The sequence below is a fragment of the Oncorhynchus gorbuscha genome, linkage group LG03, assembly GCF_021184085.1.
Source record: "Oncorhynchus gorbuscha isolate QuinsamMale2020 ecotype Even-year linkage group LG03, OgorEven_v1.0, whole genome shotgun sequence".
In the NCBI taxonomy this organism is placed as follows: domain Eukaryota; kingdom Metazoa; phylum Chordata; class Actinopteri; order Salmoniformes; family Salmonidae; genus Oncorhynchus; species Oncorhynchus gorbuscha.
In genome coordinates, this window is record NC_060175.1 from 21,834,614 (window position 1) to 21,964,026 (window position 129,413).

Here is a 129,413-nt window from a genome sequence, read left to right on the forward strand (position 1 = left end):
CCAACACCTCATTTTTGCCGCCTTTCGTTCCAGTACTCTGCTGCTTGTGACTGGAACGAATTGCAAAAATCACTGAAGTTGGAGACTTTTATCTCCCTCACCAACTTCAAACATCAGCTATCTGAGCAGCTAACCGATCGCTGCAGCTGTACATAGTCTATTGGTAAATAGCCCATCCATTTTCACCTACCTCATCCCCACACTGTTTTTATTTATTTACTTTCCTGCTCTTTTGCACACCAATATCTCTACCTGTACATGACCATCTGATCATTTATCACTCCAGTGTAAATCTGCAAAATTGTAATTATTCACCTACCTCCTCAGGCCTTTTGCACACATTGTATATAGACTCTCCTTTTTTCTACTGTGTTATTGACTTGTTAATTGTTTACTCCATGTGTAACTCTGTGTTGTCTGTTCACACTGCTATGCTTTATCTTGGCCAGGTCGCAGTTGCAAATGAGAACTTGTTCTCAACTAGCCTACCTGGTTAAATAAAGGTGAAATAAAAAAATAAACAAATGGTTTCAAGGTGGAATATTCTAATCATTCAATTAACAGATACATCCCATTAACAATCCACCCTTAATGACTAAATAATACACACTGATACATCAATTGTATACAATAATAATCCAGACCAATTCATTGATTATCATATCCTGCCATATGTTACACAATATTGCAAGCCCAACGGTTTCTCCCCTCTCTGGGTGGGAGACCTCCTTCAGTGGTCCTAAGTGGTCTGCCACAGTTCCTTGTCTGCTATGATTCAATGCCATTTCCATATGTTATACAGTGACAGGGTGGAATACTGTTAATTATTGCCTAAACATTAACTACAAAAAATTACACATATATTTTTATTAACCAACAATGCAGTTCAAGAAATAGAATTCAGAAAATATTTACAAAATAAACTCAAGTAAATCAAAAAGTAACACAAAAAAACATAACAGTGAGGCTATATACAGGGAGGTACCAGTACCAAGTCAATGTGCAGGGGTACAGGTTAGTCGAGGTAATTTGTAAAGTGACTATGCTGTAGATAATAAACTGTAGATAATAAACAGCGAGTAGCCACAGTGTAAAAACAAAGGAAGGTCAATGTAAATAGTCTGGGCGGTCATTTGATTAATTGTTCAGCAGTCTTATGTCTTGGAGGTAGAAGCTGTTGTGACTAGGGGGCAGTATTTTCATTTTTGGAAAAAAAACGTTCCCGTAGTAAACGGGATATTTTATCAGGACAAGATGCTAGAATATGCATATAATTGACAGCTTATGATAGGAAACACTAACGTTTCCAAAACTGTAAAAATATTGTCTGTGAGTATAACAGAACTGATGTTGCAGGCGAAAGCCTGAGAAAAATCCAATCCGGAAGTGCCCCATGTTTTGAAAGCGCTGCGTTCCAATGAGTCCCTATTGAACAGTGAATGGGCTATCAACCAGATTACTCTTTCTCCGTATTCCCGAAGGTGTCTACAGCATTGTGACGTAGTTTTACGCATTTATGTTGAAGAATACCCGTAAGCGGCTACATTGCGCAAGTGGTCACCTGATGCTGCCAGAGAGATTCTCGCGTAAAATACAGAGGTAGCCATTACTCCAATCAGGCCTACTGAAAAACGAATTGTCCCGAGGGATATATTATCGAATAGATATTTGAAAAACACCTTGTGGATTGATTATAAACAACGTTTGCCATGTTTCTGTCGATATTATGGAGCTAATTTTGAATATATTTCGCCGTTTTTGTGATTTCCGGGCGATTTCTCAGCCAGACGTGAAGAACAAATGGAGCTATTTCGCCTACAAAAATAATATTTTGGGAAAAAGGAACATTTGCTATCTAACTGGGAGTCTCGTGAGTGAAAACATCCGAAGCTCATCAAAGGTAAACGATTTAATTGACTTGCTTTTCTGATTTCCGTGACCAAGTTACCTGCTGCTAGCTGGACAAAATGCTATGCTAGGCTATCGATAAACTTACACAAATGCTTGTCAGGGTGATTAACAAGAGGCTAAGCTGCGTCTCAATACATTTTATTTGTGATTTTCATGAATAGGAATATTTTCTAGGGATATTTATTTCCGTTGCGTTATGCTAATTAGCGTCAGGCGATGATTACGCTCCCGCATGCGGGATGGGGAGTCACTAGAGGTTTAAGGAGCCTTTTGGCCCTAGACTTGGCGCTCTGGTACCACTTGCCCTGCGGTAGCAAGGGCAGTCTATGAATTGGGTGACTGGAGTCTTTGACAATTTTACCTAAACACTTAGGCTCCAGTTAGTATGTAGCCAGTAGCACACTTCCTGCAGCGAGCTGGCCCAGCGCCCATACAGCCCACTCAGGCATCAACACAGTCTGGGAGAAGACCACAAAAACATCATCATCAATACATAACACTCACATCCATCACGCTCACTAATAGTGGAGAGGAGGTTCTGCTTCAGAAATCAAAATTAATGACACCCTTAGTCATAAAACTGGAGAAAGAGCAAATAATCTACTGAAGACACTAATCTATGCAATGTACAGTTATACCTGAGGCTCTTACAAATCATAACGTGTATCAACTGTTGAAGAGTGAGGAAGTGACCTCCTGACCTCTGAACCCTGGTAGCAGAACTGACCTCTGCACTGATAGTTGCCATCTATTGAAGCAGTAGGTGTTAGGAGGACACTGTGCCACACTCGTCTATGTCTGGAACACAACAGAACAAGAAATATAGGAACAGAACAGGTATTATAGGAACAGAACAGGTGTTATAGGAATGGAACAGAACAGGTATTATAAAAAACGGAACAGAAAAGGTATTATAGGAACGGAACAGAACAGGTATTATAGGAACACAACAGAACAGGAATTATAGGAACAGAACAGGTATTATAGGAACACAACAGGTATTATAGGAACGGAACAGAACAGGTATTATAGGAACACAACAGAACAGGAATTATAGGAACAGAACAGATATTATAGGAACAGAGCAGGTATTATAGGAACAAAACAGGCATTATAGGAACAAAACAGGACAGAAAAGGTATTATAGGAACAGAACAGAGCAGGTATTATAGGAACAAAACATAGCAGGTATTATGGGAACAGAACAGCGATAACAGTAACAAAACAGAGCAGGTATTATTGGAACAGAACAGGTATCATAGGAACAGAACAGGAATTATAGGAACAGAACCGAGCAGGTATTATAGGAACAGAATAGAGCAGGTATTATAGGAACAGAACAGAGCAGGTATACACGAACACAACAGAGCAGGTATACAGGAACATAACAGAGCAGGTATTACAGGAACATAACAGAGCAGGTATTACAGGAACAGAACAGAGCAGGAATTACAGGAACAGAACAGAACAGGTATTACAGGAACAGAACAGAGCAGGTATTACAGGAACAGAACAGAACAGGTATTACAGGAACAGAACAGAACAGTTATTACAGGAACAGAACAGAGCAGGTATTACAGGAACAGAACAGAGCAGGTATTACAGGAACAGAACAGAACAGGTATTACAGGAACAGAACAGAACAGTTATTACAGGAACAGAACAGAACAGTTATTACAGGAACAGAACAGAACAGGTATTACAGGAACAAAACAGAACAGGTATTATAGGAAAGGAACAGGTATTATAGGAACTAGATTAATCGGAATGATTAATCGGAATGACCGACACTCCACGAGGAGCCTGCCTGTTACGCGAATGCAGTAAGCCAAGGTAAGTTCCTAGCTAGCATTAAACTTATCTTATAAAAAACAATCAATAAATCATCATCACTAGTTAACTACACATGTTTGATGATATTACTAGTTTATCTAGCGTGTCCTGCGCTGCAAATAATTGACGTGGTGCGTATTTGAGAAAAAGGACTGTCCTTGCTCCAATGTGTGCCTCACCATAAACATCTATTCCTTTCTTAAAATCAATACACAGAAGTATATATTTTGAAACCTGCATATTTAGCTAAAAGAAATCCAGGTTAGCAGGAAATATTAACCAGGTGAAAGTGTGTCACTTCTCTTGCGTTCATTGCACGCAGAGTCAGGGTATATGCAACAGTTTGGGCCGCCTACTTTGCCAGATTTTTACGTAATTATGACATAACATTGAAGGTTGTGCAATGTAACAGGAATATTTAGACTTATGGATGCCACCGTTAGATAAAATACGGAACGGCTCAGTATTTCACTGAAAGAATAAACGTCTTGTTTTCGAGATGATCGTTTCTGGATTCGACCATATTAATGACTTAAGGCTCGTATTTCTGTGTGTTATTATGTTATAATTAAGTCTATGATTTGATAGAGCAGTCTGACTGAGCGATAGTAGGCACCAGCAGGCTCGTAAGCATTCATTCTAAGAGCACTTTTGTGCGTTTTGCCAGCAGCTCTTTGCTGTGCTTCAAGCATTGCTCTGTTTATGACTTCAAGCCCATCAACTCCCGAGATTAGGCTGGTGTAACCGATGTGAAATGGCTAGCTAGTTAGCGGGGTGGGTGCTAATAGCGTTTCAAATGTCACTCGCTCTGAGACTTGGAGTAGTTATTCCCCTTGCTCTGCATGGGTAACGCTGCTTCGAGGGTGGCTGTTGTGTCATGCATAGGTGTAATAGGTGGCAGGGAAGTCAGGCACAGGAGAGTCAAATGGAGTGTAAAATGGACTCTTTTAATAAAGTCCACAGAGTGTGCTCCATAACACTAAACGTACATAAACAAACAAACATGGGTACGAGGACCGACGCTCACCTAATACAACAAACACACTACACTGACAATAAAACAATCTCTGACAAAGACATGAGGGGAAACAGAGGGTTAAATACACAACAGGTAATGAATGGGATAGAAAACAGGTGTGTGGGAAGACAAAAAAACCAATGGAAAATGAAAAAAGGATCATTGATGGCTAGAAGACCGGTGACGTCGAACGCCGAGCACCGCCCGAACAAGGAGAGGCAACACTTCGGTAGAAGTCGTGACATGTTGTCAATGTGTTCCTGGTTCGAGCCCAGGTAGGGGCGAGGAGAGGGACGGAAGCTATACTGTTACACTGGCAATACTAAAGTGCCTATAATAACATCCAATAGTCAAAGGTATATGAAATACAAATGGTATAGAGAGAAATAGTCCTATAATTCCTATAATAACAACAACCTAAAACTTCTTACCTGGGAATATTGAAGACTCATGTTAAAAGGAACCACCAGCTTTCATATGTTCTCATGTTCTGAACAAGGAACTAAAACAGTAGCTTTCTTACATGGCACATATTGCACTTTTACTTTCTTCTCCAACATTTGTTTTTGCATTATTTAAACCAAATTGAACATGTTTCATTATTTATTTGAGGCTAAATGGATTGTTAGTGATGTATTATATTAAGTTAAAATAAGTGTTCATTCAAGTATTGTTGTAATTGTCATTATTACAAATAAAAATAAATTTAAAAAAATTGGCCGATAAATCGGTATCGGCTTTTTTTGGTCCTCCAATAATCGTATCGGTATCACCTTTGAAAAATCTGTCAGGGTTTTCCTGTCCGCTAACCTTGGCCTAGGAAACCTAACAATGGGCCCCACTGGACTGAGGTAGCTCGGGACCGAGGGGAAGCTCGGGACCGAGGGGAAGCTCGGGACCGAGGGGAAGCTCGGGAGTGAGAGGAAGCTCAGGAGTGAGAGGAAGCTCAGGCAGGTTGATGGATCTACCAGATCCTGGCTGGCTGGTGGTTCCGGATCCTGGCTGAGGCAGATCCTGGCTGACTGGCTGGCAGATCCTGGCTGACTGGCACTTCTGGCGGATCTGGCAGATGGCGGATCCCGGCTGAATGGCAGATCTACTTCCTGGCCGGGCGGATCCTGGCCGACTGGCGGATCCTGGCCGACTGGCGGATCCTGGCGGATCCTGGCTGACTGGAAGTTCTGGCGGATCCTGGCTGACTGGCATATCTAGCAGATCCTGGCTGACTGGCGGATCCTGGCCGACTGGCAGATCTGGCGGATCCTGGCTCTGGCATCCTGATGGCCCTGGCTGACTGGCGGATCCTGATCCTGGCAGACTGGCAGATCCTGGCCGACTGGATCCTGGCTGATCCTGGCTGACTGATCCTGGCACTGGCACTGGCGGCTGACTGGCGGATCCTGGCGGATCCTGACTGGCGGATCTAACTGATCCTGGCAGACTGGCAGATCCTGGCCGACTGCCGGATCCTGGCTGACTGGCGGATCCTGGCTGACTGGCGGATCCTGGCAGACTGGCGGATCCTGGCGGATCCTGGCAGACTGGCAGATCCTGGCAGTGAGATCTGGCTGACTGGCACTTCTGGCGGATCCCGAGGGGAAGCTGGGGAGTGAGAGGAAGCTCAGACTCAGGCAGGTTGATGGATCTACCAGATCCTGGCTGGCTGGTGGTTCCGGCAGATCCTGGCTGACTGGCAGATCCTGGCTGACTCGATCCTGGCAGATCCTGGCAGACTGGCGGATCCTGGCAGACTGGCGGATCCTGGCAGACTGGCGGATCCTGGCCGACTGGCGGATCCTGGCAGATCCTGGCGGATCCTGGCAGATCCTGGCGGATCCTGGCAGATCCTGGCAGTTCGGGCAGATCCTGGCTGACTGGCACTTCTGGCTGCGCTGGGCAGACTGGTACCTCAGACGGCGCTGGGCAGACGGGCAGATCATGGCGGCGCTGAGCAGACTGGCGGCGCTGAGCAGACTGGCGGCGCTGGGCAGACGGGTAGCTCAGACGGCGCTGGGCAGACGGGTAGCTCAGACGGCGCTGGGCAGACGGGTAGCTCAGACGGCGCTGGGCAGAGGGTAGCTCAGACGGCGCTGGGCAGACGGGTAGCTCAGACGGCGCTGGGCAGACGGGTAGCTCAGACGGCGCTGGGCAGACGGGTAGCTCAGACGGCGCTGGACAGACGGGTAGCTCAGACGGCGCTGGACAGACGGGTAGCTCAGACGGCGCAGGGCAGACGGGTAGCTCAGACGGCGCTGGGCAGACTGGCGGCACTGGCGGCGCTGGGCAGACTGGCGGAACTGGCGGCGCTGGGCAGACTGGCGGCGCTGGGCAGACAGGTAAGCTCAGAAGGCGCTGGGCAGACTGGAGAAAAAGGCTCTGGCAGCGCTGGACTGAGGAGCACTGGTGCCTCTGGAATGAGGGCCTCTGGCGCCTCTGGCATAAGGGGCGGTAGCTCTGACAGTGCCGGACAGGCGGGAGACTCTGGCTGCGCTGGAGAGGAGGAAGGCTCCGGCAGCGCTGGACAGGCGGGACGCACAGCTTTCTTTCTATTCTGTCCAATACATCCTCCACACGCTCAGACTCAGCACTCTGCTTCGCCGACAGCTCCAATTCCATCCATGGCTCTGCCCAGGGTCCTTTTCCGTCAAGGATCTCCCTCCAAGTCCATTTATCCAAATAGTACAGCATCTCCCACTGCTGCTGCTGCTCCTGTTGCTGCTGCCTCTGTTCCTTCTCCTGCTGCTTTTGCCGTTGCCCGTTACCAAGCCGCTTGGTCCTTGGTTGGTGGGTGATTCTGTCAGGGTTTTCGTGTGGTGAAGTAGAGGACCAAAACGCAGCGTGGTTATATTGACTCATGTTTAATAAAAACAGATAAACATGAACACTACAAAACAATAACCGTGGAAAACCAAAAACAGCCCTATCTGGTGCAAAACACAGAGACAGGAACAATCACCCACAAAACCCAACACAAAACAGGCTACCTAAATATGGTTCCCAATCAGAGACAATGACTAACACCTGCCTCTGATTGAGAACCATATCAGGCCAAACATAGAAATAGACAAACCAGACACACAACATAGAATGCCCACCCAGCTCACGTCCTGACCAACACTAAAACAAGGAAAACACATACGAACGATGGACAGAACGTGACAAAATCATAATCGGTTGCCCTTTAATAGGAACATAACAGGTATTATAGGAACAGAACAGAGCAGGTATTATAGGAACAGAACAGGTATTATAGGAACAGAACAGAGCAGGTATTGTAGGAACAGAACAGAGCAGGTATTATAGGAACAGAGCAGGTATTATATAAATTTCAGTACAGTATTTTTTATAAACTAATGCATATAAACACATACGCCAAAATTGTCATTGACATTTTAGTAAATTAGCACACGCTCTTATCCAGAGCGACGTACAGTAGTGAGTGTATACATTTTCGTACTGTTTTCCCGTGGGAATCAAGGAATCAAACCCACAACTGACCGTGATTGGGAGTCCCATAGGGCGGCACACAATTGGCCCAGCGTCATCCAGGTTTGGACGGTGTAGGCCTTCATTGTAAATAAGAATTTGTTCATAACTGACTTGCCTGGTTAAAGGTTAACTTAAAAAATGTAAATAAAATAAAAAAGTTACAAGCGCCATGCTTTACCAACTGAGCCACACAGGATTTAGAGAAAGACACACTCTGTGACATACTCACACGCACACTATCCCACTGTCCCACTCACCTACTGTTAATGGTTGCGTCAATTGAATCTGGTATCAGGAGAAGTATGACACTGAGTCACCGATTGTATGCTGTGTACTTTTTGTTAGCTAAGCAATACGTGGTAAATGCAATTTTCGTATATACGGGTTCGCTGTAACACCACGCAGGGTAGAACAGAGAACTGACTTGTTCCTGAAAAAGTTAGTATAATATACTCTGACAGAAATAGTTCCTGCTTCCGAGACGGCCTGTCACAGAGTAGAGACTGGGCGTGGTTTAAACTCACCCAGCCTATTGTTGATTGTTGGCGCACGAACTGGTCCCAGCCCCCAGGCGCTTCAGCGGTCAGGCGTTGTTGTGTAGAATATCTATGCGCTCATACTCTCGATACAGTTATCACACACCTGGCTCCTGTTATCTAACAAAAGACGGTACAGTTCCTGTCTTCATGTTATTCTGTATTTTTCCATCACGAGAAAGGCCCAATGGCCCTGAAACTGTTGACAATGGCTCAAGTCAGCTATGTTGCTGTTGGAGGAAATTATGGTTGAAATGATTAATTATGTATACATTTAAATTAGAACCATCTATTTTAATACTATTATGTTATGATATGAAATGTATGGGTTCTTGGTTAAACTAGGACCGAAAATGTAGGTAAAACAAATTAATTGTCTGTACCTTGCGGGTTTTAGGGAGAGGGATGGCATATATCTTTTCAGACAGATAAGAATGTTTGTTTGATGTTCCATTAGTGGAGAAAAGTATATCTTTTAGACACATTGGAATGTTTGTTTTATGAGGGGAGTAGAAGACAGTCTCCAGATCTGAAGACACTGCGCTATTGTGAGGATCGGAGAGAGTGTGAGAAACTGATGAAGTCATTTTATGTTCTCTCCTTAAAATGTCATGTTCTTTGTATTTAGAGGCAGTACTCACTTGAATTAAACGCTATTACCTGACTTTTAACGCTTTCATGCGTGAGTTCCAAATATCTCTAACGGTCGCCCCAGCGTGAGTTTTTTTTATGCACGTGATGTTAGAATGTTCTCTCCATTCCCGAATGTGATTGATACGTAACAGTACATTTTATCCGCGCTGCCCTCAAACTAAAGCACGCAGCCTGTTTACATTTATAGGTTGTTTTAACTTCCATTTCAAATTATTTTCAAGCAAGTTTTTATTTTCTAAAAACAGTTTGAATTTAGGCGTGTTCCGCCTCCTCATTCATTCACATAAAAATAGTCATTTTTACTTTTGCGGATAATTACATTTTTGGGACATTTCTGAAACGGACAAAATTCCCCAAGCACTTCCCAATTGTTTGTGCAGTTCACGTCTGCAGACATTTGCTCATCTCCCGTCAGAACAGGATCTGCACACGTGTTCACATTTTCTATTCCACATTTCTATTGTAGCTTACTGTATGTATGGAGCATAATATATTTGTGTATATTCTTTATCACCGCGGACACGTGAGGTAACGTTACTCATTTTATAACCTTTGTGGTGTTATTGTCAATCATGCTTACCTAGCTACATTATTCTATTAGCTCTGTAAAATGATGCTAATTGCATCAGAAAACTATTAGCATGTGTTGTATTTTGAAGCTACCCTGTCCTTATGACTTCCAAGTGGCGCAGCGGTCTATGGCACTACAGACACCCTGGTTCAAATCCAGGCTGTATCACAACTGGCTGTGATTGGGAGTCCCATAGTGCAGCGCACAATTGGCCCAGCGTTGTCCGAGTTTGGCCGGTGTAGGCCATCATTGTAAATAATATTTTGTTCTTAAATTACTTGCCTAGTTAAATAAATAAAAAATATGACCATGGTTTGTTTATTTGGTCTATTCAGCATAGCTCTGTTCTGCCCTGCCTTGCCCCCTTGTGGAGTTCAAAAGTTAGTTTCTTACTGTTATAACTCAAATCTGTGATTTTGTCAATGCAATAAACTATTTTTTTTATAGCAGTGTTTATTATGTTACTTCTTTGTAGTATTGTTTTATTGCTATATCCTTATATTGTATTCTAATGAATAGTTCCTCTTTATTCTGTACTTTCAGAAACCAGAAACATTATTTGCCAATATCATAACTGGAGTTGAAGAATGAGGACAGCTTTTGTATGTTAATGTACACTCCTTAACAGTTGTTGGTCTGCCTCTCTAACCTCTAGATTACTGCATATCATTCAGGTTTGTCCTATCTTGAGTTTTGATCCAGCAAATATTCCAATAGGCCTTTCAGACATTTCTATCGACAAATCATGAATTAAGAGTAAGATAAAGAACAATTGTTAAACATTTCATGTAGCCTACATAATAATTCACACATAGAAGTCCTTCCAGAAGGTGTACGCCTACTGTAGGTTACACACTGTGTATTGGCTCAATAAAAGCCCTCATAACATCACCAAATACAATCCAAGGCTTCTGCATCCAACACATTGCATGTCCAGTGTATTCAGTGTGAATGTAAAGTCTGGGGTTATTGTGGTGATGAGGGGGGCCGGTATTGTCTTAGTGGTTGGAGTAGATTTGATCTCAGGGTGACTGTTCTGCTGTAACGGCACGGCCTGCGATCCAGTGACAACACACTTATGAGGCAGTTCCTTAATCAGGTACCCCCCTGAGTCTCTCCACAAAAGCATAAGTCCCCCAGACAGTCTCTGTGTAGCTTCCTTCAGACCCTATGTCCACCTATACCAGCCTCGGGCCCTGTGGGCCCCATGGCCAGCTCAGCGAGAAGCCCCTGGCTCTGGGAGGGCAGATGGAACATGGGCAGCCCTTGAAACAGCTCTGGGAGACCCCTCTCACTGATGGGGGGCTTGGCAGAATGGGCCTCAAAGTGCACCAGGAGGAAGCGCTCTCCAGCACAGCCCAGTTTGTGTTCTGCCTTGATGCAGCTCAGAGCAGCACTGAACACGTCTGCATACGGGGAGGACAAGCCCTGGAGAAGCCCATTATCCTCCCCCTCCATCTCCTCACCCCCCTCCTCCTTCTTCACTCCCTGGACTATATCCTTTCCCTGTTGGCCCTGCTGGTCCCACTGTCGGACCCAGTCCTCTGCCCTCTCCCAGGCTGCCTGTGTCAGTACCAGTATTGCCCGGATCCCTTGACTGTCCAGGTGCTGCAGCTGGGAGTGCAGCCATGGCAGGGGCCCCAGAGAGCACAGCTCAGCCCGACTCCACAGGTCCACAGAGACACTAAAGCCCTGGGCACACAGAGAGGAACCGAGCTCACACACCAGCTCTGACACAGAGCCATCCACGTCCGGTGGGCTCAGCAGCACTATGTGTCCCCTGTAGGCTACTACGGAGGGAGGGAGGGAGGGAGGGAGGGAGGGAAAGGAAAGGAAAGGAGGGATATAAGGAGGGAGGAAGGGAGGGAGGGGAGGGCAGGACGGAGGGAGGGAGAAGGGAAGGAGGGAAGGAGGGAAGAAGGGAGGGAGGGACAGAAAGAAGAAAGGAAGTAGGGAGGGAGGGAGGCAAAGGGCATGGGGAGTTAGAAACATTAATTTTCCATTGTTCTGTCAATGATTATTGATAGATGAATATGTATCTTCTTTATTTTCAGATTGTGTATTTGGACTATGAGAAACCTGCTTACATCGACCACACTCCTTCTGGTACCATTCCCATGCCCACCCTGTTGGAGAGACAGAAATGTGATGTGAAACACACTGACATGGTTCTGTAACACAGAGTCTCCTGTGTCATTTCAAGTAAGAGTTGTTTGACCTTTACAAAAGCCCTGGACCATTGTCCAACCCCAAAATTCCTTACTGTAGTAAACACCTACAAGTCAGCTATTGAGAGGAGAGGGAATCTGGGACACTGAGGAATACACGTAGTATAGGAAAGATCTTCATTCTCTTTCTTTAAATGTTATGTATTTTTTCAATCTTGTCTCATCGCTGCAACTCCCCAACGGGCTCGTGAAGTGAAGGTCGCGTAATGCCTCCTCTGACACATAACCCACTTAACCTGGAAGCCAGCCGCACTAATGTGTCAGAGGAAACACCATTGATTGACGACTGAGGTCAGCCTGCACCAATGTGTCAGAAGAAAGTTCACAGTTCAACTGACGATCAAGGTCAGCCTGCAGGAACTACAAGGAGTCGCTAGAGCGTGATGAGCAAAGTAAAACCCCTGTGGTCAAACCCTCCCCTAACAATGCTGGGCCAATTGTGCACCATCCTATGGGACTCCCAATCACGGCTGGTTGTGATGCAGCCCGGGATCAAACCCTGGTCTGTAGTGACACCTCTAAGCACAGTGATGCAGTGCCTTAGACCACTGTGCCACTCAGGGGGCACTCTTTCTCTACATGTTGATCTCCTTTAAAACTACTCCTCTCTCTCTATTAAGACTGATTTGGTGGGAGGCAGAGAGCACATCTGTGGTGAGAAGAGCCAAGCACTCACTTCACCACAGTGTAAAAACAACACAAACCTAACACAAGTTTAACACTTTTGGACTCTGTTTGTCTCTACACACAGTGGCTTTGCATGTGTGTAGCTGGGGAAGGACCAGAGTGACTCACGTTTCAGTTTACCATGCAGGAAATATAGACAAATTGCTGCTAGGAGAGCCAGCATCAGGGAGAGCAGGACCAACAGACTCCAGCGCCAGTGCCACCAACTGGCTGAGAGGGAGAAGTAAAAGACATGATTATTTTCCAATCCTCCTAGAATTTCTTACCAGCTTCCCTCCTGTGAACATAGATTTGAACATAACAGCCATCTTTTTAAACACCAAAAATCTGTGGCCAGGAAATCTAACTTGTATTAGTTCCAGTAGGATCCATATCAACTTTGATAATGATACCTCAGCCCTCTCCTAAAATACTCACAGTCAATGGGACAGAAGGGGCCAAGCTCACTGTTCTTCCCTTTTACCTGGAGGGATGGAGACCCACCCACCCGCACACACACACACACACACACACACACACACACACACACACACACACACACACACACACACACACACACACACACACACACACACACACACACACACACACACACACACACACACACACACGCACACACACACACTTAACATAAGATGAGCTCTCATCATGATACGACAGGATCCCAGTTCAGTACTGGGGAACAACGAGAGTCAACCTGTAGAAGTATCTTACCATCACACAGAGATCAAGGCCAAGTACGACATCCTCAAACACACCGGGCATCAGCTAAAACATATAACAAATGTATCTATCATTCAATCAAAATATGTCTTATTCATATCTCACCAGACCATAAAAAAGCCACAAGTAAAAAACAAAACAAACAATTGCTACATGACAGTAACGTTATATCCCAACAACGAAGAGGTCACCAAAGACACACCAATAAAAAGCCAAAAATTATCAGAAGCATCAATCAAATGGTTGGATATATGTACCCAGTGTCCCCTGCTGTTTTCCCTCCAAATGTCATCTGACAGACGCTGCCTAAAGGCAACCAGCTCTGTGCACCTGTCCATGTCCAAGCCTGCACCTTTCTGGCAGGGCCACACTTCTGCCTCCACCCTACAGGGGGCAGTCAGGTTCCAGGATAGCATGGCACCACCACTGTTCATTTGGCCCTGCACCACAGATACTGACACATTCTCCCATACATTCCTCTGCAGCAGCTCTGGTGGAGAGAGATAAAGGTATAATATACCATACTTTATAGGGGAGTTATAGATGCAATGGGAATCAACTTCATGGCCCACATTCATTACTGTCATAGTGTAACACAGGTGTAACAAGAAGGATGCTGCATGGTTCTTCTCTTACCGGTGTGGTTTCTAAAGGGACAGCTAATGGATCGATGAGACCTCTCGTCTCCTTTATTCCACCACACCTGAAACACACACACAACCAATTAGCACACCTGAAACACACACCCCTATTAACACAACCTGATTAATACACACCTGAAACACAGACACGATTTGCATACACCTGAAACACACACACACTGATTACTAAAACACACACACAAAACAGAGAGCAACACAAAAGGGATAACTTTGTCTCACACTGAGTTGGATGTGTCTAGTAACAGCACTACTGACAAAAGTACTGTAGGCCTAATCCAGCTTGAGCTTCTGAGTGGTGCAGTGGTCTAAGGCACTATAGCTCAGTGCAAGAGGTGTCACTACAGTCCCTAGTCCAAATCCAGGCTGTGTCACATCCGGCTGTGATTGAGAGTGCCATAACGTGGTGCACATTTGGCCAATTGTCATCTGTTTTTGGCTGGGGTAGGCTGTCATTGTAAATAATAATTTGTTCTTAACTGACTTGCCTAGTTAAATAAAAAATAAGGGGAAATAAAATCAGTACCTGGAAGCACATGCAGGGGGTGACAGAGTGCAGTGGAACTGTACTCTCCTTACAGGTCTGAAAGACAACAAGCAACATGCTATCACTGGGAAGGGTGAAAGTCTGAGAAAATTGTTGCATATTAACTGAGTTTAAATGAATGCCAAGTACATCACGGACCCTGCACACTCCATTAACTTCATGTTGTAGGCACATTTCCAGTGGGTAGGGGCTGTCATCTGCCTTGTTGACTTGCAGCCTCACCTCATGACTTTCCTGATCAATCAGAGCGCTGAAACTAGGGACTGACAGACACACTGGCCAATTATAGAGCAGAAAATTTTCACTTTCTCACTTCAAATAAACCAGAATCATTATGGAAAAACAGAACAAATGGCCATGGACAAACTATTTATTGGTTTGGATAGTCCCCTACAGATGATTTATTTATGCTCAACTGACTATCAGCAAACTGTCAACTACTTTAATTATGCACTAGCCCTAAACTAGTCTTAACTCTAACCCTAACTCTAGTCTTAACCCTAATCCTAACTCTAAATCTAATTCTTGGCACAGCCCTAGACAAGAGGTTGCATTTCAACAGGGAGGCAATTGATAATCAAATGAACATAATACAAAAATCCCCATAAAAATCTGTCAGTTGAAGCTAGACATATGTTTTTTGCATTTGATGCATCACAATTCACCGCATCCTCCTATGTCGCACTTACGCATCTGTGGTGAAAGTTAACAGAGCTAAGGAGGTGTTTGTCAGACCATGAGACATCCCGAAAATCGGTCTTCTCACAAAATCGTCTGTAGCATCTGAACTATTATGACGCCTCTGTGAAAGATGAGACTCCCACGAACACGATGGTGTTCTCTGTTTTGCTCTACACCCCCAAAAATTGTCTGAAGGGGACTAAAGGGGTCTGAAGTCAGTACAGCCGATCTGCCAACTTCTGTCTGTAGTGTGAGCTACACACTATTTTGACTCCACTATGCAAAGGTGAGACTCTCATGAACATGTCGGTTTTGTCACAAGACTCATTTGAAGGTCCCCCAGTACCAGAAATATTGGCACCCTTGCACTTTTTTAACATAATGCACCATAATGCACCACAATATAAAAATCACTAATTCAACCAGTTTGAATATAGAGAAAAGGACTCATGTTTTGTATCGTTGTGTGTACCGCAATGAACAAGAAAACTAGATCATTATCTGAGGAGGTCAGACACAAGATTGCAGCCAAGCATGACAATCTCAAGGCTACAAGTCCATCTCCAGAGACCTTGATGTTCCTGTTTCCACCGTACATAATGTTATTGATAGGTTATAAGACCCATCCCACTGTAGCCAACCTGCCTGGACATGGCTGCAAGAGAAAATGTTGAAGATTGCAGGGAAGGATTGTTCAAATGATATGGAAAGTACCACACAGACCTTCAAACACAAGCTGACCTTCAGACACAAGGTACATCAGTTTCAACTCACACCATCCGTTGCCAACTCAATGAAAGGGGTTATGAATATGGTAGGAGACCCAGGAGGACCCCACTGCTGAGAGAGAGACATAAGAAAGCCTGACTGCAATTTCCCAAACACACCTGAACATGTCAACATCCTTCTGGGAGAGTGTCCTGTGGACAGATGAGACCAAATTAGAGCTTTTTGGTAAAGCACACCATCTCTATGTTTACAGTAAACAAAATTAGACCATAACAAAAAATAACACCTTCCATACAGTCAAACATTGAGGAGGTTCAGAGGTGTTTTGGGGTTTCTTTGCTGCCTCTGGCACTGGGTGCCTTGAATGTGTGCATGTTATCATGACATCTGGAGAATATCAAGCCATTCCTAGACTTACGGTGCTTGCTTCGTGTTCCTCGGAAACTATGCAGTATTTCGTTTTTTTAATGTATTATTTCTTACATTGTTACCACAGGAAATCTTACATTTTATTACATACAGCCGTGAGGAACTATTGGATATAAGAGCAATGTCAACTTACCAACATTACGACCACAAATACAACTTTCCCAAGCGGATCCTCTGTTTGGTCCACCACCCAGGACAGTGGTTCGGATCCCAGCCGACGACCCAAAAAAACGTCGCCACAGAAGGGGCTGACGGAGCGGTCAGGCTCTGTAGACGGGCACATTGCGCACCACTCCCGAGTATACTACTCGCCAATGTCCAGTCTCTTGACAACAAGGTAGATGAAATTCGAGCAAGTGCTGCCTTTCAGAGAGACATCAGAGATTGCAATGTTCTTTGTGTCACCGAAACATGGCTCACTCGGAATATGTTATCAGAGTTGGTATAGCCACCTCGTTTCTTCACGCATCACGCCGACAGAAACAAACAACTCTCTGGAAAGAAGAAGGACGGGGTGTATGCCTTATGATTAACGAGACGTGGTGTGACCATAACAACATACAGGAACAAGTCCTTTTGTTCACCTGACCTAGAATTCCTTACAATCAAATACCGACCGCATTATCTACCAAGATTATTCTCTTCAATTATAATCACAGTCGTGTATATCCCCCCAAGCAGACAAATCGACAGCCCTGAAAGAACTTCATTGGACTCTATGTAAACTGGAAACCACATATTCTGAGGCTGCATTTATTGTAGCTGGGGATGTTAACAAGGCTAATTTTTTGTCAGCATAGCTGACAAAACCCTGGGATTGTTACTCTAAGGCTTAAAAGCCCTCCCCTGCTTTCGAAAATCAAGGCTCCCAGCCTAAGACAGAAACAAAAACAGGAAACTGTTGTTTTGTCTTATATCATCTTGTCATATTAGGTTCGTTCCCTTTTTCTATCCCTCTCTCTCCCCTCCCTCTCTCTCCTCTCTCTATCGTTCCGTGACCTCCCAGCTGTTCTATTCCCTAATCATCATTTAGTCTTCCCACCCTGTTCCCGATCCTTTCCCCTGATTAGAGTCCCTATTTATTCCTTTGTGTTCCGTTCCTGTCCCGTCGGTTCCTTGTTTTGTATTCACCATGCTGTGATTGTGTTTCGCCCTGTCCTGTCGTGTTTTTGCCTTCATCAGATGCTGCGTGTGAGCAGGTGTCTCTGTCTACTACGGCCTGCCCTACCCGAAGCGACCTGCAGTCTGTGGCGGTTATTCCCCTCTACAGACTCTGTTATTCCCTGTTTGGACTTAAATAAACTCTGTTTCTGTTTTTTTGGACAGAAGGAACCGACCAAGTAGACCCAGCGACTTCAGACGCTCGTTACACTGCCGTCGAGATCCAACCATGCTCGGCAGACACGAGCAGGAATTGTCTGCTGCTCGCCATGCCGTGGAGAACCTGGCCGCTCAGGTTTCCGACCTCTCTGGACAGTTCCAGAGTCTACGTCTCGTGCCACCTGTTACTTCCTGGCCTGCCGAGCCTCCAGAACCTAGGGTTAATAACCCACCTTGCTACTCCGGGCAGCCCACTGAGTGCCGCTCCTTTCTCACGCAGTGTGAGATTGTGTTCTCTCTCCAACCCAACACATACTCTAGAGAGAGAGCTCGGGTTGCTTACGTCATTTCACTCCTTACTGGCCGGGCTCGAGAATGGGGCACATATCTGGGAGGCAAGATTGCTCTAACAAGTTCCAGAACTTTAAAGAGGAGATGATTCGGGTTTTTGACCGTTCAGTTTTTTGGTAGGGAGGCTTCTAGGGCCCTGGCTTCCTTATGCCAAGGTGAACATAACGGAATTCTATTGAGTTTCGCACTCTTGCTGCCTCTAGTGAGTGGAACGAGCCGGCGCTGCTCGCTCGTTTTCTGGAGGGACTCACGCAGTGGTTAAGGATGAGATTCTCTCCCGGGAGGTTCCTTCAGATGTGGACTCTTTGATTGCTCTCGCCATCCGCATAGAACAACGGGTAGATCTTCGTCACCGGGCTCGTGGAAGAGAGCTCGCATCAATGGTGTTTCCCTGCTCCGCATCGCAACCATCTCCCTCCTCTGGCTTTGAGACTGAGCCCATGCAGCTGGGAGGGATTCGCATCTCGACTAAGGAGAGGGAACGGAGGATCACCAACCGCCTGTGCCTCTATTGCGGAGTTGCTGGACATTTTGTTAATTCATGTCCAGTAAGAGGCCAGAGCCCATCAGTAAGCGGAGGGCTACTGGTGAGCGCTACTACTCTGGTCTCTTCATCTAGATCTTGTAACATGTCGGTCCATCTACGCTGGACCGGTTGCTATGCCTTGATTGACTCTGGGGCTGAGGTTGTTTCATGGACGAAGCATGGGTTCGGAAACATAACATTCCTTTCAGACCGTTAGACAAGTGTTTGCCTTAGATGGTAGTCATCTTCCCAGTATCAGATTTGAGACACTACCTTTAACCCTCACAGTATCTGGTAACCACAGTGAGACTATTTCTTTTTTGATTTTCCGTTCACCGTTTACCCTGTTGTTTTGGGTCATCCCTGGCTAGTATGTCATAATCCTTCTATTAATTGGTCTAGTAATTCTATCCTATCCTGGAACGTTTCTTGTCATGTGAAGTGTTTAATGTCTGCCATCCCTCCCGTTTCTTCTGTCCCTACTTCCCAGGAGGAACCTGGCGATTTGACAGGAGTGCCGGAGGAATATCATGATCTGCGCACGGTCTTCAGTCGGTCCCGAGCCAACTCCCTTCCTCCTCACCGGTCGTATGATTGTAGTATTGATCTCCTTCCGGGGACCACTCCTCCTCGAGGTAGACTATACTCTCTGTCGGCTCCCGAACGTAAGGCTCTCGAGGATTATTTGTCTGTGTCTCTTGAACCATAGTGCCTTCTTCTTCTCCGGCCGGGGCGGGGTTCTTTTTTGTTAAGAAGAAGGACGGTACTGCGCCCCTGCGTGGATTATCGAGGCTGAATGACATAACGGTTAAGAATCGTTATCCGCTTCCCCTTATGTCATCAGCCTTCGAGATTCTGCAGGGAGCCAGGTGCTTTACTAAGTTGGACCTTCGTAACGCTTACCATCTCGTGCGCATCAGAGAGGGGGACGAGTGGAAAACGGCGTTTAACACTCCGTTAGGGCATTTTGAGTACCGGGTTCTGCCGTTCGGTCTCGCCAATGCGCCAGCTGTTTTTCAGGCATTAGTTAATGATGTTCTGAGAGACATGCTGAACATTTTTGTTTTTGTCTATCTTGAACTCGAGATTCATGTTCAGCACGTTCGAACAGCGCCTTTAGAGAATTGTCTCTACGTAAAGGCTGAGAAGTGCTCTTTTCATGTCTCCTCCGTTACTTTTCTCGGTTCCGTTATTTCCGCTGAAGGCATTCAGATGGATTCCGCTAAGGTCCAAGCTGTCAGTGATTGGCCCGTTCAAGGTCACGTGTCGAGCGCTTTTTAGGTTTCGCTAATTTCTATCGGCGTTTCATTCGTAATTTCCCCAAGTTGCTGCCCCTCTCACAGCTCTTACTTCTGTCAAGACGTGTTTTAAGTGGTCCGGTTCCGCCCAGGGAGCTTTTGATCTTCTAAAAGAACGTTTTACGTCCGCTCCTATCCTCGTTACTCCTGACGTCACTAGACAATTCATTGTCGAGGTTGGCGCTTCAGAGGTAGGCGTGGGAGCCATTCTATCCCAGCGCTTCCAGTCTGAATAAGGTTCATCCTTGCGCTTATTTTCTCATCGCCTGCGCCATCTGAGCGCAACTATGATGTGGGTAACCGTGAACTGCTCGCCATCCGCTTAGCCCTAGGCGAATGGCGACAGTGGTTGAGGGGGCGAACAGACCATAAGAACCTTGAGTACATCCGTTCTGCCAAACGACTTAATGCCCGGCTCGTTGGGCGTTGTTTTTCGCTCGTTTCGAGTTTGTGATTTCTTACCGTCCGGGTAGCAAGAACACCAAGCCTGATGCCTTATCCCGTCTGTTTAGTTCTTCTGTGGCTTCTACTGATCTCGAGGGGATTCTTCCTTATGGGCGTGTTGTCGGGTTGACAGTCTGGGGAATTGAAAGACAGGTTAAGCAAGCACTCACGCACACTGCGTCGCCGCGCGCTTGTCCTAGTAACCTCCTTTTCGTTCCTGTTTCCACTGTCTGGCTGTTCTTCAGTGGGCTCACTCTGCCAAGTTAGCTGGTCATCCCGGTGTTCGAGGCACTCTTGCGTCTATTCGCCAGCGCTTTTGGTGGCCGACTCAGGAGCGTGACACGCGCCGTTTCGTGGCTGCGTGTTCAGACTGCGCGCAGAAGAAGTCTGGTAATTTTTTTCTGCTTCTGCTCCTGGTCTTGCTGGGTCTCAGTCTGTTCCCTGCCATCGCATCTCTCCTGTTCTTGTTCCTGCCCTTGCTGTGTCTCAGTCTGTCCCTAGTTCTCATTTTTTTTAGAGTAGTACCCTAGTTTCCCTTTTTATCGTTTTTCGTTACGGTCCTGAGGAGAGGAGTTGGGTTCTTTCTCGGGACGTGCTGGACCGTTTGATCTATGATTTCCTCCGTTGCCGCCAGTGTTCCTCCTCGAGAGCGCCAGGAGGCGCTCGGTGAGTGGGGGGTAGTACTGTCATGTTTTGTCTTATATCATCTTGTCATTTTGCTTTTCCTTCTGTTCGTTTCCCCCTGCTGGTCTTATTAGGTTCGTTCCTTTTTCTATCCCTCTCTCTCCCCCTCCCTCTCTCTCCTCTCTCTATCGTTCCGTTCCTGCTCCCAGCTGTTCCTATTCCCCTAATCATCATTTAGTCTTCCCACACCTGTTCCCGATCCTTTCCCCTGATTAGAGTCCCTATTTATTCCTTTGTGTTCCGTTCCTGTCCCGTCGGTTCCTTGTTTTGTATTCACCATGCTGTGATTGTGTTTCGCCCTGTCCTGTCGTGTTTTTGCCTTCATCAGATGCTGCGTGTGAGCAGGTGTCTCTGTCTACTACGGCCTGCGCCTACCCGAAGCTGCAGTCTGTGGCCGCTTCTCCAGTTATTCCCCTCTACAGACTAGAGGATTTCTGTTATTCCCTGTTTGGACTTAAATAAACTCTGTTTCTGTTAAGTCGCTTTTGGGTCCTCTTTCACCTGCATGACAGAAACGCCCGTGCTCAGGTCTGTATGACGCTGGTCCGACCAATCAGATTCCACGCTTCAAGATTGCTTCGATCACGTGGACTGGGATATGTTCCGCATAGCGTCGGACAACAAAATTGATGAATACGCTGAATCGGTGAGTGAATTTATTAGCAAGTGCATCGGTGATGTTGTACCCACAGCGACTATTAAAACCTTCCCCAACCAGAAACTGTGGATTGATGGCAGCATTCGAGCAAACTGTAAGTGCGAACCATTGCTTTTAAACAGGGCAAGGCGACCGGAAACATGACTGAACACAAACAGTGTAGCTACTCCCTGCACAAGGCGATCAAACAAGCTAAACGTCAGTATAGAGACAAAGTAGAGTCGCAGTTCAACGGCTCAGACACGAGAGGTATGTGGCAGGGTCTACAGTCAATCACGGACTACAAAAAGAAAACCAGCTCCGTCGCGGACCACGATGTCTTGTTCCCAGACGAACTAAACAACTTCTTTGCTCGCTTTGAGGTCAATACAGTGCCACCGACACGGCCCGCAACCAAAACCTGCTGGCTCTCCTTCACTGCAGCCAACGTGAGAAAAACATTTAAACATGTTAACCCTCGCAAGACTGCTGGCCCAGACAGCATCCCTAGCAGCGTCCTCAGAGCATGTACAGACCAGCTGGCTGGTGTGTTTACGGACATATTCAATATGCTATTCAATATGCTTCAAGAGGGCCACCATTGTTCCTGTTCCCAAGAAAGCTAAGGTAACTGAGCTAAGTGCTTTGAGAGACTAGTCAAGGACCATTTCACCTCCACCCTACCTGACACCTTAAACCCACTCCAATTTGCTTACCCCCCCAATGGGTCCACAGACGACACAATTGCAATCACACTGCACACTGCCCTAACCCATCTGGACAAGAGGAATACCTATGTAAGAATGCTGTTCATCAACATCAGCTCAGCATTTAACATTATAGTACCCTCCAAACTCGTCATTAACCACGAGACCCTGGGTCTCGACCCCGCCCTGTGCAACTGGGTCCTGGACTTCCTGACGGGCCTCCCCCAGGTGGTGAGGGTAGAAAAGAACATCTCCACCCCGATGATCCTCAACACTGAGGCCCCACAAGGGTGCGTTCTCAGTCCTCTCCTGTACTCCCTGTTCAACCATGACTGCGTGGCAATGAACGCCTCCAACTCAATCATCAAGTTTGCAGACGACACTACAGTGGTAGGCTTGATTACCAACAACGACGAGACGGCCTACAGGGAAGAGGTGAGGGCCCTCGAAGTGTGGTGTCAGCAAAATAACCTCACACTCAATGTCAACATAACAAAGGAGATGATCGTGGACTTTAGGAAACAGCAGAGGGAGCAGAACCCTATCCACATCGATGGCAGAGTAGTGGAGAAGTTGGAAAGTTTTAAGTTCCTCTGCGTATACATCACAGACCAACTGAAATGGTACACCCACACAGACAGTGTGGTGAAGAAGGTGCAGCAGCGCCTCTTCAACCTCAGAAGGCTGAAAACATTTGGCTTGTCACCAAAAACACTCACAAACTTTTACAGATGCACAATCGAGAGCATTCTGTCGGCCTGTATCACCGACTGGTACGGCAACTGCTTTGCCTGCAACCGTAAGGCTCTCCAGAGAGTAGTGAGGTCTGCACAACGCATCACCGGGGGCAAACTACCTGCCCTCCATGAAACCTACACCACCCGATGTCACAGGAAGGCCAAAAAGTTCATCAATGACAACCACCACCCGAGCCACTGCCTGTTCACCCCGCTATCATCCAGAAGGTGAGGTCAGTACAGCTGCTGCCAACATACTGACTCAAATCTCTATCCCCTTCAATAATTAAAAATTGGATTTAATAAATGTATCACTAGCCACTTTAAACAATGCCACTATATATAATGTTTACGTACCCTACATTACTCATCTCATATACTGTACTCTAATCCATCTACTACATCTTGCCTATGCTCATCCATATACTTTTATGTACATATTCTTATTCATTCCTTTACACTTGTGTGTGTATATATATATATATATATATATATATATATATATATCCTGACCTTTCTTATATCTCTCGATATAGAACACACACTTCAGAAAAAAATTTTTTTTTTGGGGGGTGCTATCTGTTGTTCCATGTAGTGAATCTGTTCATTAATCCACTTGTAAGGGCTAGTAGCAGGAAGGTCAAAAATAATTTTTCATCAAATTATTTTGTAATATATAAAACAAATTATACCTCAAGGGTTCTTACAAATCTAAATCAAATAGCTAAATGATCCTTGATATGACCTTCTTAAAACAATTTAGCTTCTTAGAACCCCCTCCCCGGCTTAGGCAGGGCTTAGACTCTTATGGGTTAATCATCTATAGAGGACGGTCCATTAATTAAAGTGAGACCAATATTAAAGTAAGACCAAAATTAAAGTCCTGCACACAGGACACAGGAGATGTACTAACCAAAGAATTAGAATGAGTTGAATAGAAATGGAACCCGATTGAATGCTGTACAGTGCTTTCTGTTTTTACTTCTTGCTTTACTCCTATGGTTACACTCCTGAATAGAGATCCCCATTCTAGTAATTCTATTTATATGGTATTAACAACATAGGAACCATAGAAACAAACAAATGTAGAACATAGAGCATGTAACTCACTGTCACACTCTTCTACAACCCCCTGTGCAGCAGATGAGCACACTAAGGGCAGATAGGACAAATAATTATCAGATCTCAAAATTTCAGAGGATCAATTACTAACAAATATGTATTGACAGTCAAAGCAATGACATAAAATGTTAGATTACTATGGGAAATGCAATACCTTCATCCACTGAGGGAAGCACCACTTTCGAGTGGTGGGAACAAACATACACAGTCACCTGACTGTTGAAGGACACTGCATTATCTTTAAGCAGCAGTGACAGCCATGCCTGCTGGGTATAGATGAACATAGAAATGAATCACAAATACACACACATGCACCCACGCATGGACACACACAGACGCACACGCACACACACACACACGGAATGTACCTTGGATGTAGCTTGCCCATCCAGAGCAGCAGGGATCACTGTGAATTCCAGAATCTTGCAAATCTCCATTCCTAGTTCTGGTACGTTGTAACATACATTCATATATGATGCTGAAACACAGAGAACCCAGTAGGCTGCAGGAGTGAGGATAGCATTACTTACTGACACAAAATGAGAGTATTTTAAATAAACCATGCGTTACAAGCTAATACGGGTGCACTCTACCAAACTGTTGTCTTTTTCAATTTTAACAGCAGCATAAAAAAATGGGGCTTTGAGTGTTCACACACCTGTCTGGTGGTTTCTGGGCTGGATGTCAAGGTGAATGTGTAGGCAGGGTCTGCATGCCGTGCCCTGTCTGCAGCACAGCACCGGCTGCACCTCCAGATCGACAGGACACTCTGGGATCAGAACCACAGCACCTGCCTTCACTGTGCAGTTAGAGATACCCTGATGAGAGACAATGTAAACAGTCACTACACAACTACTGTTGTTGTATGCAAGTATTATACTCTATTCATCCATACATACACAGTAACTACACACCTACCGATAGGTACCCTACTGTGTTCAACCCAGTGACATGCAGTCAGGGTAGGCAAGTTAGCCAGTGACTACCCTGTGATAATCGAATCAAAATAGCTCTTATGAAAATCCAAATTAAAAATATAGTAAAAAATATGTTCACAACAACAAACAAATATCTAATGTTTTCTCTCAATGATTCTGGTGGTTTGTACATTGAAAATACCAACATGTGCTAAAACTGCATAAGAAACACTCAGGAGAGGTGCCAGGGTATGCATCACTGATTGTCGGATGCAGTGCCTACCTTCCCATTCATTTAAATGCATTCAAATCACATTCCTGACTCTTTTCACTGTTGATGGAAAGAGCAAGCACTGTATATTACCGATGGTGCTAGCTACATTCATTTCATTGAACAAATTTCATAGTTTGTACATACGTATTGCCTGAAAAATGTTTTTGTATATCAGAGATAGTCACCTCTTCCCCTTTGAGGATATGCAGTGCTTATGGTTGTGTTTACATAGTTTGGCACTGTCATCCCCTGAGTGTCAACTAACATTAATTAAGTTAACTAGCTAGAATACACATTAATCTGACAAAATTGATATCATCCAGAAGGATAGATTAATGGATTTAATTTACAAGTGAATGTAGGCCTTAAAGCATTTTCCTTTGCAATTAGCAGGTCATTGTTGAACGAACATGAGAAAAACTGTTTGTTTTTTACAAATGTGTGAAACATATGTAACTTGCTCCATCATTATCAGTCACATGGACCACAACATACATTTAAGCTATATATACTGTTGAAAAGAGAAGATTTTAAGCTTCATAACGATATCAAACATGTGTATCAACTGTCAAAGCTCTGATTAGCTGTTAAGAGAAAATAATAAAGCACTTCTCTGCCTTCTTAACAACATTAACAACAAGGCATGTCCCACAGGCCCTTGTTTTGTCGCACCTGGACTACTGTTCAGTCGTGTGGTCAGGTGCCACAAAGAGGGACATCAGAAAATGACCAATTTTGGTCATTTTTCCGCTGTCCCGGTAAATTCCACCAGATGGTAAATGGAATCTTATTGCAAATGTACAAAACATCACCAATCACGACATGGCCATTTCTCCTAAACGGATAAGACTTCGAAGACAAAACTCGGTGAGCATAGGTTTGGACTAATGGGCTGTTAGCCCAGAAACAAGATGGCATTGATTTTTCTTGGATTAAAGGTCAAAAACTAAAATAGAGCGCTAATTTGACCGCTTCACGTCAAAGAACATGAACCTATGGTGCCGGGAAAAAAATAACTAGCCATTTATCTATCGTAATTTAAGAGAAATCGTACAATGTACAATTGGTGAAGTTCAAAGAAATGTGTGTTTTAAAAAAAAGTTACAGATCCAGTTGCAGCGTGTTCATCCGAATCCGTTCTCCCAACAGATGTCAAAGAAAAAAACTCTCTCTCACACACACACACACACACACACACACACACACACACACACACACACACACACACACACACACACACACACACACACACACACACACACACACACACACACACACACACACACACACACACACACAGCAAGGATGGAGTGACATGGTACTTAAAGACACACAGAGCCTGTAATGGCATTACCATAATCTACGGTCAAGCGGGGAATCTCGTTGAACTCGGCACAGCCTAGAGATTATGGGCCTACTTTCTGAAAAAAAGTAGGCCCATAATGAAGCCTGGCCCAAAATTTCAGGTGCTTTTGGGTGACAGCGGGAGAACCATTAGGGTTAGAATTCGACCTCAGGAACATTCCTGAGGTCCTCTCGATCTGTGCAAGCCTAATCTTGACCGTGTGGCATTAACCTTTAACAGTGAAAAGAAGGTGTTTACATCAAACAGTTTGCAATGACTTCTCTCCCCATAGGAATACATTGTCTGCTCCCCTAAATTCAACCTGAAGCCTATGTGGGTTATGAATGCCTTATGAACCTGTCTTCGATGACAATTCATCAAGCCACTATGAGGTCAACCTGTGTTGATTCTAAGCTTCCTGGAGCAACCGGAAGTGGTTAAATTCACCCTAAAGGTTTTGATGTACCCATAAATAAGTCAATTCTTAAAGTAAAGACTTTAAACACAGGATTCTGTAAAAGCCTACCCCAATGAGGATATGTGTTCACTTTCAGCTTCCTGTGCCAACCGAAAGTTTGTTAAATTGGGATCATAGGGGCTGTTTCAAAGGGTTAAAAAATTAGCATCTTTCCAAAACTTCAAATATGTGATAAGGCAACCCTCATGAACTGTAGAACAGTCATTTCTCCCATAATATTTCCAAGAAAAACTCACACACACACACACCAAGGATGGAGTGACACAGTAGCCTGCAATAGTCACCTTCGTTCAAACTATCAAAGAACCGTCAGACCTAGAGCTCTGAAACTTTTAAAACCTGTTCTAGAGCTCAAGTTGATAGTGCACGGTGAGTTATGTGGCTCTGGAAGATTCTCAGACCAAGAAACAGCCTCATACATTTGCAATAACTTCAATTCATTTTGACCATCACAAAAATGATGACATTTAGAAAAGTCCCAGAATCGCAAGATTAGGTGCATTGAAACCGCCTTCGGCCCATAGAGACGGACCCTAATGTTTCTGTCCTATAGCTCATTCAAGGACCCTGTAGCAACGCACGGAAAATGTGGATTTTCAGCACCAATTAAGGTCGATGCTCAGGCTCCAAATGACCTATTGAGCCGAAACTTGGGATTCGGGGTTGCCTCAGCTAGGCCTACACATAATGTCAGAACTGGACCCGCAGCTAGAACGTAACTACGTGTTTATTGTTTTTATTATTGTTTAAACAGAAGGCCCTGTGAATTTTGGGCCTGCTCTGAAATATCTGATAGTTGTCTTCTGAAAGAGTTGGAAAAAGTGGGTTTGTTGTCAGCTTGTATCGGTTTGGTGTCAGAATGATATCTAGTTGACTGATGGACGTTGACTTGTTGGCTGACTTTTGTCTATATGCAATATGTTTAAACAATGATAGTCCATCACCAAATGGACATTCTGAAATCAACACCAACGAGCGATGGAGAGGATCCAGAATCACTGCACCGGCCATCTCGAGTTCATTGGGCCAGTCAATTTTGCATTCCTGCAGTAGTTTTGAGCATGTCAAATTTGTGTTGGTAATTGAAACATATTGCAAATGGACAGCCTGGTGATTGGAATGGGTTACCAGAAGCACATTTTTAAAATGGTTTTTACAATGCCTTTAGGAGGGTGCAAGGGGTCTACGGTTGGGTAGGGACCCCCCCCCACCCGTGCCCATCCAATAAGGGGTGCCCCTGGTCATTAGGGGGTGCCCCTGGTCATTTTGGATGTTTAAAAAAATATATACAAATCAACAGAGTCCCACTTCTCCTTCATCATACATGACAAATAGACCATCTAGGTTGATTCATGGCTTAACATAGTGTTATATATCATTTGGGCAGTATAAATGCCATTTGGACATGGTTCACTGACTTTGGGGTTTGGAAACTGACTTCCTATGATGGTACATGGCAAATGGATATAACATCCTGATTTGGCACTTTCAATTCTTTCATATTGCATTTGGACATTTCTTATTGCATTTGGCAATAGTTCACCGACTTTTGACTTCCTATGAAATCATATTGCCTTATGGACAACCAAAAAAAATATGACTAAAGTATGTTCATATAGTTCTTATACATGTATAATTGACCCCAAAAAATCAAAAGAATTTCGAAAAATTGTCCAGAAAGCACTTTTTTAATTAACCTTTTGCGTGCAGGGGGCAGTATTTTCATTTTTGGCTAAAAACGTACCCATTTGAAACAGCCTATTTCTCAGCCCCAGAAACTGGAGTATGCATATACTTGTCATATTAGGATAGAAAACACTCTGCAGTTTCTAAAACTGTAAAAATATTGTCTGTGAGTATACCAGAACTGATATCACAGGCAAAAATCTGAGGAAAATCCAATCAGGAAGTGCCTCTTATTTTGAAACCTCTCTGTTCCTATGCATGCCTTTCCTAAAGCATGAAGTCTTGAATCTTGCATCGTTTTATATATCAACTCATACACCCTGTATCTGTATGGCACAGTTGTCAACATCCTGGTCCTCAAATGAAACTGGTATACTTTCCTATTTATGCTATTTTTATTCCTCCGCCAGTTTTGATCCTTTATATTGGGCAGACAGACCAGTTCCCTACCTCCTCCCGCTGCCACCTGCCTCCTCCATTTTGGGTGTAATACTGTAATCAATTGGTTGTACTCTTGGATTGAGCAGACCTTCCCATACAATTCTGAACTCCATGAAAGACATAACTCTACCATTACAATTTACAATATAATTTAAGAACAAAATACCCTTTTCAAACATATTTCTCATAAATACAGGTATTTTATCAACCAGCATATTTGAGTTCAGCGATAATATTTGTTGGAATATTTGTAAAAAGTATCATATTCAATTAATTGAAAATGAGACATGGCAATCTGCACAAAGGCAAAAATGCAAATTTTAAACAATGGATGAGCTTTTCTTAGTAATCTGCTGGAGAACCATTTAGGGTTCAAATAAAACTTTTGAATAAATAAAGCTTTTAAAGAGACTTTTAGTGATTTTCTATTTAATAATCTCAACCCACCCAATTTATATTCATTATATAGATAGGCACGCTTTATTTTGTCTCATTTAGCGTTCCAGATAAAGAAAAATATTTTTTGCTCATATGATTTGAAAAATGTATCAGGAGTAGCCAGTGCCATAAGTAAGTGAATAAACTGAAATATGACTAAGGACTTAATCAGGGCAATTTTTACATAAATAGACATATATTTACCTCTCCATGTTTTCTATTGAAATTCATTTTAGAGAGCTCATTTATATATTTTGTGATATGAATACCAAGTATGTCTACTTCACCGTCAGCCCATTTTATAAGTAAACTGCAGGTTAATGTAAAAGTTGTATTTTTTAAAGAGCCAATATGAAATATTGTACACTTATCATAATTAGGTTTTAGTCCAGAGAGTCCGGAAAAGTTTAGGTCTTTAATGAGACATTGCAGGGATCTAGCTTGTGGACTTAATATAAAACTTGAGTCATCGGCATACATGGACAACTTTGTTTTTAAGCCTTGGATTTCTAATCCTCTAATGTTGTGTTTGGATCTGATTTTAATAGCTAGCATTTCGATGGCCATAACGAATAGATATTGTGACTGCAGACACCCTTGTTTAACTCCTCTCGACAAATGTAAACTCTCTGAGAAGTAGCCACTATTTACTATTTTACACCTAGGGTTGCTATACATTACTTTTACCTGACAGACTACCATTTCTATAGGAGTAGTTAAAACAAGCTAACAATGGAACAATCTAACAACTAAACAAAAGGGTTAGGGACAGAGGTTAGAGAATTAGATCAGTAACAGAAAGGTTGCTGGATCGAATACCCGAGCCTACAAGGTAGAAATCTGTCATTCTGCCCCTGAACAAGGCAGTTAACCCACTGTTCCCAGGCCATCATTGTAAATAAGTTAATTGCCTAATTAAATAAAGGTAAAAAAAATACAAAATAATGTAGTATATCAAAAAAGGCTTGATATACCTCTGGATCTTTCTGTACATTTGTTCAATTTCAAAAGTGTTTATTATTTGGAAATATATATTTTTTAATTCTTCTGAGGCACACATGTTCCGGTTCCGGTTGGAGCGTTCCCAGTATAACTTTTTCATTATATTTCATTATATTCATTATATCACAACGGTTTGATTTGTCTTATCTTACCAATTTCTTCTCAGCTAGCTACATAGCCGTTTTGTATCAAAGATAATTGCGTAATTATCGTATTTCGCCGTCCTAACGTAGTCTTCACTAGCCAGCTAGCTAACGTCCACTGATTAGCTGCACTGAGAAACTTTTACACTCAACTGAACGACTTGATTAGTTTAGTGTTAGCTACCTACATAGCTGTCTTTGCTGTCTTCGTATCATCGTATCACGTATCCAAGATAATTGTGTTGTTTAGGTTTAGAGTGTGTAGTCTTAGAGTGATTATCTTAATTTACCGAGGTTTAGCCAGCTATTGTAGGTGACTCTGCTAGCTAGCCATTATCATCAACTACCCGATCGCATTCAGTTTTGATTTGTTTGATTAGCTTTTAGCTAGCTACATAGAGCTAGAGCGATTTTCTAGGTTCGCTAGCCATCTATTGTCGTTCTTTTAGCAAGTTTTAAACAACACTGCTAGCTAGCCTGCTGGAATAGCAACACTGCAGAAACTATTACACTCAACGGAATGACTTGATTAGTGTAGTCTCAACAACGCACCCACTGCCAAGCAGTACTGTATCATTTTAATCATTTTAGTCAATAAGATTCTTGCTACGTAGCAACTGAACATTCGAGGTGTAGTCCACTTGTCATTCCAATCTCCTTTGCATTAGCGTGTCTTCTGTAGCCTGTCAACTATGTGTCTGTTTATCCCTGTTCTCTCCTCTCTGCACAGACCATACAAACGCTCCTCACCGCGTGGCCGCGATCTGGAGTTCCAGGTCTCCGGTAGCCTCTGGAACTGCCAATCTGCGGTCAACAAGGCAGAGTTCATCTCAGCCTATGCCTCCCTCCAGTCCCTCGACTTCTTGGCACTGACGGAAACATGGATCACCACAGACAACACTGCTACTCCTACTGCTCTCTCTTCGTCCGCCCACGTGTTCTCGCACACCCCGAGAGCATCTGGTCAGCGGGGTGGTGGCACCGGGATCCTCATCTCTCCCAAGTGGTCATTCTCTCTTTCTCCCCTTACCCATCTGTCTATCGCCTCCTTTGAATTCCATGCTGTCACAGTTACTAGCCCTTTCAAGCTTAACATCCTTATCATTTATCGCCCTCCAGGTTCCCTCGGAGAGTTCATCAATGAGCTTGATGCATAAGCTCCTTTCCTGAGGACGGCTCAACAGTTCTGGGCGACTTTAACCTCCCCAACCTTTGACTCTTTCCTCTCTGCCTCCTTCTTTCCACTCCTCTCCTCTTTTGACCTCACCCTCTCACCTTCCCCCTACTCACAAGGCAGGCAATACGCTGACCTCATCTTTACTAGATGCTGTTCTTCCACTAACCTCACTGCAACTCCCCTCCAAGTCTCCGACCACTGCCTTGTATCTTTTCCCTCTCGCTCTCATCCAACACCTCCCACACTGCCCCTACTCGGATGGTATCGCGCCGTCCCAACCTTCGCTCTCTCTCCCCCGCTACTCTCTCCTCTTCCATCCTATCATCTCTTCCCTCCGCTCAAACCTTCTCCCACCTATCTCCTGATGCATTTGACTCTCTATGTCCCCTATCCTCCAGGCCGGCTCGGTCCTCCCCTCCCGCTCCGTGGCTCGATGACTCATTGCGAGCTCACAGAACAGGGCTCCGGGCAGCCGAGCGGAAATGGAGGAAAACTCGTTGCGGACCTGGCATCCTTTCACTCCCTCCTCTCTACATTTTCCTCCTCTGTCTCTGCTGCTAAAGCCACTTTCTACCACGCTAAATTCCAAGCATCTGCCTCTAACCCTAGGAAGCTCTTTGCCACCTTCTCCTCCCTCCTGAATCCTCCGCCCCCTCCCCCCCTCCTCCCTCTCTGCAGATGACTTCGTCAACCATTTTGAAAAGAAGGTCGACGACATCCGATCCTCGTTTGCTAAGTCAAACGACACCGCTGGTTCTGCTCACACTGCCCTACCCTGTGCTCTGAAGATGAAATCTCACGGCCGGCCGCCCAACAACCTGCCCGCTTGACCCTATCCCCTCCTCTCTTCTCAGACCATTTCCGGAGACCTTCTCCCTTACCTCACCTCAAACTCATCCCTGACCGTTGGCTACGTCCCTTCCGTCCTCAAGAGAGCGAGAGTTGCACCCCTTCTGAAAAAACCTACACTCGATCCCTCCGATGTCAGACCAGTATCCCTTCTTTCTTTTCTCTCCAAAACTCTTGAACGTGCCGTCCTTGGCCAGCTCTCCCAGTATCTCTCTCTGAATGACCTTCTTGATCCAAATCAGTTTTCAAGACTAGTCATTCAACTGAGACTGCTCTCCTCTGTATCACGGAGGCGCCCGCACTGCTAAAGCTAACTCTCTCTCCTCTGCTCTCATCCTTCTAGATCTATCGGCTGCCTTCGATACTGTGAACCATCAGATCCTCCTCTCCACCCTCTCCGAGTTGGGCATCTCCGGCGCGGCCCACGCTTGATTGCGTCCTACCTGACAGGTCGCTCCTTTCCTCACCACGCGCTCTCACCACTGGTGTCCCCAGGGCTCTGTTCTTGGCCCTCTCCTATTCTCGCTATACACCAAGTCACATAACCTCAATCATTGCTATGCAGACGACACACAATTAATCTTCTCCTTTCCCCTTCTGATGACCAGGTGGCGGATCGCATCTCTGCATGTCTGGCAGACATATCAGTGTGGATGACGGATCACCACCTCAGCTGAACCTCGGCAAGACGGAGCTGCTCTTCCTCCCGGGGAAGGACTGCCCGTTCCATGATCTCGCCATCACGGTCGACAACTCCATTGTGTCCTCCTCCCAGAGCGCCAAGAACCTTGGCGTGATCCTGGACAACACCCTGTCGTTCTCAACTAACATCAAGGCGGTGGCCCGTTCCTGTAGGTTCATGCTCTACAACATCCGCAGAGTTGCCTCACACAGGAAGCGGCGCAGGTCCTAATCCAGGCACTTGTCATCTCCCGTCTGGATTACTGCAACTCGCTGTTGGCTGGGCTCCCTGCCTGTGCCATTAAACCCTTCAACTCATCCAGAACGCCGCAGCCCGTCTGGTGTTCAACCTTCCCAAGTTCTCTCACGTCACCCCGCTCCTCCGTTCTCTCCACTGGCTTCCAGTTGAAGCTCGTCCGCTACAAGACCATGGTGCACGGAGCTGTGAGGGGAACGGCACCTCAGTACCTCCAGGCTCTGATCAGGCCCTACACCCAAACAAGGGCACTGCGTTCATCCACCTCTGGCCTGCTCGCCTCCCTACCACTGAGGAAGTTCCCGCTCAGCCCAGTCAAAACTGTTCGCTGCCCTGGCCCCCAATGGTGGAACAAACTCCTCACGACGCCAGGACAGCGGAGTCAATCACCACCTTCCGGAGACACCTGAAACCCCACCTCTTTAAGGAATACCTAGGATAGGTTAAGTAATCCCTCTCACCCCACCCCCCTAAGTTTTAGATGCACTATTGTTAAGTGACTGTCCCACTGGATGTCATAAGGTGAATGCACCAATTTGTAAGTCGCTCTGGATAAGAGCGTCTGCTAAATGACTTAAATGTTAAATGTTAAATGTTCTCTGTTCCGTTCCCATCTCTGTCATTCCTGTCCCTCATTTCTGTGTCAGACTCCTTAACTCTCTCCCTCCCTCCCTCCCTCTCTTTCTCTCACACACACCTTGATTGTTGACCTCTCATTATCATGATCATTAGTTTATTACCTTTGAGCAGGTGAAGTGTTCACTCTTATAGTCAAGCATTTCCAACTCCAAAGCTGAAGCGACAATCTGGATCAAGAGAAGGATTGCAAGCGACCACCACAAAAACATTGCTTTCATAATTTTCCTCAAATTTGACACATTGAGGTTTGTACCACTTTGATCCTCAAGCACTTGTTTTCTTCATCTGTGATTATCAACTGTTGTCAGATATGTCCATACACAACCCCATCAGCACACCTCTGTGTTTCTGGCGACACATGGAAAACAAGTTGAGCAAGTTCTAAAATCAAGTTGAGCAAGTCCAATTTTCTGGCATTGAGCTTTGTTAGAAGTCTAGACTGATGCCAACTTCCTGATGTCAGACACCAGCCTGTGTTGAAGAATTGAGGGGATTACCTGAGGGAAACAGAGAGAACAAAGTGCTGCCTGTAAACTAAGATCAGATAGATCTTTGTGACATGCCTTGCTCAATTTCAACTGGTACAGTAAACATTAATGACAGCCTAGCCATGATAGAATGAGAGAATAGCCCACAGTTGTGTCAAGTTGGCTGGATGTCCTTTGGGTGGTGGACCATCCTTGATACACACAGGAAACTTATGAGTGTGAAAAACCCAGCAGTGTTAGAGTTCTTTACACAAACCGATGCACCTGGCACCTACTACCATACTCCATTCAAAGGCACCTCAATATTTTGTCTTGCCCATTCACCCTCTGAATGGCACACATACATAATCCATATCTCAATTATCTCAAGGCTTAAAATGTTTAACATGTCGTCTCCCCTTCATCTACACTGATTGTAGTGGATTTAACAAGTGACATCGATAAGGGATCATAGCTTTCACCTGGATTCACCTGGTCAGTCTATGTCATGAAAAGAGCAGGTTTTGTTAATGTTTGGTACACTCAGTGTCTATCATATGTAGTATGTTATTCTAATCAGCGGTTACATGAGCATACATGTGTAATACTTACAGCATAGATATTTCATCTTCACATCCATCTGCCAGAGTATATTACATTCCTTGATTGAAAAAGCTACAACTCTACGCAGTAAGGGAATACAGTGATTATGTATCCCTTAAATCCAACAGTTTTGTTGTTAGTGTGCTCTGTCAATGCCAGGTAATTGGTATTTGGCAGGTTGAGTCATGTGGTGATTGTCGCTCAACCATGGCATGATCCCTCCCCTCTGTATCCTTGTCCAGCCTCCGTCTCCTTCTCCAGCCCCCCCCCCCCCCCCCGACAGCCACACTCTCTCTCACACACACACACACAACACACATTCTCCCGAGTTTGGTGCAGCGGTCTAAGGCATTGCATCTCAGTGCTAGAGGCGTCACTACAGACCCGTGTTTGATTCCAGGCTGTATCACAACAAGCCGTGATTGGAAGTCCCATAGGGTGGCACACAATTGGCCCAGCGTCGTCCGGGTTTGGCCGGAGTAGGCCGACATTGTAAATAAGAATTTGTTCTTAACTGATTTGCCTAGTTAATTTATTTTTATTTTTAACATACACGTTACAGCCCATTACAACCCATAGTAATAGACAAGGCAACGCAGCAGTAATATCCAGCAGGAACCCTGCTTGTTTATTGTGGTAAAACTTTAACTTATGTACCCAGACGGATCAAAGTCTATATCCTTGGCTGTGTGTGTGTGTTATCAGTGAGGTATAAATCCAACGTAAAGTCTGTCAAGCATGTGTCTGTCTGTTAATATACTGTTTGCTTAGTCATGTCAAGACCCACAGAAGAGTCTACATGTCACGGCCGTCAAATGAAGAGCACAAAGGTGCAGCGTTGTGAGAGTACATATTCCTTTTTTTATTTGACTCCGATAAAAACAATAAACAATCCAAAACTACTGTGAAGCTAAAGGTTATAGTGCCAACAAACAAAGACAACTACCCACAAGGTCAGATGGGAAAAGGGCTGCTTAAGTATGGTTCCCAATCAGAGACAACGATAGACAGCTGTCCCTGATTGAGAACCATACCCGGCCAAAACAAAGAAATACAAAACAGAACATAGAATGCCCAACCCACATCACACCCTGACCTAACGAAATAGAGAAATAAAACATCTCTCTAAGGTCACTACAATTAGATTGTAGATTTAGTGAGATTTTTTTATTTTACTAGACAAGTCAGTTAAGAACAAATTCTTATTTTCAATAACGGCCTAGGAACAGTGGGTTAACTGACTGTTCAAGGACAGAATGACAGATTTGTACCTTGTCAGCTCGGGGGTTTGAACTTGCAAACTCCTGCTTACTAGTCTGACGCTCGAACCACTAGGCTACCCTCCCACCCCATACTGTACGTAATGGTTCAAGGCACAGTTTTCCTGTTCAGTTTGTTTCCTTCAGCAGGGTGTCCTGTAAAATGTATTAGTCACCTTACTTCAATAGAACTATTACAGAAATGCATTCCTGGATTGCTTAATAGCTTTTCCCTGGTGGGGATGATACACACATGACTTCTAAGATCATACGATACACAGCTGATAAAATTATGGTTAGCTGTAAATAGAGAATGTTTAATGTCCATGCTATGAACATGGTGACCCACAACCTCCCAGACCCACCCAGTGCAAACAGCTCAGTGTAAACTGAAGCACCTCAGTGTAAACGGAAGTCAGAGAGTGAAAAATGAATGCAAATACAGGCACACAATAGGCTTGTGTGTGTGTGAGAGAGAGAGAGAGAGAGAGAGAGAGAGAGAGAGAGAGAGAGAGAGAGAGAGAGAGAGAGAGAGAGAGAGAGAGAGAGAGAGAGAGAGAGAGAGAGAGAGAGAGAGAGAGAGTGTATGTGTGTTCATGGTGCCAAGTATGTTTTGTTCTATATTGATCCTTCGCTTGAGTTTAGTCACAAAAACATTATTTTTTGAAGATTGTGGAATGCAACACAAAAGTTGTCATTGTTCAAATAAGGATCCATTTATTCAACAATGAATATGTAACAGGAGAATTTAGCTGTGTTATTATGTGAACTCATTGGACTCTATAAAGAAACCTCCGGCTTTATTGTTTCTCTTCTTAATTCTAGAACAGAATTACTGTATGTATAGTGTTGATTAGTTGGTGATGGGAGCAATTACATGGTCAGTTAGAGTTGTGTCACGGTAAAGTCAGCTAGCTCCCCCTGTAGGGCAGACTGAAGAGGCAGCAACCAGCATGCCACGGTGGGGGCAAAGCGAACACTGAGATCCACAGCAGAGTCCCTACAAAAAAACACACACACAAGGTTCATAGCATATACAGTACACTCCAGTTTCCCTAACTATTCTCACAGAACTATACAATTAAACATAATCATCAAAATATAAACGCAATAAATACACTAAAGACACATCATTGCTGAAGACACACATCCTCTGAACAGTCAAGATCACTATACATGCAGTTCGTTTCTGATAGACAGTTGATCTTACCTGGAGACTTCTATTTCTTTGCCCTGAATCTTCAGTTTCATTGTTGTTCCCTGGACCTCCTCATAGGCAACAGGTGGACGGGCTGTAACACACAGTAAAAATACTGTCACCATGAATCAAATGGACAGTATGAGCAGGTGGTCCTCTGTAGGTCTAATCAAATCAAATGTTATTGGTCACATACACATGGTTAGCAGATGTTAATGCGAGTGTAGCGAAATGCTTGTGCTTCTAGTTCCGACCATGCAGTAATATCGAACTGTAACAGTTTTCTAGGTGTGAAGGAGAGTCGGACCAAAATGCAGCGTGTAGATTGCGATCCATGTTTAATGAACAAACGTAACACGAATCTAAATACAAAAACAACAAACGTAATGAAAACCGAAACAGCCTAATACTGGTGCACATACACACAGAACAAGGAACAAAGACACGAAGGACAATCACCCACGAAACACAAAGAATATGGCTGCCTAAATATGGTTCCCAATCAGAGACAACGATACACACCTGCCTCTGATTGAGAACCACTCCAGACAGCCATAGACTTTGCTAGATAACCCCACTAAGCAACACACCCAACACCCCACAAAAACCCCAATACAAAACACACCACAATAAACCCATGTCACACCCTGGCCTAACACAAAATACTTTGACCAGGGCGTGACACTAACAAGTAATCTAACAATTTCACAACAACTACCTTATACACACAAGTGTAAAGGAACGAATAAGAATATGTACCTATACATATATGGATGAGCGATGGCAGAACGGCATAGGCAAGATGCAGTAGATGGTATAGAGTACAGTATATACATATGAGATGAGTAATGTAGTGTGTGTAAACATTATATAAAGTGGCATTGTTTAAAGTGACTAGTGATACATTTATTACATCCAATTTTTAATGATTAACCTCACTAGGGTACATGGGACACTAACGTCCCACCTGGCCAACTTCCAGTGAAATTGCAGAGCACCAAATTCAAAAACAGAAACACTCACTATAAAAATTCATAAAGCATGCAAGTGTAAAACATCAGTTTAAAGATGATGTCAGATTTCAAAAAGGCTTTAAGGCGAAAGCATACCATGCGATTATTTGAGAACAGTGCCCAGCAGACAAATCATTACAAACAGTAACCAGCCAAGTAGAGGAGTTACACAAGTCAGAAATAGAGATAAAATTAATCACTTACTTTTGATGATCTTCATATGGTTGCACTCACAAGACATTAATTTACTCAATAAATATTAGTTTTGTTCGATAAAGTCTCTCTTTACATCCAAAAACCTCAGTTTTGTTCGCATGTTTTGTTCAGTAATCCACAGGCTCAAACGCAGTCACAACAGGCAGATGGAAAATCCAAATAGTATCCGTAAAGTTCCTGGATGGATTTTTCTCAGGTTTTCACCTGCCTAATCGGTTCAGTTATACTCATAGACATTATTTTAACAGTTTTGAAAACTTGACAGTGTTTTCTACCCAAATCTATCAATTATATGCATATCCTAGCTTCTGGGCCTGAGTAGCAGGCAGTTTAGTTTGGGCACGCTTTTCATCCGGAAGTGAAAATAGTGCCCCCTAGCGAAGTTAAAGTGGCTAAATATTTTTGTATTATTTTTTTAACCTTTATATTTAACTAGAAAAGTCAGTTAACCTCTTGAGTCGACCCGGGACGCAAGTGTCCCATCTAGACATCTGGAAATGCAAATGCGCTATGCTAAATGCTAATAGCACTCGTTAAAACTCAAACGTTCATTAAAACACACATTCGGGGTACTGAATTAAAGCTACACTCATTGTGAATCCAGCCAACAAGTCAGATTTTTAAAATGCTTTTCGGTGAAAGCATGAGAAGCTATTATCTGATAGCATGCAACACCCCTAAAGACCCGCAGGGGACGTAAACAAAATAATTAGCATAGTCGGCGCTACACAAAATGCAGAAATAAAATATAAAACATTCATTACCTTTGACCATGTCCTTTGTTGGCACTCCTAGATGTCCCATAAGCATCACTATTGGGTATTTTTTTCGGTTAAATCGGTCCATATATAGCCTAGATATCGATCTATGAAGACTGTGTGATCAAGGAAAAAAACATTGTTTTATAACGTAATGTCATTTTTTTAAATGAAAAAAGTCGACGATAAACTTTCTCGAAACACTTCGAAATACTTTTGTAATGCAACTTTAGGTATTAGTAAACGTTAATAATCGATCAAATTGATCACGAGGCGATGTATATTCTATAGCTGTACGTCTTGAAATAATGTCCGGGTAAATCTCAATCAAAATATCCGGTCGGAGACCGGAAGAAATGGGCTGCCTCGTGTCCGTTTGACCAAGAAAAAATCCTAGGCAAATGACAAGACTGTTGACATCGTGTGGAAGCTGTAGGTATTGCAACCTCGGCTCCAGGTATTGTGGTTTCTATTCAACAATACGTTCAAGTGGCGCATTGATATATTTTCCCATTTTCAGTGATCAGATTTTCCTGCGCTTTTCGATGAAACGCATGTTCTGTTATAGTCACAGCCGTGATTTAACCAGTTTTGGAAACGTCTGAGTGTTTTCTATCCACACATACTAATATGTATATACTATTTTCCTGGCATGAGTAGCAGGGCACTGAAATGTTGCGCAATTTTTAACAGAATGTTCCAAAAAGTAGGGGGTCGACTTAAGAGGTTTTAAGAACAAATTCTTATTTTCAATAATGGCCTAGGAACAGCAGGTTAACTGCCTGTTCAGGGGCAGAATGACAGATTTGTACCTTGTCAGCTCGGGGATTTGAACTTGCAACCTTCCGGTTGCAAGTTCAAGTCCAATGCTCTAACCACTAGGCTACCCTGCCACCCCACCCCTGAGTCAGTATGTGATACAGCACGACAGGTGATACAGCACGACAGGATGCTCTCAATTTTGCATCTGTAAGAGTTTGTGTGTTTTTGGTGACAAGACAAATTTCTGCAGCCTCCTGAGGTTGAAGAGGCGCTTTTGCTTCCTCCCCTCACCACCTGGGGGCGTCCCGTCAGAAAGTACAGGACCCTGTTGCACAGAGCGGGGTCGAGAAATGACGAGTTTGGAGGGTACTATGGTGTTAAATGCTGAGCTGTAGTCGATGAACAGCATTGTTACATAGGCATTCTTCTTGTCCAGATGGGTTAGGGCAGTGTGCAGTGGGATTGCGTCGTCTGTGGACCTGTTGGGGCGGTAAGCAAATTGGAGTGGGTCTAGAGTGTCAGGTAGGGTGGAGGTGATATGATCCTTGACTAGTCTCTCAAAGCACTTCATGATGACGGAAGTGAGTGCTGCGGGGTGATAGTCGTTTAGCTCAGTTACCTTAGCTTTCTTGGGAACAGGTGGCCCTCTTGAAGCATGTGGGAACAGCAGACTGGAATAGGGATTGATTGAATATGTCCGTAAACACACCAGCCAGCTCTGAGGACGCGGCTAGGGATGCCGTCTGGGCCGGCAGCCTTGCGAGGGTTGACATGTTAAATGTTTTACTCATGTTAGCTGCAGTGAAGGAGAGCCCCCAAGTTTTGGTAGTGGGCCGTGTCGGTGGCACTGTATTGTCCTCAAAGCAATCCAAGAAGTTGTTTAGTTTGCATGGGGGCAAGACATCGTGGTCCGCAACGGGGCTGTTTTTTTTTGTAGTCCATGATTGACTGCGACTCTACTTTACCTCTATACTGACACTTAGCTTGTTTGATTGCCTTGCAGGGGGAATAGCAACACTGTTTGTATTCGGTCATGTTTCCGGTCGCCTTGCCCTGATTAAAACTTATTATGGCTGCAGTATAGAGTAGTTTGGATGAAAGGTGCCCAGAGTAAACGGCCTGCTCCTCAGTCCCAGTTGCTAATATATTCATATCATTATTATCATTGGATAGAAAACACTCTGACGTTTCTAAAACTGTTTGAATGATGTCTGTGAGTAAAACAGAACTCACATGGCAAGCAAAAACCTGAGAAGAAATCCAAACAGGAAGTGAGAAATCTGAGGTTGGTCGATTTTCAACCCAGCCCCTATTGAATTCACAGTGGGATATGGATGAACATGCACTTCCTAGGGCTTCCAATAGATGTCAACCGTCTTTAGAAACTTGAATGAGGCTTCTACTGTGTTGTGGAGCTGAATGAGAGCTGAATGAGTCAGATGTCTGGCAGAGAGCCAGGTCCTGCACAATTCACATGATAGCGACCAGCATTCCATGGCTTCTCTACACACAAAGGAATTCTCCGGTTGGAACTGAATTGAATACAACACCCTAAAGATTAATTCTATAATTAGTTTGACAAGTTTCTTCGATCTGTAATATAACTTTTTTGAAGTTTTCGTCCGACGTCCGGATGGACCTGCACTTCCGTTTGGATTTGTGTACTAAAAATTTGGACATAAATAATGGATATTATCGAACAAATCAAGCATTTATTGTGGAACTAGGATTCCTGGGAGTGCATTCTGATGAAGATCATCAAAGGTAAGGGAATATTTATAATGTGATTTGTGATTTCTGTTGACTCCAACATGGCGGATAATTTTATTTATTTTCTGAGCGCCGTCTCAGATTATTGCATGGTTTGCTTTTTCTGTAAATTAAAAAAAAATCCAACACAATGGTTGCATTAAGGAGAGGTATATCTATAATTCCATGTGTATATCTTGTATTTTAATCTACATTTATGATGAGTATTTCTGTTGAATTGATGTGGCTTTGCAAATTCACTGGATGTTTTTGGAACTTGTGAATGTAACGCGCCAATGTAAACTCAGATTTTGTGACATAAATATGAACTTTATCAAACAAAACATACATGTATTGTGTAACATGAAGTCCTATGAGTGTCATCTGATGAAGATGATCAAAGGTTAATGATTAATTTGATCTCTAAATCAAATCAAATTTTATTTGTCACATACACATGGTTAGCAGATGTTAATGCGAGTGTATCGAAATGCTTGTGCTTCTAGTTCCGACAATGCAGTGATAACCAACAAGTAATCTAACTAACAATTCCAAAACTACTGTCTTATACACAGTGTAAGGGGATAAGGAATATGTACATAAGGATATATGAATGAGTGATGGTACAGAGCAGCATACAGTAGATGGTATCGAGTACAGTATATACATATGAGATGAGTGTGTAGACAAAGTAAACAAAGTGGCATAGTTAAAGTGGCTAGTGATACATGTATTACATAAGGATGCAGTCGATGATGTAGAGTACAGTATATACATATGCATATGAGATGAATAATGTAGGGTAAGTAACATTATATAAGGTAGCATTGTTTAAAGTGGCTAGTGATATATTTACATCATTTCCCATCAATTCCCATTATTAAAGTGGCTGGAGTTGGGTCAGTGTCAATGACAGTGTGTTGGCAGCAGCCACTCAATGTTAGTGGTGGCTGTTTAACAGTCTGATGGCCTTGAGATAGAAGCTGTTTTTCAGTCTCTCGGTCCCAGCTTTGATGCACCTGTACTGACCTCGCCTTCTGGATGATAGCGGGGTGAACAGGCAGTGGTTCGGGTGGTTGATGTCCTTGATGATCTTTATGGCCTTCCTGTAACATCGGGTGGTGTAGGTGTCCTGGAGGGCAGGTAGTTTGCCCCCGGTGATGCGTTGTGCAGTCCTCACTACCCTTTGGAGAGCCTTACGGTTGAGGGCGGAGCAGTTGCCGTACCAGGCGGTGATACAGCCCGCCAGGATGCTCTCGATTGTGCATCTGTAGAAGTTTGTGAGTGCTTTTGGTGACAAGCCAAATTTCTTCAGCCTCCTGAGATTGAAGAGGCGCTGCTGCACCTTCTTCACGACGCTGTCAGTGTGAGTGGACCAATTCAGTTTGTCTGTGATGTGTATGCCGAGGAACTTAAAACTAGCTACCCTCTCCACTACTGTTCCATCGATATGGATAGGGGGGTGTTCCCTCTGCTGTTTCCTGAAGTCCACAATCATCTCCTTAGTTTTGTTGACGTTGAGTGTGAGGTTATCTTCCTGACACCACACTCCGAGGGCCCTCACCTCCTCCCTGTAGGCCGTCTCGTCGTTGTTGGTAATCAAGCCTACCACTGTTGTGTCGTCCGCAAACTTGATGATTGAGTTGGAGGCGTGCATGGCCATGCAGTCGTGGGTGAACAGGGAGTACAGGAGAGGGCTCAGAACGCACCCTTGTGGGGTCATCGTGTTGAGTATAAGCGGGGAGGAGATGTTGTTGCCTACCCTCACCACCTGGGGGCGGCCCGTCAGGAAGTCCAGTACCCAGTTGCACAGGGCGGGGTCGAGACCCAGGGTCTCGAGCTTGATGACGAGCTTGGAGGGTACTATGGTGTTGAATGCCGAGCTGTAGTCGATGAACAGCATTCTCACATAGGTATTCCTCTTGTCCAGGTGGGATAGGGCAGTGTGCAGTGTGGTTGAGATTGCATCGTCTGTGGACCTATTTGGGCGGTAAGCAAATTGGAGTGGGTCTAGGGTGTCAGGTAGGGTGGAGGTGATATGGTCCTTGACTAGTCTCTCAAAGCACTTCATGATGACGGAAGTGAGTGCTACGGGGCGGTAGTCGTTTAGCTCAGTTACCTTAGTTTTCTTGGGAACAGGAACAATGGTGGCCCTCTTGAAGCATGTGGGAACAGCAGACTGGTATAGGGATTGATTGAATATGTGCGTAAACACACCGGCCAGCTGGTCTGCGCATGCTCTGAGGGCGCGGCTGGGGATGCCGTCTGGGCCTGCAGCCTTGCGAGGGTTAACACGTTTAAATGTCTTACTCACCTTGGCTGCAGTGAAGGAAAGACCGCATGTTTTCGTTGCAGGCCGTGTCAGTGGCACTGTATTGTCCTCAAAGCGGGCAAAAAAGTTATTTAGTCTGCCTGGGAGCAAGACATCCTGGTCCGTGACTGGGCAGGATTTCTTCTTGTAGTCCGTGATTGACTGTAGACCCTGCCACATGCCTCTTGTGTCTGAGCCATTGAATTGAGATTCCACTTTGTCTCTGTACTGACGCTTAGCTTGTTTAATAGCCTTGCGGAGGGAATAGCTGCATTGTTTATATTCGGACATGTTACCAGTCACCTTGCCCTGATTAAAAGCAGTGGTTCGCGCTTTCAATTTCATGCGAATGCTGCCATCAATCCACGGTTTCTGGTTTGGGAATGTTTTTATCGTTGCTATGGGAACGACATATTCGACGCACGTTCTAATGAACACGCACACCGAATCAGCGTATTCGTCAATATTTCCATCTGACGCAATACGAAACATATCCCAGTCCACGTGATGGAAGCAGTCTTGGAGTGTAGAGTCAGCTTGGTCTGACCAGCGTTGGACAGACCTCAGCATGGGGGCCTCTTGTTTTAGCTTCTGCCTGTAGGCAGGGATCAGCAAAATGGAGTCGTGGTCAGCTTTCCCGAAAGGGGGGCGGGGCAGGGCCTTATATGCGTCGCGGAAGTTAGAGTAACAATGATCCAAGGTTTTTACCACCCCTGGTTGCACAATCGATATGCTGATAAAATTTAGGGAGTCTTGTTTTCAGATTAGCTTTGTTAAAATCCCCAGCTACAATGAATGCAGCCTCCGGATAAATGGTTTCCAGTTTGCAAAGAGTTAAATAAAGTTCGTTCAGAGCCATTGATGTGTCTGCTTGGGGGGGGATATATACGGCTGTGATTATAATCGAAGAGAATTCTCTTGGAAGATAATGCGGTCTACATTTGATTGTGAGGAATTCTAAATCAGGTGAACAGAAGGATTTGAGTTCCTGTATGTTTCCTTCATCACACCATGTCCAGTTAGTCATGAGGCATACGCCCCCGCCACTCTTCTTACCAGAGAGATGTATGTTTCTGTCGGCGCGATGCGTGGAGAAACCCGTTGGCTGCACCGCCCTGGATAGCGTCTTCCCAGTAAGCCATGTTTCCGTGAAGCAGAGAACGTTGCAGTCTCTGATGTCCCTCTGGAATGCCACCCTTGCTCGGATTTCGTCAACCTTGTTGTCGAGAGACTGGACATTGGCAAGAAGAATGCTGGGAAGTGGTGCGCGATGTGCCCTTTTTCGGAGTCTGACCAGAACACCGCCTCGTTTCCCTCTTTTTCGGAGTCGTTTCCTTGGGTCGCTGCATGCGATCCATTCCATTGTCCTGTTTGTAAGGCAGAACACAGGATCCGCGTCGCGGAAAACATATTCTTGGTCGTACTGATGGTGAGTTGACGCTGATCTTATATTCAGTAGTTCTTCTCGACTGTATGTAATGAAACCTAAGATGACCTGGGGTACTAATGTAAGAAATAACACATTAAAAAAAAAAAAAACTGCATAGTTTCCTAGGAACGCGAAACGAGGCGGCCATCTCAGTCGGCGCCGGAAGTAGAATTTGTGCTTTTTGTGACTGCTCTCTTTGGCAGGAAAAATGTTTTTCTGTGAGTTGGTGGTCACCTAACATAATAGTTTGTTGTGCTTTCGCTGTAACGCCTATTTGAAATTGGACACTGTGGTGGGATTAACAACAAGATTACCTTTAAAACGGTATAAATTACATGTATGTTTGAGGAATTTTAACTATGAGATTTCTGTTGTTTTGAATTTGGCGCCCTGCACTTTCACTGGCTGTTGTCATATCATCCCGTTAATGGGATTGCAGCCCTAAGAAGTTAAAAGCAGTTGTTTGTGCTTTCAGTTTTGTGCCAATGCTGCCATCAATCCACGGTTTCTGGTTGGGGAAGGTTTTCATCGTCGCCGTGGGTACAACATCACCGATGCACTTGCTAATAAACTCACTCATTGAATCAGCGTATACATCAATGTTGTTGCTCGATGCTACCCAAAACATGCTGCTGGTGAGTCTCTGATACAACTCTACGCAGACGACACCATTCTGTATACTTCTGGCCCTTCTTTGGACACTGTGTTAACAACCCTCCAGGCAAGCATCAATGCCATACAACTCTCCTTCCATGGCCTCCAATTGCTCTTAAATACAAGTAAAACTAAATGCATGCTCTTCAACCGATCACTGCCTGCACCTGCCCACCTGTCCAACATCACTACTCTGGACGGCTCTGACTTAGAATACGTGGATAGCTACAAATACCTAGGTGTCTGGTTAGACTGTAAACTCTCCTTCCAGACCCACATCAAATATCTCCAATCCAAAGTTAAATCTAGAATTGGCTTCCTATTTTGCAACAAAGCATCCTTCACTCATGCTGCCAAACATACCCTTGTAAAACTGACCATCCTACCAATCCTCGACTTCGTCAATTACTTCCGAATGAGTGAGCGTTCGTGTGCAAAGGATTGGCATTTCAATTATTATAATTATCAACTGTGTAGTGACTTTTGTCTTTTGCACCCTTCTCAGTACCTTTGTCTACCAAGCCGCCATACCGGTTTAGCCCACTAGGGCACATCCCCTATCATTTCCTTGTAACCAGATCTACTTTGTTTGTTGTTTATGCATTTCTGTGATTATTTATTTAGTTAGTAAATAAATTATTACGACAATTGATGCCTGGATGATTCATAGTGAAGGCTGGGTTCGTGCAGATAACCAACAATTTACAATGTTTGGAATGAGACTAATGTGAGGTAAAGAACCATTCATTAATTAGAAGACTAATTGACCAGATATTAAAATATCTGAAAAGTTATATTAGGAAAATTATAACTTTGTAATCTGAAGATTTTCCTTGGTGCCCCGGCTTCCTAGTTAATTACATTTACATGATTTGTTTAATCACGTAATAATAATAATAACAGAGAATTGATTTGATAAAATTACAGTCTTCACTTTAATGATGCCAAAGACACGACAGAGGGCTTTGTATTGCGTTGTTTAAGTCAGAGTAACAAAATTTAGCGTCTCAACAAAACGTAATCACTCACATAGAAACAAAGGAATATGAGGTGGAATGTAGTCCTAACTGATAATGTTTCACTCACCCATGATCCCCATAATATTGCCTCCCGTTGGGCGCTGCCTCAGGACAGGCCACAGGAACTTAATTCCATTCCTCTCATAGAGCATGATGATGATCCGTGTTAACCCTATGGTGATGTCCACCTCCTTGTCCCGTAGGATCAGAGACACACTGCAGGAAGTGACATATCAATTCAATTGACAAAAAAAGTAAATATCTATTTTGACCAAATTTTTAAATGTAGAAAGCACTTAAGTAATATACACTGAGTGCACAAAACATTAAGAGCCACCTGCTCTTTTCATTACATAGATTGACCAGGTGAACTCAAGTGAAAGCCATGATCCCTTATTGATGTTACTTGTTAATCAGTGTAGATGAAGGGGAGGAAACAGGTTAAAGAAGAATTTGTAAACCTTGAGAAAATTAAGACATGGATTGTGTATGTGTGCCATTCAGATGGTGAATGGGCAAGACCAAAGAATTAAGTGCCTTTGTACGGAGTATGGGAGTATGTGCACAAGTTTGAGTGTGTGAAGAACTGCAACGCTGATGGGTTTTTCATGCTCAACAGTTTCCTGTGTGTAGCATTGGGGTCAACATGGGCCAGCATTCTTGTGGAACGCTTTTGACACCTAGTAGAGTCCATTCCCCGATGAATTGTGGCTGTTCTGGAAGTGTGTGTGTGTGTGTGGGGGGGGGGATATACTCACTCATTATAATATAATTAAAACACCTTGCACTGCACAATAAGCCAAAGCAGAAATCGAATCACAGAAACAAACAATACTGTAGCACAAAATGACTTATATCAGAAGGTCTGTAGTTCATCTGTGATTCAGAACCTGTCTGTTTTGTGATTGATTTTCAGTCTCCAGGAGAAATATGTTGCATCCTGTCCATTGTTGAAGGTGATGACAGTGGTGTCTAACTCAATATGTTGATTGTTTTTGTAGTGGATCACAATCTTCTGGTAGCCTGCGCTGGCTGATTGTCCAAGCTGACCGTTCATAGACAACTCTGGGAAAAGATGGACACCATTCATTCATTCAAAGATGTTTGAGGAGTGAGGGGATAATGTGGACAGGTCAAGGAATTAATGAATTTACGAATGAATGAAGTAAGGCATTGAAGAACATTTGATATCTAAGGTCAGGTCACCATTGTTGGGGTCCTTTAGGAGTCTGAGCGAGAGAGCCACAGGGATATCATAGCACAGTGGCAGGGCCTGATCCTCAGCTGGCAACAGGAACCTCAGGGGAGAACTCACTGTGAGTGAGTGAGTGAGTGAGTGAGTGAGTGAGTGAGTGAGTGAGTGAGTGAGTGAGTGAGTGAGTGAGTGAGTGAGTGAGTGAGTGAGTGAGTGAGTGAGTGAGTGAGTGAGTGAGAGAGAGAGAGAGAGAGAGAGAGAGGACATTTGAAGTCTTTATTCCTTTGGAACTTCTGCGAGTGTAATGTTTACTATACAATATATATATATATATTTCACTTTGCTTATTATCTATTTCGCTTGCTTCGCAATGTAAACATATATTTCCCATGCCAATAGAGACCATTAAATTGAAAATGTAATTCAGAGAGAGAGACAGAGACAGAGACAGAGAGATAGGATGCAGAGGGTAGAGAGATTAGGATAATTAATTTATGAAAAAACAGCATCATCTTAATCAAACAAAAAAGAAACAATTATTGCAGTACCAGTTGTAGGTGTAGGTGTTGCTCTAGCTCTAGTTGCAGTTTTACTTGAGTGAGTTGGTTGATGTTCCTCTATTTCAGTTGAAAATGTAAGATGAGAGAACATTTACAAAGACAATCCTACTCACAGTCAGAACATTACACAAAGGATCCTACACACACACACACACTGCCAGACGGCCGGCCAGCCAGACACGCACTCGTGCGCACACATACACAAATGCACGCACGCACACACACACACACGCACCACACATACCGTACAGTCAATCAGTTGGTCAGTGAGGGCATTTAAACAGGCATGACTATACACACAGACAGCACAAACAGACAAAAAAATATTCTACAATTATTTTATAACGTGGAACAATTACCCATTATATAGGTAGAATATGAATCCTCCGCAGCATTAAGCAGCAAGCCTATGACAAAAGACATCACACGTTGAGCACACCTAAACTGATGTTCAACAAGTGGAGCTATGATGTAGGGGAAAGATACAGTAGTCACTTGCCTATTCCTCGTCCCGCTCCTCCTGCTCCTCCCCCTGCTCCTCTCCCTGCTCCTCCTACTCCACCACCTCCTCCTCCTGATCCACGAAAGTGCATTGGCTTAATAGCGTTGGGCCATTGCACTAATATAGCATCTCTGTAATGTTGTTGACATTTTTTTCATTGTCCCTCTACACATTTTGACTCTCCTTGTTGTAATGCTAGTAAGTGTACAGTATTGTGACAATTATTTTGTTTAAAAATCAAACTTTAACAAAATTTAGATTTGATTTGATTTCTGTCACGTTCTTTCAAAATCAAACCCAGAAGCAGACCAGGACAAGGAGAGTAGGAAGAAGGTGAGTATTTATTTACAAGTGAATGTGAATGGGTAGATATATCCAGGTGGCGTAGCGGGCAGCGGTGGTGAGTTGATGGGAGTAAATAGGTGGATCCAATGGGGTAGCGGAATCATCCGACGACCAGGCAGGAATGGGGTAAATGATCCGGGTGAGTAACTGAAGACAGAACAAACGTAACTTTAAGGCAAGCAATATGTAAAAAACAACAAAACAAATTCTATCCAACTTGAGGCTGATACTATGGCACAACATACTGTTCATGGCTAACGATCCGGCAGGGAATGGATGTCAGGTCAGAGCTTTTGAAGGGGAGAGGTGATGATCAGGACAGGTGTGCAGATTACTGATGGTATACAGGTGCGGGTGAACATCGATCTCCCAACAAGCTAATTCGCCCGGCAACCAGACAGGGTGCGTTCCAGGACACCGGAAACACACTCCAGGACAGAAACACAGGCAAACACAGACTCAGGAAGCGGGATTCGTGACAGTACCCCCCCTCCGACGAACGCCACCGGGCGGACTACCTGGAGCGCCAGGGTGGAGGCGGTAGAAGTCACGAAGCAGGTCGTCATCAAGGATCTGACGCCGAGGAATCCAACTCCTCTCCTCTGGACCATATCCTTCCCAATCCACAAGATATTGGAAACCTCGACCCTGCCATCTGGAATCCATTATGCGGCACACCGTGTAGGCAGGACCACCTCCGATCATCCAAGGAGGAGGAGGATGAGGAGTAGGGGGCAACAGAGGACTGAGGAGAACCGGCTTGAGGCAGGAGACATGAAAGGTGGGGTGTACTCGAAGCGTTGCCGGCAATTTGAGTCGGACCACAACAAGGTTAATGATTCTCTCCACCACAGACGGACCAATGAACTTTGGTGACAGTTTCCTCGACTCAGTCCGTAGAGTAAGATCCCGTGTAGCCAACCAAACCTTATCTCCGATGGTATAAGCGGGAGCAGGAATACGGCGACGATTCGCCTGGATCTGATACCAGTCAGAAACTCTAAGGAGGACATTCCTGGCCCGATGCCAGGAATGTATCCGTACAGGCATTGGAAGGGGGACAGGCATTGGAAGGGGGACATCCCAGTGGCAGATGAAGAAAGTGTATTATGGGCATACTCGACCCAGTGTAATTGAGATGACCAAGAGGTGGGATCAGAGGAGACAAGACAACGCAGCATGGACTCCTTCTTCTGGTTGGCTCTCTCCGCCTGACCATTAGGTTGTGGGTGAAATCCAGAAGTGAGACTGACTGTAACTCCAATGGCCAAACAGAAGGATCTCCAGACAGCAGAGCTAAACTGAGGACCATGGTCAGAAACAATGTCACTGGGCAATCCGTGGACCCTGAAAACCTCCCTAACCAGGATCTCGGACGTCTCCGTGGCAGATGAAAGCTTGGAGAGAGGGACAAAATGAGCAAACTTGCTGAATCTGTCCACAATGGTCAGAATGACCGTGTTCCCAACAGAAGGGGGCAATCCTGTGACAAAATCCAGGGCCAGATGCGACCAAGGTCGTCGAGGAATAGGTAGGGGGTGAAGAAGCCCAGAGCTGGGCCGATTGGTACTTTTGTTCTGAGCACAAACAGGACATGCGGCAAAAAACTCCAGGTATCTTCTCCCATGGCAGGCCACCAAAATCGTCTGCGCAGTAGCGCCATAGTCCGAGCAACGCCAGGGTGACAAGCTATCTTGCTGGCGTGGGACCACTGAAGAACAGCAGAATGGACCGACTCAGGCACGAACAACCGACCGGGTGGACCGTTACCGGGGCCGGGCTGCGTCCGAAGGGCCGCCATCACATCCTTCTCAATCTTCCATGTAACGGCTCCCAAGACAAGGTTCTGGGGAAGAATCGTCTCAGTCTTGGCCCCACTCTCATCCGTCTTGGAGTTCATCCGGGACAAGGCGTCCACTTTGCCGTTCTTCGACCCAGGTCGGAATGTCAGGGAAAAATTTAAGCATCCAAAAACAAAGCCTACCTGGCCTGACGGGATTTGAGACGTTTAGCCGATTGCACGTAAGCCAGATTCTTGTGGTCAGTCCAGACCACAAACGGTTGCTCCGCTCCCTCCAACCAGTGACGCCACTCCAAGGCAAGCTTCACAGCGAGAAGCTCCCGGTTACCCACATCGTAGTTTCTCTCAGCCGGTGAAAGACGACAAGAGTAGAAGGCGCAGGGATGGAGTTTACCGTCAGTGGAGCTACGCTGGGACAGGATGGCGCCCACCCCCACATCAGACACGTCCAGCTCAACAACAAACTGACGGGAAGTGTCAGGTTGAGAGAGAATCGGTGCGTTGGTGATTTGGCTCTTCAAGTTCAGAAATGCTCGGTCTGCCTCAGGAGTCCAACAGAAAATGCTGGTGCAAGACGTCAGTGCAGTTAAAGGGGCGGCCACCCGGCTGTAATCACGGATAAACCTCCGATAGAAGTTCGCAAATCCCAGGAATCTCTGGAGCTGCAATCTTGTACCGGGCCGTGCCCAATCCCGAACCGCCCGAACCTTCTCTTGGTCCATCTTGATCTCACCCCTGGAGATGATGTACCCGAGGAAGGATGTAGTGTGGGCGTGAAAATCACACTTCTCTGCCTTCACAAACAGACGGTTCTCCAATAACCTCTGCAGGACCTGCTTAACATGCTGGATGTGACTGGAAAGCTCCTTGGAGAAAATCAGGATGACATCCATTCCCTGCCGGATCGTTAGCCATGAACAGTATGTTGTGCCATAGTATCAGCCTCAAGTTGGATAGAATTTGTTTTGTTCTTTTTTACGTATTGCTTGCCTTAAACTTACCTCCGTTTGTTCTGTCTTCAGTTACTCACCCGGATCATTTACCCCATTCCCGCCTGGTCGTCGGAGGATTCCGCTATTGGATCCACCTATTTACTCCCATCAAATCACCACCGCTGTCCGCTACACCACCTGGATATATCTACCCATTCACATTCACTTGTAAATAAATACTCACCTTCTTCCTACTCTCCTTGTCCTGGTCTGCTTCTGGGTTCGATTTTGAAAGAACGTGACAGAACGATCCGGCAGGGAATGGATGTCAGGTCAGAGCTTTTGAAGGGGAGAGGTGATGATCAGGACAGGTGTGCAGATTACTGATGGGATACAGGTGCGGGTGAACATCGATCTCCCAACAAGCTAATTAGCCCGGAAACCAGACAGGGTGTGTTCCAGGACACCGGAAACACACTCCAGGACAGAAACACAGGCAAACACAGACTCAGGAAGCGGGATTCGTGACAATTTAATTTTAATCATTGCATCTACCTATACTAATCTAAACCTGATCACACTGATCCTGATGCTATTTATAGTGGTTTCAGTGTTTGTATACACTGAGTGTATAGACATTCAACTCAATATTAGGAAGGCGTTCTAAATGTTTTGTCCACTCTGGAAATAAAACATAAGATATTCATGTTTTTGACTGCACTGGGCCTTTAACGCTGAGACCCGCAATAGGTGAATCAGCGCCACTGGCTGCCCAGGCTATTTGTTATAGTTTTGTTACTACATACAATGATGTCCTTGTCGAGTGCTTGAAGTACCATCTTTGTTGTTGTAATATCGCAAACGGACTTGGCAGTTTCACCACTATGGATTCCAGCTGTAAGATGAATATCGATGCTGTTAAATTACTGTCAAGATCTGTGAGTTTGAATTATAGACTTCCAGGATCTTGCATGCGACACGTCTCATTACAATGCATCCATTTGCCTGTGAGGTGGATGGGAGCTAACCTAGAGCAGTGTTTAAGCTACAAACTATTAAGACCGTATTCTCTCACGAACACGCACACACGTCGTCTGTTATGTACAATGACGCTCGCAAACTGTATAGGACCCAAGGTCCTAACTCCCAACAAAATAACTCTGCGGTAAAATGAATTGGAGCTGATAGGGTTTTTTCAAGCACGATTATGCCCCCGTGCACAATGAGAGGTCCATGCAGATTTTTTTCCCCAGGACTTTACTATATCTATCAACTGTATTTCAGACGTTTCAAAACATACTTCATTTTGATTGTTTTGCCATGTATGTACAGTATGTATTTGTATGGATTAATAGCAGTAAGGGTTGAGAAATTCAAAATTCAAGTCCCCTTTTTTTCCAGAAATCCTGAAGTGAATATCCCAGCGAAGATTGAAGATTAAAATTAAGGGTAGGTTATTTGTTTAACCACCTTAATCTGACACTGGCTGTGCAGGGGGCCCTGGTAAACAGAAAACATACTTTTGTATATGTATAGGGTATGTGGACAGCCCTTCAAATGAGTGGATTCGGCTATTTCAGTCAGTAGAATGGCCTTACTGATGAGCTCAGTGATGTTCAACGTGGCACCGTCATATGATGTCACCTTTCCAACAAGTCACTTCGTCAAATTTCTGCCCTGCTAGAGTTGCCCCGGTCAACTGTAAGTGCTGTTATTGTGAAGTGGAAACGTCTACGAGTAACAATGTCTCAGCCACAAAGTGGTACAAGCTTACAGAACGGGGCCGCAGAGTGGTGAAGCACGTAGTGTGTAAAAATTGTCTGTCCCCGGTTCCAAACTGCCCCTGGAAGCAACGTCAGCACAATAACTGTTAGTCAGAAGATTCATGAAATGGGTTTCCAGGCCGACCAGTCACACACAAGCTTAAGATCACAATGCTCAACGCCAAGCGTCGGTTGAACCAGCTCGCCGCCATTGGCATATGGAGTCGTGGAAACTTGTTCTCTGGTGTGATGAATCACGCTTCACCATCTGGCAGTTCGACCAGATGAATCTGGGTTTGGCTGATGGCAGGAGAACACTACCTGCCCCAATGCGTAGTACCAACGGTAAAGTTTGGTGGAGGAGGAATAATGGTCTTGGGCTGTTTTCCATGGTTCAGGCTAGGCCCCTTAGTTCCAGTGAAGGGAAATATTAATGCTATGGCATACAATGACATCCTAGACAATTCTGTGCTTCCAACTCTGTGGCAACAGTGTGAGGAAGGCCCTTTCCTGTTTCAGCACGATTATGCCCCCGTGCACAATGGGAGGTCCATGCAGAAAAGGTTTGTCGAGATCGGTGTGGAAGATCTTGTTTGGCCTGCATAGAGCCTTGATCTTAAAACCATCAAACACCTTTGGGATTAATTGGAACACAGGCCTAATCGCCCAACATCACTTCCCGACCTCACTAATGCTCTTTCGTTGCTGAATGGAAGCAAGTCCCTGCAGCAATGTTCCAACATCTAGTGGAAAGCCATCCCAGAAGTGTGGAGGCTGTTATTGCAGCAAAAGGGGGACCAACTCCATATGAATTCCCATGATTTTGGAATGAGATTTTGTTCATGTAGTATATTTAAAGTCAATATACAGGTTATAATTGTACGTTTATAGATTGACAGTATTTGCTCTTTTATTTACTCCATTGACTCACACCATACACTAATTGTCATTCACTGTTGTAGACAGTATGTGTGTGTGTATGAGTGCACACGTAAGCATATGTGTATACCTATGGTGTGTGCATGCATGCTGGTGTGCTTGCATTGATGATGGTAGTTTTGCTCACCGGGGTATCCGGCCTCTCCACTCATGAACTGGAAACCCGAACCAGAGAAGCCTTGCCTGGATCCTGAGGGCTTCTCTCCCTCCTTGGGCTTGTGGGCCACCTGTGAGGTTTCTCCCTGGGGCTTGGTGACCACCATGGAGGTGAGAGGAGTCACAAAGCCGTACTTCAGACAAAGATCCAGGGCCTCTTTCTTCACCTTCTCCTTCGCCTTCCCGCTTGACTGCACCCTGAAACACACACACACACACACACACACACACATGACACAATTATATGAATCACTAAACTGATAGCTTTTCCATTTCTAATAGGACATACAGTATTTATTGTTGTTTTTAGAATTTGTTTGTGTTTTTTCAGAGCCTCCATACTGCAAGGATAAGAAAGTGTATCGCTGGTTAGGGGGAAAATGGGAAAGACCCTTCTATAGCATGCTGTTTATATAAAAGGAATAGAGATGTGGGTTAAATTCTCCTTTTAAGTGGTCCATCTGTGAAATCACAAAATTGTGTAGTGCCACATCATCACAATAAGATTCTCATCAATGGAGTTATTGTCATGTGTCAATGTGCAGCGGTTAGGATGGAGTCAGGCGCAGGACACAGAACTAAGTAAAAGACGTACTTTACTCGAAAAGAATCAACAAAATTTCCACGCAGTGAAAACACACCAGCTCACAGAAGTCTTGAACACTAAACAAGGAATAGGCAAGTGACATTTCCTAACACTTTTTATTTACCTGCAATCCTGATCGCCATATCAGCCAATGTATGGTACAGGCATAATTGTCTAGAACACCTCCACTTCCATATATTTTGTTCCATGATGCACAGGCATAACCAAAGTGATGCTGGACTAGCTCACTAGCTAGGTTTCCATCCAATTGTCCACAGATTTTCATGTGAATATTCTAAAATCTTCATAAAAACAATATGCCATTTTAGTTTCATTTAGGAAATGTTGGTGCTAGACATTCAGATATGACCTGGTGCAGCCAGCGCCATCAACAAACATTCAGATATGACCTGGCGCAGCCAGCGCCATCAACAAACATTCAGATCTGACCTGGCGCAGCCAGCGCCATCAACAAACATTCAGATCTGACCTGGCGCAGCCAGCGCCATCAACAAACATTCAGATCTGACCTGGCGCAGCCAGCGCCATCAACAAACATTCAGATCTGATCTGGAGCAGCCAGCGCCATCAACAAACATTCAGATCTGACCTGGCGCAGCCAGCGCCATCAACAAACATTCAGATCTGATCTGGCGCAGCTAGCGCCATCAACAAACATTCAGATCTGACCTGGCGCAGCTAGCGCCATCAACAAACATTCAGATCTGATCTGGCGCAGCCAGCGCCATCAACAAACATTCAGATCTGACCTGGCGCAGCTAGCGCCATCAACAAACATTCAGATCTGATCTGGAGCAGCCAGCGCCATCAACAAACATTCAGATCTGACCTGGCGCAGCTAGCGCCATCAACAAACATTCAGATCTGATCTGGAGCAGGCAGCGCCATCAACAAACATCCTATACCAAATTACAAAAACACTATTCCTGGTGTTTCAATGTGAAGCACATGGGAAACTTGATAGGTTATTATTTTATTGTTTTTTAGACTACTTTCCTAAAACAATAACTTAATCACCAAATTTCACTGGGTGAAAGACCTGGAGAGGCCTACAAGCCACAGTGTCTTGCACCCACTGTGAAATTTGGTGGAGGATCAGTGATGATCTGCGGGTGCTTCAACAAGGCTGGAATCAGGTAGATTCGTCTTTGTGAAGGACACATGAATCAAGCCACGTACAAGGTTGTCCTGGAAGAAAACTTGCTTCCTTCCGCTCTGGCAATGTTCCCCAAATCTGAGGTTTGGTTTTTCCAGCAGGACAATGCTCCATGCCACATAGCCAGGTCAATCAAGGTGTGGATGGAGGACCACCAGATCAAGACCCTGTCATGGCCAGGCCAATCTCCAGACCTGAACCCCATTGAAAACCTCTGGAATGTGATCAAGCTTCCTCTTGATCACATTCCAGAGGTTTTCAATGGGGTTCAGATGGTCACAAACCATCAAACAAAGCCGAGCTGCTTCATTTTTTTGCGCCAGGAGTGGCATCAAGTCACCCAACATCAATATGAACGACTGGTGGAGAGCATGCCAAGACGCATGAAAGCTGTGATTGAAAATCAGTGTTATTCCACCAAATATTGATTTCTGAACTCTTCCTAAGTTAAAACATTAGTATTGTGTTTTTTTTTTAATTAATATGAACTTATTGTCTTTGCATTATTCAAGGTCTGACATATTTTTTGTAATTTTGACCAGTTGTAACTTTCTGCAAGTAAATGCTCTAAATTACAATATTTTTATTTGGAATTTGGGAGAAATATTGTCAGTAGTTTAAAGAATGAAACAAAACGTACATTTTACCCAAACACATACCTATAAATAGTAAAACCAGATAAACGGATAATTTTAGTTGTTTCTTCATTTTTTTCCAGAGCTGTATGTGTGGCATGTTATTACACCGACGTGCATTTCTTTATGTCAGACGGCTACTACGTCTGCCAAACAGTTATAGACATACAGAAGGAGGGTCATTTGTTATCGTTCGGTCAGAATATTTTGTATAAAGATAAGCATTATATTGTTATATTATAGAAGTAACTCTGGTAGGTCTGAAACAGTCTTCCTTACCTCAAGTTCAATTGTCAGAGTCAGTTGAATCGCTGGGGCGCACTTCCTTCATATCATAGGTCTGCATTAGCTAAATCTTAATAACAACCACACAATACCACACCTTCACAAACATTTCTAAACTTTATTAGGGTAACATCAAAAGTACGTCAAGCCATTGTATAAAGGGAAAATACTAGCAGAAAAGCTCATGTAAACCTGGGGAAAAAACACACAACCCTCCCCAAAGCAACAAAACCTCCTGTGGTTGAATCTGTGTTTGAAATTGACTGCTTGACTGAGGGACCTTAAAAATAATTGTATGTGTGGGGTGCAGAGATGAGGTTGACATTCAAAAATCATGTTAAATACTATTATTGCACAGTCCATGCAAATTATTATGTGATTTGTTAAACACATTTTTACTTCTGAACTTATTTAGGCTTGCCATAACCAAGCGGTTGAATACTTATTGACACAAGACATTCCAGCTTTTTATTTATATTCATTTGTAAACATAAAGAAAAACATAATTCCACTTTGACATTATGGGGTATTGTGTGTAGGCCATTGAAAAAAAATAGACATTTTATCATTTAAATTTAGGCTGTAACGCAACTAAATGTGGAAAAAGTTATGGAGTGTGAATACTGTAGAGGCTATTAATACAGAACATTTGTATAAAACCTATATCAACTATTTATAATTACATTACAATATTTTAGGTTAAAAACAACTATATTGCACAATTTCTGATATCACATCCCTTACTTAAATTTTCCTGCATAAGTAAAAGTAGGATTATGCCTCTTATCACGATCGTCTAAGGTGGAAACAACGGACCAAAGCGTAGCGTGGTGAGCGTACATACTCCTTTAGTATAAGATGTCGCCAACAAAACAATAAACATCCAAACGAAAATGTGAAGCCAACGTAGTGCCCACAGGCAACTATCCATGGACAACTACCCACAAATACAGGTGGGAAAAAGGCTCCCTAAGTCTGGTTTTCAATCAGTGACAACGATAGACAGCTGCCTCTGATTGAGAATCACACCCGGCCAAACACACAGAAATACAAATCATAGAAAAAGGGACATAGAATGCCCACCCAAATCACACCCTGACGAAACCAACATAGAGACATAAAAGCTGTAAGGTCAGGGTGTGACACCTCTACTGCCATTAATTCCAATTAGACTGGTTTGGATTTCTTCCTAACCAACATGGCTTCCATTTTCACCACATTGTGGAACTTTGAGGGTTTATGACATAGCCTTTCTAGTAATTTAATATGATCTGTATGCTCCTGGGTGGTGGAGAGGTTGGGGATTGCTGAGTTGGTGAAATTAACTCGTAGTGGACTTGTAAATGATTTATTGTATTTCCTCCGCAAAGAGGGAGAGGGCGCTCAGGATTACAAGATTAGGGACAAGAATTGTGACATGCTTTTGCTCTCCAGAGCAGGGTGCCGTTGAATAGACTGATAACAGGTTGTGGCATTAGGTGTTGAGGGGGATCAGTTGAAATGGAGAATTCCCAGTGTCTGTGACGCCCACTGTTTGGTGAGAAGTAGATCCGGTGGAGAGCGTGGGGAAACGTAGAAGACATTATCTGTCATGCTGAGTTTTGATGCAGAGTGGATACTAGATAAGGTCAAGGTAGGAAGCGTTCGTTATCCAGTGAGAGCTTTTGTTCAGAAACTATTACGGCGTTTTAGGTGTCAAGTTTACAGGCATATTGCAGCAGTGTGTAGGAGGGAGATGCCTAGATGTGAGAAGTGTGCAGGAGTGCATGAGATAAAGGAATGTGTGGTATCGGTGGAGAAAGTTGTGCGTGTTAGTTGTGGGAGTGATCATAGGGCTGGAGATCGGAGGTGTCCAGTGAGAGAAAGGCAGATTGAGTTTGCCATGTATGTTTTGGAATTTTATTAGGATCCCCATTAGCTGTTGCGAAAGCCGAGCTACTACACACAGAACACGAAACATGATACAGAACATTTATAGACAAGAACAGAACTACATACATTTAAATAATGGCACACAGCCTACATATCAATACATATACACAAAGTATCTAAATCAAATAGGGGAGAGGCTGTGTGTCATGAGGTGTTGCTTTAACTGTTTTTGAAAACAGGTATTTTGTTCATTTGAGTAATAGGAGATGGAAAGGAGTTCCATGTAATATTGGCTCTATATATTACTGTACACGTTCTTGATTTGATCTGGAATTGGGAACTATGAAAAGACCCCTGGTGGCATGCCTGGTGGGAAGTGTGTGTGTGTTAGAGCTGTGCGTATGTTGACAATGCAGACAAATTGGAATTTCCAACACAATCTTTCTTATAAAAAGAAGAAGTGATGCAGTCAGTCTCTCCTTAACTCTTATCGAAGAGAGACTGGCATGCATAGTATTTATGTCAGCCCTCTGATTACAATGAAGTGCAAGATGTGCTGCTCTGTTCTGGGCCAGCTGCAGCTTAACTTTTTTAGCAGCACTTGACCACATGGCGGGATCAAGATATGACTTAACTAGAGCATGCAGGACTTGCTTTGTGGAGCGTGGTGTCAAAAAAGCAGAACATCTCTTTATTATTGTCATGTTTTGTCTTAGATTGTCTTGTCATTTTGCTTTTCCCTCTGTTCATTTTCCCCCTGCTGGTCTTTTTAGGTTCGTTCCCCTTTTTCTCTCTCCCTTCCTCTCTCTCTTCTCTCTATCGTTCCGTTCCTGCTCCCAGCTGTTCCTATTCCCCTAATCAATCATTTAGTCTTCCCACACCTGTTCCCGATCCTTTTCCCTGATTAGAGTCCCTATTTCTCTCCTTGTTTTCCGTTCCTGCCCTGTCGGATCCTTGTCTATTGTTCACCGTGCTGTGTCTATGTATCGCCCTGTCGCGTCGTGTTTCCCTCAGATGCTGCGTGGTGAGCAGGTGTCTGAGTCTGCTACGTTCAAGTGCCTTCCCGAGGCAACCTGCAGTTCTTGATCAAGTCTCCAGTCTGTTCTCGTCATTACGAGTAGAATTATGCCTTTTGATTGTAAAGTTACTTTACTGGATTAAAGACTCTGTTTTCGCCAAGTCGCTTTTGGGTCCTCATTCACCTGCATAACAATTATGGCCTGACCTCACCCCATCTTTACAACCATTGAATCTATATGGTTTGACCATGACAATTTACAATCTAACATAACAAGTAATTTAGTCTCCTCAACTTGTTAATATTCAGAACCACATTCATGTAAAGCTTAGAGAGCCTACCAGACAAGCTAAATGCCTTTTATGCTCGCTTTGAGGCAAGCAACATTAAAGCATGCATGAGAGCACCAGCTGTTCCAGATGACTGTGTGATCACTCTCTCCTTAGCCGATGTGAGCAAGACCTTTATACAGATCAACATTCACAAAGCCGCGGGGCAGATGGATTACTAGGATGTGTACTCAAAGCATCCGCGGACCAAACGGCAAGTGTCTTCATTGACATTTTCAACCTCTCCCTGACCGTGTCTGTAATACCTATATTTTTCAAACAGACCACCATAGTCCCTGTGCCCCAGAAGTGTTTTGAAAGGCTGGTCATGGCTCACATCAACACCATCATGCCAGAAACCTGACACCCACTCCAATTCCCATACCGCCCTAACAGATCCACAGATTAGGCAATCTCAGTCGCACTCCACACTGCCCTTTCCCACCTCTACAAAAGGAACACCTACGTAACAATGCTGTTCATTGACTACAGCTCAGAATTCAACACCATAGTACCCACAAAGCACACCACTAAGCTAAGGACCCTGGGACTAAACACCTCCCTCTGCAACTGGATCCTGGACTTCCTGATGGGCCACCCCCAGGAAGTAAGGATAGGCAATAACATCTGCAACGCTGATCCTCAACACAAGGGCCCCTCAGGGGTGCGTGCTTAGTCCCCTCCTGTACTCCCTGTTCACCAACAACTGCTTGGCTAAGCACGACTCCAACACCATCATTAAGTCTGCTGACGACACAACAGTGGTAGGCCTGATCACCGTCAACTATGAGACGGCCTATAGGGAGGAGGTCAGAGAACTGGCAGTGTGGTACCAGAACATCAACATCTCCCTCAATGTGAGCAAGACAAAGGAGCTGATCGTGGACTACAGGAACATTGACGGGTGCTGAAGTGGAGCGGGTTCAAGTTCCTTGGTGTCCACATCATAGCCCAAACACACCAAGACAGTTGTGAAGAGGGCACTACAACACCTTTTCCCCTCAGGAGACTGAAAAGATTTGGCATGGGTCCCCAGATCTTCAAAACGTTCTACAGCTGCACCATCGACAGCATCCTGACCGGTTGCGTCACTACCTGGTATGGCAACTGCTTGGCATCTAACCATAAGGGGCAACAATGATAGTGAATGATGAGGTGGTTATATACATACAATCAGGGGTAAAGTGGCTGAGCAGCAGGATAAAAAAAAATAGTAGCAGCAATGCTGATGACTGGTCCGTCTGAACCATGCATGAATAAGGGAATCTATATTCGGATAGCCTGTTTCTGTCCATAGCCTCAAAAAAAACTAATCTTCTCAAAAATATACATTTGTCTATCTGTGTCCAGTCCAGGTGGTAACTCGATTGATCTTTGTCTCTTTGTTTGTAACACTTCTATTATAAGTTTTACATTGTCAAAATTATTTTTCAGGCCTTGAGAGGTATCGGATCCGGAAAAATTGGTTTCAGAACAAAACAGTCCAAAACAGAGCAGTGACAGGATCCGGCTAAAATAAAGCACTGGTTATGGGTAAAAGTCCACAATGAAACTAACCTTAAATTGTGGAGAAAATGAATGTGTTGCCCATGTATATGCAATCATTCATATCTTACAGAACCCTTCTTTGGTGCCTGTAAAGACTTGATGGGAAAAGGATTTGGGGGAGGAACTTGGGGAAGACGCCTGGGAATCTGTGCTGCACAGGGTGCACTCGTCCTCTTTTAGCACTAGACTCAGCCTCATTCAATTCAAGGTGGTTCACCGTATCCACTGGTCGGGGGCCAAACTTCAGATGTCAGATGTAAAGTGGAACCAGCCATACTGTTGCATATGTTTTGGGGCTGTCATAAACTGTCAGGTTTCTGGGAATTCATATTTAAATGTTTCTCTGATATATATGACACTGTTATAGATCCGTCTCCCCTTACAGCCCTTTTTGGAGTACTGCCCATGGGTACCCCCCTATCAAGAATCCAGTCGGACACTGTTGCTTATACAACTCTTTTAGCTAGACGGCTAATACTACAGAACTGGAAGATGGCAGCTCCCCCATCTTATAAATATTGGGTGAGAGATGTGTTCTGCTCTCTGAAACTAGAAAAAAAAGTCCATTCAATTCACGTGGGAACCCCAAACTGTTTAATGAGGCTTGGGCTCCATTCCGGTCTTACTTTAAACAGTCCATCCTCTGATGGCATTCAAATTCAAACTAAAATAAGTCTGTATTTGACCCCCCTGTGACTTAAGGGTTGGAGGAGCTTCTCTCTGTGGTTTTGCTGGGGGGGGGGGGGGCATTAAGGTCCATGTGCTTATTGATTGTGACACGCGGATACCTTGTTCATCTTGCCCGGGCAGAGACTGAAGTGTGAGCTTGTTTTTCCCAGTTATTTTTACATTTTGTTCACACCCACCTAAATAATCATTCTATTTGTTTTTTATTTTAAAACTTTGTAAACTTTGAGTGGTTGCATTTCTCCACCTTTATCCCTTGACTGTTTACAGGAACAATGGTGAGGTGTTTGCTCTGTCCCTGTACTATAGATTGCCTTTTAACCTTTGTAGCCTTCTGCCTGGGGTGTTTAACTTGTCTAAAGTATGGTATCTTTAAAGCTATTTTTCTCTAGTTGAGTATATTATTTATATTGCTTTGTGTTGTCTTGTCTGTGTGTGTAAAACTTAATAAAGAGTTTGTTTTTTTAAATGTGGAGAATGATACATTTGCATCTGTTGGCCATTAATTAGCCTGTTATTTGCTATGCCTATGTAGGCTACCATTTAAAACAATAAATATGTTGAAATTATACGATATCACTGGAGTCATTGCAAATCAATTTGTGCCAGTTGTGCCACTTGTGTAGCCTATCTGGAGCTGACAAACGGATTTAACAAATAGCCTATAACTTCAGTTTATTATTGTTGTAGCCTTGTGTTATTATTCAATTATTTATGGACATGTTTAGTTAATCAAATTGGAAGTTATCAATTGTGATAGTCACAATTCTGTCGCAATTGCCGATCAGCTGATGTTAGAATGCATTAGATTGAAGGCAACAGTCAGTCAGATTAGGCTACAGGTAAAAAAACAATACTGGCTGTTGTTGACAAGCACATGCCTATTCAGTTCATATCCATATTTTAATATTTGATTCAGTGATTGAAACTACAACCCATCCTCAGTAGCCTATTCCAGCAGGCTGTTGGGCAACGGAAGCACTTCTTACCTCGAAATTGCCTCGCTGTTCATGTTGAATAAATTAGTCTCAATTTGAACTAAGCAAGCTGCTAAATCGTTCATCTAACATCTTGCCTAGGCTACTGTAGGCTCTCTGAAATTAGATGTAGGCCCATCAGTAGCTATAGGTTACCTGCATCTAGCTATCCCAACCATGACAAAGTTTAATTACAAATCATAAACCCAGATGCCAATTGAAATGTCAATCTCGCAAATAAGCCATTTATAACAGTTTGAAGTCTTAACATCTGGCACATAATAACATCACGACTGCCAGAAAATAGCCTAACATACATTTTTTTGAAGTTTAAGGGAAAATGATATTTTCTATTGCTACATATTCAAATTCCTTTGGTCACAATAGCTCGCAATAATTATTATTTTGATCGAAAACCACATTTAGATTCTTAGGTTGTTAAAAGTTAAGTTGAGATTCCTTAGTTCGCTCAATAACATTATGAAAAAAGGGTTTATTAGCTAAATGTGGTAACTCCCCTCTTGCTGCAAAAAAACATTTTTGCCCTAGTTCAGGCCTTGTGGGCATGTTTTCTGTAGTCATTGGGCTAGACATTTTAGCTTGACCTGGTAACCGTGGCAGGCAGAGTGTTTAGTTCATTACCAAGTGCAGCTCACTGTCACGACTTCCGCCAAAGTTGGTCCCTCTCCTTGTTCGGGCGCCGTTCGGCGGTCGACGTCACCGGCCTTCTAGCCATCGCCTATCCACTTTTCATTTTCCATTTGTTTTGTATTTGTTTTACACACCTGGTTTCAATCCCCCAATTACTTGTTAATTATTTAATTAACCCTCTGTTCCCCCATGTTTGTTTGTTTGAGTAATATTTTATTGTATTACGGTCCGTATTTGTGGCCTTGTATTTATGCGACGTGTATTGTGATTTATTTGAGTAAAATTTCTTTCATTACTCATATATGCTGTCCTGCGCCTGACTCATCTCACCAGAGGCTTTACACTCGCTACCTACTGCTGTGAACACAAATCTTTGTTTTTCCTTTGACTAATTTATTCATCACTGTGCGTGAATACCAGCACTGTAGGTAAGGTATATGTTTTCCCCCTGTTTAACAAACTAATTTGTCAATAGTTTATGAATATTTTGGTCATTATTACAGAATTAAGTATATTGTTTAAATGTTCGTAATCTAACATTGTTAGTGTCATGTATTGTCATGTCTTGTCCCTGTGCTTTCTCTTCTCTTCGTTTCCCCCTGCTGGTCGTATGAGGTTTCTTTCTCTCTCTCTATCTCTCTCTCTCTCTATCGTTCCGTTCCTGCTCCCAGCTGTTCCTCATTCTCCTAACGACCTCGTTTACTCTCTCACACCTGTCCCCTCTTTTGCCCTCTGATTAGGTCTCTATTTCTCTCTCTGTTTCTGCTTCTGTCCTTGTCGGATTCTTGTTTGCTTTGCCCTTGTTCCGTCCTGTCGTGTTCTGCCTCTTCATCAGATGCTGCGTGTGAGCAGGTGTCTCTGTCCTCTACGGTCCGCGCCTACCCGAAGGGACCTGCAGTCTGTTGCCGCTAGCCCTGCAATTCTCCTCTACTACTAGAAGGGGGACACTCCTGTAAAGATTTGAGGATTTATGTTTTCCCTGTTTGGACATTAATAAACTCTGTTTCTGTTAAGTCGCTTTTGGGTCCTCACTCACCAGCATAACAGAAGAATCCGACCAAGAATGGACCCAGCGACTTCGGATCCTCTCTACTCAGCCGTCGAGATCCAGGGAGCGATGCTAGGCAGACACGAGCAGGAATTGTCTGTTGCTCGACATGCCGTTGAGACTCTGGCCGCCCAAGTCTCCGACTTCTCAAGACATATTCACAATCTCCGCCTCGATCCACCGGCTACTTCCAGGGCTTCCGAGTCTCCGGGCCCAGAATTAATAACCCACCGTGTTACTCTGGGCAGCCCACTGAATGCCGCTCGTTCCTCACCCAGTGTGATATTGTGTTCTCTCTCCAGCCCAACACGTACTCCAGGGGTACAGCTCGTATCGCCTACGTCATATCTCTCCTTACTGGACGGGCTCGTGAGTGGGGCACGGCAATCTGGGAGGCAAGGGCTGAGTGTACTAACCAGTACCAGAACTTTAAGGAGGAGATGATACGGGTTTTTGATCGTTCAGTTTTTGGGAAAGAAGCTTCCAGGGCCCTGTCTTCCCTATGTCAAGGTAATCGATCCATAACGGATTACTCTATAGAGTTTCGCACTCTTGCTGCCTCCAGTGACTGGAACGAGCCGGCGTTGCTCGCTCGTTTTCTGGAGGGTCTCCACGCGGAGGTAAAGGATGAGATTCTCTCCCGGGAGGTTCCTTCCAGCGTGGATTCTTTGATTGAACTCGCTATTCGCATAGAACGACGGGTAGATCTTCGTCACCGAGCTTGTGGAAGAGAGCTCGCGTTATCCGTTTCCCCCCTCTCCGCATCTCTACCATCTTCCTCCACTGGCTCAGGTGCTGAGCCCATGCAGCTGGGGGGTATTCGCATCTCGACTAAGGAGAGGGAACGGAGAATCACCAACCGCCTGTCTCTATTGCGGTTCCGCTGGTCATTTTGTCATTTCATGTCCAGTAAAAGGCCAGAGCTCATCAGTAAGCGGAGGGCTACTGGTGAGCGCTACTACTCAGGTCTCTCCGTCAAGATCCTGTACTACCTTGTCGGTCCATCTACGCTGGACCGGTTCGGCAGCTTCCTGCAGTGCCTTGATAGACTCTGGGGCGGAGGGCTGTTTTATGGACGAAGCCTGGGCTCGGGAACATGACATTCCTCTCAGACAGTTAGGGGAGCCCACGGCCATGTTCACCTTGGATGGTAGTCCTCTCCCCAGGATTCAGTGTGAAACGCTACCTTTAACCCTCACTGTCTCTGGTAATCATAGCGAAACCATTTCTTTTTTGATTTTTCATTCACCTTTTACACCTGTTGTTTTTGGGTCATCCCTGGCTAGTGTGTCATAATCCTTCTATTAATTGGTCTAGTAATTCTATCCTCTCCTGGAACGTTTCTTGTCATGTGAAATGTTTAATGTCTGCTATCCCTCCTGTTTCTTCTGCCCCCTCTTCACAGGAGGAGCCTGGTGATTTGACAGGGGTGCCGGAGGAATATCTTGATCTGCGCACGGTGTTCAGTCGGTCCAGGGCCACCTCCCTTCCTCCTCACCATTTACATTACATTTAAGTCATTTAGCAGACGCTCTTATCCAGAGCGACTTACAAATTGGTGCATTCACCTTATGACATCCAGTGGGACAGTCACTTAACAATAGTGCATCTAAAACTTAGGGGGGTGGGGTGAGAGGGATTACTTAACCTATCCGGTCGTATGATTGTAGTATTGATCTCCTTCCGGGTACCACTCCCCCCCCCGGGGTAGACTATACTCTCTGTCGGCTCCCGAACATAAGGCTCTCGAAGATTATTTGTCTGTTGCTCTCGACGCCGGTACCGTAGTCCCATCTTCCTCTCCCGCCGGAGCGGGGTTTTTTTTTGTTAAGAAAAAGGACGGTACCCTGCGCCCCTGCGTGGATTATCGAGGGCTGAATGACATAACGGTTAAGAATCGTTATCCGCTTCCCCTTATGTCTTCAGCCTTCGAGATCCTGCAGGGAGCCAGGTTTTTTACTAAGTTGGACCTTCGTAACGCTTACCATCTCGTGCGCATCAGGGAGGGGGACGAGTGGAAAACGGCCTTTAACACTCCGTTAGGGCACTTTGAATACCGGGTTCTGCCGTTCGGTCTCGCTAACGCTCCAGCTGTCTTTCAGGCATTAGTGAATGATGTACTGAGAGACATGCTGAACATCTTTGTTTTCGTTTACCTTGACGATATCATGATTTTTTCACCGTCACTCCAGATTCATGTTCAGCACGTTCGACGTGTTCTCCAGTGCCTTTTAGAGAATTGTCTTTATGTGAAGGCTGAGAAGTGCGCTTTTCATGTCTCCTCCGTCACATTTCTCGGTTCTGTTATTTCCCCTGAAGGCATTCAGATGGATCAAGCTAGTGTCCATGCTGTCAGCGATTGGCCCGTCCCTAAGTCACGTGTCGAGCTGCAGCGCTTTCTCGGTTTCGCGAATTTCTATCGTCGTTTCATTCGTAATTTCGGTCAGGTGGCAGCTCCTCTCACAGCCCTTACTTCTGTCAAGACGTGCTTTAAGTGGTCCGTTTCCGCCCAGGGAGCTTTTGATCTCCTCAAGAAGCGTTTTACATGCGCTCCTATCCTTGTTACACCTGACGTCTCTAGACAGTTCATTGTCGAGGTTGACGCGTCAGAGGTGGGCGTGGGAGCCATTCTGTCCCAGCGCTCCCATTCTGACGATAAGGTCCAACCTTGCGCGTATTTTTCTCATCGCCTGTCGCCGTCGGAACGTAAATATGATGTGGGAAACCGCGAACTGCTCGCCATCCGCTTAGCCCTAGGCGAATGGCGACAGTGGTTGGAGGGGGCGACCGTTCCTTTTGTCGTTTGGACTGACCATAAGAACCTTGAGTACATCCGTTCTGCCAAACGACTCAATGCGCGTCAGGCTCGTTGGGCGCTGTTTTTCGCTCGTTTCGAGTTCGTTTTTTCTTATCGTCCGGGCTCTAAGAACACCAAGCCTGATGCTTTATCCCGTCTCTTCAGTTCTTCAGTAGCCTCCACCGACCCTGAGGGGATTCTCACCGAGGGGCGTGTTGTCGGGCTGACTGTCTGGGGAATTGAGAGGCAGGTAAAGCAAGCACTCACTCACACTCCGTCGCCGCGCGCTTGTCCTAGTAACCTTCTTTTCGTTCCCGTTTCTACTCGTCTGGCCTTTCTTCAGTGGGCTCACTCTGCCAAGTTAGCCGGCCACCCCGGCGTTCGGGGTACGCTTGCTTCTATTCGCCAGCGTTTTTGGTGGCCCACTCAGGAGCGTGACACGCGTCGTTTCGTGGCTGCTTGTTCGGACTGCGCGCAGACTAAGTCCGGTAACTCTCCTCCTGCCGGCCGTCTCAGACCGCTTTCCATTCCCTCTCGACCGTGGTCTCACATCACCTTAGACTTTATTACTGGTCTGCCTTCGTCAGCGGAGAAGACTTATTCTAACGGTTGTCGATAGGTTCTCTAAGGCGGCTCATTTTATTCCCCTCGCTAAGCTTCCTTCTGCTAAAGAGACGGCACAAATCATCATTGAGAATGTGTTCAGAATTCATGGCCTTCCGTCAGACGCCGTTTCGGACAGGGGTCCGCAATTCACGTCTCAATTTTGGAGGGAGTTTTGTCGTTTGATTGGGGCTTCCGTCAGTCTCTCTTCCGGTTTTCATCCCCAGTCTAACGGTCAAGCAGAACGGGTCAATCAGACTATTGGTCGCATCTTACGCAGTCTTTCCTTTCGAAACCCTGCGTCTTGGGCAGAACAGCTCCCCTGGGCAGAATACGCTCACAACTCGCTTCCTTCGTCTGCGACCGGGCTATCTCCTTTTCAGAGTAGCCTCGGGTACCAGCCTCCTCTGTTCTCGTCCCAGCTCGCCGAGTCCAGCGTCCCCTCCGCTCAGGCTTTTGTCCAACGTTGTGAGCGCACCTGGAAGAGGGTCAGGTCTGCACTTTGCCGTTATAGGGCGCAGACTGTGAGAGCCGCTAATAAGCGTAGGACTAAGGGTCCTAGGTATTGTCGCGGTCAGAGTGTATGGCTCTCCACTCGTAACCTCCCCCTTATGACAGCTTCTCGCAAATTGACCCCGCGGTTCATTGGTCCGTTCCGTATTTCTCAGGTTGTTAATCCTGTCGCAGTGCGACTTCTTCTTCCGCGACATCTTCGTCGCGTCCACCCGGTCTTCCATGTCTCCTGTGTCAAGCCTTTTCTTCGCGCCCCCGTTCGTCTCCCCCCGTCCTTGTCGAGGGCGCTCCTATCTACAGGGTCCGGAAGATTATGGACATGCGTCCTCGGGGTCGTGGTCATCAGTACCTAGTGGATTGGGAGGGGTACGGTCCTGAGGAAAGGAGTTGGGTTCCATCTCGGGACATGCTGGACTGTTCGCTGATCGATGATTTCCTCCGTTGCCGCCAGGTTTCCTCCTCGAGTGCGCCAGGAGGCGCTCGGTGAGTGGGGGGGGTACTGTCATGTCTTGTCCCTGTGCTTTCTCTTCTCTTCGTTTCCCCCTGCTGGTCGTATGAGGTTTCTTTCTCTCTCTCTCTCTCTCTATCGTTCCGTTCCTGCTCCCAGCTGTTCCTCATTCTCCTAACGACCTTGTTTACTCTCTCACACCTGTCCCCTCTTTTGCCCTCTGATTAGGTCTCTATTTCTCTCTCTGTTTCTGCTTCGGTCCTTGTCGGATTCTTGTTTGCTTTGCCCTTGTTCCGTCCTGTCGTGTTCTGCCTCTTCATCAGATGCTGCGTGTGAGCAGGTGTCTCTGTCCTCTACGGTCCGCGCCTACCCGAAGGGACCTGCAGTCTGTTGCCGCTATTCCTGCAATTCTCCTCTACTACTAGGGGGACACTCCTGTAAAGATTTGAGGATTTATGTTTTCCCTGTTTGGACATTAATAAACTGTGTTTCTGTTAAGCCGCTTTTGGGTCCTCACTCACCAGCATAACAGTTAGCTACATTTTCAACGTTGTGCATGGATAACTGGACAGTTAATTGGATAATCACAGCTGAGTTACATGGCACAAAATTGAAAAGCTTGTTAAAATCTCCAATCGAAATTAAAGAACCCTAAATTGAGGAACTGTCTCTCTCACGTCGCTCTAAAAGGAGTACAATCGCCATAATTTCACCTACTCAGTGTACAAATTCCGGAGACATCACCCTCTAATTCAGTACTGATTGATGGAATTATTTATGCATGTAATTAATTATGTTGCTATATGTTTAAATTAACTTTTGATATCTTTGTTTGTTTCGGTTATGACCTTTCATATACAGGTAACTGCCAAAATAAAGGAAACACCGGCTAAAGCATCTTAATAGAGCATTGGGCCACCACGAGCCAGAACAACTTCCATGAACCTTGGCATATGTGATTGACATACTGTATATTATTATCATAATCAATTAAATACATTAATGTCAGTATTTTTGTCTGACTTTTTGCCTTTTCACTCCTGCCCTGTGTTGTCTTTGACTTGACCTCCATCTTGCCCTTGTATACATCCTCTCCCTCTCAGGTAAATATTTTAAATGTTCATTTCCTTCTTCCTTTCTTTTAGCATTTTTTCCCCTTTCTTTTTTCAAATATTTTTGATATATCACAGGGGCAGTTTTATCCTCTCTTTCTTTTTTGTGTACTTTTCAGCATGTTGGCACTTAATGGATGTCCCTGTCCTTCAATAACTACAAATAATCCAAAACAGAAATTATTAAATCGAATCAAATTTTATTGGTCACATACACGTGATCAGTAGATGTTATTGCGGGTGTAGCGAAATGTTCGAGCTTCTAGCTCCAACAGTGCGGTGAAATGTAACAATTAATATCTAACAAATTACACAACATATACCCAATACACACAAATCTAAGCAGGAATTAATTATGATTATATACATATGGACGAGCGATGTCAGAGTGGAAAGGACTAAGATACAGTGGAATAGTATAGAATAGAGTATGTACATAGAGGAGTAATGCAAGATATGTAAACATTAAGTGAATGAGATACAGTAGAATAGTATAGAATACCGTATATACATATGATATATAATGTCACATTATTAAAGTGACTAGTGTGCCATTTATTAAAGTGGCCAGTGATTTCTAGTCTATGCCTATAGGCAGCAGCCTTTAATGTGCTAGTGATGGCTGTTTAACAGTCTGATGGCCTTGAGATAAAATCTGTTTTTCAATCTCTCGGTCCCAGCTTTGATGCACCTGTTCTGACCTCACCATCTGGATGACAGCGGGGTGAACAGGCAGTGGCTCGCGTGGTTGATGTCCTTTGCCGCCGGTAATTGGAGCCTTGCGGTTGCAGGCGGTGCAGTTACAATACCAGGCGGCGATAGAAGCTTGTGATTGTTTTAGGTGACAAGCCACATTTCTTCAGCCTCCTGAGGTTGAAGAGGCTCTGTTGCACCTTCTTAACCACACTGTCTGTGTGGGTGGTCCTTTTCACTTTGTCAGTGATGTGTATGCCAAGGAACTTAAGCTTTCCACCTTCTCCACTGCGGTCTCGTCGATGTAGATAGGGTGGTGCACCCTCTGCTGTTTACTGAAGTCCACAATCCTCTCCTTTGTTTTTTTTTTACGTTGAGTGAGAGGTTGTTTTCCAGGCACCACACTCCCAGAGCCCTCGCCTCCCATCGTCATCGTTGGTAATCAAGCCTACTACTGTTGTGTCATATGCAAACTTGATGAATGAGTTGGAGGCTTGCTTGGTCACGCAAGGAAGGAGTGAACAAGGAGTACAGGAGGGGGCTGAGCATGCACCCTTGTGGGGCCCCAGTGTTGACGATCAGAGGAGCGGAGGTGATGTGTCCTACCTTCACCACCTGGGGGCGGCCTGTCAGGAATTCCAGGACCCAGTTGCACAGGGCAGGGTTCAGATCCAGGTCCTCAAGCTTAATGATGAGCTTGGAGGGTACTATGGTGTTGAATGCTGAGCTGTAGTCAATGAACAGCCTTCCTACATAGGTATTTCTCTTGTCCAGATGGGATAGGGCAGTGTGCAGAGTGATGGCGATTTCATCATCTGTGGATCTATTGGGGGCGGTAAGCAAATTGAAGTGGGTCTAGGGTGGCAAGTAAGGTAGAGGTGATATGATCCTTGAATAGTCTCTCAAAGCACTTCATGATGACAGAAGTGAGTGTTACGGGGCGACAGTCATTTAGTTCAGTTACCTTTGATTTCTTGAGTAGAGGAACAATGTTGGCCATCCTGAAGCATGTGGGGATAGCAGACTGGGATAGGTAGAGATTGAAAATGCCCATAAACACACCAGCCAGCTGGTCTGCGCATGCTCTGAGTACGTGCCTAGGGATACTGTCTGGGCCGGCAGACTTGTGAGGGGTAACACGTTTTAAATGTTTTACTCATGTCGGCCACGGAAAAGGAGAGCCCACAGTCCTTGGTAGCGGGCTGCGTTGGTGGCACGGTGTTATCCTCAAAGCATGTGAAGAATGTGCTTAGCCTGTCCGGAAGCAAGACGTTGATCTCGGCCACGTGGCTGGTTTTCCTTTTGTAGTCCGTGATTGTCTGTCGTCCCTGCTACATATTGTAAGTCTCGTGTCTGAGCCGTTGAATTGCGACTCCACTTTATCGCTATACTGACATTTAGCCTGATTGATTTTCTTGCAGAGTGAATAACTACACTGTTTATATTCTGCCACATTACCAGTCACTTTGCCATAGTTAAATGTGGTGGTTCGCACTTTCAGTTTTGCGCGAATGCTACCATCTATCCACAGTTTCAGGTTAGGGTAGGTTTTAATAGGCACAGTAGGTACTAAGTCTCCTATACACTTCCTTATAAACTCAGTCACCGTATCCGTGTATGCGTGTAGATTATTTTTGCAAGCTACCCGGAACATATCCTAGTCCACGTGATCAAAACAATCCTGAAGCATTCATTCCGATTGGTCAGACCAGCATTGAATAGTTCGAAGCATGGGTACTTCCTGTTTGAGTTTCTGTCTATAGGACGGGAGGAGCAAGATGGAGTCGTGGTCAGATTTGCCTAAATAATGGTGGGTGAGGGCCTTGTAAGCATTCCCGGAAGTTTGAATAGCAATGGTCGAGAGTCTTAGCAGCGCGAGTAGTACAGTCGATATGTAGATATCTATGTTTTTAATGTAGATCATCACATCAGATGTTTTTTTCAATCAATGAAAAGAAAAACAGTGACAATAGACTTACTTTGGACTTTAATGAATCCCCATGGCTGGCATATCCTTTGGACAGATGTACATCCCCCAAAAACATATTTGAATCCCAAAACCAAACTTTATACATTTAAAATATTATATGTTCGGTATTGGCACTTCTTAGAAATACATGAAGATTTACTAACTTGTTCACAAATGTTCTTAAAATGTTGGCAGACAGACTACTCACTATGTGGCCATGATGGAGAGGGTTGCAATCCCATTTCCTGATTTTAATTGTAGGGGTGAATGTTAAGGCACATTCATTCTACAGTCTTTTAATGTGTGTGTTTTGGTAGTGACATCATTTGGACTGCATTTTTTCAGAGGAAGATGAATAAATACTAATTAGATCAGTATCTTTTAAAATAATATAAGAACAACTAGGATGGAGACCTGCATAGACACAGGTGCAAATACAACCAATAACAGACAAAATGCCATGCAAAGCAGACTCACTCTTTGTCCAGTAGCTGCTTCACAGTGAGGTAGGCCCACAGCCTCTGGATGTGGCTATCAGGCCTGGCTTCAATGGGCTCGTCCGTTGATATTGTCTCAGAGTACATCACCCTATTGCTTTTCTGAAATAATCAAGGCATCCTCACATTACAATACTAAACATTGACTTGATTGTATATTTTGATATTTTGCTGAACTCTCTCCAAAGTAATCATATAGAGTGATAATTTATATATATATATTTTTGAATGCCTTCAAAATCAAAAGAAAATACAGAACAGTATGGAGTGATTTGACCTATGAACTTGTGAAAGTAGCAGAGTCGAGGTGACCTCACCGATATGGCTATGACCTCTGCAGTGAATGTCTCTATGTTGTTGTCGGTGATCTGGCCAGACACCACGATCTCAGAGCCATTGTAGTACTGGCTGAAGTTGGTCTGGGTCAGGTTAGCTCCACCCACATACACCATCTGCACGTCTGTCAATAGGGGTGTGGCCACCTCTTCATAAAAGCCCTGTTAATCATACATTACAGGTAACCTAGAGGTTAAGAGTGTTGGGCCAATAACCGAAAAATTGATGGTTCAGTACCGACTATATGAAAAATGTGTCGATGTGCCCTTGAGCAAGGCACTTAACCCTAATTGGTTCTGTAAGTCACTCTGGATAAGTGTCTGCTAAATGACTAAAATGTACGGAGGCCATTAGTCACGCCCCTTGCTCCTACTGGTTTCCTCTCGCATAATCTACATTTAGGAAATCAGGACTCAACAGTAAAACCTCCTTAGATGAGATATGATCTTATTGCGCTTTAAAGGTTAGTTCAGGCCTTTCATATTCCAGCTAATTAAGCTTACTTGGGACCATTTTTGATCATTGGTGTTTTATGATTTAAATCATTCAAATCCATTGTAGTGCAGAGACTTTTGTGTGAATGCACTGCTTCACAGTGGGTGTTCCCTTACCTGCAGCTGCAGATCAGCATCAGAATCCTCATATATTCTGCGTCCCACACCGCTGTTCTCCAGTGCCATCTTTTCCAAGAACTCAAAGTTGACATCCATTCCAAAACCGAGACAGTAGAGTGGGAATTTCTTACCAATGGCTTCCTTTACATTCTTGTGGATCTTTTCCAGGTTGGTCTCACCTGAGGAAAGTGAGATTGGCTTTTATTGTGTTTGTGGTGTGGTGTGGTGTGGTATGTGTGTGTGTACCTGTGGTTGGGTCTCCATCAGTGAGTAGTATAAGGAGGGAGGCTGAGCCCTCTCGTGAGTTTCGGTTTAGCATGGCTGTGCCCTCCAACACAGCAGCATTGATGTCGGTGGCTAAGAAGAGAAGAGAGAGGACCACACATCTATGTATTAGCTCCTATTGTCACTAACTAGGCTATTGTTCATAGCTCCCATTATTTTACCCTTTTGTGCACTTATTTTATTTGTTTATTTGTATTTATTTTTGATTATTTATTACAAAAACACAAGGAAGGGGTGACATTAAAGTATTAGAACATGAAGGACAAACAATACAGCATCAAGACACTATCAAACATGTATCAGTCTTTCTGCAACAGAGCCATCCTTATGTGTGAGGTGCGTGTGCATGATAGTGATATGAAATATATGTCATAGTTTCCTTTTTCATGATTTCCAGCAGCATACCACTGCTGGCTTGCTTCTGAAGCTAAGCAGGGTTGGTACTGGTCAGTTCCTGGATGGGAAACCAGATGCTGCTGGAAGTGGTGTTGGAGGGCCAGTAGGAGGCACTCTTTCCTCTGGTCTAAAAAAATATCCCAATGCCCCATGCCAGTGATTGGGGACACTACCCTGTGTAGGGTGGGACGGTAAACTGGTGTCCTGACTCTCTGAAGTCATTAAAGATCCCATAGCACTTATTGTAAGAGTAGGGGTGTTAACCCTGGTGTCCTGGCTAAATTCCCATTCTGGCCCTCAAACCATCAGGGTCACCTAATTGGCTCATTCATCCCCCTCCTCTCCCCTGTAACTATTCCCCAGGTTGTTGCTGCAAATGAAAATGTGTTCTCAGTAAACTTACCTGTTAAAATAATAAATTAAAAAATTATCACAATCTTGTGAAACATGAACCCTCCAAGATCCCCAACAGCTGTCCCTCAACCATTCAAGCCCCCTCAGAAGAAGAAAACAACAATTCATTCCATTCTCCACCCCCATGAACCCCCCAATGCACCAACAACCAAGAAAAAAGGAAAAGACAGAAGAAAACAATTCAATAAATAAATACATTTAAAACAAAGGACAACTGAAATCATAACAGCAATGCTTACTTTATATGTTTGTGTGCATGTCTGGCACTATTGCATGTACTGTATGTGTGTGTTTATTTGAATGAGAGTGTGTGTATATGCATGTGTACAAACACCTGCACGGCCTCAGCCTCAGGGAATCTGGCATTAGTTGTAAAAACACTGCCACTTAGTGTCATTCAAATATGCTTTAATTATGTTTTATTTGGACTTTTTTTCCCCTTTATCTTTTGACCATCATTCTCTCTCTCACACAGCAACTCCACTCCCACTTGTCTCCAATTCCACATACCAACCCTCAGCTTCCCTCAGCCCATCCCATCATTCTCTTCTGGCAACCCACTTCATGTTTCTATGCAACACATCTTTCAACTATGCTATGATGTTTAAGGCACAATTTCAATCTAATCGAATAGAATCTACAGATTTTTGTGCACTTTTGATTTGTTTACACAGCCACCCCAAGAACCCAAATCTGATTTTCTTTCTATATCCAATGTTTTTTTCTGACTGTCCATTACTTGTCACACTGCCTTTAAAAATCTTTGGGTGGTTGTCATGGTAACGGCAGGTCATGTGCAAAACAGAAAACACTTCAGTTGAACTAAATCTGATCTAAACCAAATCTACATATGGAGATGGTATAAATCAGAAGTTAAATGATGGGATACCATGTGGTTATTGCTGTTTACACATTAGGAAATATGAATTGGGCTGCCTGTGTAAACGCAGACTAAGTCTTACAAAATTATGATACACTGTAATTGAACTTTTGGCTTTGGAAACTTTTGAAAATAGGGAAGAGGATTAAGTAAGTAAATAATAAATTGTACCTCCTCTGTCTCGAATGTGTCGTGCAAAGCTCTTGGCAGCCTCCAGGTTTTCCTGGTTGGCCGGCAGCAGCTCCTTCTTCCAGGTAGACACAGTGTAGTCGAAGGTGATCAGGCCAAAGTGGTCGTCCTCCACCAGGTCTACCAGGATCTTCAATAAGGCCTGACGGGTCTGACAGTGCATCCAATCAAAATGAACCAATCAACCAATCAAAATGAACCAATCAACCAATCAAAATTAATTGTTACATGCATTAAATAGAAAAATGTATACAATGCTCAATCGTTAAGCCTTTAGCGTCATTACAGCAGGCAACACATTCAAACACACAAACAAACCTGCTTCATTTTCCTGCCATGCATGGAGCCACTCCGATCGATGATGAACACTACATTCTTTGGTACGCGTGGTAGGTCACTGGGAGCAAAGTGATGGACAAAATACCCTTTTGACTCCTGAATAGAGAATCAGTGATAGTGATTAAAGGGTAGAAATAAAGAAACGAATGACACGATTAGAGTGAGATAAGTGTACCTTGAGCTCTCCCATGGATGTGTTCCTGTGGACGTCATAGACAATGACCAGGTCTCCGTTCAGGCCCTGTTCTCCACAGCTGTCACACTGACTCTGCTGCTCCTTGCTTGGGTAGAAATGTACCCAGGCCTGCGGAGATGGTGGTAGTTTAGGCTTCTGCTTTTAAAAATACAGCCTAATTTAGCTTGCCTCAGCATGAGATCATTCATTTTCAGAATTAACATGCACAGATATGTGACAATGACATGGGTGTGAAGAATAGGGTTTGAAATTATGCCACCAAATTGTACAATGTTTTGAATTGAATATATTTGAAGACTTCCTGACGTGTAGCAAACAACACCTCCACTTCGCTGATCCTCAACACTGGGGCCCCACAAGGGTGTGTGCTCAGCCCCCTCACCCATGAATGCGTGGCCAAGCACGCCTCCAACTCAATCATCAAGTTTGCAGACGACACAACAGTAGTGGGCTTGATTACCAACAACAACAACGAGACGGCCGACAGGTAGGAGGTGAGGGCTCTGGGTGTGTGGTGCCAGGAAAATAACCTCTCACTCAACGTCAACAAAACAAAGGAGATGATCGTGGACTTCAGGAAACAGCAGAGGTAGCACCCCCGATCCACATTGACAGGACCGCAGTGGAGAAGGTGGAAAGTTTCAAGTTCCTCGGCTTACACATCACTGACAAACTGAAATGGTCCACCCACACAGACAGTGTGGTGAAGAAGGCGCAATAGCGCCTCTTCAACCTGAGGAGGCTGAAGAAATGTGGCTTGTCACTTAAAACACTCACAAACTTCTACAGATGCACAATTGAGAGCATCCTGTCGGGTTGTATCATCGCCTGGTACGGCAAATGCACCGCCTGCAACCGCAAGGCTCTCCAGAGGGTGGTGTGTTCTGCACAACACATCACCGGGGGCAAACTACCTGCCCTCCAGGACACCTACACCACCCGATGTCACAGGAAGGCCAAAAAGATCATCAAAGACATCAACCACTCGAGCCACTACCTGTTCACCCTACTACCTGTTCACCCCACTGTCAGTATAGGTGCATCAATGCTGGGACCGAGGGACTGAAAAACAACTTATATCTCAAAGCTGTTAAATTTCCATCACTAGCACAGAGAGGCTGCTGCCTATTTACACAGACTTGAAATCACTGGCCACTTTAAAAAATGTAACACTAGTCTCTTTTATAATGCACTACAATAATGTTCACATATCTTGCATTACTCATCTCATATGTACTGTATATACTGTATTCTATGCTATTTCACTGTATCTAAGTCTATCCCTCTCTGACATTGCTCATCCATATATTTATATATTCTTAATTCCATTCCTTTACTTAGATTTGTGTGTATTGGGTATATGTTGTAAAATTGTTAGATGTTACTTGTTAAATATTACTGCACTGTCGGAGTGAGAAACACAAGCATTTTGCTACACCCACAATAACATCTGCTAAACACCTGTATGTGACCGATAAAAGTTGATTTGATTTCACATGTTCTTTTGGTTAGCTCTACATTACTCTGTTGTGGACTACCTCACTAGAAGCGTGTGTTTTGGTGATGGCATTAGCCAGCTCTTTGGTGCTCAGCCCTCCTTTAATCTCCAGGAAGTTAATGCCTGGTCGCTCATTGATGTACACGTCAATCTGGCCATAAGGAAGAGAAGGAAAACATCACATCAACCCTTACGAGCACTATCCACCTGATTTCACTAGGATGAGTATTACTGTGCGGTGCATTCGGAAAGTATTCAGGCACCTTGACTTTTTCCACATTTTGTTACATTGCAGCCTTAAAATTGCTGATATATATAAAAAAAATATCAATAGAAACACATTACCAGATAATGACAAATATCCAAAAATGGAAATATCACATTTACATAAGTATTCAGACCCTTTACTCAGTCCTTTGTTGAAGCACCTTTGGCAGGTATTACAGCCTCGAATCTTGTTGGGTATGGGGCTTGGCACACCTGTATTTGGGGAGTTTCTCCCATTTTTCTCTGTAGATCCTTTCAAGCTCTGTCAGGTTGGATGGGGAGCATTGCTGAACAGTTATTTTCAGGTCTCTCCAGAGATGTTAGATCGGGTTCTAGTCCGGGCTCTGGCTGGGCCACTGGCAAGGACATTCAGAGACTTGTTCCGAAATCACTCCTGCGTTGTCTTGGCTGAATGTGAACCTACGCTCCAGTCTGAGGTCCTGAGCACTTTGGAGCAGGTTTTCATCAAGGATCTTTGTACTTTGCACCATTCATCTTTCCATTGATCCTGACTAGTCTCCCAGTCCCTGATGCTGAAAAACATCCCCACAGCATGATGCTGCCACCACTATGCTTCACCATAAGGATAGTGTCAGGTTTCCTCCAGATGTGATGCTTGGCATTCAGCCAAATGGTGTAATCTTGGTTTCAGACCAGAAAATCTTGTTTCTCATGGTCTGAGTCCTTTAGGTGCCTTTTGGCAAACTCAAAGTGGGCTGTCATGTGCCTTTTACTGTGGAGTGGCTTCCGACTGGCAACTCTACCACAATGGCCTGATTGGTGGAGTGCTGCAGAGATACTTCTCCTTCTGGAATGTTCTCCCATCTCCACAGAGGAATTCCATCAGCGTGACCATCAGGTTCTTGGTCACCTCCCTGACCAAGGCCCTTCTTCCCAATTGCTCAGTTTGGCGGGGAGGCCAGCTCTAGGAAGAGTCTTAATGGTTCCAAACCTCTTCCATTTAAGAATGATTGAGGCCATTGTGTTCTTGGGGACCTTCAATGCTCAAGACATTTTTTGGTACCCTTCCCCAGATCTGTGCCTTGACACAGTCCTGTCTCTGAGCTCTACGTACAATTCCTTTGACCTCATGGCTTGGTTTAGCTTTGACTTGTACTGTCAACTGTGGGAACTTATATAGACAGGTGTGTGCCTTTCCAAATCATGTCCAATCAATTGAATTTACCATAGGTGGACTCCGAACAAGTTGTAAAAACATCTCAAGGATGATCAATGTAAATAGAATGTACCTGAGCTCAATTTTGAGTCTCATAGCAAAGGGTCTGAATACTTATGTAAATAAGTTATTTCTGCAAAAATGTCTAAAAAACATTTTTTTAACTTTGTCATTATGGGGTATTGTGTGTAGAACGATGAGTGAAAAAATGATTTAATACATTTTAGAATATGGCCGTAATGTATCAAAATGTGGAACAAGAGAAATGGTCTAAATACTTCCCGAATGCACTGTATGCACATGAGTACATGCCTTGATAATGCTAATGCTCTCACCTTGAAGTCAGCGACAGGCTGCATGGGTCGAGCGTGGATCAGCAGTTCGTACTTGCCCAGTCGGCGTTTCAGCAGCTCCTCATACGTCAGTTCAAAGGTCACCTTACTGAGTGTGGCCACAGTCACAGACGTCTTAAACTCCTCAAGGGTCCTCCCCACAGAACTGAGTAGACATATAGAGACAGTGTAGCACACACCAACACGCACATACTGTAGACACTAGACAGAGACGAACAGAGTGGTCCCCCTCGGTAGCAGAGAGAAAAATGTGTAGTTTTAAATTTAATTTAGTTAAATTCTATGCATTTTTGCCATTGATCTTAGAGAACCTTTTGTCGTGTGGCTAAGAGAAGATGTTGCTGTTTTAAAATGAATTTCCTGCAATTCTACACATTTTTACGATGGGGAGAGAATATTTTATTTTATTTAGGCAAATTAGCTGGCTAACGCATTGATCCTGCTTTGTAGTATACCAAGATATAGTGATAAAAAGATAGATGGGAAAACTTGGATTGCCGGTCACAGCGAAAAGTAGCACTCCCTATACTTGCAATGCATTTCTTCTCAAAAGGTGGGTAAACTGTGTTTACTTGCATTTACCCTCCACTATACCACTGACCCCTATTGGTAATTGAGTGACTGTCAGTGACTTACATAATAGGAAAACTGATGATGCACTACCAAACTTTGAAATTGAACCTTGTGTCGTCTACTACTCTAACGCTCAACAGTAAGTTGATACCATGACTGAGTTCCACAAACAAGTGGCGACTTATGTCCCTTATTGGCTACGGCCGGATCTGCAGACACCCACACACACACCTGACTATGCCAGCGCTTTGGCCACGAGACACTGCCTGAGTGTATTGCTGCTGAGCCTCCTCCTTCTGTTTCACAACCCCATCATACGTCTGCCCCTCAATGGTCCTGAGGAAGAGAGAGTTTATATGCTAACATTTGTGTAAGCTATATGTAAGACAGTAGAGGTATCTGCTCAGGCTCAATAGGGATACATTCATGTAGACCCACATTTTGAATTTACTGATGAAGGCCATCTTGGGAATTTTGACATGGAATTCTATTTCCTGTGACTGGTCCATCCGATTGGCCACACGACTGGTGATAATAGTGGTCGCATAGCGACTGGTCACTGTGGAGTTGATGTGAAAGCTGTAGATGTCCCAGTCCCTGTTCTATAAAGGATCAGGAAACACCATCAGCACTGTTTACTGTCAGACAACATTTGAATACAGATGTAGACTTTTTTTTCACACAATGTTAGCAGTGCAATTTCTCAAATTAAATGCTTAAATACTAAATTGAAATTCCAATTTAGCATTTAAGCATTGCATTTATCAATACCCATTCCAAATTACATTTATTGATTGGGATGCAAAAATGATTAATGCAATTTAGCGTTTAAGAGTTGCATTTTAAAATTAGCAATGATAACCCTCCATAATACAGTGGCATGACTCAAGTCACACACACACGCAAGCACCACACACACATAAGCAATCGCACCATTTACAAATAAATAACCAGTAGAACTCAAGATTAGTATATCTGAAACCTGATTGGGCTCGGACTGGTTACACCTACATGTTTGTTTGACTGAATGCTAGACTCATGCACTCTCGAAAGAGAAAAAGGTGTTGACCAGTCTGTCTTTCACCCCAGACGTGATATGATAACATGTTGCTGTTTGTATACCTAGGAGACATGGTGCACTCTATCTGTTTTGGGCCGATAGGTCGGTTTAGGGAAACAGCAACCAGGACAACCGTAGACTTGTCTAAGTCTATCACAGTATAGCTCAATCTAACCCCTAAAACTTGAGGGGATCTTGAGCTTTCCAACCTTGTGCTCTCTGCACATCCAAAACTGTAGTCAAAAGACACATCTGAACTGATGTAACCCCACAAAAACACACAGTCAATCACATGCATGCTAATCAACACAACATAATACAATATAATCCCTGACAGAGTGCCCTCCCCTTGTGACCCTGTGTCCTGTGCGTGACCCTACTGTACCTTATTGGCCATTGCTGTGGTAACGCAGGCCAGCACCAGTCCAAGAAGGCCGACTCGTACTGTGACTCCCTCCATCATGACCTCAGCAAAAATGAAACCCCACAAAACACACACAGCCTTTTAAAGAGGAGCACAGTATGCTATTGGCCAGCAACCAGAGAGCAGGGGCGTCCTTTCAGCTAACCTAGGGTATAGCAAAGTGATTAAGGGAAGTGTAACAGTTTTCATGTGGTGAAGGAGAGTCGGACCAAACTGCAGCGTGTAGATTGCGATCCATGTTTAATCAAACAAACGTAACACGAATCAATACAAAACACTACAAAACAATAAACGTAACGAAAACCGAAAACAGCCTATACTTGTGTCAACTAACACAGCAAAAGGACATCAAGACACTCAGGACAATCACCCACAACACAACCAAAGAATATGGCTGCCTAAATATGGTTCCCAATCAGAGACAACGATAAACACCTGCCTCTGATTGAGAACCACTTCAGACATCCATAGACTTCCCTAGAACACCCCACTAAGCTACAATCCCACTGCATACACACCACATACGAAAACCCATGTCACACCCTGGCCTGAACAAATAAATGAAGATACACACAAAATACTTAGACCAGGGCATGACAGAACCCCCCCCCCTAAGGTGCGGACTCCCGAACGCACCTCAAAACAATAGGGAGGGTCCGGGTGGGCGTCTGTCCATGGTGGCGGCTCCGGTGCGGGACGTGGACTCCACTCAATCAATGTCCCAGTCCCCTCACCTCGCGTCCCTGAATAGTCCACCCTCGCCGCCGACCATGGCCTAGTAGTCCTCACCCAGAACCCCACGGACTGAGGAGCAGATCGGGACTGAAGGACAGCTCGGGACTGAGGGGAAGCTCGGGACTGAGGGGAAGCTCGGGAGTGAGAGAAAGCTCGGGAGTGAGAGGAAGCTCGGGAGTGAGAGGAAGCTCGGGAATGAGGGGAAGCTCAGGAATGAGAGGAAGCTTAGGAGTGAGAGGAAGCTCAAGAGTGAGAGGAAGCTCAAGAGTGAGAGGAAGCTCAAGAGTGAGAGGAAGCTCAAGAGTGAGAGGAAGCTCAAGAGTGAGAGGAAGCTCAGGCAGGTTGATGGATCTTGGCTGACTGGCAGATCCTGGCTGACTGGCAGATCCTGGCCGACTGGAAGTTCTGGCGGATCCTGGCAGACTGGCGGATCCTGGCCGACTGGCGGATCATGGCCGACTGGCGGATCCTGGCCGACTGGCAGATCCTAGCCGACTGGCAGATCCTAGCCGACTGGCAGATCCTATCCGACTGGCACCTCTGGTGGATCCTGGCTGACTGGTGGATCCTGGCAGACTGGCAGCTCCTAGTAGACTGACAGCTCTTTGCAGACTGGCAGCTCTGGCTGCTTCATGCAGACTGACAGCTCTGGCTGCTTCATGCAGACTGACAGCTCAGGCTGCTCCATGCAGACTGACAGCTCTGACTGCTCCATGCAGGCTGGCAGCTCTGGCTGCTCCATGCAGGCTGGCAGCAACTTGCAGACTGGCAGCTCCTTGCAGACTGGCAGCTCCTTGCAGACTGGCAGCTCTTGCTGCTCCATGTAGACTGACAGCTCTGGCTGCTTCATGCAGACTGACAGCTCTGGCTGCTTCATGCAGACAGACAGCTCAGGCTGCTCCATGCAGACTGACAGCTCTGACTGCTCCATGCAGGCTGGCAGCTCTGGCTGCTCCATGCAGGCTGGCAGCACCTTGCAGACTGGCAGCTCCTTGCAGACTGGCAGCTCTGGCTGCTCCATGCAGGCTGACAGCTCCTTGCAGACTGGCAGCTCCTTGCAGACTGGCAGCTCTGGCTGCTCCATGCAGACTGACAGCTCTGGCTGCTCCATACAGGCTGGCAGCTCTGGCTGCTCCATACAGGCTGACAGCACCTTGCAGACTGGCAGCACCTTGCAGACTGGCAGCTCCTTGCAGACGGGCAGCTCCTTGCAGACTGGCAGCTCCTTGCAGACTGGCAGCTCTGGCTGCTCCATGCAGGCTGGCAGCACCTTGCAGACTGGCAGCTCCTTGCAGACTGGCAGCTCCTTGCAGACTGGCAGCTCTGGCTGCTTCATGCAGACTGACAGCTCAGGCTGCTCCATGCAGACTGACAGCTCTGACTGCTCCATGCAGGCTGGCAGCTCTGGCTGCTCCATGCAGGCTGGCAGCACCTTGCAGACTGGCAGCTCCTTGCAGACTGGCAGCTCTGGCTGCTCCATGCAGGCTGACAGCTCCTTGCAGACTGGCAGCTCCTTGCAGACTGGCAGCTCCTTGCAGACTGGCAGCTCCTTGCAGACTGGCAGCTCTGGCAGCACCTTGCAGACTGGCAGCTCCTTGCAGACTGGCAGCTCTGGCAGCACCTTGCAGACTGGCAGCTCCTTGCAGACTGGCAGCTCCTTGCAGAATGGCAGCTCCTTGCAGACTGGTAGCTCTGGCTGCTTCATGCAGACTGACAGCTCTGGCTGCTTCATGCAGACTGACAGCTCAGGCTGCTCCATGCAGACTGACAGCTCTGACTGCTCCATGCAGGCTGGCAGCTCTGGCTGCTCCATGCAGGCTGGCAGCACCTTGCAGACTGGCAGCTCCTTGCAGACTGGCAGCTCTGGCTGCTCCATACAGGCTGACAGCTCCTTGCAGACTGGCAGCTCCTTGCAGACTGGCAGCTCCTTGCAGACTGGCAGCTCTGGCAGCACCTTGCAGACTGGCAGCTCCTTGCAGACTGGCAGCTCTGGCAGCACCTTGCAGACTGGCAGCTCCTTGCAGACTGGCAGCTCCTTGCAGAATGGCAGCTCCTTGCAGAATGGCAGCTCCTTGCAGACTGGTAGCTCTGGCTGCTCCATGTAGACTGACAGCTCTGGCTGCTTCATGCAGACTGACAGCTCAGGCTGCTCCATGCAGACTGACAGCTCTGACTGCTCCATGCAGGCTGGCAGCTCTGGCTGCTCCATGCAGGCTGGCAGCACCTTGCAGACTGGCAGCTCCTTGCAGACTGGCAGCTCTGGCTGCTCCATACAGGCTGACAGCTCCTTGCAGACTGGCAGCTCCTTGCAGACTGGCAGCTCCTTGCAGACTGGCAGCTCTGGCAGCACCTTGCAGACTGGCAGCTCCTTGCAGACTGGCAGCTCTGGCAGCACCTTGCAGACTGGCAGCTCCTTGCAGACTGGCAGCTCCTTGCAGAATGGCAGCTCCTTGCAGAATGGCAGCTCCTTGCAGACTGGTAGCTCTGGCTGCTCCATGTAGACTGACAGCTCTGGCTGCTTCATGCAGACTGACAGCTCTGACTGCTCCATACAGGCTGGCAGCTCCTTGCAGAATGGCAGCTCCTTGCAGACTGGTAGCTCCTTGCAGACTGGTAGCTCTGGCTGCTCCATGCAGGCTGGCAGCACCTTGCAGACTGGCAGCTCCTTGCAGACTGGCAGCTCCTTGCAGACTGGCTGCTCTGGCTGCTCCATGTAGACTGACAGCTCTGGCTGCTTCATGCAGACTGACAGCTCTGGCTGCTTCATGCAGACTGACAGCTCTGACTGCTCCATGCAGGCTGGCAGCTCTGGCTGCTCCATGCAGACTGACAGCTCTGACTGCTCCATGCAGGCTGGCAGCTCTGGCTGCTCCATGCAGGCTGGCAGCACCTTGCAGACTGGCAGCTCCTTGCAGACTGGCAGCTCTGGCTGCTCCATGCAGGCTGACAGCTCCTTGCAGACTGGCAGCTCCTTGCAGACTGGCAGCTCCTTGCAGACGGGCAACTCTGGCAGCACCTTGCAGACTGGCAGCTCCTTGCAGACTGGCAGCTCCTTGCAGACTGGCAGCTCCTTGCATACTGGCAGCTCTGGCTGCTCCATGCAGGCTGGCAGCACCTTGCAGACTGGCAGCTCCTTGCAGACTGGCAGCTCTGGCTGCTCCATGCAGGCTGACAGCTCCTTGCAGACTGGCAGCTCCTTGCAGACTGGCAGCTCCTTGCAGACTGGCATCTCTGGCTGCTTCATGCAGACTGACAGCTCTGGATGCTCCATGCAGACTGACAGCTCTGACTGCTCCATGCAGACTGACAGCTCTGGCTGCTCCATGCAGGCTGGCAGCACCGTGCAGACTGGCAGCTCCTTGCAGACGGGCAGCTTTGGCAGCACCTTGCAGACTGGCAGCTCCTTGCAGACTGGCAGCTCCTTGCAGACTGGCAGCTCTGGCTGCTTCATGCAGACTGACAGCTCTGGCTGCTCCATGCAGACTGACAGCTCTGGCTGCTCCATGCAGGCTGGCAGCACCTTGCAGACTGGCAGCTCCTTGCAGACTGGCAGCTCTGGCTGCTCCATGCAGGCTGACAGCTCCTTGCAGACTGGCAGCTCCTTGCAGACTGGCAGCTCCTTGCAGACTGGCAGCTCCTTGCAGACTGGCAGCTCTGGCAGCACCTTGAAGACTGGCAGCTCCTTGCAGACTGGCAGCTCTGGCTGCACCTTGCAGACTGGCAGCTCCTTGCAGACTGGCAGCTCTGGCAACACCTTGCAGACTGGCAGCTCCTTGCAGACTGGCAGCTCTGGCAGCACCTTGCAGACTGGCAGCTCCTTGCAGACTGGCAGCTCCTTGCAGAATGGCAGCTCCTTGCAGACTGGCAGCTCCTTGCAGACTGGCAGCTCAGGCTGCTCCATGCAGACTGACAGCTCTGGCTGCTCCATGCAGGCTGGCAGCACCTTGCAGACTGGCAGCTCCTTGCAGACTGGCAGCTCTGGCTGCTCCATGCAGGCTGACAGCTCCTTGCAGACTGGCAGCTCCTTGCAGACTGGCAGCTCTAGCTGCTCCATGCAGACTGACAGCTCTGGCTGCTCCATACAGGCTGGCAGCTCTGGCTGCTCCATACAGGCTGACAGCACCTTGCAGACTGGCAGCACCTTGCAGACTGGCAGCTCCTTGCAGACGGGCAGCTCCTTGCAGACTGGCAGCTCCTTGCAGACTGGCAGCTCTGGCTGCTCCATGCAGGCTGGCAGCACCTTGCAGACTGGCAGCTCCTTGCAGACTGGCAGCTCCTTGCAGACTGGCAGCTCTGGCTGCTTCATGCAGACTGACAGCTCAGGCTGCTCCATGCAGACTGACAGCTCTGACTGCTCCATGCAGGCTGGCAGCTCTGGCTGCTCCATGCAGGCTGGCAGCACCTTGCAGACTGGCAGCTCCTTGCAGACTGGCAGCTCTGGCTGCTCCATGCAGGCTGACAGCTCCTTGCAGACTGGCAGCTCCTTGCAGACTGGCAGCTCCTTGCAGACTGGCAGCTCCTTGCAGACTGGCAGCTCTGGCAGCACCTTGCAGACTGGCAGCTCCTTGCAGACTGGCAGCTCCTTGCAGACTGGTAGCTCTGGCTGCTCCATGCAGGCTGGCAGCACCTTGCAGACTGGCAGCTCCTTGCAGACTGGCAGCTCCTTGCAGACTGGCTGCTCTGGCTGCTCCATGTAGACTGACAGCTCTGGCTGCTTCATGCAGACTGACAGCTCTGGCTGCTTCATGCAGACTGACAGCTCTGACTGCTCCATGCAGGCTGGCAGCTCTGGCTGCTCCATGCAGACTGACAGCTCTGACTGCTCCATGCAGGCTGGCAGCTCTGGCTGCTCCATGCAGGCTGGCAGCACCTTGCAGACTGGCAGCTCCTTGCAGACTGGCAGCTCTGGCTGCTCCATGCAGGCTGACAGCTCCTTGCAGACTGGCAGCTCCTTGCAGACTGGCAGCTCCTTGCAGACGGGCAACTCTGGCAGCACCTTGCAGACTGGCAGCTCCTTGCAGACTGGCAGCTCCTTGCAGACTGGCAGCTCCTTGCATACTGGCAGCTCTGGCTGCTCCATGCAGGCTGGCAGCACCTTGCAGACTGGCAGCTCCTTGCAGACTGGCAGCTCTGGCTGCTCCATGCAGGCTGACAGCTCCTTGCAGACTGGCAGCTCCTTGCAGACTGGCATCTCTGGCTGCTTCATGCAGACTGACAGCTCTGGCTGCTTCATGCAGACTGACAGCTCTGACTGCTCCATGCAGGCTGGCAGCTCTGGCTGCTCCATGCAGACTGACAGCTCTGACTGCTCCATGCAGGCTGGCAGCTCTGGCTGCTCCATGCAGGCTGGCAGCACCTTGCAGACTGGCAGCTCCTTGCAGACTGGCAGCTCTGGCTGCTCCATGCAGGCTGACAGCTCCTTGCAGACTGGCAGCTCCTTGCAGACTGGCAGCTCCTTGCAGACGGGCAACTCTGGCAGCACCTTGCAGACTGGCAGCTCCTTGCAGACTGGCAGCTCCTTGCAGACTGGCAGCTCCTTGCATACTGGCAGCTCTGGCTGCTCCATGCAGGCTGGCAGCACCTTGCAGACTGGCAGCTCCTTGCAGACTGGCAGCTCTGGCTGCTCCATGCAGGCTGACAGCTCCTTGCAGACTGGCAGCTCCTTGCAGACTGGCAGCTCCTTGCAGACTGGCATCTCTGGCTGCTTCATGCAGACTGACAGCTCTGGATGCTCCATGCAGACTGACAGCTCTGACTGCTCCATGCAGACTGACAGCTCTGGCTGCTCCATGCAGGCTGGCAGCACCGTGCAGACTGGCAGCTCCTTGCAGACGGGCAGCTTTGGCAGCACCTTGCAGACTGGCAGCTCCTTGCAGACTGGCAGCTCCTTGCAGACTGGCAGCTCTGGCTGCTTCATGCAGACTGACAGCTCTGGCTGCTTCATGCAGACTGACAGCTCAGGCTGCTCCATGCAGACTGACAGCTCTGACTGCTCCATGCAGACTGACAGCTCTGGCTGCTCCATGCAGGCTGGCAGCACCTTGCAGACTGGCAGCTCCTTGCAGACTGGCAGCTCTGGCTGCTCCATGCAGGCTGACAGCTCCTTGCAGACTGGCAGCTCCTTGCAGACTGGCAGCTCCTTGCAGACTGGCAGCTCCTTGCAGACTGGCAGCTCTGGCAGCACCTTGAAGACTGGCAGCTCCTTGCAGACTGGCAGCTCTGGCTGCACCTTGCAGACTGGCAGCTCCTTGCAGACTGGCAGCTCTGGCAACACCTTGCAGACTGGCAGCTCCTTGCAGACTGGCAGCTCTGGCAGCACCTTGCAGACTGGCAGCTCCTTGCAGACTGGCAGCTCCTTGCAGAATGGCAGCTCCTTGCAGACTGGCAGCTCCTTGCAGACTGGCAGCTCAGGCTGCTCCATGCAGACTGACAGCTCTGGCTGCTCCATGCAGGCTGGCAGCACCTTGCAGACTGGCAGCTCCTTGCAGACTGGCAGCTCTGGCTGCTCCATGCAGGCTGACAGCTCCTTGCAGACTGGCAGCTCCTTGCAGACTGGCAGCTCTAGCTGCTCCATGCAGACTGACAGCTCTGGCTGCTCCATACAGGCTGGCAGCTCTGGCTGCTCCATACAGGCTGACAGCACCTTGCAGACTGGCAGCACCTTGCAGACTGGCAGCTCCTTGCAGACGGGCAGCTCCTTGCAGACTGGCAGCTCCTTGCAGACTGGCAGCTCTGGCTGCTCCATGCAGGCTGGCAGCACCTTGCAGACTGGCAGCTCCTTGCAGACTGGCAGCTCCTTGCAGACTGGCAGCTCTGGCTGCTTCATGCAGACTGACAGCTCAGGCTGCTCCATGCAGACTGACAGCTCTGACTGCTCCATGCAGGCTGGCAGCTCTGGCTGCTCCATGCAGGCTGGCAGCACCTTGCAGACTGGCAGCTCCTTGCAGACTGGCAGCTCTGGCTGCTCCATGCAGGCTGACAGCTCCTTGCAGACTGGCAGCTCCTTGCAGACTGGCAGCTCCTTGCAGACTGGCAGCTCCTTGCAGACTGGCAGCTCTGGCAGCACCTTGCAGACTGGCAGCTCCTTGCAGACTGGCAGCTCTGGCAGCACCTTGCAGACTGGCAGCTCCTTGCAGACTGGCAGCTCCTTGCAGAATGGCAGCTCCTTGCAGACTGGTAGCTCTGGCTGCTTCATGCAGACTGACAGCTCTGGCTGCTTCATGCAGACTGACAGCTCAGGCTGCTCCATGCAGACTGACAGCTCTGACTGCTCCATGCAGGCTGGCAGCTCTGGCTGCTCCATGCAGGCTGGCAGCACCTTGCAGACTGGCAGCTCCTTGCAGACTGGCAGCTCTGGCTGCTCCATACAGGCTGACAGCTCCTTGCAGACTGGCAGCTCCTTGCAGACTGGCAGCTCCTCCTGCAGACTGGCAGCTCTGGCAGCACCTTGCAGACTGGCAGCTCCTTGCAGACTGGCAGCTCTGGCAGCACCTTGCAGACTGGCAGCTCCTTGCAGACTGGCAGCTCCTTGCAGAATGGCAGCTCCTTGCAGAATGGCAGCTCCTTGCAGACTGGTAGCTCTGGCTGCTCCATGTAGACTGACAGCTCTGGCTGCTTCATGCAGACTGACAGCTCAGGCTGCTCCATGCAGACTGACAGCTCTGACTGCTCCATGCAGGCTGGCAGCTCTGGCTGCTCCATGCAGGCTGGCAGCACCTTGCAGACTGGCAGCTCCTTGCAGACTGGCAGCTCTGGCTGCTCCATACAGGCTGACAGCTCCTGCAGACTGGCAGCTCCTTGCAGACTGGCAGCTCCTTGCAGACTGGCAGCTCTGGCAGCACCTTGCAGACTGGCAGCTCCTTGCAGACTGGCAGCTCTGGCAGCACCTTGCAGACTGGCAGCTCCTTGCAGACTGGCAGCTCCTTGCAGAATGGCAGCTCCTTGCAGAATGGCAGCTCCTTGCAGACTGGTAGCTCTGGCTGCTCCATGTAGACTGACAGCTCTGGCTGCTTCATGCAGACTGACAGCTCTGACTGCTCCATACAGGCTGGCAGCTCCTTGCAGAATGGCAGCTCCTTGCAGACTGGTAGCTCCTTGCAGACTGGTAGCTCTGGCTGCTCCATGCAGGCTGGCAGCACCTTGCAGACTGGCAGCTCCTTGCAGACTGGCAGCTCCTTGCAGACTGGCTGCTCTGGCTGCTCCATGTAGACTGACAGCTCTGGCTGCTTCATGCAGACTGACAGCTCTGGCTGCTTCATGCAGACTGACAGCTCTGACTGCTCCATGCAGGCTGGCAGCTCTGGCTGCTCCATGCAGGCTGGCAGCACCTTGCAGACTGGCAGCTCCTTGCAGACTGGCAGCTCTGGCTGCTCCATGCAGGCTGACAGCTCCTTGCAGACTGGCAGCTCCTTGCAGACTGGCAGCTCCTTGCAGACGGGCAACTCTGGCAGCACCTTGCAGACTGGCAGCTCCTTGCAGACTGGCAGCTCCTTGCAGACTGGCAGCTCCTTGCATACTGGCAGCTCTGGCTGCTCCATGCAGGCTGGCAGCACCTTGCAGACTGGCAGCTCCTTGCAGACTGGCAGCTCTGGCTGCTCCATGCAGGCTGACAGCTCCTTGCAGACTGGCAGCTCCTTGCAGACTGGCAGCTCCTTGCAGACTGGCATCTCTGGCTGCTTCATGCAGACTGACAGCTCTGGATGCTCCATGCAGACTGACAGCTCTGACTGCTCCATGCAGACTGACAGCTCTGGCTGCTCCATGCAGGCTGGCAGCACCGTGCAGACTGGCAGCTCCTTGCAGACGGGCAGCTTTGGCAGCACCTTGCAGACTGGCAGCTCCTTGCAGACTGGCAGCTCCTTGCAGACTGGCAGCTCTGGCTGCTTCATGCAGACTGACAGCTCTGGCTGCTTCATGCAGACTGACAGCTCAGGCTGCTCCATGCAGACTGACAGCTCTGACTGCTCCATGCAGACTGACAGCTCTGGCTGCTCCATGCAGGCTGGCAGCACCTTGCAGACTGGCAGCTCCTTGCAGACTGGCAGCTCTGGCTGCTCCATGCAGGCTGACAGCTCCTTGCAGACTGGCAGCTCCTTGCAGACTGGCAGCTCCTTGCAGACTGGCAGCTCCTTGCAGACTGGCAGCTCTGGCAGGACCTTGAAGACTGGCAGCTCCTTGCAGACGACTGGCAGCTCTGGCTGCACCTTGCAGACTGGCAGCTCCTTGCAGACTGGCAGCTCTGGCAACACCTTGCAGACTGGCAGCTCCTTGCAGACTGGCAGCTCTGGCAGCACCTTGCAGACTGGCAGCTCCTTGCAGACTGGCAGCTCCTTGCAGAATGGCAGCTCCTTGCAGACTGGCAGCTCCTTGCAGACTGGCAGCTCAGGCTGCTCCATGCAGACTGACAGCTCTGGCTGCTCCATGCAGGCTGGCAGCACCTTGCAGACTGGCAGCTCCTTGCAGACTGGCAGCTCTGGCTGCTCCATGCAGGCTGACAGCTCCTTGCAGACTGGCAGCTCCATGCAGACTGGCAGCTCCTTGCAGACTGGCAGCTCTGGCAGCACCTTGCAGACTGGCAGCTCCTTGCAGACTGGCAGCTCTGGCAGCACCTTGCAGACTGGCAGCTCCTTGCAGACTGGCAGCTCTGGCAGCACCTTGCAGACTGGCAGCTCCTTGCAGACTGGCAGCTCTGGCAGCACCTTGCAGACTGGCAGCTCCTTGCAGACTGGCAGCTCCTTGCAGAATGGCAGCTCCTTGCAGACTGGCAGCTCCTTGCAGACTGGTAGCTCTGGCTGCTCCATGCAGGCTGGCAGCACCTTGCAGACTGGCAGCTCCTTGCAGACTGGCAGCTCCTTGCAGACTGGCAGCTCTGGCTGCTCCATGTAGACTGACAGCTCTGGCTGCTTCATGCAGACTGACAGCTCTGGCTGCTTCATGCAGACTGACAGCTCAGGCTGCTCCATGCAGACTGACAGCTCTGACTGCTCCATGCAGGCTGGCAGCACCTTGCAGACTGGCAGCTCCTTGCAGACTGGCAGCTCTGACTGTTCCATGCAGGCTGACAGCTCTGGCTGCGCTGAACAGACAGGAGACTCCAGCAGCACTGTAGAGGAGGAAGGTTCTGATAGCGCTGAACAGGCGGGAGGCTCCGGCAGCGCAGGAGAGGCGAGGCGTACTGTAGGCCTGATGCGTGGTGCTGGCACTGGTGGTACTGGGCCGAGGACACGCACAGGAAGCCTGGTGTGGGGAGCTGCTACCGGAGGGCTGGTGTGTGGATGTGGTACTGGATAGACCGGACCGTGCAGGCGCACTGGAGCTCTTGAGCACCGAGCCTGCCCAACCTTACCTGGTTGAATACTCTTGGGCCGGCAGTGCGGCGAGGTGGAATAGCCCGCACTGGGCTATGCAGGCGAACCGGAGACACCGAGCGCAAGGCTGGTGCCATGTAAGCCGGCCCAAGGAGACGCACTGGGGACCAGATGCGTAGAGCCGGCTTCATGGCATTTGGCTCGACGCTCAATCTAGCCCGGCCGATACGCGGAGCTGGAATATACCGCACCGGGCAATGCACCCGCACTGGGGACACCTAACACGGTGCCTGCCCGGTCTCTCTAGCCCCCCGGTAAGCACAGGGAGTTTGCGCAGGTCTCCTACCTGGCATAGCCATAATCCCTGTGAGCCCCCCCCCCAATAAATTTTTGGGGTTGACTCTCAGGCTTCCATCTGCGTCGCCATGCTGCCTCCTCATACCAGCGTGTCTCCGCTTTCTCCGCCTCTAGTTCTTCCTTGGGACGGCGATATTCTCCAGGCTGAGCCCAGGGTCCTTTACCATCCAGTTCTTCCTCCCATGTCCATTTCTCCCGGTGGTGCAGCCTCTCCCACTGCAGCTGCTGCTGCTCCTGCTGCTGCTGCCTCAGTTGCATCTCCTTTGGCTCCTGCCTGTTAACACGCTGCTTGGTCCGTTTGTGGTGGGTGATTCTGTAACGGTTTTCATGTGGTGAAGGAGAGTCGGACCAAACTGCAGGCTCTGATCAGGCCCTACACCCAAACAAGGGCACTGCGTTCATCCACCTCTGGCCTGCTCGCCTCCCTACCACTGAGGAAGTACAGCTCCCGCTCAGCCCAGTCAAAACTGTTCGCTGCCCTGGCCCCCAATGGTGGAACAAACTCCCTCACGACGCCAGGACAGCGTCAATCACCACCTTCCGGAGACACCTGAAACCCCACCTCTTTAAGGAATACCTAGGATAGGTTAAGTAATCCCTCTCACCCCACCCCCCCTAAGTTTTAGATGCACTATTGTTAAGTGACTGTCCCACTGGATGTCATAAGGTGAATGCACCAATTTGTAAGTCGCTCTGGATAAGAGCGTCTGCTAAATGACTTAAATGTAATGTAATGTTAAATGTAGATTGCGATCCATGTTTAATCAAACAAACGTAACACGAATCAATACAAAACACTACAAAACAATAAACGTAACGAAAACCGAAAACAGCCTATACTTGTGTCAACTAACACAGCAAAAGGACATCAAGACACTCAGGACAATCACCCACAACACAACCAAAGAATATGGCTGCCTAAATATGGTTCCCAATCAGAGACAACGATAAACACCTGCCTCTGATTGAGAACCACTTCAGACAGCCATAGACTTCCCTAGAACACCCCACTAAGCTACAATCCCACTACATACACACCACATACAAAAACCCATGTCACACCCTGGCCTGAACAAATAAATGAAGATAAACACAAAATACTTCGACCAGGGCGTGACCGGAAGTTGGAGGTAGTTTTGTGAGCCAATGCTAAGTAGCGTTAGTACAATGACTGTAAGTCCATGGGTATCTTCATTGCGCTAACGCTAAATAGCAATGGCTTGCAAAACTAACTCTAACTTTCTTCACACTGGACATGGAGAAATAAAAATGGTATCCACAAGTTCATCTGACTCTGGGGAAGTATTGCCAAAATTGCCAAAATCCACAAATTTACAGGCCATTCGGAAAGTATTCAGATCACTTCCCCTTTTCCACATTTTGTTACGTTACAGCCTTATTCTAAAATGTACTCAATTAATTGTTTTTCTCATCAATCTACACACAACACTCCCTAATGACAAATGAAAATATGTTTTTCTTTTTGCTAATTTATCAAATAAAATAACAAAAATAACTTAGGTACATAAGTATTCAGATCCTTTGCTATGAGACTCGAAATTGAGCCCAGGTGCATCCTGTTTCCATTGATCATCCTTGAAATGTTTCTACAACTTGATTGGAGTCCACCTGTGGTAAAATGAATTGAATGGACATGATTTGAAAAGGCACACACCTGTCTATATAAGGTCCCACAGTTGACAGTTTATGTCAGAGCAAAACCAAGCCATGAGGTCAAAGGAAATGTCCGTAGCGCTCTGAGATAGCATTGTGTTGAAGAACAGACCTGGGGAAGGGTACCAAAGAATTTCTGGAGCATTGAAGGTCCCCAAGAATACAGTGGCCTCCATTATTCTTAAATGGAAGAAGTTTGAAACCACCAAGACTCTTCCTAGAGCTGGCACCCCCCGGCCAAACTGAGAAATTGGGGGAGAAGGGCCTTGGTCAGGCAGGTGTCCAAGAACCCAATGGTCATGCTGACAGAGCTCCAGAGTTCCTCTGTGGAGACGGTAGAACCTTCCAGAGGGACAACCATTTCTAAAAAACTGTTTTTGCTTTGTCATTATGGGGTATTGTGTGTAGATTGATGAAGGAAAAAAAGGATGTAATACATTTTAGAATACGGTTGTAATGTAACAACTGTGGAAAAGGTTGAGGGGTCTGAATACTTTCCAAATGCACTGTATCTTTCTAAGAAGTGGGAAGGAAGGGGTAATCAACTACAGTGGTTACTCCTTTAAAAGTTCCGACCTTTTTTTGTACCGTTTTTTTACCAGGTAAGTTGACTGAGAACACGTTCTCATTTACATCAACAACCTGGGGAATAGTTACAGGGGAGAGGAGGAGGATGAATGAACCGCTGTACTTCGAGGTATACAGCGTCACGGCTTCATTGCTCCAGACCACCACAAGGGGGAGTTAGAGCACTCATTATGCATTTGGGTCCCAAGGTTTTAATATATCGAGTGGTTCCAATGATGAATTTTGACGCAAACCACCCTTGCCTTGTGGCATTCTTCAACAAAGATGGCTGACAAAACATTACGGTGGAACCAGATGTAAGTTTTTATGACGTCATAACGAGTCAAGCTAAAAAAATTACAATTGAGAGGAATATGTTAGTTAATGTAGAGACAAACGTTTGTGTATATGTCTTTGTCATAAAGTTAATTTACAAAAAGCACTATTTCCCAAGTTAAAACCTGTTATGGCAAGGAGTTCCCCTGAGGGAACTCCACCCCCCCGTCAGCAATATTCTTTAGAAATTTAACTTTCACACATTAACAAGTCCAATACCTCAAATGAAAGATAAACATCTTGTTCATCTACCCATCATGTCAGATTTTTAGAATGTTTTACAGCGAAAACAGAACATATATATATATATATGTTAGACCACCACCAAATCAAAGGAAAAAGGCAGCCATTTTTTCCAGCCAAAGATAAAAACACAAAAGCAGGATTAGACATAAAATGAATCACTAACCTTTTGAAAATCTTCATCAGATGACAGTCATATAACAAGTTACACAGTACATTTATGTTTTGTTCGATAATATGCATTTTTATATCCACAAATCTCGGTTTATAATTGATGCACAGAAATAACAGAAATATATAATATATATATAAATATAACAGAAATACTCATCATAAACTTTGACTAAAGATACATGTTCTACATATAATTAAAGACACACTGGTTCTTAATGCAACCGCTGTGTCAGAATTTTTTTCAACGTTACGGAAAAAGCCTAACATTGCAATAATCTGAGACAGCGCTCAGACATGTTGGAGTCAACTGAAATACGAAATTACAACATAAATATTCCCTTACCTTTGAAGATCTTTCATCAGAATGTAGTGCAAGGAGTCCTAGTTCCACAATAAATCGTTGTTTTGTTCCATAATGTCCAATACTAGTGTCCAAGTAGCTGCATTTGCTATACCATTTGCTATACCATTGCTATTGTTTTTTTTCACCTTTATTTAACCAGGTAGGCTAGTTGAGAACAAGTTCTCATTTGCAACTGCGACCTGGCCAAGATAAAGATTATACCACTGCTGGTCCAAGGTATCTCGCACGAAAACTTCCACAAGATATATTCCAGGTCGAATAAACTGGTCAAACTAATTAGAGAATCAATCTTCAGGATGTTATTATCATATATATCCAATAACGTTCCAACCGGATCATACGTTTTCATCTGGAGCCAAATGTAACAGCGGTAGCACCCACAGAGAAATGCGCCACAGGAAAATGGCATTCTGTCAGGACACTGACTATTTCCCCTCCCATTCGGTCAAAGTGCACAGCAAATGCTCCATTCCACTTTCTACTGAATGAGGACATCTGGTGGAAGGCGTAGGAAGTGCTTCCAGATCCATATCTTGTTGGGAAAGGAGGGGGCGATGACGTTAAAGTTGTCCCAACATTCAGAATTCCACTTCTTGTTTGGAAGATTGCCTGCCCTATGAGTTCTGTTATACTCACAGACATAATTCAAGCAGTTTTAGAAACTTCAGAGTGTTTTCTATCCAATAGTAATAGTAATATGCATATATTAGTAATCTAGGACAGAGTTTGATGCAGTTCACTATGGGCACGCAATTCATCCAAAGTGAAAATACTATCCTCAACAAGTTTTAACTGACTAGCTAACTTTAGCCAGATAGCTAGTGTTAGGCAAATTAATTTGTAATTCGTGTTGTTTAATGTTTTAGGGACTCCTGAGAAAACCAGCAAACCAGGCTGTCGTCTTGTGAAACAGTGGATGTAAATAATCTAGCTAGCTAAAGCATTTACTGCAAATTGAATGTACAATTGTGTATATTATTATTATTATTATATTATTATTATTATATTATAATATTATATTAAGTTTGCCTTGCTTTGCAGCTGAAGTAACATAGCTAACTATTTACTTGCTTATTGTGTAGTGGAGGATAAAAATATCTGTATGCCTATGGATGTGTAGCTAGCTACAGTATTTAGCCAATCTGTGTATGTACCCTAAAACATCTGGTATGAATATTAGTTCAGAACTTATCTATGAACCTCAGCTATTATAGTTGTTGTATCAACTTCAAGTCTGAATAGCATTAATGAAGCCTATGGATAGAGTAGAATATAATAACTTTATTGTGCCAAGGATGCAAGTCCTATATACATATGTACTGTAGTTATTACCACTGTACGTTGAATATATTCACTGATCATGTACTCTTCCTTTGCAAATAGGAAGACATTATTTTTCAGTCATATCAAAGTCCATGATTTGAATGATGCTGTGTCTGCATGTATGTATTACAATTATACACTTCAGTGTTTACCACTCCTGCTCCTGGGACATCAATGATTACATGTTGTAACTATGCAATAGACTAGAAACATGATTGATTTGTAATTCATATATACAGAAAAAAACTATGCATATCTAACTCCCTTCACCTGCATTATTCTGAGGACACAGGATAGTATTACAATGAGATACTTAATTTCAACCAGCGGAGAATGTGAAACGCTTTATTGAAAGAAGTTCATTATCCAGGTGTTATAAATACATAAATGCATGATAATTATGATAATTGTAATATTATAAATACAAGTACAATCTGTACTTCAATGCACATATGGTGTGCATTATAAAACAGGGAAGAAAGACGAGGTGGGGAGAGAGGTGTAGAAGACAGAAAGAGAAAAAGGTAAGAACGGGCAGGCAGCATATGATTCAGGAATTACAGTGATACATTAATATTCTCTCAGTTCATCACAATTGTGGTGTTTCCTAACCAGGCTTTGGGCCCTCAGTTGGCCTGAAGGTTATCTTAAGAGCAGGTGAGGTGGCGATGACGGGACTGGCTTCCTCTCTCACGTCAAATACTTGCAGACGAGAGAGCATGACTAGGCCTTGTTTTTGTATTCTAACACGGTCAGTCATCTTAAATCAGGAGGTGAGATGCAAAACTGACCTTGGATCATTAACTCTGGGACTACTACATCTCTGCCTGTATTTCAATGTAAAGCATCTCTTTAATAATAATTCCTGTGACATCTCACCTATGATCATGCTGTGCCCTCTCTGTCAGCCAGTTCAGATGCAGGAGGGGTTCACCAAAACAGTTTATATAACCTAGAGGATTTATGGAGAAGGGGGAGAGGGATGAAGTGAAGAAGAGAGACTTATTTTGTGTGTGTGGTGTCCACACTAAGTGTCTACAGCGTACTTTATGCTGAAAAACAAACATGAGGACAAACAATAGAAGATAATGTCAATAGAAGATATTGTATGTGACGCAGACACCTATCAGAGTGTACCTTAAACATTTAAATATAGGGGGCTATGTGTCTCACCACTTGGTTATTGCCAGGCTAACCCCCAGGGAAATCATGACTTGGCAGCCACAGATAGGCCAGTGAAAATGGCTGTGTTTATGTGGTGTAAATCTGAAAATTAGCAGGATCTTAAGGTTTTTTAAATGAATGCATGTGAGACAGGTTCCATGTACAACAAGACGGGCAGAAATGGAGAAAAAGAACACAGAACAAAGAACAGTTTATCTCTGGTTATGGACACTTTTGCCAGCAATAAAGCTTCCACGGCCTGTTCCTCAGACAGTGAACATCTGGCAATATCTACATTTTCGAACTTTTGGTCAGCTCGCTCTCTGAAAGTGAAGAAAACAGCTTATTTTTTGTGGATAATAAAACAATAACTGAGATATATGACCATTAAAAATAAAGCAGCAGATGTCATTTTTAGGATATGTCAATAAAGCCCACTGCTGCTCACCTGAGATGCCATCTTTGTAGGTGTCTGCTTTGACTTCATTTGTGTCAGAAAAAAGTTGCTTTCAGAACAATTATCTTTGATTGAAAATAAAAAAGATTTTGCTCGACAAAAAGACACAAATGTACCATCATAACAAATAACAATTTGCCTTTGAATAAGCACACCTTCATACAAACGTGCTACTGTATTCAGAATGCTTGACGCACAGCCGGAGATGCTGCCATATCCTGCCAGCACGCCGACAAGCGAACCATGATGCGTGGAAGAGGGAAAGGAATGAGATGGGAACAGCAATTTGTTGCAAGTTGGGGAGGAGGGCTAATAGCTGAACAATAGACTATTCAACCTTTACTAAAGAATAGTCTAATAGCCAAGCTAGGTGTGAAAAACCCTCCTATCACAGACCAGATTTGCCCTAATGACCAAGGGGTAGCTTGCTACTCAATGTAATAAAATAATAACTTTTCAAATAAGTTACTTTCCACGTTATGTTGGCTGACAATTTGTTAGCTACACTGTCCTTGCGAACTACGTAGCATATCATTACAGCAGTATGTACCGGAATGTTAGCTAGCTACCTACCGTTAGTAGTTATACATCTAACTACCCAAAGTTTATGGTCTTGATTATTCTCGTCATTATTCTCGTCATTCTTAGCTAAATGTTATAGTCGTTGTGCTTTCTCAATGGACATTTGGGTGCTTTCGTAAATTTGAGGTATTGTAAACACATCGTGGCCGCTGTGTGTGCTTGTTTCTGACTGAGAATCTGTGGAAAGAACTGACAACTGCTGTTCACAAATGCTCTCCATCCAACCTCACTGAGATCGAGCTGTTTTGCAAGGAGGAATGGGAAAAAAATTCAGTCTCTCGATGTGCAAAACTGATAGAGACATACCCCAAGCGACTTACAGCTGTAATTGCAGCAAAAGGTGGCGCTACAAAGTATTAACTTAAGGGGGCTGAATAATTTTGCACGCCCAATTTTTCAGTTTTTGATTTCTTAAAAAAGTTTGAAATATCCAATAAATGTCGTTCCACTTCATGATTGTGTCCCACTTGTTGTTGATTCTTCACAAAAAAATACAGTTTTATATCGTTATGTTTGAAGCCTGAAATGTGGCAAAAGGTCGCAAAGTTCAAGGGGGCCGAATACTTTCGGAAGTCAATGTACTTTCGCAAGGCACTGTACATTGTTTCTTTAATCTGCAACATGTTTCATAATCTTCTGCAAGCCTAACAGTTTCTCCCCTCCACGGGTGGAGACATAATGTCCTGTAAGAACACAGTAGTACAACTTGTCTGTCGATAGCTCCTCTTACCTGTTTCACAGTTGCACCCTGCTGACAAACTAAAAAGGAGCGAAAGGTCCTTGTTCTAATTCTGACTAAAACTATACACACCATCAGATTAAAGATTTATGATTCTTATACATTTCATACAATTATATGGTTTCAGGGTGGAATATTGGAATCATTAACTTTAAGCATATACTTCCCTTATCAAGAACCCTCTTAGGCTCTAGATAGCTTATTTCTTTCTAAGAGTTCAATCATAGGACAATTATATGAACACTTTGAATGCGGGGTCTTCATAGGTAATACCATCTCTGCATTGAGACAAAAGGTGCATCATCTCTCCTATCCTCTTCCTCCTTACCACTGAATCATAACACAAACCACATCCCATAAACCCAGAGGCATCCAGTGGGCCCTGTTCACCCAGCTGGAAGACTTGGACTTTGCAGATGACCTCGCTGTTCTCTCCACCAACCACTCCAACCTACAGGGAGAAAAAAACAACAGTCTTAACTTTGCTAGGCAGACTGGTCTTAACTCAGGTGATGTAGATCAACACCACCACCCCAGCACCAGTTGTTCACATTCACATTTTAAAATGTTTAATTTCGAAGATGCTCTTATCCAGAGTGATAGTTAGTACATTCATCTTAAGATAGCTAGGTAGGAAAACCACATGTCACAGGCATAGTAAGTACACTTTTCCTCAATAAAGTAGCTATCAGCAAAGTCCGCACTTCAAAGTGTGTGTGTTGTGGGGAGGGGGGCAGAGGGGTTTCAAGTGCAATTGTGTTTAAGGAAAATGTTGTTACTATTCATTTTTTTAAGGGGGGTTGAGGTGGGGAGGGGGTTACTTGAGATATTCTCTTTGAAGAGGAAAGGTTTCAGATGCTTTCAGAAGATAGGCATGGACTCTTACTGTAAGTCCTAGCTTCAGGGGAAGTTGGTTCCACCATTGGGGTGCCAGGCCAGAGAAGACTGAGCAGGAGCTGCACTCCCATGGGGATGGGAGGGCCAAGAGACCAGAGATGGCAGAATTAGTGCTTGGTTTGGGGTGTAGGGTTTGAGCAATTTAACCTTGCGCAATACCCTAGATGCAATTGCACCCCTAAAAACTAAAAACATTTCTCATAAGAAACTAGCTCCCTGGAACACAGAACATACCCGAGCTCTGAAGCAAGCTTCCAGAAAATTGGAACGGAAATGGCGCCACACCAAACTGGAAGTCTTCCGACTAGCTTGGAAAGACAGTACCGTGCAGTACCGAAGAGCCCTTACTGCTGCTTGATCATCCTATTTTTCTAACTTAATTGAGGAAAATAAGAACAATCCGAAATTCCTTTTTGATACTGTCGCAAAGCTAACTAAAAAGCAGCATTCCCCAAGAGAGGATGACTTTCACTTTAGCAGTGATAAATTCATGAACTTCTTTGAGGAAAAGATTCTGATTATTAGAAAGCAAATTACGGACTCCTCTTTAAATCTGCGTATTCCTTCAAAGCTCAGTTGTCCTGAGTCTGCACAACTCTTCCAGGACCTAGGATCAAGAGAGACACTCAAGTGTTTTAGTATTATATCTCTTGACACAATGATGAAAATAATCATGGCCTCTAAACCTTCAAGCTGCATACTGGACCCTATTCCAACTAAACTACTGAAAGAGCTGCTTCCTGTGCTTGGCCCTCCTATGTTGAACATAATAAACGGCTCTCTATCCACCGGATGTGTACCAAACTCACTAAAAGTGGCAGTAATAAAGCCTCTCTTGAAAAAGCCAAACCTTGACCCAGAAAATCTAAAAAACCATCGGCCTATAACGAATCTTCCATTCCTCTCAAAATTTTTAGAAAAGGCTGTTGCGCAGCAACTCACTGCCTTCCTGAAGACAAACAATGTATACGAAATGCTTCAGTCTGGTTTTAGACTCCATCATAGCACTGAGACGGCACTTGTGAAGGTGGTAAATTACATTTTAATGGCATCGGACCGAGGCTCTGCATCTGTCCTCGTGCTCCTAGACCTTAGTGCTGCTTTTGATACCATCGATCACCACATTCTTTTGGAGAGATTGGAAACCCAAATTGGTCTACACGGACAAGTTCTGGCCTGGTTTAGATCTTATCTGTCTGAAAGATATCAGTTTGTCTCTGTGAATGGTTTGTCCTCTGACAAATCAACTGTAAATTTTGGTGTTCCTCAAGGTTCCGTTTTAGGACCACTATTGTTTTCACTATATATTTTACCTCTTGGGGATGTTATTCGAAAACATAATGTTAACTTTCACTGCTATGCGGATGACACACAGCTGTACATTTCAATGAAACATGGTGAAGCCCCAAAATTGCCCTTGCTAGAAGCATGTGTTTCAGACATAAGGAAGTGGATGGCTGCAAACTTTCTACTTTTAAACTCGGACAAAACAGAGATGCTTGTTCTAGGTCCCAAGAAACAAAGAGATCTTCTGTTGAATCTGACAATTCATCTTAATGGTTGTACAGTCGTCTCAAATAAAACTGTGAAGGACCTCGGCGTTACTCTGGACCCTGATCTCTCTTTTGAAGAACATTACAAGACCATTTCAAGGACAGCATTTTTCCATCTATGTAACATTGCAAAAATCAGAAACTTTCTGTCCAAAAATGATGCAGAAAAATTAATCCATGCTTTTGTCACTTCTAGGTTAGACTACTGCAATGCTCTACTTTCCGGCCACCCGGATAAAGCACTAAATAAACACTTCAGTTAGTGCTAAATACGGCTGCTAGAATCCTGACTAGAACCAAATAATTTGATCATATTACTCCAGTGCTAGCCTCTCTACACTGGCTTCCTGTCAAAGCAAGGGCTGATTTCAAGGTTTTACTGCTTTTCTACATTTAACATTACATTTAAGTCATTTAGCAGACACTCTTATCCAGAGCGACTTACAAATTGGTGCATTCACCTTATGACATCCAGTGGAACAGTCACTTTACAATAGTGCATCTAAATCTTAAAGGGGGGGGTGAGAAGGATTACTTATCCTATCCTAGGTATTCCTTAAAGAGGTGGGGTTTCAGGTGTCTCCGGAAGGTGGTGATTGACTCCGCTGTCCTGGCGTCGTGAGGGAGTTTGTTCCACCATTGGGGGGCCAGAGCAGCGAACAGTTTTGACTGGCCTGAGCGGGAACTGTACTTCCTCAGTGGTAGGGAGGCGAGCAGGCCAGAGGTGGATGAACGCAGTGCCCTTGTTTGGGTGTAGGGCCTGATCAGAGCCTGGAGGTACTGAGGTGCCGTTCCCCTCACAGCTCCGTAGGCAAGCACCATGGTCTTGTAGCGGATGCAAGCTTCAACTGGAAGCCAGTGGAGAGAGCGGAGGAGCGGGGTGACGTGAGAGAACTTGGGAAGGTTGAACACCAGACGGGCTGCGGCGTTCTGGATGAGTTGTAGGGGTTAAATGGCACAGGCAGGGAGCCCAGCCAACAGCGAGTTGCAGTAATCCAGACGGGAGATGACAAGTGCCTGGATTAGGACCTGCGCCGCTTCCTGTGTGAGGCAGGGTCGTACTCTGCAGATGTTGTAAAGCATGAACCTACAGGAACGGGCCACCGCCTTGATGTTAGTTGAGAACGACAGGGTGTTGTCCAGGATCACACCAAGGTTCTTAGCGCTCTGGGAGGAGGACACAATGGAGTTGTCAACCGTGATGGCGAGATCATGGAACGGGCAGTCCTTCCCCGGGAGGAAGAGCAGCTCCGTCTTGCCGAGGTTCAGCTTGAGGTGGTGATCCGTCATCCACACTGATATGTCTGCCAGACATGCAGAGATGCGATTCTCCACCTGGTCATCAGAAGGGGAAAAGGAGAAGATTAATTGTGTGTCGTCTGCATAGCAATGATAGGAGAGACCATGTGAGGTTATGACAGAGCCAAGTGACTTGGTGTATAGCGAGAATAGGAGAGGGCCTAGAACAGAGCCCTGGGGGACACCAGTGGTGAGAGCGCGTGGTGAGGAGACAGATTCTCGCCACGCCACCTGGTAGGAGCGACCTGTCAGGTAGGACGCAATCCAAGCGTGGGCCGCGCCAGAGATGCCCAACTCGGAGAGGGTGGAGAGGAGGATCTGATGGTTCACATTATCGAAGGCAGCCGATAGGTCTAGAAGGATGAGAGCAGAGGAGAGAGAGTTAGCTTTAGCAATGCGGAGCGCCTCCGTGATACAGAGAAGAGCAGTCTCAGTTGAATGACTAGTCTTGAAACCTGACTGATTTGGATCAAGAAGGTCATTCAGAGAGAGATAGCAGGAGAGCTGGCCAAGGACGGCACGTTCAAGAGTTTTGGAGAGAAAAGAAAGAAGGGATACTGGTCTGTAGTTGTTGACATCGGAGGGATCGAGTGTAGGTTTTTTCAGAAGCGGTGCAACTCTCGCTCTCTTGAAGACGGAAGGGACGTAGCCAGCGGTCAGGGATGAGTTGATGAGCGAGGTGAGGTAAGGGAGAAGGTCTCCGGAAATGGTCTGGAGAAGAGAGGAGGGGATAGGGTCAAGCGGGCAGGTTGTTGGGCGGCCGGCCGTCACAAGACGCGAGATTTCATCTGGAGAGAGAGGGGAGAAAGAGGTCAGAGCACAGGGTAGGGCAGTGTGAGCAGAACCAGCGGTGTTGTTTGACTTAGCAAACGAGGATCGGATGTCGTCGACCTTCTTTTCAAAATGGTTGACGAAGTCATCTGCAGAGAGGGAGGAGGGGGGGGGGGGATTCAGGAGGGAGGAGAAGGTGGCAAAGAGCTTCCTAGGGTTAGAGGCAGATGCTTGGAATTTAGAGTGGTAGAAAGTGGCTTTAGCAGCAGAGACAGAGGAGGAAAATGTAGAGAGGAGGGAGTGAAAGGATGCCAGGTCCGCAGGGAGGCGAGTTTTCCTCCATTTCCGCTCGGCTGCCCGGAGCCCTGTTCTGTGAGCTCGCAATGAGTCGTCGAGCCACGGAGCGGGAGGGGAGGACCGAGCTGGCCTGGAGGATAGGGGACATAGAGAGTCAAAGGATGCAGAAAGGGAGGAGAGGAGGGTTGAGGAGGCAGAATCAGGAGATAGGTTGGAGAAGGTTTGAGCAGAGGGAAGAGATGATAGGATGGAAGAGGAGAGAGTAGCGGGGGAGAGAGAGCGAAGGTTGGGACGGCGCGATACCATCCAAGTAGGGGCAGTGTGGGAGGTGTTGGATGAGAGCGAGAGGGAAAAGGATACAAGATAGTGGTCGGAGACATGGAGGGGAGTTGCAATGAGGTTAGTGGTAGAACAGCATCAAGTAAAGATGAGGTCGAGCGTATTGCCTGCCTTGTGAGTAGGGGGGAAGGTGAGAGGGTGAGGTCAAAAGAGGAGAGGAGTGGAAAGAAGGAGGCAGAGAGGAATGAGTCAAAGGTAGACGTGGGGAGGTTAAAGTCGCCCAGAACTGTGAGAGGTGAGCCGTCCTCAGGAAAGGAGCTTATCAAGGCATCAAGCTCATTGATGAACTCTCCGAGGGAACCTGGAGGGCGATAAATGATAAGGATGTTAAGCTTGAAAGGGCTGGTAACTGTGACAGCATGGAATTCAAAGGAGGCGATAGACAGATGGGTAAGGGGAGAAAGAGAGAATGACCACTTGGGAGAGATGAGGATCCCGGTGCCACCACCCCGCTGACCAGAAGCTCTCGGGGTGTGCGAGAACACGTGGGCGGACGAAGAGAGAGCAGTAGGAGTAGCAGTGTTGTCTGTGGTGATCCATGTTTCCGTCAGTGCCAAGAAGTCGAGGGACTGGAGGGAGGCATAGGCTGAGATGAACTCTGCCTTGTTGGCCGCAGATCGGCAGTTCCAGAGGCTACCGGAGACCTGGAACTCCACGTGGGTCGTGCGCGCTGGGACCACCAGATTAGGGTGGCCGCGGCCACGCGGTGTGGAGCGTTTGTGCAGAGAGGAGAGAACAGGGATAGACAGACACATAGTTGACAGGCTACAGAAGAGGCTACGCTAATGCAAAGGAGATTGGAATGACAAGTGGACTACACGTCTCGAATGTTCAGAAAGTTAAGCTTACGTAGCAAGAATCTTATTGACTAAAATGATTAAAATTATACAGTACTGCTGAAGTAGGCTAGCTGGCAGTGGCTGCGTTGTTGACTTTGTAGGCTAGCTGGCAGTGGCTGCGTTGTTGACACTACACTAATTAAGTCGTTCCGTTGAGTGTAATAGTTTCTACAGTGCTGCTATTCGGGGGCTAGCTGGCTAGCTAGCAGTGTTGATTACGTTACGTTGATTGATTACGTTATGTTGATTACGTTACAAAGCATTACATGGGCTTACTCCTACCTATCTCTCTGATTTGGTCCTGCCGTACATACCTACACGTACGCTACGGTCACAAGACGCAGGCCTCCTAATTGTCCCTAGAATTTCTAAGCAAACAGCTGGAGGCAGGGCTTTCTCCTATAGAGCTCCATTTTTATGGAACGGTCTGCCTACCCATGTCAGAGATGCAAACTCGGTCTCAACCTTTAAGTCTTTACTGAAGACTCATCTCTTCAGTGGGTCATATGATTGAGTGTAGTCTGGCCCAGGAGTGGGAAGGTGAACGGAAAGGCTCTGGAGCAACGAACCGCCCTTGCTGTCTCTGCCTGGCCGGTTCCCCTCTTTCCACTGGTATTCTCTGCCTCTAACCCTATTACAGGGGCTGAGTCACTGGCTTACTGGGGCTCTCACATGCCGTCCCTGGAAGGGGTGCGTCACCTGAGTGGGTTGATTCACTGATGTGGACATCCTGTCTGGGTTAGCGCCCCCCATTGGGTTGTGCCATGGCGGAGATCTTTGTGGGCTATACTCAGCCTTGTCTCAGGATGGTAAGTTGGTGGTTGAAGATATCCCTCTAGTGGTGTGGGGGCTGTGCTTTGGCAAAGTGGGTGGGGTTATATCCTTCCTGTTTGGCCCTGTCCGGAAGTGTCCTCGGATGGGGCCACAGTGTCTCCTGACCCCTCCTGTCTCAGCCTCCAGTATTTATGCTGCAGTAGTTTATGTGTCGGGGGGCTGGGGTCAGTTTGTTATATCTAGAGTACTTCTCCTGTCCTATTCGGTGTCCTGTGTGAATCTAAGTGTGCGTTCTCTAATTCTCTCCTTCTCTCTTTCTTTCTCTCTCTCGGAGGACCTGAGCCCTAGGACCATGCCCCAGGACTACCTGACATGATGACTCCTTGCTGTCCCCAGTCCACCTGACCGTGCTGCTGCACCAGTTTCAACTGTTCTGCCTTATTATTATTCGACCATGCTGGTCATTTATGAATATTTGAACATCTTGGCCATGTTCTGTTATAATCTCCACCTGGCACAGCCAGAAGAGGACTGGCCACCGCACATAGCCTGGTTCCTCTCTAGGTTTCTTCCTAGGTTTTGGCCTTTCTAGGGAGTTTTTCCTAGCCACCGTGCTTCTACACCTGCATTGCTTGCTGTTTGGGGTTTTAGGCTGGGTTTCTGTACAGCACTTTGAGATATCAGCTGATGTACGAAGTGCTATATAAATACATTTGATTTGATTTGATTTTGAGCATAGCCTGAAGGTAGTTAGGGGCAGTTCCTCTCGCTGCTCCGTAGGCAAGCACCATGGTCTTGTAGTGGATGCGAAGTTTGACTGGAAGCCAGTGGAGTGTGCGGAGGAGTGAGGTGACAATGGAGAACTTGGATAGGTTGAAAACTAGACGGGATACAGCTTTCTGGATAAGTTGCAGGGATTTCATGGCACAAGCAGGGAACCCAGCCATCAGCGAATTGCAGTAGTCCAGACAGGATAGGACAAGTGCCTGGACTAGATTAGGACCAGCGCCACTTCCTGTGTGAGTTAGGGTCGTACTCTCTGGATGTTGTCGAGCATAAACCTACAGGAGCGAGTTACTGCTTTTGTTTGCAGAGAACAACAGGGTGTTGTCCAGTGTCTCGCCAAGGTTCTTTGCACTCTGGGAGGGCGACACAGTGGAGTTGTCAACCTTGATGGAGTTGTCTTTGAGCAGAAAGGAAGAGCAGCTCTGTCTTGTTGAGGTTGAGGTGCTGGGCAGACATCCAAACGGAGATATCTGCCAGGCACGCAGAGATGCGTGTCACCACCTGGTTGACATGCATCTCTGCGACGCCCAGCTCTAAGGAGACGCCCAGCCCTAAGGAGAGGAGGATCTGATGTCGAAAGCAGCAGATAGGTTTAGGAGGATGATAAAAGAGGGGAGAGAGTCAGCTTTGACAGTGACAGTCTCGGTTGAGTGAATTTAGATCCATTTGAGTTTGTGGATGACTTCACATACCTGGGCAGCCTCATCAGCAAGTACAGCAGGGCTCAAAAAGAATCAAAGCTAGATTGGGAAAAGCTTTGAGTGCCTTCTCCCAACTCTGTACCATCTGCAAGTCCAAATAGTACAGCCTGGACAAAGGTCCACCTTCTCAACAGCAATGTGACGTCCATCCTGATGTATGGGTCTGAATGCTGGAATGTTGTCAAAGGTTCAGACATTCCATCATGGATGCCTTAGAATAATTTGCTGCATTTTCTGGCTACATAAAATCACCAAACACAAACTCTACAGGAAAGATGCGGTGCAGTATCGCATGCCAAAGATATCCCTAAGGTAGACTCCACCTGGGAAAGAAACCCTGGTAGGTCTAAAACTACCTGGTGCAGTACTGTGACGAATGAGCTGGCCAATATGAACCTTTTCTGGGTGAGGCACAACACATGCCCTAGGACAAAGACCAGTGGAAGGAGCTCATTGTAGCCTTATGTCCCATAGGGTATTCATATTAAATAAGTAAGATGGTAACAAGAGTTCAAACTTTTAGAAAACTGAGAAAAGATCAATAGTTTTAACCTGACTTTAGATGAGGGGATGGGTTTCCCGTAACCCTTCTCATTTATGGTGTTAGAGAGGGGTCAGCCAGTCCACAGACTAAAGGTTGAGAAACTCCACTGTGAAACCTGCACACAACAGAACAACTCAGCATGTGTTGCTGGGGTGTAAACTTGGATTAGATAAGCAATACAACAGAGGCAGAGAGAACAAGTCTACTCTGATGCGCAACTCAGACCTACCTCCCCTATTCCTGCAACATTTCAACTTCAACATTTCAACATCATCTAAATCACCTTTGCTTAGTCTAATACAGTGACAATAAAAAGATACCGAAAACAATTTAGTCCAATCAACGTAAGCTAAATGTGATGCGGCTGTCCATTGCACTGATTTTTGTGTTTGTGGTGTGTGTGCTTGCATGCATGCAAGTAGAAAAAACCTGTTTACTCACCCTATCATCCCTTCTTTCATGTTGCCTAAACGGTCTATGAATGTTATACAGTACATGCTTTTAGTTTTTGTTGTCCTAGGCTACCTGCCTAAAATGTTTGCTCGCTAGCCTAACTTCCTTTCATGGGCAATAATGTGCCAGGCCATCTAGTTAACATTATCATACTATATATGTATATCTACATGTTGAACTTCCATCCTCTCAGGCCAGTGACACAGTGTATGAATTTTATGGTTGGATCAGAATCAGCTTTATAATCATTGGCCAGTACGGAGAATGAAGTAAAACGATAACTCCAAATCCCTATTTAGGAAAGGGCTGATTTTAGCTAGCTAGCTTGCCCCCAGAGGGCAACGACACAATGAGGTGCAATAATAAAAGTCTTTTTTTTCTGTCAATGACGTTTGGCTTTTGATGTGATTGTTCTGAAGCCAAATCACTTTTTTTGGTGCGCCAGGACCATTCACAGCAACTTAGTATAGCCCCATGCTGATTGGATATTATTTTATAGATGTTTTATCAAGGGAGGCCAAATGCTCGCTGGCTTGCCTTGCATTCAATGCTACAGGCGGCAACAATGTCATACTCTTTTTGACCAGACAGCATCAGATAGATGCATTACACATACTGAGACAGGGGGTGTTGTTTCATTCACTCAGATGCTTTTTCTGGTTGAATACATTCAACCTCTTGCAAACTGAAGGAAATTTATAAAGTACAGAGAGACAAAAGATAAATTAATTTGTAGGTTTTGTTTCTCTGTTTTTTTCTTGGTAAATGTTTTGGGGAAGCCTGGCTTCCCTTGGCATCCATGAATACACACCGCTGTCTTGAAGGAATGAAGAATAGCGCCGGAGGGGATGGCTGCCATTTTAAGGGCTCCTAGCCAATTGTGCTATTTGTGTTTTTTCACATTGTTTGTAACTTATTTGAACATAATGTTGATGCTCCCTAGTGGCGCAGCGGTCTAAGTCACTGCATCTCAGTGCTTGAGGCGTTACTACAGACACCCTGGTTCGAATACAGGCTGTATCACAACTGGCCGTGATTGGGAGTCCCATAGTGCGTCGCACAATTGGCCCAGTGTCGTCTGGGTTTGGCCGGGGTAGGTTGTCATTGTAAATAAGAATTAGTTCTTAACTGACTTGCCTAGTTAAATAAAGGTTATATAAAAATGAATAATACAAAAAAAAAAACTTGGACTTGATCTTTTAATAATATAATAATATAATAATATATGCCATTTAGCAGACGCTTTTATCCAAAGCGACTTACAGTCATGTGTGCATACATTCTACGTATGGGTGGTCCCGGGGAATCGAACCCACTACCCTGGCGTTACAAGCGCCATGCTCTACCAACTGAGCTACAGAAGGACCACTAAGCATGGCTTTGATAACGATGGATTTGACTTGTCTACCAACAATGACAACCCACCTGGGTCTGACAATTTATATGGAAAATCACTGAGGATAATAGCGGATGATATTGCCACATCTTCAATCTAAGCATACAAGAAAGTGTGTCCCCTCAGGGCTGGAGGGAAGCAAAAGTCATTCTGCAACACAAGAATAGTAAAGCACCTATTGCTGGCTCAAATAGCCAACCAATCAGCCTGTTAACAACCCTTAGTAAACTTTGGGGAAAAATTGTGTTTGACCAGATAGAATGCTATTTTACAGTAAACAAAATTACAACAGATGCTTAAAGGCACGGGCAATCAACAAGCACAACACTATTACACTAATGACTGATGATTGCCTGAGAGAAATTAATCATAAAAACACTTCAGTGCTGCCTTTGATATTTTTGATCATAGTCTGCTGCTGGAAAAACGTATGTGTTATGGCTTAACACCCCCTGCTATATTGTGGATAAAGAGTTACCTGTCTAACAGAACACTAGATGGACCCCCCTTCAAGCTAATGAGCAGTCTGACTGCAACTATCTAACAGTGTAATTCATATATTTCATATATGCTATCGCAAAAATACGAAGACCTTAGATAACATTAGAATAAGATTTGTATTTTATTTAAAATAACAATAGCATTTCCATTAGTGTATGTTACTGTAGACTATATGTAAAATAAGTCATTAAATAAACTATGAAACAGAAAGCATGTGTTGGAACATGGTAACAGCTTCTTTTTCTAACGACATGGGGCCAGCCACACTTGTTTTCTTTGCAAGCAAATTGTTTGCCAATGACAGTGACATTTCTTCCCTTGCCAATTTAAGGTTCCACAAACCCCGTCGTCACATGCTCCGACACTTACTCACCTGCTGGCCAGTGTGGATAATTTCCCAGATATTGAAGAAAGTTCAGCATGTACAATTACACACAATCTCACTGTATAGCCTACCCCAAGTAGGCCAGAGTAGACTGATAAGACTCCTTTGATTCAGTAGACTGATATAGGGTACATACCATTTTAAGATTATAATTAGAATGGATCAATATGATGGAATGGTCCACTCTTCTATTGGTGATTACATAGTTGTGCATTGTTCTCTTCCCCTCGCTCATCAACTCACCCATTCTCCACATCACACTTTACTTAATAAATGTAATATGTTGTTATATGTGTGAAATTCGTTTCTGTATAGTTTCTGTTCAGTTTCGAGACAATTATCGGGATGATTATCAGCTGGGCACTACACCTACAACTGACAGAAGAAGGAGCGGAGCAGGCCATACTGTCAGGAGAAGGAGCGGAGCAGGCCATACTGTCAGGAGAAGGAGCGGAGCAGGCCATACTGTCAGGAGAAGGAGCGGAGCAGGCCATACTGTCAGGAGAAGGAGCGGAGCAGGCCATACTGTCAGAAGGAGCGGAGCAGGCCATACTGTCAGGAGAAGGAGCGGAGCAGGCCATACTGTCAGGAGAAGGAGCGGAGCAGGCCATACTGTCAGGAGAAGGAGCGTAGCAGGCCATACTGTCAGGAGAAGGAGCGGAGCAGGCCATACTGTCAGGAGAAGGAGCGGAGCAGGCCATACTGTCAGGAGAAGGAGCGGAGCAGGCCATACTGTCAGGAGAAGGAGTGGAGCAGGCCATACTGTCAGAAGGAGCGGAGCAGGCCATACTGTCAGGAGAAGGAGCGGAGCAGGCCATACTGTCAGGAGAAGGAGCGGAGCAGGCCATACTGTCAGGAGAAGGAGCGGAGCAGGCCATACTTTCAGGAGAAGGAGCGTAGCAGGCCATACTGTCAGGAGAAGGAGCGGAGCAGGCCATACTGTCAGGAGAAGGAGCGGAGCAGGCCATACTGTCAGGAGAAGGAGCGGAGCAGGCCATACTGTCAGGAGAAGGAGCGGAGCAGGCCATACTGTCAGGAGAAGGAGCGGAGCAGGCCATACTGTCAGGAGAAGGAGCGTAGCAGGCCATACTGTCAGGAGAAGGAGCGGAGCAGGCCATACTGTCAGGAGAAGGAGCGGAGCAGGCCATTCTGTCAGGAGAAGGAGCGGAGCAGGCCATACTGTCATGAGAAGGAGAGGAGCAGGCCATACTGTCAGGAGAAGGAGCGGAGCAGGCCATACTGTCAGGAGAAGGAGCGTAGCAGGCCATACTGTCAGGAGAAGGAGCGGAGCAGGCCATACTGTCAGGTAAATGTAAATGAGAAGGAGCGTAGCAGGCCATACTGTCAGGAGAAGGAGCGGAGCAGGCCATACTGTCAGGAGAAGGAGCGGAGCAGGCCATACTGTCAGGAGAAGGAGCGTAGCAGGCCATACTGTCAGGAGAAGGAGCGGAGCAGGCCATACTGTCAGGAGAAGGAGTGGAGCAGGCCATACTGTCAGGAGAAGGAGCGTAGCAGGCCATACTGTCAGGAGAAGGAGCGGAGCAGGCCATACTGTCAGGAGAAGGAGCGGAGCAGGCCATACTGTCAGGAGAAGGAGCGGAGCGGGCCATACTGTCAGGAGAAGGAGCGGAGCAGGCCATACTGTCAGGAGAAGGATGGGCAGTGGGGGAAAACCATTACAAAAATGACATGTCCTCCTAAAACTGGTTAGAACTCCAGTTCTGTTTGTGATATTAATAGGTTAGCAGATCTTTGTTTGATTGTTTAATAGGTTAGCCTATCTAATGCTTCCTTATTTGCAGTATCGGTGCGTGGGTAAAATTACTGGAGAAGCCAAGCTTGAAGAAAAAAATATTAGCACGTATGTGTTGTGACAATTACATTGTTTGCTCTTTAAGTTGTTTGCTCTATAACCAATTAGTTAATTTGCCACCGTGATATACAGTATAAGGTTGAGAAACAAGAAGACAACAGTCACACATTTGCAGAATAAATTCAACCAAGTTTCATCACAAAACCGGAGAGCAACATCTATGCCAAAAGACACATCTGACCTGATGTAACCACACACAAAAACACAGTCCCAATCGAATGCAGGCGGATCAACAAAGCAAAACAAAATATAATCCCTGACCAGTGCCCTCCCGCTGTGACCTGTGCGTGACCCTGCCTTATTGGTGGTGCAGTGGTAACACAGTCCAGCAGCAGGCCAATGAGGCCGACTCACACTGCGACTCCCTCCATCATCGTCTTGTCAGAAATGAAGCCCCACAAAACACAAACAGACTTTTAAAGAACACAGGATGCTATTGACCATCAAGCATAGAGTACACAACAGTCAGTCAATAGATTATCCTGACTTCATATGAGGGGGAGGGGTTTCCCGTAACCCTTCTCATTTATGGGGTTAGAGAGGGGTCAGCAAGTCTACGGACCAGAGGTTGAGAAACACCACTACTGCAACTGTCACAAAGAGAAACCCTTGCTGTGTGTAGCGCATGATGAGTCCTGTCAATAGCTGCACAGGCCAAATGCTGTTCACAAAGAACCCAAGTCTCAAACTGAATTGATTGAACTACTGTACAGTAACGATTGGGATTACAAACCATAACAAGCAAATCAGTAATTTCCAAGAATTGTCAACTGGCTATGTATACTGAACAGAAAACACAATATGTAAAGTGTTGGTCTGATGTTTCATGAGCTGAAATAAAAGATCCAGACATTTTCCCTAAGCAAGAAAAAAAAAATCTCACATTTTGTGTGGAACAGTGCCTTGCTTTTCTCAGAGGCAGAACGACAGATATTTACCTTGTCAGCTTGGGGATTCAATCCAGCAACCATTTGATTACTGGCCCAATTCAATAACCACTAGGCTACCTGCCGCTTGCCACTACCTGCCACACGGCCCCATGTAGCAAGGCTCTAGACACGATTCTTTGAAACTGAAAATGTCCCAGTTCTTCCATGGCCTGAATACTCACCAGATATAGACATGTCACATATTACGCATGTTTGGAATGCTATGGATCGACATGTACGACAGCGTGTTCCAGTTCCCACCAACATTCCACAGGCCACAATCAACAGCCTAATCAACTCTATGCGAAGGAGAAGTGTCACGCTGCATGGGGCAAATGGTAGTCACACCAGATACTGACTGGATTCTGATCCATGCCCCTACCTTTTTTTAAAGGTATTTGTGATCAACAGACGCATATCTGTATTCCCAGACACGTGAAATCTTTAGATTAGCTCCTAATAAATTTGTTTAAATTGTCTGATTTCCTTATATGAACTGTAACTCAGTAAAATCTTTGAAATTGTTGCATGTTGCATTATATTTTTGTTCAGTGTAGTAGTGACAGACTCACAATCACAGGCTTTAGAGCTTTCACTTGGATTGTTTGGTTCAAGTGATTCCTGAACTATTTTGATAGATATTATTGTAATATAGTGAAATTGAAATTATTGCGTCACACAAAACAAAAACTAATTGAAAGAAGTATCGATTTTTAAGCAGTAGGCTGTTCTTGTTAGGAATCTCAGAACACCTGAAGAACAGCAGCCAAACTGGGCAGTTAGAAGATAAAGCCCCTTCTCTCTCATCAACCCACAGCACTACAGGAGTTTCTGTGTGACATATGATCTGAGGAAGCTAGTGGGAGGAGCTATAAGAGGACATGCGGTCACACTTTATTTGGATTTTCCACCTGTAGATGCTCTACAGATGGCCATATAATCAATAAACTGTTGATAAGCAACTGACTATTGGTTGTTAAGCAACTGCTTGATAAGGTTACTGTTAGGGTTATGGCTATAGTTAGGGCTAGGGTTAAGGGTAGGTCAAGACTCCGTGCAGGCCAGTCAAGTTCTTGGACACCGATCTCAACAAACCATTTCTGTATGGACCTCGCTTTCTGCACGGGGCATTGTCATGCTGAAAGAGGAAAGGGCCTTCTGTCACGCCCTGACCAACAACACCATAGCGGGTGATCTAGTTTTTTTTATTTCAATGCGGTCTTCTAGTTTATTTTCTATGTTGGAGATTTGTATGATTCCAATTAGAGGCAACTGGTAATCGTTGTCACTAATTGGGGATCATATTTAAGTAGCTGGTTTTCCCACCTGTGTTTATGGGATATTATTTACGTGTAGTTGCATGTTAGCACTCCATTGTCGTCACGTTTCGTTTATTCTTTATTGTTTTGTTGTGCGGTTCACTTACTTTAAATAAAAAAAGATGTGGAACTCAGATCACGCTGCACATTGGTCCGAGTATGCTTCCAAGGATCGTGGCAGAATATCCCACCATCAGGGACCAAGCAGTGGGCCACGATGGGGAAAATAAGTTGGACATGAGAGGAAATAATGGAAGGACAGGAGATCCTTCCTGGGCAGGTTGCGGCAGATGGAAGGTTATGATGGAGGACAGCAACGACGCCGGGGTTCGCGGCCACAAGGAAAGCCCAAAAGACAGCCTGAAAATATTTTTGGGGGGTGCACACAGGGTGGTCGGCGGAGCCAAGGTGTGAATCAGAGACAACATGGGAGGAGGTAGAGAGGTGGTCAGTCAACCCAGGGAGAGTGCCACAGCCCGCCTGGGAGTCAATGGAACAGTGCGAGGAGGGATACCGGAGAATGGAGTTGGCGGGGAGTATGCGGAAACGCAGGTGTTTGGAGGAGCGTGTTACCAGTCCTGTGCAATCTGTGCCGGTCCCAAGCATCAGGCCTCCATTGCCAGTCCGGTACGTCCTGTGCCTGCTCCTCGCACTCGCCCAGATGTACGCTTCCACAGCCCAGTACATCATGTGCTAGCTCCCCATACTCACCATGCGAAGTGTTTCATCGTTCCAGTACAATTTGAGCCGTCTCCAGTGGGCCTCCACAGCCCAGTGTGTCCTGTGCCAGCTCCCCGCACTTGCCGTGCGAAGTGTGTCATCGAACCGGTACCATTGATGCCGGCTATACGCACCAGGTCTCCAGTACATCTCCACAGCCCAGTACGTCCTGTGTCAGCTCCACGCACTAGGCTTCCAGTGCGTGTCTCCAGTCCGGTACATCCTGTGCCTGCTCCTCGCACTCATCCTGAAGTGCGTGTCACCAATCCGATACCACCTGTGCCGGCCCCACGCATCAGGGTCCCAGTGCGCCTTCACTGTCCAGAGCTTCCGGCGACAATGACGGTCCACAGTCCGGAACCTCCTGCGATGGGCCACGGTCCGGACACTCCTGAGACAGTCCGCAGCCCGGAACCTCCTGAGACAGTCCGCGGCCCGGAACCTCCAGCGACAGTCAACAGTCCGGAGCCTCCTCCATGGCAGAAGCTCTCTGCGCCAATGCCCAGTCCAGACACGGCGTCCAGTCCCGATCCATGGCAGGAGCCTTTCTCGGCACCAAGGTCCAGTCCAGGCACAGTGTTCAGCCTGGGTCCATGGCGTATCCGCGGGAAGAGTGGGTTCTTCGCCCCGCACTTGAGCCACCACCGACACTAATCACCCCCCCTACCCTCCCCATTTGGTTTCAGGTTTTGCGGCCGGTGTCCACACCTTTGGGGGGGGGGGGGGTACTGTCACGCGCTGACCATAGAGAGCCATTGTTTCTCTATGGTGTTTTAGGTCAGGGCGTGACTGAAGGTGATCTAGTTAATTTAGTTCTATGTGGTGTTCTAGTTTATTTTCTATGTTGGTGATTTGTATGATTCCCAATTGTAGACAGTTGGTAATCGTTGTCTCTAATTGGGGATCGTATTTAAGTAGCTGGTTTTCCCACCTGTGTTTGTGGGATATTATTTATGTGTAGTTGCATGTTAGCACTCCATTGTCATTACGTTTAGTTTATTGTTTATTGTGTGGTTCACTTACTTTAAATTAAACAGATGTGGAACCCAGATTCACGTGGCACGTTGGTCCGAGTATGCTTCCAACGATTGTGACACCTTCCTCAAACTGTTGCCTCAATGTTGGGAGCACAGAATTGTCAAGAATGTAATTGTACGCTGTAGACTTCAGATTTCACTTCACTAGAACTAAGAGACGTAGCCCGAACCATGAAAAACATTCCTCCACCAAACTTTACAACTGGCACTATGCATTTGGGCAGGTAGCATTTGCCTTGCATCCGCCAAACCCAAATTCCTCCGTTGGACTACCAAATTCCTCCGTTGGGCTAACAAAATACACCCTATGACTGACCTGCGGATGTGCCTTGCTGAACCTTGTAAACGATTTAATGTTAACCCATGACTGATCCTAATGTCTTCCTAATCAGGCATAGGCTTGATGCAGTTATTTAGGAATGAAAAAATGCATTCAAAACATGGGCCTTTTGAGCAATTACTTAAAGCAGGGGTGTCAAACTCATTCCACGGAAGGTCGAGTATCTGCGGGTTTTTGTTTTTTCCTTTCAATTAAGACATAGACCAATCAAATCAAATCAAATCACATCACATTTATTTATATAGCCCTTCGTACATCAGCTGATATCTCAAAGTGCTGTACAGAAACCCAGCCTAAAACCCCAAACAGCAAGCAATGCAAGCAATGCAGGTGTTGAAGCACGTGGGCTAGGAAAAACTCCCTAGAAAGGCCAAAACCTAGAAAGAAACCAATCCTCTTCTGACTGCGCCAGGAAGAGGACTGGCCAACCAGGGGAGAGGATTTCGACACTAATTACTGACCTTAATTCGTCTATCAAGTACGAGGGTGGAGCGAAAACCCACAGACTCAGCCCTTTGTGGAATGAGTTTGACACGTGATTTAAAGAATTGAAGAAAAACAATGTATCTGGTTGAAAACGGACTATGTGGCTTCGAGTCAGAAACATTGATTCTCGTGTCAAAATTGACAGCAAAATGTCAATAGGATAATTGTGCTTATAAAGTCAGTCTTGTCTAAAACTGAGATTTGTGAGATGATTAGGAAAATAAATTATGTCACAGAATTAAGGGTATACCACAGTTTTCCTTTTCCTACCCACTCACCCAAGTAATAATCAATTCCTGATTTTAATGCCAGAGGTACGTTCGATTTGACTTTGGATATCCCTATGGGGCTAGTTAGGGACCATCAGTCATTTACACAATGTTACATGGGATAATATTTAAAAATATCAATAGCTACCAAATTGAATTACTTGAAAACCTCAAACCAACTATAAATTGTAGAAATTCATATACAGTTTTTACAGCTGTTTGAAGCTGGTGGACAAAAACCGATAGTAAAAGGCTCAAGCACGAGTCTCTACCATGTTACAAGGTAATGGTACACGGTGGAGGTGGGAGATTTGTTTCAATGCAGCCTAATGCTGTTGCAATTCACCTAGCTTCCACATAGAGGAGAAATTCTATGTGTATCACCTTGAATTATTTGTCTTTGTTATTTCAATATCAAAATTAAATGCTTTATTGTTTTTAAAGGCATGAATGGCTCGTGTGGTGTTGGATGACATTAATTAATGAGATGCATTGAAGTAGGTCTGAGTGACTGCTATAACAGGACATGCTCTCGCAGCTCGATGGTGGATAGATTATACAAGGCTACTAGCCTACTAAGTCTAATAATGATAATAGCAATCCTTCTTATTATAATGAGAATAATAATAAGAGAAATAATAATAAGAATAACCACAACATAGTTGTTTTCGCTACCAATAACAACTTTGGAAATGTGTGCATTTCTATCAAAGTAATTGCCTTATTACGTTGTAATAGTTTCTGCATGTCTTATTATGCCGTTTCTACTGTAGCATAATCTTTTTGTGTATATTCCCTATAACCGCGGACACGCGAGGCTACGTTACTCATTTCATAACCTTTATGGTGTTATATTCAATGCTTAGGTAGCTAGCTCCATTATTCTATTAGCTTTGTAAAACAAAGTTGTATTTTGAAGCTACCCTGGAATTTAAAAATATACATTTTCTTATGCCACTTGGTTGTTTTCTGAGTACATTCCACAAAGTTGTTCATCATGTCCGCCTTATCCACTGCCCCCATTTTGAGGCTACAGTCAAGCACGCAGTCTGGCTTGCTTTTTCTCTCTCCCGTCCGGTGGTCCATCTTCCCTGTGGCCGAGATGGTTGATGTATGGACAGTGGAGAGGACATGGATGTCTCGTTTGTCATGCCAGTTTAACGGGTCATGTTGGATGGCAGTAGCATTGTTGATGAAATGCAGTCATCGCAGCAGAACGAGGAAGCAGTCTTGGGAAAAGAGGTTGGCAAAGAAGGGACTTGCAAACATAGGATCTGTGCTCCAGTATTCTATTAGGGAGTTCTTCTTTACTATCCCCATGAGAAGGATTGGCACCAGGAACGTATACATTTCAATAATTGTGGTTGTCCCCCCCACTCCTGGCTCTCTCTTCTGCTGTAGCTCCAAAGCATAGCGATTGGCCTCTGCTATGTCTCCCTGCCTCAGATGGAAATGGCAAGGGCCGTTGCACTCCAGACTGGGACTCATCAGAGCAGAGCCAGGAGGGGTGAAATGGCTGGCAGCCTTCCAGCTACCACAGAACTCCTGTTCTTCATCCACTGTCAGTCTGCCTCCATCACCACCAGCATCTTCAAAGGGAACTAGGACTTTGTCAGTGGACAAGGGGTCTTCAGATTCAGGGTTCTCAATGACTGGGGGGCAGCTCCTCACTGTCACTCAGAATCTGATTCCTGACTTTCAGACTCATTGTCAGAACTATTTTAAATCTCAAGAATTTCCGCATTTGTGAGTTGTCTCCTTTTGAAAGACATTGCTAATGCTACAGCTTAGCTCACTAGCTACATACATAGACCACAACACTGAATGGCTCATTGGGAGTGAGAGGTTACGTGGATGACTGCATGCACGCGCCATTTGTATCAATAAATCACTATCAGAAAATGTTTTGTGTGGTAATTATTTATATATTTACTGTTTTCTTCAAGTATCGGTGATAAATCATGCATTACGATTCTTGCATAGATTGTAATGGGCACATATTATGTGTGTAAAATACTTTTTTGAAGGTTGTACTGATTACGATGAGCTAAGCTTATCCCAGCTATGTGTGGAGCCATATTTGTTGACATATAATGCATTCTGGGTTTCACATAATCGTCTGTCGGGCCAAAGATGCTATAACAAAATGAGGTAAGTAAGGGTTCACTCATTTTTTGAGAACTTCAGGAAGTGAATGGCAGGATGTGAACGATGATAGACAACACACCCCTTCAACATGGAAACTACAAACAGACCAAATTCATCTCGTCTTCTCTTATTATCTTTGGTTTCTGGGAGGGAAAAAAGCATGGCTGAGCACTGAAACTTATCATCGTCGGATTACTTTCGATTTCTAGAAAGTGTTTTACTCAATTATTTCCATCAATGGTAAGCTCACCCATGATGTGATGAATTATAAAAATTTAATTGCTATTAGCTAATTCATATTGTAGTTTATGTCAGCCGAGAGTTAGAAAATATGATGCTTGTGTTGTGTCAATCTTTCCTCAGTTATCCACTGAGGGCTAGGACAAATGTAGCCTACATTTTCCAGTTTGGATGATTGCGTTATGCTTCTTCAGTTAATATCTGAACATTGCATCCAAAAATAAACTGCTCACATTCCGGACATCACTTTATAAGGACTGTGTTTGTGTAAACAGTTTACGAAAAAAGTGTGGCCAGCTCAAATGCTGATTGTTGCGTCATTCGAAACTGGCCATTCTAAACAAGCGTTCTAAATAAAGGGTTCTAATCACACGGGTGTGATCGTACGCTTCAGGGACCACTGTAGAACGAACACACCCGTGTGATGGTACGTATGAAAGTGTTAAGTTATCTTTACTTTTAATCAAGGATGACAATTGGGTACTTTTTCCACCACTGGTAAGCAGTATATAAGAGAACTAACTGTACTGCCTCAGTGGAGCTCCCGACCAACGTGTACTATGGTGTATTAAGTTTGTTGGAACCTCTCCAGTTTGTCATAATAAAGAATGACTCATTTAATATTGACTTCAGGTGTCCCTGGTGTTCATTTCCACGTCAATTTTATGACACTTGTCTCAGTCTAACACAGTCTAGCTCAATCTAACCCATAACATTTGAGGTGATCTTGAATATTTCTATTTTGTGCTCTCTGCGCACCCAAGTGTGCTCAATAGACACACCTGAACTTATGTAACCACACAAAAACATACAGTCACAATCGCATTTAGGCTGATCAACAAAACAAAATATCATCCCTGACGGAGTGCCCTGCCCCCTGTGGCCTGTACATGATCCTACCTTACTGGTCAGTGCCGTGGGAACACAGGCCAGCAGCAGTCCAAGGAGGAAGACTCGCGCTGCGACTCCCTCCATCATGGCCTCGGCAGAAATGAAGCCCCACAAAATGCACACAGCCTTTTAAAGAAGAACACTAAATGCTATTGGCCAGCACATAAAGTACACAACAGTCAGTCAATCATCCACCAATTCCTGACTATGACATGCTTACTGTATGTTTAAAAACAATAGGAGTGTAAATGTAATCCACTAAACATTACACCGCTAAACCAGACTCCATTTTCTTGCATTCTTTCTGGTGATCACATCACATATGGGCAACAATACAAAAAATGTTCTCTCTCCCCAGAATTGTTAGCTGGGACATCACTGAGAAATCGAATCCATTGAAGTATGCTGGCAACAAGAGGCCAAACCTTTAGAGAAGTGAGAATGGACCAATAGTGTTAACGTGACTGCACGTTAAGAGCGGGGTGAGCCAGTCTACGGCCAGAGGTTGAGAAACACCACTGTGAAACCTGCACACAACAGAACAACTCAGCATGTGATGCTGGTAGAAGTCAATAAACACTGTAGAGATTGTTTACAATGTGTTCAGTGTGCATTGGTGCTGGAGATGTGGAGCCCGTTCCAAATGGCACCCTATTCCCTGTAGTTGACTACTTTGGTCAAGGGAAAAGGGTGCCATTTGAGAAGCAATATGACAGAGGCAGAGAGAACATGCTGTCAAGAAAAATGTGTGTATTATTTATTTCATTCTTCAAAAATGTACAATCTTTGTGAGCGAGACAAGTGCTACTGACCAGTGATCAGGAAAGTGCATGGAGAGTATAAGCTAGAGCAGGTAAAATCAATCATACACAGAGCAGAGCAATCGTACACAGAGCAGAGCTTCTAGTGCAACCATCAAGGATCAGAGTTCAAAGAGAAAGCCTTGCTGTGAGGAGTGCATTATGAGTCCTATCAATAGCTGCATATGCCAAATGATGTTTACAGAGAACACAAGTCTCTTTCTACATGGGATGAAAGATTGGAGTCTGAGCAGAACATTATGCACCAGAGCCATATATACACAGGACCAGTCAAAAGTTTGAACACAACTACTCATTCAAGGGTTTTCTTTATTGTTACTATTTTTTACATTGTAGAATAATAGTGAAGACAATAGTGTAGACTTTATTGTGAAATGCTTACTTACGAGCCCCTAACCAACAATGCAGCTTAAAAATAAAATTAATATGAGTAAGAACAAGAAATAAAAGTAACAAGTAATTAAAGAGCAGCAGTAAAATAGCAATAGCAAGATTATATACAGGGTGCACCGGTACAGAGTCAATGTGTGGGGGCACCGGTTAGTTGAGGTAATATGTACATGTAAGTAGAGTTATTAAAGTGACTATGCATAGATATTAACAACAGAGAGTAGCACTGGTGTAAAAGGGGGAGGGGCGGCAATGCAAATAGTCTGGGTATCCATTTGATTAGATGTTCTGGAGTCTTATGGATTGGGGGTAGAAGCTGTTTAGAAGCCTCTTGAACCTAGACTTGGCTCTCCGGTACCGCTTGCCGTGCGGTAGCAGAGAGAACAGTCTATGACTAAGGTGGCTGGAGTCTTTGACAATTTTTAGGGCCTTCCTCTGACAGTGCCTGGTGTAGAGTTCCTGGATGGCAGGAAGCTTGGTCCCAGGTGATGTGGACACCAAGGAACTTGAAGCTCTCAACATGCTCCACTACAACCTCGTCGATGAGAATGGGGGCGTGCTCGGCCCTCTTTTTCCTGTAGTCCACAATCATCTCCTTTGTCTTGATCACGTTGAGGGAGAGGTTGTTGTCCTGACACCACACGGCCAGGTCTCTGACCTCCTCCCTATAGGCTGTCTCATCGTTGTCTGTGATCAGGCCTACCACTGATGTGTCATCGGCAAATTTAATGATGGTGTTGGAGTCGTGCCTGGCTGTGCAGTCATGAGTGAACAGGAAGTACAGGAGGGGACTGAGCACACACCCTTGAGGGTGGAATACTACAAGATTCGATATGTGTTATTTTATCGTTTTGAAGTCATCACTATTATTCTACAATGTAGAAAATAGTAAAAAAATAAAGAGAAACGCTATAATGAGTAGGTGTGCACAAACTTTTGAACGGTACTGTATATACAGCGCATTCGGAAGGTTTTCAGACCCCTTGACTTTTTCCACATTTTGTTAAGTTACAGCCTTATTCTAAAATGGATTGACATGTTTTTTCCCCTCATCAATCTACACACAGTACTCCATAATGACAAAGCGAAAACAGGTTCTTATACATTTTTATAAGTATTCAGACCCTTTGCTACAAGACTCAAAACTGAGTTCAGGTGCATCCTGTTTCCATTGATCATCCTTGAGATATTTCTACAACTTGATTGGAGTCCACCTGTGGTAAATTCAATTGATTGGACATGGTTTGGAAAGGCACACAGCTGTCTATATAAGGTCCCACAGTTGACAGTGCATGTCAGAGCAAAAATCAAGCCATGAGGTCAAAGGAATTGTCTGTGGAGCTCCAAGACAGGATTGTGTCGAGACACAGATCTGGGGAAGGGGACCAACAAATGTCTACAGCATTGAAGGTCCCCAAGCACACAGTGGCCTCCATCACTCTTATATGGAAGAAGTTTGGAACCACCAAGACTCTTCCTAGAGCTGGACGCCCGGCCAAACTGAGCAATCGGGGGAGAAGAGGAGGGAGGTGACCAAGAAACCGATTGTCACTCTGACTGAGCTCCAAAGTTACTCTACGGCGATGGGAGAACCTTTCAGATGGACAACCATCTCTGCAGCACTCCACCAATCAGGCTTTTATGGTAGAGTAGCCAGACAGAAGTCACTCCTCATTAAAGGGCACATTAAAGGCAGCTTGAATTTTGCAAAGAGGCACCTAAAGAACTCAGACCATGAGAAACAAGATTCTCTGGTCTGATGAAACCAAGATTGAACTACGGCCTGAATGACAAACATCACGCCTGGAGGAACCTGGCACCATCCCAACGGTGAAGCATGGTGGTGGCAGCATCATGCCATGGCGATGTTTTTCAATGGGAGCCTAGTCAGGATTAAGGGAAATTTGAACGGAGCGAAGTACAAAGAGATCCTTGATGAAAACCAGCTTTAGGGCGCTCAGGACCTCAGACTGGGGTGAAGGTTCACCTTCCAACAGGACAACAAACCTAAGCACACATTCAAGACAACGCAATTGTCACACCCTGGCTTTAATTATATTTGTTTTCTTTATTATTTTGGTTAGGCCAGGGTGTGACATGGGTGATTTATGTGTTTTGTCTTGTCTAGGGATTTTTGTAGATTTATGGGGTTGTGTTCTTTTAGGTGTCTAGGTAAGTCTATGGTTGCCTGGATTGGTTTTCAATCAGAGGCAGGTGTTTATCGTTGTCTCTGATTGGGAGCCATATTTAGGCAGCCATATTCTTTGGGTATTTTGTGGGTGATTGTTTCCTGTCTTTGTGTTTTATGCACCAGTTAGGACTGTTTCGGTTTTCACGTTTATTGTTTTGTAGTTTGTTCATGTTAAGTGTCTCTTATTAAAGAACCATGAACCATTCAACCGTTTTGCGTTTTGGTCCGCCTCTCCTTCCCAGGAAGAAAGCCGTGACCGCAATAGTGGCTTCGGGGAC

The 129,413-nt window shown here is 45.6% G+C and overlaps 2 protein-coding genes across 6 annotated transcripts; both read right to left on the minus strand.

Moving 5' to 3' along the window:
• Positions 1 to 7,918: 7,918 nt before the first annotated feature.
• On the minus strand, positions 7,919 to 36,100 carry LOC124028035 (interleukin-17 receptor C-like). 4 transcript variants are annotated; one of them, XM_046340209.1, is made up of 16 exons: positions 35,927 to 36,100; positions 34,949 to 35,344; positions 25,180 to 25,339; positions 24,890 to 24,999; positions 24,676 to 24,784; positions 24,510 to 24,551; positions 16,425 to 16,457; positions 14,995 to 15,119; positions 14,836 to 14,892; positions 14,287 to 14,353; positions 13,908 to 14,140; positions 13,642 to 13,695; positions 13,345 to 13,390; positions 13,036 to 13,137; positions 12,100 to 12,138; positions 7,919 to 11,802 (listed from the first exon to the last, which is right to left on the minus strand). In XM_046340209.1, the coding sequence occupies exons 2-16, from the start codon at positions 35,063 to 35,065 to the stop codon at positions 11,174 to 11,176; spliced, it is 1,923 nt and encodes a 640-aa protein (XP_046196165.1). In that variant the 5' UTR covers positions 35,066 to 35,344; positions 35,927 to 36,100; the 3' UTR covers positions 7,919 to 11,173. The 4 variants fall into 4 exon arrangements, with proteins under 4 accessions (XP_046196165.1, XP_046196159.1, XP_046196174.1 ...); XM_046340203.1 differs by having other exon boundaries at positions 24,676 to 24,787; XM_046340218.1 differs by lacking the exon at positions 34,949 to 35,344 and having other exon boundaries at positions 24,676 to 24,787; positions 35,927 to 36,099.
• A 655-nt stretch (positions 36,101 to 36,755) lies between these two features.
• LOC124028055 (inter-alpha-trypsin inhibitor heavy chain H4-like) lies at positions 36,756 to 85,176 on the minus strand. Of its 2 annotated transcripts, XM_046340224.1 has the most exons (21): positions 84,886 to 85,173; positions 83,879 to 84,042; positions 83,672 to 83,776; positions 82,850 to 83,012; positions 81,111 to 81,221; positions 79,552 to 79,680; positions 79,356 to 79,472; positions 79,020 to 79,188; positions 77,120 to 77,230; positions 76,871 to 77,052; positions 76,241 to 76,420; positions 75,904 to 76,025; positions 56,450 to 56,676; positions 50,540 to 50,614; positions 50,400 to 50,447; positions 50,029 to 50,097; positions 49,492 to 49,599; positions 49,176 to 49,350; positions 48,353 to 48,501; positions 38,387 to 38,468; positions 36,756 to 38,176 (listed from the first exon to the last, which is right to left on the minus strand). In XM_046340224.1, the coding sequence occupies exons 1-21, from the start codon at positions 84,961 to 84,963 to the stop codon at positions 38,062 to 38,064; spliced, it is 2,679 nt and encodes an 892-aa protein (XP_046196180.1). In that variant the 5' UTR covers positions 84,964 to 85,173; the 3' UTR covers positions 36,756 to 38,061. The 2 variants fall into 2 exon arrangements, with proteins under 2 accessions (XP_046196180.1, XP_046196188.1); XM_046340232.1 differs by lacking the exon at positions 76,241 to 76,420 and having other exon boundaries at positions 84,886 to 85,176.
• Positions 85,177 to 129,413: the final 44,237 nt, after the last annotated feature.

What these genes read in the sequence shown, in the direction of transcription:
- LOC124028055 (XM_046340224.1), bottom strand. Translation starts at nt 84,963, where the DNA reads ATGATGGAGGGAGTCACAGTACGAGTCGGCCTTCTTGGACTGGTGCTG. An exon ending in AAACACACGCTTCTAGTGAG is followed by an intron (nt 79,681 to 81,110) that starts GTAGTCCACAAC and finishes CCATCTCCGCAG; the next exon opens with GCCTGGGTACATTTCTACCC. An exon ending in AGGAGCGGGACGAGGAATAG is followed by an intron (nt 50,448 to 50,539) that starts GCAAGTGACTAC and finishes CTTTTGTCATAG; the next exon opens with GCTTGCTGCTTAATGCTGCG.
- LOC124028035 (XM_046340203.1), bottom strand. Translation starts at nt 35,065, where the DNA reads ATGAAAGCAATGTTTTTGTGGTGGTCGCTTGCAATCCTTCTCTTGATC. An exon ending in TCCCTTTAGAAACCACACCG is followed by an intron (nt 14,141 to 14,286) that starts GTAAGAGAAGAA and finishes TCTCTCCACCAG; the next exon opens with AGCTGCTGCAGAGGAATGTA. An exon ending in GCCTTGATCTCTGTGTGATG is followed by an intron (nt 13,391 to 13,641) that starts GTAAGATACTTC and finishes CCATCCCTCCAG; the next exon opens with GTAAAAGGGAAGAACAGTGA.